This window comes from Phodopus roborovskii, unplaced genomic scaffold (assembly GCF_943737965.1).
Source record: "Phodopus roborovskii unplaced genomic scaffold, PHOROB, whole genome shotgun sequence".
Classification (NCBI taxonomy): Eukaryota; Metazoa; Chordata; class Mammalia; order Rodentia; family Cricetidae; genus Phodopus; species Phodopus roborovskii.
The window spans coordinates 14,933,057-15,037,386 of NW_026125059.1; the positions used below are offsets into that span (position 1 = coordinate 14,933,057).

The following is a 104,330-nucleotide window of genomic DNA, read 5'->3' on the forward strand; positions in this document are numbered from 1 at the left end:
ACATAGTGAAACCCTGTCTCAAAAAAAAAAAAAAAAAAAAAAAAAAAGCTACACTGGCCAACGGCCAACGTCTCACCTCGAACCCATCATTTTTGTTCTGTTATGTAGCCAAGACAGTGATCAAATTCTTGACACTCCTGCCTCACCTCCCAAGAGCCACACTGAACGGGATGTGCCACCATGGCCACTAATTCCCCTTCTCCTTTTGTGTGTCCCCTTTCTGCTTCCCCGTTTCTCTCTGTCCAGTTCTTCCCGTTGGGGTGGGCTTCACGGATGTACCCTGTACAGTCACATGGGAGCTGTGCTCAAAATGTCTCTGCACAGCTCAACACTCGTTCCAGCCTTTGAGTCTTTTTTTTTTTTTTCAGATTAAAAAATCATTACCTGTATGAATATTTTGCCCGCATGTATATCTGTGCACCACATGCATGCCTTGTGCCTGTAGAGAGCAGAAGAGGGTGTTGGACTCCCTGGAATTGGAGTCACAGACAGTTGTGAACTACCATGTGGGTGTTGAGAATTAAACTCCAATCCTCTAGAAGAGTAACCAGTGCTCTTAATCCCTGAGCCATCTCTCAGTCCTACATCCTCTATATCTGCCTTTTTTTTTTTTAAGCCTTTAAAACATTTTTTTATTTCACTGGCTACATCCTTTATGAGATCTACGAGCCCTATGCACCTGTCCCCTTATACTTTTGTTTGGGGTCTGAACAATTATGAGATACCCCTCTGTGTTCTGCTGCTGATACTTTTTTGTTTGTTTGTTTTTTCAAGAGAAGATTTCTCTGTGTAACAACTCTGGCTGTCCTGAAACTTGCTTTGTAGACCAGGCTGGCCTTGAACTCCCCACCGCCTCTGCTGACACTTTGAAAGCTCCCACACTAGCTGGAGAGAGAGGGTCACTGAAGGCTGAGTGTGAGGGCAGCAGCTTGAAGCTTCAGAGCCTGTCTTGCTCAGTGCGTTGGAAGAGCAATTCAGAGGGCATGATAAACGCAGAGCAAGAATGAGAGACAGAGCCTGGAAAATACCGGTGAATTAAGGTATGGAGCTGAATAAATGAGTGAAATTCATGAGTATGTAAAAGGGTGAATGGGTGAGTGAGTGAATGAATGAATGAGTTAAAGAGTGGGCGGTGGATGTGCTTTCACACTATATTGATGCATCCATTAGAAGCCTTCTTTCTGTACTACTTAGCTTTATTAGGCTCCCTTCCATGCTGTCCCTAGAGACAAGATGGAGGAAGAGAGTGTGGGAGGCAGTTGTGGGGGAGGGAGTGATTAGAACTGGGGCAAATGCCCTAGGTTTAGAAACTATCCCTGGCAGGCCTCAAGAAGGCTCAACAGGTAAAGCACTTGCCTTGCAAGACTGGTGGCTGCATTTGCTCCCTGGCATGCCCTATTCCTACCGTTACACCCTCACATGATTAAAAACAGAAACTATTTTTGTCACTGTTCAAATAGCTTTTTAGTTCACATCTCTTCTCTGGGGCAACTCTCCCTTTCATTACAGTGGGGGAAGATCCTAGTCTCATCCTCCACTTCTTAGTTGAAGGGAAAGGAAAGATTGGAATCTTGAGATCCCAAAAAGGTCTAACATTGACTTAAGACATTTTCAGGTCCTTTCCAGTTCCACTTGGCAACATCGCATCCTGGGAGCAGGGTTGGGCTGGGAGGAAAGGGAAGACTTGTGACAGGCCATGCTACCCCACAGCATTTAACACACCTGTTTTACTTGTGACTTGTTGCCCAGAAGAGACACAATCCCACAGTGGAATGTGATCCTTAGCAAGTCAGAATTTTATTAGCTAACAAACTAACAATGCATCTTTTTATAGATGAAAATGTAGGCAGATTCCATTAAATACAGCCTATGGTCAAGTAGGGTTGGCCAGGACACATCATGTACAGACAGAGATCTACCAAAAATGACAAGAGAGCTTGCATGAGCAGGAACACAAGCCATGGCATACATGGCGTGTTGCACATTCCACACCCATGTCCCACCCTGCCACAACTCACCCATAGTAACCTACCCACCCATCAATCATAAATTGCATAACTGTCTCATTCACAATTCCCTCCACCTTCAGCTTATTCTGGGCATACTCTCCCAGCAGCCCTCTTTCACCCAGACATGCCCCCTCTGTGATCTAACAGTCCTGGAGTTGGGACAAGCTATTTTGAATCTAGTGTCTCTGTAAAATGGGCCTAATCTGTGGGGGTTTGCTGTTGTTGTTTGGTGATGATTAAGTGAGATCATGCTGTCAGTTAGCTGTCCTTGCTCATTGTCTCTGTAGATCATGGAGGCCAGCATAGGTGGGTCAAGATTTGTCATCTCAGATTTGACTTTTGTCAGCTTTGTTTTTGGCATCAGGAAAGTGGAATGGATCCTCCCCACAGTTGGGGGGCTGTGGGAGTAAGTGACCAGGGTTGCATATTCAAAGACTGACACTTTGGATGGAAAATAGTAGGAAAAATATGTCTGAGCTAGGCATAGTAGACTTGTATGAAATCCCAGCACTTGGGAGGTAGAGGCAAAGAAGATGAGTTAAGACCAGCTTAGAATATATGAGACTTTGTCTCAACAAAAGCAACAGGACTGGAGAGGTGGCTTAGCAGGAGCTTGCCTCTCAAAACTGCTGGCCTGAGTTCAATTCCTGGAATCCACAGAAGGAGAACCAAATCCCAAAGCAAAGTGTTATGACCTCCACAAGATCATGCCCACCCCACCTCTCTATCTCTCTCTACCCACAAATATAAATACTTTTTATTTAAAAACAATAAAAGGATCCTGGAGAGATGGCTCAGCGGGTAAAGTGCTTGTTGTACAAGTGTGAGGATCTGTTCAGATCCCTGGCACCCACATGAAAAACCGGACTTGGTGTTGCACGTTTCTGATCTCAGGAATAGGAGGCAGACACAGGAGGTTCCCAAGGCTCACTGTCCAGTCAGCCTAACCAATCAGTGAGCCCCAGGCTCAACAAGAGACCTTGTCCTAAAAACCAAGCAGGCAGTGATAGAAGGAAACACCTGATGTCAGCTCCACATGCACAGACATACACATATATACATACATCCCACACATACTTGTGCACGAAGCTAAATAAACCACAAACATATGAACACATATAATACCAAAATTACTATTATCATTACTATTACTATTTCTGTTTACCTATGTCAACATGTACAAATGGGGGATATTTATTTATTCAACATGGGGTTTACTGTGTTACCCAGCCTGGCCTTGAGCTCCTGGGGGCAAGCAATTTCCATGCCTCTACCTCCTGGGAGTTGGAACACAGGCAAGCACCACATGCCTGACCATTTTTTTTTCTTGTCATTACTCCTTAACTAATTTAACCTAACAATTAAAAACTAGTTACATAGCACTCCCAAGGTGGCATACATAATCTGAAGATGACTGAAAATAACAGTGGACTGTGTATAGGTCATATGCAAATGCAGGAGGCATTGATATCGAGTGCTGAGTGCCCGTGGCTTTGGATACCTGAGGTGGGTACTGGGGCCTCCCTCATGGATGGTAGGTATATAATATACAACTGTAGTGATTGTCATCAGTGGTTGGGGACTGCTGGCCCCACTGGCCACATAATCTTTGGATCTCAGAACCCTACTCTGGGGAGCTCCTAGGTAGGACATTTTCCAGCCTGGATACCATCAAGCGTGGGACTTGTTCATCATCTCTGTCCTTGTTGAGCTGTCAGGCCTCAGCTCAAGGAGTAGCAGCCTCTGGAAGAGATGAATTTAAAGCTTGCCTGCAGGCCCAACCCCTTCACCTTGTAGACGGAGACAGGGTGTGACCAGGGAAGAGGATAGTCCAGAGAGGTGGCTGCTGTCTAAGATATGGGCTGGGAGATCACATCTCTGATGTCAGAGGTCAGGGGTCCTGCCACAATGGATCATATCCTTCTCCCTCACTTTCTTTTTGAGACAGGGTCTCAAGGGTGGCTTTAATTTTGGATCCTCCTGCTTCTGTCTTCTGGGTGCTGGGACTGCAGGTGTGCCCCCTGTGGCTGGTTCACACAGTGCTTCAGACTGACCCTGGCACTTCACTCATGCTAGCTAAGCCCTCTGACTGAGCAGCATCCTCAGCCCATAGAGCAAACTGCAATAACAGCAGATGGCCGTGCAAAGCATGTTCCTGGCCTCAAGATAAGAACCGCCAACTCTTCTCATGTTTCCTGAGGTCCAGGGTGTCTTTACGTTAGAAGACCAAATGAGATTCAATGAGGCATTTGCCCAAGGCTGACTATGGGGCTCAAGGGCCTCTCCCTCTGTGGTGCCCCACTCCCAGGCTCCCTGGAATAACTACAGTATCCTGGAAGTTGGGTCTGGCTCCAGCTGGTTTTCCTATCGCAGTACAGCATGGGGTGTTGTCCTGAACCTGAGTGGCCACAGCCCTGTCTCTGGCCACATGCAGGTCTAGAGGCATACTACAGACATGCAGCTACCTGGGGCACCTGGGGCCACCTGGGGCCACCTGGGGCTACCTGGGGTCACCTGGGGCCACCTGGCGCCTTGGCTTCTCCTCTAGGAGCTCACCTCGCCTCTATCTCCTCTCCTTCCTCCCCCACCTGCCACCCGGGGTGCAGCGCAGGGGAAACAAGCCCTTTATCAAGACAAAGAACAAAAGTCGTGGGAGCAAGAAGCCAAGAGCCATCTCTACTCTGGGGTAGGTAGGGCCTTCAGTTTCGCCCCTTTGAAATTTCAAATTCCAGTTTGTGGACAAAGTCCTAACTATCTCACAATATAGGTCCCTAACTGCTGACCAAACTCCAGTCCAGGCAGCCACCTGGCCTGAGACTGGCCTGGCTTTGCCATTTCCTTTGGCAGCTCCCAAGACCCGAGGGTAGGAGTCCTAGGCAGCTGGGACCTGCCAGGCCATCCTGAAGCCCCCAGCTCACTACCCAGGAACCCCTGCTCCTATTGAGGACTACCTCTGTCTGAAGCTGGACTCTGATGCTTGTTGGTGCCAACAACTGATACCAGGTAGGTGTCCTCTTGGGGGACCTTTCTGCTCCATTTTGAGCTCCTGGGCCCTGTCTACCATGGCTCAGTTCCATTGAGACCTCCTGGAACTTCAGACTGGAAAAGCCATCTTGAAAGCCACCCATAGGTCAGATGGATACCCTGAAACTGTCAAGTGAAAGGTACTTGCTGCAAGCTGGGAATTGGGCCAAAGACCTGGGGAGAAGGGACTTGCTTTAGGCTAATTAGTGGTGACAGGTGAATTCTGTCTTAATAAAGGGGATCCCATTGCTTCCCCATCCCACAGACTGTGGGTGACTGCATGTTACTTCTACTCAATGACTGATGACAGCTGGCTCACTCAGTGACCATAGTATCTCAGAGAGGAAGACGAGGGAGCTGGGGGCTGAAGGCCAGTGGTTTTAGAAGGAAACAACATTTGTGTGGTTAACTGATAACTGGGCCCCATCCCCGGGCCTCCAGTGGCCTCTTCCTCCCTCTCTGTCCTCAGTGTGATTAAGATGAACCTACCTGTCTGCTAATCATTGCTGAGCCTGTTGGTCTTGCTTTAAAAAATTAACTGGGCATGAGTTTGCGGTTTGCCTCATCCCTAACCCTGAAAAGGCTCCGGGGTGGGCAGGAGTCCTCCTAGGTTATGCAAGAGGCCACTGGCCTCTCCACACGCTTCCAACAGCCTCCGCTGCGCCCTCCGGAGGGGAGGTTTTGCTCAAGAGTCAACAGCCTGCATGTGCCCCTGCTCAGGGGCCTGAACATATTTACTCAGTTACCACAGGGAGATAAAGGCAGCAGGAAGCATCCCAAAGGGGGAGGTGAAGCATCAGGTTTGGGTTCTAATGTCTCGTCCAGGGAATCTTAGGGGAGATGCAAAGGGAGGCTTTCCAAGCTGGGTTCTGGGGCTCTCCAGAGCCCACAGAAGGGGCCAATGATGCCTTCTTAGATAAGATCCCCCCTCCTTTTTTTTTTTTTTTTTTTTTTTTTTTGACAGGGTTTCTCTGTGCAGCCCTGGCTGGTTGTCCTGGAGCTCACTTTGTAGACCAGGCTGGCCTTAAACCCATAGAGTTCTACCTGCCTCTGCCTCCCAAGTGCTGGGATTAAAGGCTGACCACTACCACTCGGCCTTAGATGAGATCTTAACAGTTCATTTTCAAGCCAAGAAATCACTGTCCCAGACCCAGCAGATGGGGAGATGGAGGAAAAGAGGGGGTGTATCCTTTCCAAGAACAGGTTGCTCTAGGTAGCCTGGGCCTAGGACCTGAATGACGTGTTGGAGGACATCGAGGGCAAGGGGGCTTTCCCTCTGCTGACAGGTATCTGAGAGCCACCGGAGGCTCAAGTCAGGGGATGTCATCTGTGTCCTGCAGGTCTGTGAGAAGTCCCAGCAGCAGATGGGTGAGGTAGAGGCACCTCCTAGCTTTGGCTATGTCTTGTCCCTGGAATCATCAGGCCCCCTAGAGAAAAGACACAGAACCCAGAGCCCTTCCCTGACTGTCTAGACTCTTCGGCTTCAATTTTTTTTCCCTGTGAATTGAGAAAATGCCAAGTTCCCATTTTCCCATGAGGAGGAAACAGTGTCCAGGGTCCACAGAGCCAATATGTGGACATGTGTGTCGGAGGCGGGGGTTTGTTCATGAATCCTCACCCTGCTCTTGCCGGCATGTTTTTATCAGCAGTTTGTAAGAGAGCTGGCCCAGATAAGTTGAGTCGTGTACCCATATTCACATAGCTGATAGGAAATAAGATGTAGGACTCAAATCCAAGCTGACTCCTATATTCCTAATCCTGTATTCCTAATCCCGAGATTACCCCATCCTTCTGAGACTTTCCCAGATGCAGTAAGTACTCAGGGAAGGCTGGCAGGATAAGGATGTGGAAGCAGCTTGGGCAGAAATCAGTGTAGGGTGGGAGATGCCAATGGGGAAGGTTTAGGAGGTCTGGGTACATGGTGGTTGATCTGGTCAGGAAAGAGGCCAGGATTGTGTCCCATGGGCGGTGCTTTCCGTGGGCTGTTTGCCTAATACCAGGTGGCTTATGACATCTGGGCTGAGGGTGTCACTGTCCTGTTTGTGTTCTGTGAGGTGACCTTGATCTTTGTGGAGCCTCAGGGGTGATGGGGAGCCCCTGATAGTCCAAATTTTGGTTGGGGATGAGGAATGAGTCTGTCATTCAGAAGTCACCCTTAATCACCCACCCCTGACTTCCGTTTGGAGGGGCTCAAGGGATTTGTCTGAGGTCATCAGGGTAAAGTAAGTATTTGGAAGTTCTGAGACAGGCCAGGATCACTGTGTGCTGTTGCACAGGCTGCTCGTTGCACAGAATGTTCCAGTCAAGAGGGCTGAGGTGGGGGATGGGGTAGGGAGGGTGGAAATTCAGCCTTTGTTCCAAAGGGCCTGGTCTATCAGGAGGGGATTCCATTTCTTATTTGAAGAAGGTTCCATGAAGGCCCCTGAATGCCTTGTCCTAGCTTTGTTTTTAGCCATGTGTGGTCCTGGGAAAGGTCATTTCCTTCTTCGGTCTTGCTTTCTCATTTTGGAAAACCAAGCAGAATTTCAATCTGGATAATGAAATGGAATAATCTGAGATTGTTTTGTATTTGAGACAGGGTTTGTCTGTGTAAAAGCTCTGGCTGTCCTGGAACTCGCTTTGTAGATCAGGCTGGCCTTGAACTCACAGAGATGTGCTTGCCTCTGCCTTCCAAGGACTGGTATCAAAGGTGTGAGACACCACCACTGGGCTTACCTGAGATTGTAAAAGGTTTTACAACCTGGATCTTGAAGGGCTTGTGCTCAGTGGTGGCATGCTTCTCTAGCATGTCATAGGCCTTGGGTTCCACTCCCAGCACCACACAGAGAATAAAAGATGAATGAAACAATGATTCCAAGCCTTATCATAAACCAACAGATAAATCTTGGGGTTGGACAGCCAGGCAGGCAATGTCGTAGCACACAGGTACAACCACAGCAAGAGGATCAGGAATTCCAGGCCAACCTGAGCTATAGTGTGGAGGGCTAGCCTGAGCTATGCAGTCACACTCTATCTCAAAACAAAAATCTTCGAGTCAGATGCATGGTGCTAGGTGTCAGAAATTCCCAGAGATTTCTGGTGGATGGCCATAATTCAGAACTTCTGTGGGGCCAGGGAAAGCTGGAAGAACCTTAGTGTTGGTTCAGGTTTGACAATGTATGAGTCAAACCTATGGCGAGGCTCAGTTTCCTTATCTGTTAGGTGGGCCCTAGATAACTTCCTCACCAAGTCAGAACACTGACTCATGAGTGATGTTCACACCACACCTGGTCCTGTCTCCAGTATGTAGACAGCTCCAATGGCTGTCTACAATTCCAGGTACCAATGGTTCTTGCTGTTATCATTGGCTACATTGTATCGGCTTCCAGGTCAGGGTTGAGAGGACACAGAGCTAATTCCTAGGTGGTGCATCACAATCTTGGCTGCACACTTGTCCTTATGGAGGTGCATGTAGTTACCATTATGATTTATTGTTTTACCTCGTTTGTTAAAGTTTTTAGTCTTTAACTCTTGGTACATTGCTATGGCTCAAAACCAAAATACAAAAAGGTACCTGTTGAGAAGCCTTGACTCTTTGCGCCATCCATGGCTGTTTCTTACCTTTTCTTCTCTTCCTGGAGCCTTGCACATACCCTGTGCTGTCACCCAGCCTCCTGCACTGTTCTGCCCTTTAATCTTGTCATTTCCTGTGGTGGTCAGGAGTTTACCTGACACCATTTAGGTCAAGTCTTGACCAAGGAGGAGCTCAGCCAGGAGCACTCAGTTTCCCATGGAGCTACATTTCAGATTTTTATTTTTCAACAGGGGTTCGAACAAAAAGCCTAGACTACTCAATATCTAGTGGAGAATGGCCTTGAACTTCTGATCCTCCCGCCTAGACCTCCCAATTACACGTGCACACCATCGCATGCATGTGATGCTGGTGATGAAACCCAGCACTCTGCCAACTAAGGCCCTGGGGTTTAAATTTCCTCCCTGGTTGCTGGATTCCCAGGACATCCATTGCTTTGCATCAAGCTAAAGGGTGAATAAGTCATCAAAATGGGGACCCAGAGTCGTCCCCATCCCCTGGGTGGCATAGTCAGGGCTTGGGCACAGTGGAGCCTGTCTAGGCCTCTCTGCCAGCCCTGGGGTGAGTTGGTAAATGGTCAGGGATGCCAGGAGGAGAGCTGTGAGACAGGCTGCTTCAGGCTCCTGGGGACAGAGAGGGCAATTTAACAGTGGGTTTTGTTTGGTTTTGTTTCTTTTCATCAGTGTTCTGTTTAGGCTGCCTTGAGGTCCCCCCTCTCTCTCTGCCTCATTTTCCCCAACTGCAAAATGAAGATTAAATGGCTGATCAGCCTTGGAGTACCCCCAAAGAGTCTCTTGTTGAGGGGATCTGGACCCTATTTTGATCAAATGTCCTTCACCTATCAGGGCTCTTGGCCTTCCTGGGCTGGGGCTAAAGTTTCCCACGTACTCTGAATTGTGAACTTCTTCCTGAGTTCTGCATCTCTCTCCCACCACCCTGGGCTTCCTTCTAGACAGATGTGAACTCAGGAGCATACCTGGTGGGTGCTGGGGGAAGTCCTGGCCCCCAGCCGACATCCTCCTCCTGGTCCTATGGGGTCACGGACGGTGGGCAACCTCCTCATCCTTGAACCTTCCTGCTGCCACTCTGGCACCCAAGACCCTGGGAGGGCTGCTGGCTAGTTAATCCCTTAATACTGGTCACAATGAGATTTCAGGGACGGTGGGAGGTGGTCACCATGGAGACTGAAGACCTTTCCAGGGCCCGTGGGAGTAATCAGCCACAGGCCTCAACAAGGGCCTCAAGTCCCAACCTGGATAGAAGGGAGAGGCACACACAGAGACTGCCCTTGAGGACCGGCTAAGACCTCCCACTATCTCTTCATGTTCTCCTGCTAAACTGAGGACATTTGTACAGAGTCCTGTTCTCCTCTGAGTCCCAGTTTCCTTGTCCTCCTTTTGGGGCTCTGGCCCTCAGTGCAGTAGCTTTTCTAGCAGAGTACAGGCCCCCTTCTGAGTCTTCTAGACTTGAGCTTGAAGCTCCACTTCCCCTTCCCAGTCCATCCTGGGAAGGCCAGGCACTTTGCCTCCCGGGCCTCAGTTTCCTCGTATGTAAGATGAGTACAGTAAAGCCACCCCGGCACCACTTGGGAATCCGTGGGTGAGTAGTGACACCCAGTGACTGTGGATGCCACCTGCTGAACCCAAGGCCCTGCTCTGTGACAGGGTGGGGGTCCCACCTCTCTTCACTTTTACAGTCTCCGTGTCTCATCTTGGTCATCTTTCTCCAGAAAAGTCTTGATGACCTGGGTGGGCTTGGGGACCCCTCCTCTGTCCCTTCACAGCCCCCAGAGTCTTACATTGTATTTACCATAGTCCAATCAGATGGTGATCGCCTCTGCCTTTGGACGGCCTGCTTACCATCGTTTTTCAGGGACCCAGTGGTGCTTAAAATAAATGGGTTGGCTGAATAAATGAGGGAAGATCGAAGGAATTCACCCATCCACACCAACATTCAGCTTCAGCAACACTATTATTGTGGAGGCTGAAGAGTGAGCAAGGAAGACAAGCAGGCAGGAGCCTTCCCTTACAGGAGTGCAATTAGCAATGAAAATAAAAAATATCTAGTGAAATTGTAACTTCATATAAACAACATATACTTTGTAGAATAAATATGTCTTAAACAATGAATTAGACCTGCTTATACTTAAAAAACAACAAAAAAAAAAAAAAAAAAAAAACCAAAAAAACAAAAAACCCCCAAAAACAAAGGGTAGAGCCTGTGAGATGGCTCAGCAGGTAAAGGCATGTTCTCCCAAGCCTGACTGTTAGAAGGTGAGAACCATCCCTGCTGACCTCTCCAGGAGCAGGGGCCTGGGACCATCTATCTACCCATGCTCACACACACAACAAATAAAAACAAAAAATATAATCGAAAGTTTAAGGAAGGGTGTGGGTTATCTCAAGTCCAAACAGAACTGAGAACCCTGGGCTGTGTTGGGCAACCCCATCCTCCTCCTGGCCTGCTTGCATTTTGGTGGCAAGGTAGGGTGGGAACAGGCAGTAAAGGAAGAAAATAAAAAAGGAAGTGAATGTTAAATAGTGTGCTGAGAATAAGGAAGCTCGGAGAGATGGCAGCACCTGACGGTCAGGTGACCCGGGACTCTGGATATGGGGAGCTGAGCTAGTGGCCTTCTCCTGCCTGGAGACAATCTTACACCTCAGTGAGAAGTGAGGAAAAACTTTAAAGCAGTGGTCCGGGCTGTTACTCAAGAGCAACTACTCTCAACCTTTGGTTCGAGACCCCTCTGGCCTAAGACCATGGGAAAACATATTTACAATACGATTATAACCGTAGCAAAAATTGCAGTTATGAAGTAGCATCGAAAATAATTTTATGGATGGGGGTCACCACAACACGAAGAACTGTATTGAAGGGTTGCAGCGTTAGAAAGGCTGAGAACCACTGCTCAGGAAGAACAGGCAAGGGGCTACTGGCTGCTGAGTCACTTGCCAGTCTGCAGTTTTGCACCTTGGATCTCGGCTTTCGCAATCCTCTGCAAACCCACGGTCCCACCCCCCCTGGGTCAGCCAATGTCCTTGGCGAGGCTGAGAGCCAGAGGGAAAGGGCCAAAGGAGCTGCGCAGAGAAGCGTGGCCACCTCACAGAGCTCAGCGTTCCGACACCCTCTTCTGGCCCATCCTGCCCCACGTTTGCAGCAGGGCGCCGCAGAGTCCCCTCTGCAAATCTTCCTGATTTAGTTCCGCACAGCGATTTGGCCTTCTAGAGCTCCTCCTAGTGGCCAATATGGGAACTGGCGCTCAGACTGCACCTGGGGACTTTGAGGAAGTCCCCAGGCTTTGTGCTGGCTTCAAATGGAAGCTTTCATTTGCATTCATTCTCATTTATAACGTATTCATAGCATTAAGTGCTGCTCCCCCATCATAAAAGTTAACACGGAGGCTGGAGAGATGGCTTAGTGCTTATCAATGCTGACTGTCTTTGCAGAGGACACTAGTTGGGTTCCTAGCACCCATGTGGCAGTTCACAACCTTCTATACCTCCGTTTCCATGGGATCCAATACCTTCTGGCTCCCATGGCTCCTGTGCACACATGCTACACATAAACATACATATACACTACACGTGTGCACGCTAATAATAAAATAAAAATAAATAAAAGTTAACAGGAAGATACAAGTGAAAAATCACACCTAATTGTTAGCTAGGATCATATTAAACACACTGGAAGCTTTGTGGGATGGCTTTCTCCATTGCTAGGTTCTTAACATCATCATCATCATCATCATCATCATCACAACATGCCATGCCTACCCCATCCCCACATCAGTTCCTGTCTTTGTGGCTTCCTGTCCTTCCAGAATCAAAAACAAAAACCAGTCCATATTACCTCCACAGTAGCTAGGATTTTCTTTTTCTTTCCTTTCTTTCTCTTTTTCCTCCTCCACTACAGCCAACTTTGGCACAAGCCAGCAGAAATCTCTATGCAACTCTTCCTTTCCCACTCTGGTTCCTGTGCCATTGCCTCTACACCTGAAACCTGGGGTGATCATGCACAAACACACCTTGCCTCAGATCTCTCTCCTCTTTAAACTTTTACAGTGTCCTGGGCATTTATAAAGCTCATAAAACTCCTGTCACAAGGATTTTACAACTGTGTCCCCATATCTCCAACCTCATCTCATTTCTCCATGTGTTCCATCCTGCCTCAGGGCCTTTGCACATCCTCTTTCTGTTGACTATTGTCATCCCTGGGCTCTCGTCTTCCCACAACAGTCTGAGAATCATAAGTTGGGCGTGGTGGCAAATGCTTTAAAATTCCCGCACTTGGAAATTGGGGGGTGAGGTCAAGGCAATCCTTGGCTACATAGTGAGTTTAAGGGTAGCCTTGTACTATATGAGACCATGTTTAAGAAAGAAAGAAAAAGGAGAAGGAAAGGTGTTCCTCAAAGGACCAATGAGGTGACCCAGTGAATAACATGGACTCACGTGGCAGGAAGACAGAACCAGCTCTCACTGGTTATCCTGAGCGCCACACTGCCACACTTGGCCATTTACCTACACATTCACACACAATAAATACCTGAAGTGAAAAGGAGGGACCCAACGGGTAAAGATGCCTGATGACCTCAGCTCCATCCCTGGTACCCACATGGTAGGAGAGAAACAGCCTCCTGAACTGTTCCCTGACCCCCACATACACACCGAAGCCATGCACATGCAAATACATTAATAAGTTATTTTCTTAATGTACAAATAAAAATAGTTAAACGTTTTAGAGGGGAAGAACTCTCCTCCCGCAGTCTCCTGAGGGTTGAAGCCTCGTGCTCCATGAGTCTCTCAGCTGTGGCTTTCCCCTTCCCTTCCTCTCAGTTCCAGCTACCTACTCAGCTAGCTATCTGCCTGCTCTTCTGTCCCTTCAAAACAAAACAGAGCCAACACCTTGCCCGGGCCCAACTCCCTTCAGAACCTAAAATCTGGCCAGTTATGAAGAGACGGCACCCTCACCAACAGGCGTGGAGTATCTGTTTATAGAGGGCTGCCAGGATCCCCCTCTCTGGTCCCTAGGAACAGGAGCCCTAAGGTCATGTGCAGGAAATTGGTGTGTAAGGACAGGCAAATTGAAAGGTGTTGCATTAGTCTGCTCCGAGTTTACACGTGTTGTTTACACTGGTCTACTCTTTACAGGCAGGTGGTAGCTTCATACTTCTGTTCTGTGACTGTGATACTTGTCTGGGCCAGCGAGATGTGAGGAAAACCAATCTGTGCCAGCAGCAGTCGGAAGCTTTGAGACTAGGTGCTTCTTTTTCAGAAATAAAGGTGGGTATTGCGCGCCTTGGTGAGACGCGCCCCCTGCTGATCAAGGAGGGAATGCACTGTAGGAGAGCTAGACAACAGCTAAGCGGTTCCAGGTTTGGGAGTTTTGTTACGGACTAACTAGCCATACCAAATCAGTTGGGAATAAACTTCCTAAAATCATCACACGTTTCTCCCAAGACCAGTATTGGTTCTATCATATCTGAAAACCATCTCTAATGTTACCTACATACAAATTTTCTTGCACCTACTCACTTCTTTTTACTTGATTTATTTTATAGCCTTTTTTTTTTTGTTTGTTTTTTTAACTTTTTGAGTTAGGGTATCACGTAGCCCAAGGTCATCTCAAATTTGCTATGATCGTGAACTTCCTATCATCCTGGTCCCACCTCCTTGGTGCCGGAACTACAGGAATGTGACACCGAGCCAGTTTTTATGTGGTGATAAAGATGGGCGCTTAAACATGCTAGGCAACCACCCCACTGATTGGGCTATATCTCCAGCTGCTGAATTTATCTTCAAAGGGAATGTTATTCCCATCAAGTGAAATATCATTCCCTAACTAAAAAGCAATGGAAAGTAGTCAGAACGAAATACACCATTTTGTTACATCTGACTCAAAATTATTTGCCTTTAAATGCTCTATCCTTGGTCTGTCCACTGTTTGTTAAAAAAAAAGGAGGGTTCCCTATCACCCTGCAAAAATAAAAACTCTGCAAAATAAAGTGGAGATAGTTAGAAAGTGTGGCATCAGCATTCTGAGCTTTGACTTCCTTGCCTTGAATGCATACTACACTCTACCACTGCACTGGACCTGTGTCTATTTTCTTACTTGCAAATATTGCTGGAGATGTGTAGGCTCCTGGGCTATGGTGGAGACTATTGCCTTTCATGTAGATAAAGGGCTAGAACTCTGTCTGGCACACTGCTACAACGATGTTGGCTGCAAAATAACAACAGTATAAAGATCCAAATTCTATCTGGCCACAGTAACACACACCTGTCATTCCAGCACCAATGCAGCGGAGGCAAGAGAAGCAGAAGTTCAAAGCCAGCCTGAGCTGCAGAGGGAGGCTGGCATGAGCTACCTGTTTTGTCTTAAAACAGAGAAACAAAACATAATGGTCCAAATATCTTTGAATCAGAGTGTGAAACCTATGGAGAAACAAACAGACCAAACTTCTCCCTAAGTTAAAAATAAATCACAGGGATGCTGTGGATTGGGGAGGCTCACTTAGTGGCAGGCAACGTGACAGAGCCCTTGGTTTTATTTGGAAACAGCTATTCCAACTCTAGAATGTCATGGGTCACTCACGAGAATGCAGTCTCAGGTTGGAGGAGCCAGTGGCCTCTGCACACTGTCCTGAAATGACCATGAATGGACACTGATATTGGGACTGAGTTTTCAGAGGAACACTTAGGATAAGATAGTCTGCAAAAGCTGTACCTCTTTGAAGAATGACTGAAGGGGTGGAGAGGAATGGGTCAGGCACTATGGGGCAGCAGAGAGGCAGTTCAGTTTAGGGCGGGGACTGTGGCCTTTGAACTATTACAAGCTCTTCAGGGCTCATTTGTTTCACCTACAAGATAGGACTCACCGAGAGAGCCTCTTTATAGAGGGCTTTGTGGACTGACGGTGATAAGCCTTATACACCTGGCATGCAGGTGGCCAGCATGCAGAAATGGGCAGGAGGTGGTAGGTAGGTACGACTTCCTACCCAGTATATGCAAATCCCTGAGTCTCATCCCAGCGTTGCGAAGCAAAGTATTATTTGGGAGATAAGATTTCTCTGGTTCTTACCATCCCAGAGAGTAAGCCAGAATCAATAGATGGGAGAAAAGCTTGGGCCCAGAATAAAGACTTTTCTGTGCAATGTGATTGTCCTTGCAGGGGCAATGCTTATGGATCCAGATGTTAGCTTCTTATCACTGGGTGGGTGGGGGAGTGTCTCAGATGTAAATCCAGGAACCATGATGACAGGGAAGATGGGTTGTGGATCCCAGAAACGGGACAAAGCAGTGTCTCCAGGGGCCAAATATTTCAAATGAAATACAACCAAACTCAAGCACAGTGCAGCCATGTGGGGTCCCCCACATGGGAAAGAATGAGGTAGACAAGCTGGACACGGTGGTGCCAGCACTTGGAAGGCGGAGGCAGGAAGATCAGGGGCTCAAGGTCCTTCTGGAACATAGGAAGTTCTCTAGCTGGGTTCAGAGAGCTGTGTAGGACATACGGATTCCTCATGGTTTCAGCCCATGATATACTAAAAGTGACCTGTCCCAATGAAAATTATCTCGGTCTGCACTCATTCCCACCATAAGACCCCCGAAAGACCACAGGGTGGGACGGCAGAAGGGCATTCTCGCCTCTGAGTTCTTTTCACGTTTTTAATAAACGTTCCATCTACTCTCTCCCGGTCTGCATTTCTTACTCTTCTGAGACAATGAGCCCAGAAGCCACTGGCCCAGGACAGCTTTGATGACCGAGATCATCCAGCACTCTAGGTCCCCGGGCTAAGCTTACTAAGAGCCAAGAAATTTCTGTTGCTCTCAAAGAGCCCACATCAAAAGGACACTATCAACAGAGTGGAGAGGCAGTCTACTGAGAGGGAAATCCCTGTAAATCATCTAACCTCTGGTAAGAATACAGACGCTTATCTAATGTCAGGAAACAGACATCACCTGAAACTTGAACAGACACTTCAAAGAAATGATCAAATGACCAATGCAACCATGGAAAACTAGCATCACTGGGGATTGTGGAAAAACCAAACTAAAAACCCACCAGCAGTAGGAAAGCCAGGTGTAGTGGTACATGCCTACAATCCCAGAACTCATAGGCAGAGGCAGGAGGATTTCAAGTTCAACACCAGCCTGGGCTACATAGCAATACTCTGCCCCAAGACCCAACCCAAGCAGGGCAGGAATGGTGCACACCTTTTATCCCAGCAATAAGGAGGCAGAAGCAGAGGGATCTCTGTGAGTTTGAGGCACGCCTGGTCTACATAGTGAGCTCCAGACCAGCCTGGGCTAGAGAGAGTTGGTATGGATGTAGAGACATGGAAAACCCTGTGCTCTACTGTTGAGAATATGAAATAGCATAGTCTCTGTGGAAAGCAGTATGGTGTTTCTCAAACACATACAGTTATAATTTGGTCGGGTTCATTCTTCCTCCATTGTACTTCCTGCCCCATTCCTCTCCCCACTGTTCCTTTCCCTCTTCTTAACTAGACCCCCTTCCCCTCCCCCCAGTTTCCACCTTCATACCTGTGTGTGTGTGTGTGTGTGTGTGTGTGTGTGTGCGGTGTCACCCAATGAGGTCATTAGGGCTATTTACAGAAACATGAACACCTCATTAGGGTACACCCCTGAAGAAAACGTCTCTCCATCCTCCATCGACCAATTTAACTTCAAACATGTCATTACAGAGAGGTTAAGATCTCATAGTTCCTCCTCCTGTTTGTCTTTTGAGACAGGGTCTCTCTCATGTTCTCAAGCTGGCCTCCAACACACTGTGTAGGCAAGGATAACCTCGAACTCCTCATCTTCCTGCCTCCGTCTCCCGAGTTTACAAGTGGATTATATTATTATTATTATTATTATTATTATTATTATTATTATTATTATTTTGTGTGCATTGGCATTTTGCCTACATGTATAGCTGTGTGAGGGTGTCAGGTCTTGCAGATAGTAGTTAGCTAGCTGCCATGTGGGTTCTGGGAATTGAACTTAGGTCCTCTGGAAGAGTGGTGAGTGCTCTTAACCAAAGAGCCATCTCTCTAGCCCCTGTGAGTGGATTCTTCTTATATGGTACAGAGGATCAAACCTAGGGCTTCTTGTATGCTATGCATATGTGTGTTTGTTTTGGTTTGGTTTTTTCCTAGACAGAGTTTCTCTGTGTAACAGCCCAGGCTGTCCTGGAACTCAGGAACTCACTTTGTAGACCAGGCTGGCCTCGAACTCACATCTGCCACCTGCCTTTGCCTCCTGATTGCTGGGACTAAAGCATATTCCATTGATTAATTTCTTAAATGGTCTCCTATAGCCCAGGCTGTCTTCAGACTGGCTATGTATGTAGCTGAGGATGACTTTGAACTTTGTGTGATGGTAGGTTTCAATGTCAGTTTGAGAAGGGAATCTCACTTGAGTTGTCCTGTCGCCTTAAGTGATGTAGGAAGGCCCATTCTATACACCTGTGGTACTTTCTGATAACATTCTAGATAAAAGGGTGTGGCCTCTGGGTCCCAGCCTTTAGTTCCTGCCCTGACTTCCCTCAGTGATCTGTGAATTATAAGATGAAATAAATCCTTCCCTTCCCAAGTTGCCATGATCAACAGTGTTCTATTACAGAAACAGGAGCCTAACTAAGACAGGCAGGTCTGCATATATTTGAAAATGAAAGAAATAATTATGGCATTGCAAACCAGGCAACAAGGGACGACCTGTTCTATCTAAGGTTAGACCCCTGTTCATTCACATGGCAAAGGTATAATGACATGTGCAGGAGTGTGTAAGTGTCCCCAGGTATTGGAAATCTAATCCCCAAATGCCTATGTTAATGACACTTTGGAGGAAGGGCCTCAGAGAGTTAGTTAGCATTTGATGATGTCACGACAACGAGACACCAGGAAAGCCCTCAGGAGGTGCTTATACCATACACTTCTCACTTCAGAAATGTGGCCCAAATGAGCATCAGTTCTCAACTTGGACGTGGTGGCTGGCGTCTACACCCCAGCACTTGGGAGGAGATGGGTTATCTAGGGAGACCTGTTTCACAGAAACAGACAGAACAGAACATCAATAATGACAAGGTGGCAAGATAGCCGGGGGGTGGGGGGTTGGGGGGTGGGGGGTTGGGGGTGTGGGGGTGTGGGGGGGTGGGGGTGGGGAGTGGGGGGCGGGGGTTGTGTGTGAAAGTGCTTTGTTGCCAAGCCTGATGACCTGAGTCCAATCCTCGGCATCCACATGGTGGAAGGAGAGGACCATTCCCACAAGTTGTCTTCTGGGTGTCACATGTACCTTTGCATGTATGCGCCTCCCTCACTCCAGACACACAAAATAAATAAATAAACAAACCTGCTTTATTCTAGGCTTTTAAGTTTTATTGCATGTGTGTGTTTCCTGTGCACATGTGTGTACATCTCATGTGTGACTGGTTTTCAAGGTCAGAAGAGGCCCTGAGCCCTGGTCTTCTGCAAGAGCAACAAGTGCTCTTAACTGCTGAGCCATCTCTCTAGCCCTTATAAATGTTTATTATTTCATGTGTATGAATCTTTTGCCCACATTTATGTTTATGTACCATGTGTATGTCTGATGCCCACAGAGGTCAGAATAGAGCATCAGATCCATGGGAATAGGTTATAAACAACATAAATAGACCCAGTGAGATAACCCAACAACTGAAAACAGTACACATGCCCCTAAACTGGTAACCCATCATAGAGGAAGGAGAGAATTGAAGGTTATCTTAGGACATCCACACATGTGTTGTGGTACCTGTGTGCCTACACACACACACACACACACACACACACACATACACACACACACCACTAATAATAAGTCAATAAAATAATAACACAAACATAACCAAACTCAAAGAACATATGACCACATGGTTGGATTTGCTAAGAGTGAAAGGTGAACTATTCTTGTTCACAAAACATTACCTTCTGGGCATTTCTCCATATTTGAAAGATTTTCTGCTTAAGAAAAGAGAGAGGCTTGGGGGATGCCATTATGTATATATGTTTCTCATACTGGTTAATGAATAAAGAACTGTTGGCCAATAGGAAAGGAAGATAGGAGGGACTAGGAGACAAGGAAGAAAGAGGAAGTAGTAAGGAGAGTCAAGATGGAGAATCTGGAGAGAATAGAACCGCCAGCCGCCTCTCGCTGGTAAGACCACGTGGAAATACATAGAAATGGGTTAATAATTAAGACAGAGCTAGCCGATAAGAAACTAGCACCTGGCCAATAGCATTGTATCAAATACAGAGTCTCTGTGTGTTATTTGGGGCTGGCGCGCCGGTGGGACAAGACCAGGCGGCGGGCAGAAAAAAACGTACACCTTACTCCCTACAGGGGATGACTGATCTACTGTCTTCCTGTGCATCTGCAACATATCATTCAGCAATATAATCTTCTTGTTGAAACAGGATCTCATGTAGCCCAGGCTGGCCTCAGACTCATTACATACCCAAGGATGGCCTTGAATTCTTGGTTCTCTTGTCTCGACCTCCAAACCGCTGGTGTCACAGGAGTGTGACATCATTCTTGACTTCATTCTCAGCATTACATAAACCAGGGATGGTAGAAAGGCAGGCAAGCAAAGAAAAACAGTTTGGCTTGGGCCCCCATTTGGTTCGGAGTTGTGCCTACCTCTTCTTGTAACAATACACTTGGTAGTCTAGTTCTTTGACCTGTACACATTCCCCTCTAAGTAATGCATCTAGCAACCTTGGAACATTCAGGGCCTCCCCACCGCATTGAGCTACATATACTCCTATCTCTGTATATGTGCTCCACCCCTGATAACATTCAGATTTGGTTTCTGCACAGTGTATTTCCAGCACACTTGGGTGTGAAAGATAGAAGAACCAATCTGGCCTAAAGTGGCTTTGGGTACATGACCGAAAGACAAAACACTGTCTTCTAGTAATATCCAGAGAACCCCCTACTTACCATCTCATGTCTCTGCTTAATTGGGCGAGCATATGATTAAAACAGGTGCATTATGGGAAAGGACGTGCAAAACAGAGAATGACTGAGTAGCCTAATTCATGAATCATAACAGAGAACCACCTGTTGGTAACCAGCTCTTCCTTCTCTTGATCCCCATAAAGGAAGCCTGGGACAATAATCAGGGCTCTTGAGTGTTTTCACTCATATGGTCTCCTGTCAATCATGACAGTGTCTCCCTGGGTAACCTGCACTATCTCTTTGTTTCAAATGAAGTTAAATCTTGCTGCTTCTGCACATCTGTGTGAACCTTGATTTTCAGTTCTTTGGATAAGAGGCCGAGAGCCTGAAAGACCATTGCTAACAGCATTCATCTGTATTGAGCACAGGGTGCTAGCACCTGAAGGTGGAGACAGAGGATCAGAGGTTCAAGGTCATCCTTGGCTATACAGCGAGTTCAAGGCTACCCAGAGTTACATGGGACTTCCCCCCCCCCAAAACCAGCAAAAAATATAACAAACAAGAAAACCAAAGTAAAATATCTAGAAACCTAGTTTTTAAAGCTAGGTTGTAGGTGTGTGGAGACACATCTAAGAGACAGCACTTCCAGGAAAAGCCAGGGGCAGAGAGCACTGTGCTGACTTGACAGGAGCTCCGTGGGAGGGGACAAACTCACTGGGGAGTGTACGCATCATCTGCCCAACACACGGCCCTGTGTGGAGGGCTCTGAGTTCTCTGGTCCTGAAGTCCGTGCTTCTGCAACGGGATATTTTCCACATGCCTGACAGCAGGCTCTTTCCTGTTACAGTGGCATCTCATAGTAAAGGCCAGGTGACAGGTGACCTCAAAGTCTCTTTCTGGGCCTCACCAACCACCACCATTCCATCCTGGCTTCTGGCACTAACTTGTAGCCTGGCCCAGGGCTAGCATGCCCTGACTACTGGGAATGCAATATTAGTAAGAAGGGAGGGAGAAAGGCAGGTTGGGAGAGAGGGAGGGAACACCATTAATGCTATTCTTCCCTTAGTTAACTTTAATTTTGTAATTTTTTTTAAGTGTGTGTGTGCACACATGCGTGTGTATGTGCTGGTGAAGGCCAGAGACATCAGATTTCCCTGGAATTAAAGATAATAGTGAGGCATCCAACATGGATTCTGGGAACTGAACTCAGGTCCTCTGGAAAAGCAAGAAGTGGTCTTAACCATTGAGCCATCCGTCCAGCCCAACCTTCCTCTTTCTTAAAAGAAACTGGAAGCCAGGTGTACTGGGCCACAACCTGTAATCCCAGCCCTAGGGATGTACGGCCATGGAAGTAAGAAGTACAAGGTCATTACTGTCTATGTAACATGTTCAGGGGCAGCCTGGGCTACATCAGACACTGTCTTAAATGAACACCCATATCCCAGCAGTTGGGAGGCTCAGACAGGAGGATTGCCATGAATTAGAGGCCACCCTGGACTACATACAGACTTCCAAACCAGTCTGAGCTAAGGAGTGGGACCCTGTGTCAGATAAACAAATGGAAACAGGGCCCTTCAATGTACAGCTGAGAAAATTGAACTTCAGACAAGACAGATGCCTGAGGCCCGATCCTGGGACTGTTTCCCGGTTCCTCTTGTGCCCACAGCTATGGCCTGCAGGGGTCACCAATGCCAGCTCCAGTTCCGTGGGCTCTGCCCAGGACAGGCCTCCTCTGCCTGCTCCCAGGGTCTTTCTGCCTTCCCAGCCTTTCTCAGGTCTGTTCAAAGAACTCTGAGGGGTCCTCCCAGGCCCTCCCTGAAGTGTGGCTGCCTCTGCTGCCTGTCATGGGGAATCCTGGGGCCTTGGCACTGCAGTGGCCAGCCTTGGCCAGTCCAACAACAGACACTTCAAACAGCGGCTGTCTGGGAAGAGGGAGGCATGTTTACCTAGGGCAGGGCCCAGGCAGGGGCTGTGGCTTCCTTCCCACACCATGAAGCCAGCCCGTTGCTCAGCACACCGACCTTACTGTCCCCATCTGTGTCTGCGCAGTCTGCAGATATCTATGGAGCACCTACTGTGTGCCGTCCACTGACATCTGAAAACAAAAAACCCCAGCCTAGATGGGTGGAGCACACCTGTAATTCTAGCTGAGGGCAGAGGGTCTGAATTTCAAGGCCACCCTGGGCTATACAGCAAGAGGTAAATAAGTAAAGCTAGGCTTGGTTGTACATGCCTAGAATCCCACGCTTAGAAGGAAATTGGAAGATAAGAGTTCAAAACCAGCTCTAGCCACCATAGCAAATTGAAGGCTAGCCTGGGCTCCTTGAAACCTCTTTTCTAAATAAATTAATAATAATAATAATAGTAGTAGTAGTAATAATAATAAAACAATTTTAAAGAGTTAGAGAAAAAGGCAAAAAGGATTTGGGACAGATGTCAGAAGGCCATGCGGGTAAAGGGCAGTGTCAGAGAGGTTTAGGGCATCACTGTTGCGTGCAGGCCTGCCGACTCTTCTGGGCAGTGGTCTCAGCCTTCCCAAAGCTGCAACCCTTTAATACAACAGTTCCTCATGTTGTGTTGACCCCCAACCATAAGATTATTTTTGTTTCTACTTTACAAACTGTAATTTTGATAGTGCTATGAATCTGTGTTTTTGGATAGTATAAGATGACCCCTGTGAAAGGGTCATTCAACCCCAAAGGGGATGAGACCCACAGGCGAAGAACCTCTGCTCTGGAGCTTGATGCTACGTGGATAATAAATCACAGCTCTTCGCTGTGGCCGGAAGGACTGCTCAAGGGCTAAGCTTGTCCGATGGGCGGCTTTCTTTGCCCCCAGCGCTAGCTAACCTCTGTTCAGCCACCCTGACCTTCTTATCAACACCTAGCCCTCACCCCCTACCTAATCCTCGCCGGGAGCACTCAACTCATCCCGTTCTTGGGCTCTTTGCACACTACTTCCTCTGCCGAAGGGTCCTTTCTCCAGTTCTTCCCAGGGCTGATTTCTTCTCGTAATTTGGATGGGATCGCACGTGACCTCTATTCAGAGGTCTTCCTTGACCACCCAAATCTAGGACCACCCCACATCTGTCCATCCGCATCAATGCCATTATCCCCAAGGCTGTGCTGCAAGTGCCCTCAGAGCAAGGAACTTGTACCCCTCCTTTCCTGTTGCACCCCTCGTGGTGATCTTTTATTGTTTAGGGGTTTGGTTGTCACCCAGGGTAACCACTCAGCCATGAGTTTCCTGCCTCCCCATCCCAGGAGTTAGGATTACAGATGTGAGCTACCCACATGCAGCTGCAACTTCACTGCCTTCAACCGAAGGAGCTCATTGCTGGGGCTGCTGTGATCTACAGCTGTTGTCAACTGCCGCCAAGGCCTTCTATGCATTCTCTCCATCAATGTATATAACACGGATGTTCTCCACACAGAACACTTCTGCGGTTCACAGAAGAACTCTTGAGAATCCCAGAGTTCCCTCTGTCAGCAGGGCTACCAGAATAGGGAACAGAACAGACATTGTTCACACCTTTCTCAGAACCAGGAGCCAAGCAAGGGTGATAAAGAAAATTTTACCTGTTGCAATGGGGTGTTGGGGTAAAAAACAGAGGCATCTTCCAAGAGGTAAGACGGGGGAGTCCCCTGGATAACTGTGCAAAGGAGGTGTGTTCTCTGGGCTTGTTTGTTATATCAGTTAGCTCTGCTCTCCTTTATATAAACTGGTTGGAGTTCAAGTCCCATCACTCAGAGACTGTGTGATTTGGGGTGAGTTATTTAACCTCTCTGAGCCTTGTTGTTTTGCCTGAGAAATAATTATCATTATGCACCTACCTCACTGGGCCATTAAGAGAAATGAAAGAATTGAGTTTTACGAAGTGGTTTGGCCAGTAGGGAGTCCCGTAGGAGTCATGAAGTACAGAAGCACCTAGAATTGAATGAGTAGGACCTGACACAGCCTCCTGACCCCAGATCAGCCTCCAGTGCCCAGAATCATCCTCCCCACAGCTCTTCACTCAGGGACCGATTGGCTGCTATACTTTCTTTACATGCAAACACTTACTTGCTAGTTTTCTTTCTTTGAAGGCACATATTAAGTTTTTAAAAAGAATATGAACTTTTTTGAGAGCTTTTCTATTAATGTCTTTACATGCCATTTTAAGTCTTCCTAATTCAAGGCAAAACAAATTCAGAAAGATTTAGAAGTGTTTGTCCATGTCCTGATACAATGAACCCTGTTCTCCGTGGAACACGATGAAAGCCGTGCTGCTTGGAAGTGTGGTCATGAACCTTTCAAACATTGTGGCTTTAAAACCTTTCGATCACCAGCCTCTATTGAGAGCACATTGAGCTACGTATACTGTATATACTGTGAATATTGTACATATGCACATAATGTATATATTGTATATCTATTGTATGTGCTATGTGGTATATATACTCTATATACCACTTATTCTATATATACTGTGTATATGTACATACTATATATACTATGCATATAGGATTACTATATATATGTGTATGCTGTAATACTGTATATACTGTACATACTGTATATATTGTGTATACAGTATATACTGTGCAATGTGGTATATATGTACTGTATATACTGTATATATGTGCATACAGCATATATTGTATATACAGTTTATACTATGCAATGTGGTATAGATACTATATATACTATGCACACTGTATATATGTGCATACTGCATATACTGTATGTACTGTAATATAGTATATGCTATGCATAGTAAAAGCACAGGTCCCAGCCCACCTGCCTGGGTGGCACTGTGTCACTCCTGAGTCCCTGAGTGCTTTGGTCACTTTGTCTGAGTGGCTTGATTAATCTGTGCCTCCATTTCCTCATCTGTAAAATTGACACCAACACTGTTTACTTCACCGGGTCACTTTGAGAATAAGGAATAATGCATATAAAGAGATCTTATTGGCATACTATCCAGGTTTTTGTTTTGTGTTTTTGGATAGAGTCTCAAATATTTTAGGCTGGCCTTGAATTCACCATGTCTCAGAGGCTGGCTTTGAACTCAAGCCTGATCCTCCAGAGTGTTGGGGTTACATTCATGTACTGGGATTGCATACCACTAGACCAGTACAGCATTTTCCTATGGTCACGAGTACAAGCACGCATGCCCTTCCAGACAGTTGCCTCTTGGAACCTGTTGCCTTGCCTTCCCTCATTTGTTTGCTCCATAACAGCTAAAAAGAGGCTTAGCACACAGTAGGCTCATAGTTCCTTGCACATGAAAGATGCACCCTCTATAGCTACAGGAAATAACATCCCTGGTTAAGATGCACATGGCCCTTTCCATGGAGTACACAGGTAGCCCCTTCCCAGGGACATCACAGGCTGGGGGTGTGCATAAAGTCTTCGATTTAAGCTTCAGCACCACACAATTAACTATTAATTTAAAAAATCCACTCTAGGTGAATTGTATGTCACCCTCATCATAGCCTTATGAAAGAAATGTCAGCCATGCTTCTAGGCATTAAGGGATGAACACAACACACAGAAGACTAAGGCTTGCACCCCAAGACACACAGCTAGACTTCAGTCTGAATCCAGGTAGTTTCCAGAACCAGAGCTTACAAATGCCTGTTAACTCTAGCTCCAGGGGATCTGATACACTCTTCTGGCCTCTTAGGATACCTGCACATACATGGCATATACTCACACAAACACCTACACATATACACACATACACACATACAAATGAATCCTTAAAAAACAAAAGCTGGGTTTGGTGGCACATGCCTATAGTTCCAGAGCTTGGGAGGCTGAAGGAGGAGGAGTGACAAGAGTTTGAGGTCAGGCTACAATGTGAGGTCTGTCTAAAAAACAAACGAATAAATGTCTCCCCTTGTTTTGGAGATCAGAAGAGTCAAAATGTGTTCAGCATCCTGTGTTTAACACCAAGGGGCCTCCGAGGAGAACATTTCTCTCCTGGCTAGAGGCCCATTCTCACACCAGGGTCTTGTGAATAGAAGGCTCAGCTTCTGCACTTTAGTATTGCAGACTGCTTTTAGGGACAAGATAAGCCAGCCACAGCACAGCCAGTGCAGGACCAAGACACTGTTCATAAAAGGTAGCATCGATTGCTGCCAAGAGCCAATAAAGTCAGCACAGTGTGCAGCCAGACTCTGGACTGTTCCTTGGCTGTCTGCTCAGCTGGACCCCTTTCCCCCTTTCCCCTTTCCTGAATGACTCCTGCTAAACCTCTCTGGTCCAGCTAAGGATATCAGTCAGCTCTCCCAGAGACAAGAGGTCCTCTCCTCTAAGAACCCCTTGTGTTCCCATAGTTTTCTGCCCATACCAGGCCGCTGTCCTTTGGTTCCTGTTGGCTCATCCACCATCCCAGTAAATGGAGCCAAGCTCTGAAACCACATTTGGTCTCCTCTGTGCTCCCAGTGCCTAGCAGTGTCTGGCACACCCCTGCCCCCATAGACAGTTGGTGAAGACATAATTGGACAAGAGCAAGGTGAAGTATGGTGCAGTGGGCTTCAGTTTGCATTCTGGGGAAGCAGTCCTCTCTTTGCTACATGGGAGGAAGTGAGGTAATAGCTTCCAAATCCCAGCTGACTGGGATAGCCAAAGTCACATACGGGCCTCAATAAAACTCCAGGAGACCCTCATTCTCTGGATGTAGAGTTTAAGAAGTCTACCCTGGGCTGGAGAGATGGCTCAGTGGATAAAATCCATGATGTACAGTTGTGAGGATTGGAGTTTGGATCCCCAGAACCCATGTAAGGCCATATGCAGCAGCGCGCATCTGTAATTCCAGCATGCTCACAGGGGAAATGGGAGGCAGAGACAGGAGCCTCCCTAGAGATCAGCTAGCCTGGTGTATGCAGTGATAAATCATAGAGATCCTGTATCAAACAAGGTGGAAGGAGAAGACTGACATCCAAGAGCCCTACAAATATCTGTGGTACTCTAGGACCCTCCAACACACACACAACAAGCACACGCGCGCGCGCGCGCACACACACACACACACACACACCATGTGCAGCCAGGCTTATGAACCTGAATCATAGAGGCTTCCATGTTGAGGTAGGTTAGAAAGATGTGTGGATGTGGAGGGGGTTGGGAGAGTGGTGGGAAAGACTACACTTTGTAAATGAAGGCTTAGAGCATCCGTAGATATTGAACGTGACCCCATCATTGGCTAACATCTGGGATTCTATGCAACTTTGTGTCCATCTCCCTCAAAGGAACAAAACATGCTATAGTTTGTACCTTTCCTCCTTCATTAGCTCATGGAATCCTTACAAACAACCCAAGGTTTACTTGATGGATAAAGAGAGTGAAGCTGGACATGATGGTACAGACTTACTATCTTATCTCAGGATCCAAAAGGCAGAAGGAGGAGGACGGCTGCAAGATCAAAGCGAACCTGGGCTAGAGGGTGCATTCCAGGCTAGCCCAGGCTACAAAGTAAAATCCTAAACTGAATGCACACCTTTGACCCCAGTACTCCAGAGGCAGAGGCAAGTGGATCTCTGTGAGTTGGAGACCAGCCTGGTCTACATATTGAGTCCGGGCCAAGTAGGACTGGTGAGAACCTGCCAAGATGCACCACAAGATTCCTGGAAGTGTCAGTCAGAGGGATTAAGGAAAGAGCCCACCTTTGTACAGCTTTAAGTAAGACAGCCACTTGCCCAGAGTGCCTCTGACAATGGCCTCTGACCCAAAGCTGCTGCTCTTGGTCAAAAATAGCATGAAAAATTGGGGGTTCATTTGATATTTAGAATGCAGGCCTGTTGTTAGTGGCTAAGTGACTCCTATCTCCTTAACTGTCCTGTCCTAAGCGCTTGCAGGTGTTGCTATTCTAGCCACCTCAGCCCATCCATCCATCCATCCATCCATCCATCCATCCATCCATCCATCCATTGCTTCATCCATTCACTTAGCTTCTCAGACTATGTAGACCCTTGCTCTATAGAAACCTGTTGTATACAGCATACAAATACAAGAAAAAAGAATCAGACAATTCAGACCTGGCCCTCAAAGAGGTCAGAGTAGTAATGGATCTAAGGGGACAAAGTAATAATCAAGGGAAACAAAGATAGGAAATAAACAAAGCCAGGGGTCAGATTAGCACACAATGTGCACACCATGGCCTCTTATTCTCACAGTTGCCCAGGATAGTTCCAAAGTCAGCTAGGAGCTAGATGCTGACACCTAAAGCAAACCCCAACCCTTGTTGCAGTATACCCCACTGTAGCAGACACTGTGCAGTAACTGTCTCTGATCCCATGTAATAAATGGGTGTGATGCTTGTCTTGAGGGACATGTGTTTAGAATCTAGAGGCATTTTAAGTGGCCGCAGCTGATGAGGAGAGACATTATTGGCCTCTGGTAAGTACAGAAGAGTTCAGGGATGATGCCTAGCATCCTACAACACGCAGGATGACTCTCTATGACAGTTATCCGGCCAACATGCGGGTAGTGCTGAGATCCAGTAACCAGCCATAACAGAACGACATGGAACAGTAGTGTGCTGGGCCCAAGAGAAGAGCATGGCTGAGTTAAACCAGTCTTGACATTCCCATTTCTTGATTTAGAGCTTTTCTTAATCTACAAAAGTCTGCTGAGAGATTTATGGGGAAACTTGATTTTTTTTTTAATTGAAAACATTAGTGGAAAAAAAAAGCAGCAAAGGGGGTACCTCAAGTGTTCTGAGGGAAACTCTTCTAGCCTCCTTCAGTCTCAGACATACACAGGTCAGCATGATGCCTGATGCGGGGAGAGCACACAAGGTAGAAAAGCCAACACAGTGAGGGTGACAGAAAGGGCGAGAAGTGCCCAGAGATGGCTGGCTGACACTGAGGGTCACTGTTGTGGAGCTGTTTGCTAAAACCTTCCTGATGGATTCATCAAAAAAAAAAAAAAAAAAAGCTTCTGTGTCTCAGTCATCATGTAAGACTTTACGAGCCAAAACCAAACAACGATGTCCCCGGCCTCATCAAGTTTATAGTCTAGTCGGGGACAGATGTCCCAATTCACATCAACAATCTGATCAAAGAGAGACAGTCTCTAGAGTGAGGTAAAAGCAAACGTGCTGTGGGTGGACCGGACATTTAGATGTCCAAATCCATCTGCTGTCACCCCGCAAAGAGGCTGTCCTACTACAGCTCTGAACCAGGGAACAACAATGTCGTATTGGGGGTTTCCCTGCGTCTTAGCACTCATGTGCTCCTTCGCTGGTCTGCTGTTCCCAGCCTTCACCCAACAACCAGCCACTGCTGGCTAAGCTCAAGAACAGCCACTGTTGTCCCCAGGAGATGGTTTTGTTCTTCTTTTTTCTTTTATCAGAATGCGAACCCTTCCAAGTTCAAGAAAGCTAACCATACAGCATGAAGAAAGAACTTGGATGCTAACCCGGACTTATTTTATGAGAAAATGGAAAATGGGGGTTTAAATTCCACCCCCAACTACTACAAATGGTTCACTATCCTGGGACAATGCTGGATTTTTATTGTTTGTTTTATAGTTATGGGAGATAAATTCTGTGACTCTGGCCATTGGAGCTTCCCCTTCTCCTGACCAGTCACATCTGTGGTGTGGCCAAGAGGATTGGCAACAGCTGATTGTATCATATCTCAAGTCAGGTATGTTTTAAAATCCTGAACCCTAGTTTTTTGTTCTTTTTCCTCAGAGATAACAATATTGTTTATTCCACATAACTGTTGTGACCACTAAATGGTACAGTAGGTACAGAATATCCACCCATACATATATACACACATAATACACTCATTTAACTATCCATTTACCCATACATAAATATGTACATCCAATCATCCATATATCCAACCATCCATTCATCCATACATCCATAAATTTAACTGTCTATAAACATACATCCACATATCTGTCCATACAGTCATTCAACCACCTTCATCCAGACATTAAACCATTCATTCAGCCATTCAACCATCCATCCATCTTCCATTCATCCAACCATCTGTCCATCAATCATTCATTTTTTCATGCACCCATTTATTTAATTACCTAACCGCTGAGCTGTTCATATAGCCATTTACCCAACATTGAATCTATCCAACTATCCATCAACTATCCAACCATCCATCCATTTATTCATCCATCAATCCAACCATCCATCCGATTGTCCATATAGCCATTCATTCAGCCACCCATTCGCCTAGCCATTCAACCACCATTCAACCATCTACACATCCATTCAACCACCCATCAATTAAGCATCCATTTATCCATATATCCATTTATTTATCTAACCATCTACATATAGCCATTCACTCCATCCATCTATCCACTTAACCATTCATCCATCCATCATTCCTTTAACCATCATTTTCCATCCATTCTTCCATTCATCCATACATTTAGTTATCCATTCATCCAAACATCCATTTATACATACACTCATTCATTAATCACCCATCCATCCAACCACCCATCTATGTCAGCAACTCTATGTTGGATAGCAGCACTTGGTAAGCACTGAAAAGAATATGAAAAGAAAGGACATATGAACATCTGAAGTATAGACCTAGGAGACATAGAGATGCTGCTGAGTGGCGTTCTTACTACATTACCCTTTAGGAGGACTCTGTGGGGCCTCTTCTTCACCTTTAGCCTGTGCTAATGGAAAGGTTATAGTTTGTAAAGCCTAGTGTTGCCCCTTTCCAGAGAAGATTCCTCTGGCCATGGGTTCAACTAAGTCCTACCCTACAACTATGAATTAAAGCATATCTAGCTCTTTAACTATGTTCCTGTAACCTCCAACCCAGTGAAATTAGCTCCATTTACAAAAGAGGAAGTAGGTTCCAAGAGGGAAGTGACTCTTCCAAGGTCATACTGATTGTGGGATGGGTCCCAGGCCAATTTATTCTTAAGCTTCTGCTGTTTCCACAGTGTCACATTCTCCTGCTCAGTAGTAAGTTAAAGTAGAGAACCCCCAGACAAGTCAGAAGTGACAGTCCCTGACAAGTCACTAAGAATTATATCAAGAGCCTGATGACACAGGTCAGTGGGTAAAGTACTTGCTGATAAGGCTGATGACCTGAGTTTGATCCCTGGGGCTCACATGATGGAAGAAGAGGACCAACTCCTGTGCTGCTCTCCATTATGATGCAAGCATGCACTCACACAAATTACAAACACATGTATATTTAGAAAAGAAGGATGTTAAGTAATATTTACTGAGTCCTCCCAGTCCGTGTGATGTCATGAGCTTTGCGTCCTGCCTCTGTGTGACCCTATGGATCTATGGCTCCAACTTTATCTCCATGTCAAAGGAAACAACGGAGGCACAGAAACATTAAGTGACTCAGATGGTTGTCCCACAGAGTCAGAGCCAAGATGCACAGCATCCCAGAGGCCAAGTCCTGCATATGTTTAGCTCCATAAATACACTGTTGTTATTACTTTTTAAATCTAGAATGTTCCTCAAGAGGAAAACATTCTCTTAGATCTCTCTCCTCAGAAACAAAACTGTCACCAGTCTCTTTGTGTCTTCCCGTGGAATTTTCTATGCAAATATGAACCCATGTGTACATATATAGGACTATATCCGTTTTGTTATCTGAAATATCCACAGGTTTTGCTGCAACAGAGACTTTCTGCCTGCACACACATCTGCATTTTTCTTCAATAATGGGACAACATTCCATTATAGATTCATACGTTCCCCATATGCTGGTCACCCAAAGCCCTTGCAGTCAGTGAGTAGCGCATTTCCCTGGCTTCACAGACCCAATGCAAGATCACACTCAATTTTCTTGGCCTCTGCAGTGTTATTATTTCAAATTTATCCCCCAGGAGGATGGAGAAACCAGAAGATTATCTATCCCTTGAGGTTCATCCCCTGAAGGTCCCACCCCAACTGGCCACATGGCCAGGCTCAGCACCACTTTCAGGGGATTTCATACACCACCAAAGTATAAGTCTGGGGACCCCTGCTTTCTAGAGAATTATGGAAAGTTTCCCTGGGTGTTGACTCTCAGAAAAGCCTTCTTCAAAAAGAACCAAGCCCTGGCCGCAGGCTCCTGCGGCTCCTCCTTGCATTTCCCACACAGCCATGCCCTTGTCCCGGACCTTAGTGAGGAAGGTCCTGTGTCTCCTGAGATCCCAGTTATTCTAAAAGAACGCTTGGAGGGTCTTAGAACCCATCAGAAACAGGGTTGTCCTGTAGCCTCCATAGCCTGACCATGGTCCTACTCTGTCCATCCATCCCCCAGGCCCAGATGTTGGCCTTACTTACCATAGGGACTCGCCACTGGAGCCCCGAGGGGCGCGTTGACACTGACCATGACCGAGTGTACCCAGCTGGACACTGGGGGGCATGGAGGAGCTGGGGCCCACACACAGCGGCAAAGGAGCCACCCGGAGCCGGTCCACCAGGAAGGCAGTGAGCACAGCCAGCTGCCACCGCCCGGTTATCTTATTGATTCTTCTAATCACCCAAGGTGGGTGGATATGTTAAAGAGTAACCAGTCACTTAGGGAACCTGTGGCTGCGGATTGTCGCTTTTGTCATGGCAACGGCAACCTGGCTAGACCTGAGGTCCACTCAGGCCCCAGTCCTGGACTCTGGGGTTAGGAGAATCTGAAGCCAGATGTTGGAAACATCAGCCCTATAACTTGGGAGAAGGGGCTGAGCAGGGCCAGGGGAGTTGAGAGTCCGTGGTGGGTGGAGTTTTATGGCTCCGAACTATGGGTGCGGTGAGTGCATGAAAAGTGGGGAAGTTGAGGGAGGGGTAGAGGAGGGAAGGAGGGTGGAGAATTAAGTTTATTGCATATCAGACTGGATATGCAATATCCAGTTGGGAGCTGAACATAGGCATGGCTAGGATTAATTAAACCTTGAGATAAAGGAGTTTGAGGGGGCTGGAGAGATAACTCAGTGGTTCAGGTCACTCTTCCTGAGGACCTTGGGTTTGATTCCCAGCACTCACATGGCTGCTCACAGCCATCTATAACTCCATTTCCAGAAGCCCAATGTCATCTTCTGGCCTCTACAGGTACCGGCACGTATATGGTATACAGACGTACATGCAGGCAAAACACGCAAACACATAAACTAAATCTAAAAGCAAATAAATAAAGGACCGTGAGGCATGGGGAGAAGTTGCTTCCCTAGCGTCTCGCCCTGGGTGTAGAGAAGATCTGGGGTCACAGTCCTGGTCCACCACTCATCTCACAGGTCAGCTGAGTACCTACTATGTACAGTGTTCCATGTTAAACTCCAGTGACTAGAAATGAGCCAAGCACATGTCACCCTCTCTTCATGGAACTGGAGTAATGGAGGGGATGAATCTTGACCACATCATAGTCAAAAGTGGCTACTCTTTGGGATGGACCAGCTGGTGGTACAGCCCTCTGCCGGCCTCTCTCTCCATGCCACAGGCAACCTGCTGTCTGGTCTGAGACTTTCTCTCCAACAATGACAACCTACTATCTGGTTCTTCATTTTGTTTTTGTTATTATTATTGTTATTGCTATTATTATTTGCGACACCCCATTTGCTTTGGCCCAGTGTTGGAGCTCCCAGCCTGTCTGGGGATTCTCTGCTCTAGATTATTAAAACATTGTTCAAATGACAAATTTGAAACTCAGGGGAATGAGCGACCCCAGCTCTGCCATTTTCTTGGTGATTCTTTTGCTGAACTCTTCTGTCTCCTTACAGTAATTTCTCCGTAGCGGTTTACCCTACCCCCCAAAACAGCTAGCTGGTAAACTCTTTCTCAACTTCCCCTTCCAGGACACTTTTCCAGCCACTTTCCAGGAGACACTGTTGTTAGTGATGGGCACTGGCTGTTTCTGGTTCCCAGCCCCTGGAGTTTCCCCCCTGTACAGGCACCTTCCTGCCTTCATTTTACTTTGTATCCAGGTTAAATCTCCAAGACTGTCACCTTAGGCTCTCTGTTTCTCTCCCAGCCCCTTCCCTGGGGAAACTCGAAGCCAGGAAGGACTTGAGTGTTTTGCTTACTCCCTGTCTATGCCCAGCCACTCATTCATGCTGGAACAAAACAAAAGCCCCTGAGAAGGTCAGATAGGACCACGGCAGCCGCCAACTTCAGTGCACCCCTTTGCTCTGTCCCAAATCCTCCCCTGGGTCTCCCTTCTCTCTTATTCGCTGCTTTTGCTTTTCTTTCCACACTTTCCTTGAACTTTTCCCACTCTCTTCATCAACAGCACGAGCGAGGCTGGGCCTTCCTCAGGGAGCCAGGGTTGGCCCTTCAGAACCCCATTAGAAAAGCCGGCACCTGACTTCTCATTGCCTTCCATCGTGGGCACCTGTGTCCAAAGCCCTTCGATCCCTCGGAAGCGCACTCGCTTTCCTTTCCAGTGCCAGCATCTGCCTTCAAATCATCCTAATCTTTTATCTCCATACCGAAACAGCCGTTTGCTCTTTCCAGCATTTACTGTGGCCCTGAACAAATCAGGTCTTCATCAGTGTGGCTCCAGACAGGGTCTCCCAATAGAGTCTTGGCAGGCCTGGGATTTGCTATGTAGCCTAGAATAGCTTTGAACTTGCAGAGATTTGCCTGCTCCTGTCTCCCTGGATGCTGAGATTAAAGAAAAGCATGTGCCACCACATGTCCCCAGGGATGGGATCTTAACCTGCCTTTTCACTCTCTGATGGAGCCCGAAAACTGCTTTTCATGTTTGTCTCCTGCCTACTTCCCTAACATGGGTCATCATACACACACACACACACACACACACACACACACACACACACACACACAGTGTTTTTTCAAGCCAGGCACTTGTTGCTTTTGTAGCAGAGGATCTGGGTTTGGTTCCAAGGGACCTGACATTCTCTTTTGATCTCTGTGGATGCCAGGCTCACAAGTTATGCACATATCTATGTACATGTGCACAGTCAAAACACATATATAAAATAAATTAATTTAACTCCCGTTGACATGGGTAATGGGGGCATGCTTCCACATGTGTGAATGGGATACATAGGAAACCTTCAAACTTCTCTTCAGCCAAGGGTAGCCCTGAACTTGTTCGCCCACGTACATCTCCTGAGTGCTAGGATTACAGGTATGGAGTTACATCTGATACTAGGGGACGGACCCTTAGGGTTCCTGCATTCTAAGCAAGCACTCTCCTCGCTGACCTACATCTCCAGACTAAGGAAAGGCATTTTAATACAGCCATCCCTAATTAGGGAGGCTTTTATCTGGAAAACTAAACTTGCAGTCGTCTCCTTGCCCTTCTTTCGCTCGCCTCCATGTTTAGAAGTACACTCTGCTCCGCAGAGTGATAATACACGTGCCTGTGCTGCTGCAGTGTGTGCATGTCCTCCCTGCTTCCAGCAGAGCCCACCACCCTCAACCATTTCTCACTCCCTGGGAGGTAAAGGGGATCCAGTAAGAGCCCCAGCCCGAGATCAAAGGACTGTATTGGTAGTGGGAAGGGAGAGGAGTGACATACACCAGTCAAGGCCTGGGTGGAAATGGTCAGACAGAAGAAGACTCAGCTGTTCCAGGATCCCACAGAGGCTCTGGGTGAGGGGGGTGGGGTTTCTGTCTAGTCAGAGCTCTGTCTTTGAATGGAGCCTTCTCTAGACCACAGGGAGTGGGCCCCAGCGTGAGGGCAAGGTCTGAAGGAGGAAATTTTACTATCTCTAGAGACAAAAGGACTTTTGTGTTTTATGATCTATGGGTGAGATTGGGTGGGGAGAGGGGAAATGGTTTATTGGAACGAAAATGGCATTGGGAGGGAGAAAAAGGGGGGACCAGTCTGTAGAGCCTTAGATGGGGAATACTCTGTGCAGTGATGAGCAGAGGGGAGAGCAGGGCAGGTGGACTGCTGCAGGGGAAAATGTCAGAGGCAGAAAGAGCTCCTTGGCCAACTTGGAGTTGTCACTGAGAGATTCCAGGAAGACCAAAGAAGTATGAATTCAAGCCTCAGGGCCTCATCTGAGACATGGCTGGACCCTGTGGCTGTTGTAGAAAATGTACCAAGGATGAGGATACAATATGCACAAACAAACAAAAATTGTTTGGACCTGACATTTGCCCAACCTTGGAGGATCACCAGTTCTGGAAGGTTGGCCAGGAAGGCTGGAATTAGATGGCTAGAGGCAAGACTTAGGTTAAAGCTGTTTTGTTGCTGTTGTCATTGTTGATTTGTTACCCTCCAACTTGCTGTGTAGCTGAGGATGGCCTTCAGCTTCTAAACCTTTTGACTGAGTTCCTGAACACCGGGATCATAGGTGTTGTGTAGTGCTGGGACAAACACTTTTTTTTAACATGAGCTACAGCCCCAGGTTGAGACTGTTTGACAAATGCCTTTCACTAGGTGGAGAGACTTGGGTTAGAAGCCTCAGAGTCACAAACAACGCTGCTTCCTGTTCTGTTTCCAGCAGCCCTCGCTCCAGAGAATCAGGCAAATGAAAACTGCAGGTCTTGCTGGATAAAGTGGTGCCCCAAGTCAAATCCCAGCAGCTGGGAGGCAGAGGCAGGCAGATCTCTGAGTTTAAGGCCAGCCTGGCCTAGAGAGTGAGTTTCAGAACAGCCAGAATGACACAGACATGGAGAAACCCTGCCTTGAAAAACAAAACCAACAAGTAAAAAAAAAAAAAAAAGAAAAGAAAAAGAAAAAGGCATGTCTCCCCAGATACAGAGAAGAAAGATGTTACTAGGGAAGGGAGGGGAGGCACCTTTGACATGTACTGGGCATTTCAGAAAAGGAATTTATAAAGAACTATCGGGTTGCCCAACAGTAAGGTCTCCCTCAAAACTTTGGGGAAGAATCTTTCTAGGGTCAGACCTAGCCAGGGGCACCAAAACATTGGGCTAGTTCAGATCCATGGGAGCCTGTTGGATTTGAGCCCAGAAAAGCACATGTTGCTGTTGCAGTTGCCTTGGTAACTGGGGGGACAAGCAGAACACGGCTTCCCAGTCTTGTAGGGCGCCTCCCCGATCCAGTTGCCCCTACGAGAGAACAGGCCCAGAGGAAGCAGGGTTAGGGAACAGGAGAGTTTAGGTGAAGCAGCCTTCACAGATTTACATGTTTCAGCCCTGGGGTCCATTTCCTATGTGACCTTGAGCATAGCTCCTCTATAAACCCAGCAGATCTGTCTTCCACAAGGATGCAGAGAACAGCAAAAATGCAGCCTGTGCATATGTGCACAGCATCACTGTGCTTGGAAAATAGTGACATCCTTTAAAGTTTGGTTTTCTCTCCTTCCCCCCAGCCTCCCCGGAGGGGCAGAATTGGGTTCTGGTCCTGAGTTCTCATCCTAGTGACAGACCAAGCCACTTCATTTCTTTATCCTCTGAATAAAATAGATGAAACAGTGTCCATGAAAATTATGTGAAATTACCTAGGAGGGGAACCCCTTGTGATTGATATATATATATATGTTGTATAAATGAGAGCTTGAGTAATTAGCTGATGAGGATAACCAGGCATGAGTGTCCCACTCCTAGAGTCTTATTATGGCCACTACCCTCCATGTCTTCAAGGCTTCACCATTAATCTAGGTGCCCTGCTATAGAATTATCTTCTCAAAAGACCACCACTGTTTATGGAAGGGAATAGGGAGTAATTGCCTAATGGTTATAGAGATTTCTCTGGACTGATGAAAAAGGGAAAAATCTAGGAGGGATGGGTGAATGGCTCAGTTGGTAGAGAGCTTGCCTAGCATGAACAAATAGTTGGATTCAATTCCCAGTACCACATACAACAGGTGTGGAGATGCACATTTGTAATTCCAGCACTTGGAGATAGGGGCAAAAGGATTAGTTCAAGATCAACATTAGCATTAGCTAATTAAAGAGTTAAAAGCCAGCCTGGACTACATGAGACTTAGTCTCAAAAGAAAAACAGAGCCAGCAAGATGGCTCAGCAAGTCAAGGCACTTGCTGCCAAGCCAGGTGACCCGAGTTCAATCCCCAGGAACCACATGGTAGAAGGAGAGAATCAACTCCAAGAAGTTTTCCTCTGACTTCTACATGTGCACGGTGGTGTGTGGACCCAGTCCCCATAAACAAGTAAATGACTGTAATATAAATAAATGAAATGCCAATGGTTGCACAATGTTATGATAATAATTATCACTGAATTCTTCACTTAAAAGAAGATTCAATGGTATCTTTTATGTTATATTTTACTAAAATTTTAAGTATGTATTATTTATTGTGTCTCTGAGACATGAAAGCAGCTGTAGAGAAGAGATAAAAGAATTGTTGCCCTGTGTTTCAATCAAACTTTATTTTAAAAGGGCCACAAGCCAGGTTTGGCCATGGGCCCTCTGAGTCCTGTCTTACAGACTCCCATCACCTGCTGTGGTCTTCATTCCAGAGTGCCCTAGCTAGGAGACAGGTGGTACTTGTCTGTAATCCTATTACTTGGGAGGCTGAGGCTGGGAATTTAGGAGCTCCAGGCCAGCTTGGGCTATGTGGTAAGTTCCAAGACAGCCCTGTCCACTTAAAGAGACCCTGTCTTAAAAACACAAGACAACAGAAATGAAACAAAACAACATTTAAAAACTCCAGAGTACCATAGTGGTGAGTTAATCCACATCTCACTTTCCCCTCATCTGGCTGTGCCACTCAACTTGCTTTCTCTGAAAACCTCATCTCCTGGAGCCTCATGCTCCAGGGTATCCCAGCATCTTCTCTTTCTCCTGCCTGTCAGTTATCTACAACTCTTAACATTTATCTTTTACATTCTAAGTAAGTGAATACTCTTTATAGCTAGACATGGAATCCCCCCCCCCCCCCGTAAAAAAGTAATTGGGTTGGTTTTATGTGTTGCTTGTTTTGTTTCTGAAACCAGGCGTTGTGTAGCTCAGGCTGGACCTCACTATGTAGCCTAGGTGACCATTACCTGCTGACTCTCCCGTGGGTCACTTAGCTGTGTTGAGATTACATGGTACACCACCAGGCCTCGAACATGCTCAGGAATGCATGCACTTCTGATTTCACAACAACTTTCATTAATTTATTCATTCATCCATTGAGCTCTTTAGAATGTCCATGGACACCAGGGTTAGTGCCAGATACTATAAATTGTACTTTTTAAAGGTTCTTTTGGGAGCCAGCCATAGGGGAATCCCAATGATCAATTCTGGTCAAAACAAGGGGTCCAGAATTAAGTCATCTTCATTGAGATTTTGAGGCCAGCCTGGCCTGTAAGACAGCCTATCTTTATAAAAGCAAAGCAAAGCAAAGCAAAACAAAAAGACACTCCAGGAGGAGGAGGGTTGGGGTGGACAGGTCTGGATGATAAAAATAAAAAAAAAAATTGTTTTTGTTTGTTTAACCACTTGACATTAAGTTCTGCTTAAAAAAAGAAAAGAAAAAAGATAATGACTAAACTGGGTTGCTATGTCCTAATCCCAGCTCTGCAGAAACTGAGGCAGAGTCTAATCCCTGCAGGTTTGAGGCCACTCTTAACTGCTTGAGTTCTAGGTCAGTCAAGGTTACAGAGTGAGACCTGTCTCAAAACAGAAAACTTTTCCCCCCTCATTTTGAGCTGCAAATCTGTGATGTTCATAAGTCTACATACTGATATTGGATGTTATTGCCATTTCCCTGTGTTTCCAAGAGATCTGAGTAAAGATGGCTCCTGGTCTCCTGCCTACAGAGGTGAGTTTGAGAGAAAGAGCCAAGCATGCTCCTCTTTACTCTTCCATGCAATGCGCCACACACACACACACACACACACACACACACACACACACACGGGGCAGGTGATCTTAGCAGTCTGCTTCTTAGGGGGAACTCAGAGGGTACCACTGCACCCACGTGCTCAGCGATGCCTGGCATTGGCGTGAAAGCCTAGCCTCATGGTGAAATATTAGTACAGCCCCTCGGTGGGCAGATGAGCCAAATCAGGCCGCAGAGCCCCCACCCTCCCACTCCCTTCCTCTCCTCTCTCTACCCCCTTGGGTACAGAAGAAGAATTATTGGCTGACGCTAGAGTTGTGGCTAAATGGTAGAATACTTGTTTAGCTTGTGCAAGACCCAGTCTCGGTGCCACAAAACTAACAAACAAAGGGCTTGTCAATTGACTCTCTTAAATTGGCAAATCCAGTATAGCGCGGAGTAGTAGGAAGCCTGGTATGGTACTTACTTGATGGCATAGTTGCAGACCAGGTACACAGCCTGCTGCCAGGTGCTGCCCCACACATTGATGCTGCTACAGGTGTGCAGAGCGCAGCCCAGCCGACTGGAGGAAGCCCACACCATCTGTGGAAGTACAGAGAGGTAGGCTGAGGCTTGGAGGAGCCCAACAGCCCTGAGCAGCATGGTTACTGGGCCCCATTCCAGTTGAGTACAATGTGAAGTCTTTGGGCCCAGGGGCTGGAGGATGGGAGGGCAGGCCATGTCCGCCTATCCTAAGGGGTTGGGGAATGGCTTGGGACATTCATTCTGTAATAGAAACGTTCTTAAAAATGACATTTTACTGAGACCATCAGTAAGGAGTGTGCTTCATATTGTTCTGTAGACCAGGGGGGCCTCGGCGTCTGGAGAGCTGGGATTAAAGGTGTTCTCCATCACCACCTGACTTGTGTTTGATATTGTTACATAATGAAATAGTAGCACAAAAGTATGATAAAAGAAGCAGGGTGTAGCTCCATAGTAGACCGTATGGCTAGTGGGCCTACGGCCCTGGGTGCAACACCCAGCATGCCAAAGAACATTACATATTTATCCGTATCATGTGTGATATGTTCTTTCTAAGATTTTCCTCTTGGTGACAACTTTGAAAGTCGTTGTGGTGTTGGAGGTTAAGCACAAACTTGAATCACACTTGGGTCAGCCTCTCAACAGCACCTGCTGTGAGATTTTGACCGGGTCTCTAATCCTCTCTGTACCTTTGCTTCATGAGGAAGATGGAGGTAATAATGTCCTATAATTTTGTTGGTTTTTGACTTTTGTTTTTTGTTTTTTTATAGAGCCTTACTATATATCCCTGGGTATATGTAGATATGTAGACCAGACTGACCTCCAACTCACAGAGATTTACCTGCCTCTGCCTCCCAAGTGCTGAGCCTAAAAGTGTGGGCCACCACATCTGGCTATTTTTATTTTACTTTTTAAGATAGTTGGAATGAGTTGGGGTGTAGCTCCGTGGTAGAATAAAACAGATAGTAGGAATTTTGGGAAACAGAAAATATCCAAAATAGTCAAAGCAAAACAATGGTAGAGTATGATGGCTGTGATCTCAGAAGGTGAGGCAGGAGGATTTTTCTGAGTTTCAGGCCATATAATTCATCTCAATTCATTATCTGCACAACTTTTGAGGAATGTTGTACACCTTCCAAAAAGGAAAGCCCACCCTGGGAATGGTGGGCATGCTTGTAGTCCCAGTACTCAGAAGGCTGAGAAAGGAGGATGGAGAGTGGGAGACCAGCCTGGGCTAGACAATGACCCCATCTACAAAAGGAGAGACAAAAAGAAGCCCACGGGGCTTGGCTGACAGAGGGTTACCTGGGTATAGTGGGAGCACACAGGACCGCTGCAGAGCCAGGGGCAGTGTGGGGCACAATCCTTTGGAGTTGGGAACGAGTAATAACGTTTTTCCTCAGACCAAGACTTCACGAGATCTACCACTGAACGGTACCTGGGGAGGCCAAGCACATGGAAGGCGGTGAAGGGAGAGCGGCAGAGTCACTGTCACCAACTTTTTGTGAGCCACTTCATTCTCCCTCACATTCCCCATCTGTAAAACGACAGAATGTAGACAGGTCATACTTCCCTCACAGGTTACGGTCTGACGAGCAGTTGGGGTAAGCTACGGATCACATAGTCAGTGCTCAATAAAGCTGTGTGGAGAGTCGGGTTGTGGTGGCATTTCGGGCACAGTTTGCATTTTTAGGGAAAGAGAGATGTGCTGGGCCATCGGGCCACCCCAGGTAGTTCTCAGCAGACTGAAGAACCTGGTGGGGTCTGAGGACTTTCTCCATCAGATACATCTGCCAGTGTCCACAGGCTGAGGACACCAGGCCACCTCCCAAGCAGCTCTCTCTGGGAAAGAGTCTGGCAGCGGTCTTGTACTGGAACTTGAGGCTGTGCTCAACTAAATCACGTGATGTGAAACTTCCCTCCAGTCCCCTCAAGTCTACAAATGTCTGATGTGCTTTTTGTTCTTGGAATTGCTCTGGGGTTTTTCTCGCATGACTTCTCTGGAGACTCGTGGCTTCCCTTCACCATCCCTCTCATGGAGGCTCCCTCTCTTGAGGCAGTGTCTGACGAGGTAGCTCTGGCTGGCCTTGAACTCACAGAGATCCACCTGCCTCCAGAGTGCTGGGATTAAAGGCGCTGCCACTCCAGCTGGCTCTCCCTATCTCTCCCTCTCTCTCTTAGTTTTAACTGAAAAGATGAAATGTTGGAGCTGGAGAGGTGGCTCAGAGGAGAAGAGTATAAGTACTTGCTGCTCTTCCAGGGGTTACAAGTTCAGGCCATCAGAACACAGGTGGTATACAGATATATACATAAATATAAAATTTTTTGGATTTTATTTTTATTTTAAATTATGTCCGTATGTGAACATGTATGTGTGTGTGTGTGTATGTGTGTGGTATGTGCATGTGTGCATGCATGCATATATATGTGTGTGTATGTGTGTATATGTGGTATGTGCGTGTGTGTGTGTGTGTGTATGTGTGTGTATGTTTGCATGCACATGAGTGCAGTGGCCAAGCATGTCATAAGAGAGTGTTGGATCTCTTTCATCTCGAGGCTTAAGGCCCTTTTTCTAAATAAGCTGAAATTTTTCTTTTTTAAATAATTTATGTACGTTTATTTTTTTTTTTTTATGTGTGTTGGTGCTTGAATCCTCTGGAACTGGGGTTCCAGACCATTGTGAGCTGCCATTCAGGTGCTAGGAATTGAACCTGGGTCCCCTGGCAGAACAGCCAGTACACTTAACCATTGAGCCATCTCCCCAGGCCCCTAGCTGCATTTTCCTCTAGGGAATTATCTGTCAGCTTTCCTTTCCCGACTGTCCATTGGCGTTGTGTCTTACTCTTCATTGTTATATCTAACTGCCAGGCATAAAGTCAGAAGAGCAGTAAGGGGGTGGCTTGGGAGTACTCACACTGGCAACACGCAACGGTGCCTCCGTTCTTCAACACCCTTCCCTGTGAGCTTCGGAAGCTTCCCTGTGAGCTTCATCAGGCAATGGAGAGTGAGGCAGGAAGAATTTCATGGTAGGAGAGAGGGTGTGTGAGCCTGGGGAAGGACCTGGTCTACAAGATCAGCTCTGCAGGGCTCAGAGAGACCATTCATAATTCCAAAGGCTTGGCACTGGCTCCAACCAGTTGGTGACATGCCAAGGTGCAGAGGGCACAATGGTCCCAGGAACTCAGTTGTTAGGACTTAACCTTGATCCCTGCTGAGCTCATGGCAAACTGGTAGAATGGGGATGGTCATGTTTTCCTAATGTCCTGAATTGGTTGAATAATGCTGTGACATATGACAATCTCTTAAATGTTTCTATGTGTGTCTGTGTGCACACGTGCATGCACACGTGTTCATGTGCCACATGTGTATTCATATGGAGGCCAGAAGTCAACCCCAGGTATCATTTCTTAGATGCTATCTACCTTGTTTTTTGAGACAGGGTTTCTCACTGGCCTAAAATTCAGAGATTAGGCTCATCTCATGCTGGTGATTCCCAGGGGCCCTCCTGCCTCCATTTCCCCAGTGCTGGGGTTATAGGGGTTATAGGCATGCTCCCTGGTGCTCATTTTTTTTTTAAATGTGGGCTCTAGGGATTGAACATAGGTCTTTGTGCTTGCCAGACAAATACTTTACCAATGTAGCATCTCCTCAGCCCTTATAACTGGCTAATGAAACCCACAAGTCCAGAGCTAGTTAATCTAGGTCAATAGGGACCCCAAGTTTTGGAATATAGGCAAAACATCCTCAGGTTGCACATATCAGAACTCAGGCACCCACATTCTGACTCAGAAGCTGGAATGGTGACAAAAGCCAGGCTGGCAATTCAGTGTCATTGTCATTCCTGGGCCCAGTGCACTCACCTCCTACCCTCTGTCCTATTTGCCACTCCCCACAGCTCTCATCGTCTTCCTATGTGGTGAGTCTTCAAACCCATCCCCGCTCTCTGCAGTAGCATGAACTCTAATTTGTCTAACCCATATTGCCTGCGTCTCCTAAACAGAATGAATTTCTGTATGTGCAGAGCTTATCTGCCTGGCTCGTCACGGTAACCACCGCTGCGCATACGCCTGGGCCAGAGTGAAGGGCTCGGTGTGTGTTTGTTGAATGACTGGATGAAGAAAGGGCAGAGATTCACTCACCGGCCAGAATGGATAGACAGGTTCTGGCCCACGTACTTCATCAGCTGTGAGGGTCCATGGGCCCAGATGCACTGGGTGGCCCAGGCTTCAGCAGACCTGGCCAGCTGTTCATCCCAAACCTGACGAAAGAAAGAGCATGAGCTTGCCCAGGGTAAATAACCACCATGACCATCGTGGGGTGCAGATATGCCCATTTACCTGACATCGTGCTTTCTCAGTCTGCTGAGGTCAACACACCCACATAGAGAGGAGAGAACAGAGGCGCAAAGGCTTTGACCCAAGGTCAAGCACGAGCACAGTGAGCCAGGGTCTATGTTCAGGTCTCTGGCTCTGCATCCTGTGTTCTTCCTCACTCGACCTCAAACTCAAAGCCCCCGGCTCTGTTGGGAATCCCAGGGCATTTGAAGTAGTTATGAGCAGTTCCTCCCTGTGACTGAGCCCAGAGTATGGAACAATCACCGGTTTTACGTTCACAGTGTTTTCATTTAAAAACTGAATTCAAGACCTCTTTAAAGGTATGAGAACAAACTGAGTAGGTGGTGGTGCATGCCTTTAGTTCCAGCACTCGGGAGGCTGAGTTCGAGGCCAGCCTGGTCTACAGAGCAAGTTCCAGGACAGACTCCAAAGCTACACAGAGAAACCCTGTCTCAAAAAACAAAAACAAAAGCAAACAAACAAACAGTGTGAAAACACACACAAAATTTAGGTTAAAAAAAAAAAAAAAACGATAAAAGCAGGACATGGAAGTGCACAACTTTAATCCTGGCATTCAGCCGGTTTGGTCTACATAGCAAATACCAGGCCAGCCAAGGCTACACAGCAGATAACTGTTAGGAAAAAAAGATACAAAAAAGGGCAAAGTGGAATATTTTACATCTCTCATCACTCCTAGATCGCCCTTTAAGCCACCCTGTACCCTTTTCCAGCCTCCAACCAGAAATACTCCCCAATTATGTGTATCAATTATGTAGACACATAAATGGCTATGTACACTCTGTTCTGTAGCCAATTCTTCATTTGACAAGACAGGTGACCTTAGTGATTATTCTACAACAGTGCCCATTAAACCCCTTCCTTATCCTTCTTCGTGGTTATATAAGTTTCCAGTGTAGAAATTCTTCACAGTATATAGCCGGGATGTGGGGTCAGCATTATCTCTTCCCAGGGGTGGAGAGATGACTCAGAAAGCAAGAGCACTTCCTGCTTACAAGGGGCCTGGGTTTGGTTCCCAGCACCCACTTGGCAGTGCACAGATGCCTATAATCCCAGTTCTAGAGAATCTGATACCCTCTTCTGTTTAAGAGAAACCTGAGCAACATGAGGCTGAAGCAGGATTGCAAGACAGAGACAGTTAAGGGGACATGGGAAGAGAGAAGAGCCCCTCACCCTGGAGCCTGGATAAAGCCAGCTGTGAGACTCCAACACAGCTAATAACATTTTCCACTGGACCCAGGTTCAGTTCCCAACAACCACACAACCACATGGAGGTTCAGAACCATCTGTAACTTCAGTTCCAGGGGATCCAATGCCCCCTTCTGGCCTCCCTGGGCACCAGGTGCACACATGGTACTCTGGCATACATGCAAGCCAAGCATTCCTACACATAAAAATAAATACATAAAATTGTAACAGACAAAACCCCCAAACGCAGTTTCCTTCCAACTCTGACTCCCTGGAATTCTTTGTGTTAGTATTTGTTCACTCAGCAAATATTGAATAATATTCCTTGGCACCAAGGACTCAGTCTAGCAAGGAAATGAGCTGTCAAGCAAGCATGACTCACAACAACCCCGGGGCATGTGGGAATGTGGGGAGTGACCCAGACCCTCTCTGGGTTCAATGAAGGTTGTTTAGACTCACCTTGTTCTGGGGACACAAAGCCACCAAGAGAACAAGAAATAGAGATGCTAAGAAGTCCTGCCTCCTGGTCCCCCCTCCCCCCTCTGCTTTCTGCACCTCCCCCAGCATTGTAGCTTCCTGTTTTTTTAGGGAAAGCAGAGCAAAGGGAAAAGGGAGAGAAGGAACCAAGTAAAAGCAGGGTGACCCTCCCCAGCATCCCTGGAGAGAGTACCGGGCTTGCTTCCTGTGTTCTAGGTCCTGTGCAGTAAGTAAACACCTGTTGGGGTTAGTGCCACCCATACCGCTGGTGCCCAATTAATGTGTCATTTGTTTGGAAACTAGAGCCTTCTGTGTGGCAGTTTCAGTGTTAATAAATGAGCAAATGAGTCAGCAAACAAATAAATGACAGCCCACCCCACCCCCCACCCAACCCCCAGCTGCTTGCCACCCAGCTCTTGTTCTGGCCCCTTCACCATTGCCTCCTGAGGTGTGATACTGTGCTCTGTATCTTGTCGGTGGCCTTCAAGTCCCCTTGTTCCCCCACCCTCCACACACACACACACACACACACACACACACACACACACACACACACACACACACACACACACACAAAAGTAGGCTCTTGAGGGAGTAAGCCTGGTCTTCCGTAGTACACAGAAAAGGCTTAGCGCTGCGTCTGGCTCCAAGCAGGAGACAGAGCAGAGAGCTCTGAGAGAAGCCACATTTCCACGTGTCAGACAGGAGGAGGTCTGCCAGCTATCTCTTCCTAAAGATGCCTCTGTGGGCTGGCAGCCTATCTCTGTGGGCTTTGGGGACAATGGTCCCGGGGAGGAGCTGTGATAGGAGGGTGTTTCGTCCTGGCTTCTGGGACACTGAGCTGAGAGACACTAGCACTGACTCTGAAGAAGACCTGCACTGAGATTCAACTCCTGGCATTCCTCAGCCCAAGATACCCTGGTGCCTGCCTGTCCTCCACTGGGGCTGGGGATGAATGGTCTGGGTGTGTCAGGGAAGCTCACAGACAACAGCCTGGAAAGCTTGGTCTCCCACCCCCTACAGGTCCCCAGTACTGAGGCAAAATTCTTGGTCAGCTGGCTGGCTGCATAGATTGCTGGTGAAAACTCCCGATTTTTTAGCAGCAGGCAGAGCAGGCTTGTAATCTGGGCTAGGGGGCCTCAGGCGAAACTGTCCTCTAATTCTTAATTCCTTCACTTGGAAAACAGATAAAATATTGTCTTGAAGGAAGAGGGCCGTGTGAAGGCCCTGTCAGGATGCAATGGTGTTCTATAGATAGAATTCTTCTCTCCCCACACCACCCACCCCCATTCACTGAGGATATATGCCATGACCTTACTTTCTGCATCCGTAAAATGAATTACTCATTTTTACCGTTTGCTTGGGCTAGGTGCGCAGATGGTTCAGCTCTTCAAAGCCAGCCAAACCACTCGAAGCCACAGCGAGCAATTTGGTGTTGGTTGGAAGATGCACCAGGAAGGCTTGGGACTCACCATATACTCCATGTTGGCAGCAGGTGGGTGTACGCTGGCCCGGATGTGGTTGTGATAATCCAGCAAGGCACTCATGTCCCGGGCAGAGATATGGCGTTTCCGGCGGTACCGGGGCACCCCCAAGCCAGACAGGGGCCACACAGCTATGTTCTTGGGTCGGCCCAGGACCAGTGTGGTGTTGGGCATCCTAAAGGCCCCCACTGTGTGGCCTGTCCAGAAGAGAAGGCCTGCCAGGCCCACGATGCTGGCCAGAAGAGGCATAGCTGTCCCAGATCCTGTACCTGTCTGGTGCAGAGTAGAGCTGCTGCCTAGAAGAGGTGGGTGTGAGAATACCAAACCCTGAGAGCTCTCCTCCGGCGCTGCCAATCCAGAGAATATTCCCTGGGAACTTGGCAGAGATTCTCTGACCCAGCTCTGGTCCAGATGCTCAATACTTCCTCCTTCCTCCCCAATGGACTCAGTTGGTTAGGTGATGGGAAGAAATGCCCAGACAGTGGCTAATCCAGACTGGGCTCTGGAGTGGGAAGGTGCTACCACTTCAAAGCCAGGGCTCTGTCACATTTGCCCAGGAGACAGACGGCCACCTCCTCTGGCCAAACACCATCTTTACCAATCCCCAATGTTGGACTCAGCTGATGCCCACAGAAGCAGAACAGGTCCCCTTTTCAGTGCAGCAGCCTCAGGATGGAGGGGGGAGGGGGACATGGGAAGGACAGACGGCAGAGGATGGCAGGGGCAGAAGGGACATTGGTGGTCAGAGAAAAAGACGAGACCAGAGAAAGGAGACCGAGAAAGGAAATGGGGGGAGGCTAGAATGATGGAATGAAAGAAAGAATGAGGGAGCAATAGAGGCAAAGGAAAATAGAATAGGAAAGAAAAGAGAAGACAAGAGAGGGCAGGAAGGGAGAGGAGAAGGGAGGCCAGGAGAGGGCAGTGGAGACCAGGCATCAAGTCACTGGGGGCACGTACCCAGAGCAGGTAGCCCCAGGAGGCGGCAGGGGGTGGCTGAGAAGGCAGGGACCTCTGCAGAAATCCTGGAAGTGCAGCGATTTTAACAGTCCCCAGGGAACGGGGAGCGATAATGGCATCTGACATCCCAGCCAGCAGCCCCCTCCTTGCCTAGCCAGCACATCAGATAGCGAGGCCCCGCCTGCCTCCTCTGCGGGCTTTTTCTCTCCAGTCCTCCCCTCCTGGTCCCTTTGCCATCTGGAGTGCTCAGGGGCTGTGGCTAAGTTGCCAGCTGAGTGGAGGTATAGCAAGGAGTAGGGGTCCTGGGAGGACACGTCCCTGCACCAGGGAGACCCCAGACCCAGTGGAGGCCTCTACCTGCCAGACCCCTGTAGAATAAGGCAGCAGGAGAGAGTTCTCCCTCAGAAGCCTTCCAGCCTCAGAGTGGGCAGATATGATGGTGATCCAGGTATGAGCATCTATTGTGCGCCACACCCTAGGATGAGCACTTTATACACACAAGCACAGCCAACCTTCAGAGGCAGGAGCTGAGGCCCCTCCCTGTCCCACACTGTAGAGGAAGGCTCTGGGCCCTACAGAGGCGAAGGAAGAAAGCCACAGTCAACACAGCCTGGGTTCAAATCCAAGTCTGCTTGCTCTCCGGGGCCCTGGTAGTAAGAGCAACTAATGTTCTGCTCTGTAGCCAAACAAAATACATATGCATGGGGTGAACCCTGGAGAAGGCTTGTGCCGCTCAGACAGCGTGGTGCATGTGTTCAGCAAGGGGCTTCAAGCCCTTTATTCCAGCCACTGCGAAGCCTCTGTGAGCAATTGATTGGCGAACTGCTTTATCCTTACAGGTACACCCGCCTCATCTCCTGTGAGAGCAAATGAGTCAATGTTTGTGAAATTACAACAGCAGCTGCCACATGGCATGTTTTCTGCAGGTGTGTGCATTTATGTTCATGCACACCCATGTGCTCTTATTTGACTGTTTACACTTGGGTGTTATGTGTGTGCCAGTCCAGTTTACATGCACATAGGCATGCGGGCTTCTGTGTTATATCGTGTACATCCAGGTGCATTCATGAGCACACATGTGTCTATATAGACATGCACGGGTGTGATTAGATTCCAACTGATCTCTGAGTTGCTGGAACTGTGGGTTTGGTATTCATTTTTCTCCTCTTTGGTTGCTTGTGCTCTGCACAAATAACAAACATTCTTTTAATACTAGGAGAGTCACACTTACAGGAAATACGTAAAAGAAACAAGGATGAAAACCCCCAGGCTGGGACTGGAGAGTTGGCTCAGTGATTAAGAGCACTTGTTATTGCAAAGGACTTAGGTTTGATTCCCAGCACCCACATGGAGGCTTGCCACATCCTAAGGTGCCAGGCATCCATGTGGTGCAGAGACATAAATGCAGGTAAAACATACATACACATAAAAGAATAAAAATAAATCTAAAAAAAAAATAAGGTTTTTGTTTTTTTAAAGAAAACCCCAGGCTGAAGCAAGTCTGGAAGTGGCAAGGCTTAGTCCATGCTCAGCTAGAGGTCCAGAGCTGAAGATGGGCTGGGCCACTCAAGCCAGGCCTTCCTGCAGGCACTTGAAACCCTAGATCCAGGCTGCCACCCAGACTGCTCCTCCACAGCCCAGACAACACGGCCGCCAAAGCACACTCCTGCTGCAGCAATGTTCCTGGCCACAGCATCCCTAGTGTGGCCAAATGACCACTGGAAACTAAAGGAGGCTGTGGGAGGCTGAGGTCCTTGACCTCAGCAGGGCCTTCCCACCATAGGGTAAGAAAAACAGGCACAAACAGCACTAGCTCTTGGGGACTGAGGACTGTCCAGTCCAAACTCCTCTGGCTGCCTGACCTGAACCCCTCCCATGTGACGTGCCCAAGCCTTACTTCAGAGCTGAGCAGCAACTGTCCCAGTTCACGGGGGCATGTTTGAGGCAGACAGAGATGCATCTATTGTACAGATGGAAATGCTCTCTGCTCCCCTGTGGCCCTGGCAGCCCCTTTCCATGAGGCAGGGTTTTCAGCAGATAAAATAGCCAGGGTGAGACAGGTAACAATTAAGGGTAGCCCATATTAGGAGCTCTTGGCTAATGTCTCTCAATGGCTTCTACTCCTGCTGGGTTCAGCTACTGCCTGCTTCTTGCCGTCTCACAAAGGCAAAGAAGGGACGTTTCTCCCAGAGAGTGGTATTGAGGCTGTATAGACTGGTGGGTCACAGGCCAGGCTGAAGCCAGACAGTCTGGGTTGCTGGGCCAGCCCCAAGGATCATTGGCTAAGTGGCCACCAGCAAGCTACTCAATCATTATGCACCTTGGTTTCTTCATCTGTAAAGTGGAACCACAGGGCTGGAGAGAGGGCTCATGGTTAAGGGTGTGCTCTGCTCTTTCAGAGGACCTGAGTTTGGTTCTCAGCACGTATGTTGAGCAGCTCGAAACTCTGCTGGCCTCTGCAGGCGCACACACACACACACACACACACACACACACACACACACACACACAGAGAGAGAGAGAGAGAGAGAGAGAGAGCGAGAGAGAGCGCAATGTGGCACATGCCTTTAATTCCAACAGCCAGGAATGAGAAGAAGGCTGTGAATTTGAGAGCCTGTGAATTTCAGGCCAGCTAGGACTACATAGTGACATACTGTCGAAAACAAAACTCTCATTTATCACAGCACACCTGTGATGGTCAGAGGACAATCTGTAGCAGTCAGCTCTCTCTCTCTTTCTACCATGTAGGTTGCAGAGATCAAACTCAAGTTGTCAGACTTGGCCACAAGTACCTTTACCCACTGAGCCATCTTGCTGGCCCCTGTTCGGGTCCCTAAAGACACTCAACAAAATGGTTGTCATAGCACAAACTGCCCATTCCTGTGACAACAGCTAATAATACCGTCAGGCAACATTTGTGGAGCACACGGACGATGACAGGTTCTAAGCGCTTCATACATGCGTCTCCTTAAGCTCCATCCCACCTTCATGATGTCAGAACCCGTTCTCCGGTGGACACTGCGGAAGTGGAGAGAGGCTAAGCAGTTTGCCCAAGTTCCCACAGTCAGTCCCAGGGGAAACAGGATTCTAGTGCCCACTCCTGCGCACAAAGTCATAGCTGAACCAAGATCGTGGACCAGGAGACTGCTGCTGGACTGAGGAGACGGGGAAGCGGGCAGGCCCTTAGAGAGCATTTGAACCACTTGTCAGTTGAGAGAAGTTCAGAGGTTAAGCAGCTTGTCCAAGGACAATACCCAGCAGCTGGCAGGCTCGGGACTGTAGCCCAGATCTGTCACTCCAAATCCAAGCCGTAGGAGAGCAGCCAGTAGGAACAGAAAACTCTATGATTTATTTTGGTTTTTTGAGACAGATTGTCCTGGAACTAGCTCTGTAGACGGGCTGGCCTTGAACTCACAGAGATCTGCCTGCCTCTGCCTCCAGAGTGCTGGGATTAAAGGTGTGCGCCACCAACGCCTGGCTTCTTGTTTTGATTTTAATTTGTTTTGAAGCAGGGTTTTGCTACCTAGCTCAGACTGGCCTTGAAGTTGTAGCGATCCTCCTGTTTCATCCCCCCGTAGTTTTCTTTTCTTTCTTTCTTTTTTTTTTTTTCAATTTTTTTGTCTTTTTTATTATCATTTTTTATTTTCACAAACTTAAAAATGTTTATGTGTATGAGTAGTTTGCCTGCATGTATGCAAGTATACCATGTGTGTGCCTGGTGCCTTCAGAGGTCAAAGAAGGGAGCAGGATCACTGGGAACTAGGGTTCAGATGGTTGTGAGTCTCCATGTGGGAGCTGGGTCTTTCTGTTTTCTTTTCTAAATTTATTTAACTTTATTTCATGTGTATTGGTGCGAAGGTGTCAGACCCCTGAAACTGGAGTTACAGACAGTTGTTAGCTGTCATGTGGGTGCTGGGAATTGAACCCAGGGCATCTGAAAGAACAGCCAGTGCTCTTGACCACTGAGCCATCTCCCCAGCCCCTGGATCTTTTTTCCAGAACAGCAAATGCTCTTAACTGCTGGACCATCTCCCTAGCCCCATAGCTTTATTTTTTATTTATTTTTTGACAACTTCATCACATTACACATTCTGGTCATTTCACTCCCATTGCCCTCTCTCATCCCCACCCATGCCCACTGAACCCTTCTCTCAACAAGTTTCCCTCCTATTCTTGTGTAATTATTTCCTTACTTGCTTATTTATTTATTTTATGTGTATGGGTGATTTTGTCTTTGTGTATGTGTGTTCCATGTGGACCAGAAGGGGGTGTGGGAAATTGCCTGGGATTGGAGGTATAGATGGTTGTGGGTCACTGTGTGGGTATAGAGAATTAATCCCAGTTACTCTTGTGTGCTGGTTAGTTTTGTGTCAACTAGACACAAGCTAGAATCTGCAGAGAGGAGAGAACTTCAGTTAGGTAAACGTTTCCATAAGGTTGACTGTAGGAAAGGCTATAGGGCACTTTCTTAATTAATGATTGGTGTGGGAGGGTCCAGCCTACGGTGGGTGGTGCCATCCCTGGGTTATGTAAGTAAGCAGGCTGAGCAAGCCATGAGGAGCAAGCCAGTAGGCAGCACCCTCCATGGCCTCTGCATCAGCTCCTGCCTCCAGGTTCCTTCCCTGTTTGAGTTCCTATCCTGACTTCCTTCAATGATGAACAGTGTTATAGAAGAGTACAACAAATAAATCTTTTCCTTCCCAAGTTGCTTTTGGGCATGGTGTTCCATCATAGCAATAGTAACCCTGACTGAGATCCCTTGGAAGAACAGACATCACTGAGCCCATCTCTCCAGCCCTTCCCTGCCACTTTTATGTGCTTTGGTTTTGGTGTTTTGTTTTGTAACTCACTGAGTTTAATTAGGGTCATAATGCTATACGGTTTTTACATGGATGATACACTACATTCCAGGCATGTGCACACCTGTAATCTCGGTATTCTGGAGGTAGAGGCAGAGAATTCAAGGCCAGCATCAATTACATAGTAAACTCTGAGGCTAGCCTGGGCTTAGTGAGACTCTGTTTTAAGAAACAACAACAACAAAAAAACATACTACTGACTAGGAATATGCCCCAAAGTAATAAAATTATAAAGAAAAACACACCAAATAATAATGTCAACACTAGAAAATAGTTTGAAAGTACTAGGGTGGGACACTGAAGGGGCTGCTAGAGCTTGACTGGATTCATGGTTACAAAGTGGCTCACCCTGCACTATGCCTTAGGCTACATGCTTCACAACTGGCTTAAATATATATTTAATTAAATATATATATATATATGTCAAACTCAGGTTATCAGGGGTAATGGCATGTGCTTGGTACACAGGAACATCATGCTAGTCCCACAGTTGGCTTCTATGTTTTTGATGAGATGGTCTCAAGTAGCTTAGGCTGCCCATGAACTCAAGGATGATTGTGAACGTGTTTTTAAAATGTGCATTAGTGTTTTGCATGCATGTATGTCTGTGAGGGTGTCAGAAGCCTTGGAACTTGAGTTACAGACAGGTGTGAGCTGCTGTGTGGGCATTACGAATTGACCCCGGGTCCGTTGGAAGAGCAGGCAGTGCTCTTAACCACTGAGCCATCTGTCCATCCCTGACCTTGAGCTTCTTCTGATCCTTCTGCTTCTAGTCATGGGCCACCACTCCCTGCGTGTGCTGAGGGTGGGACCCAGGGATTTGTGCACGCTATACAAACACTCTGCCAATAGCCAATGAGCTGCATGGCCAGCCCATATTTCACTTTTTTGTGTTTGTGTTATTTTATAATTTAGAAAGCTGAACAATAACAATGACAGTAGTTTCCCAACCACATTTCCCACCTGTCACTGCCTTAGCTATGTACAGGAATTTTAATCTGCTTTTAACAGTTGAGAACATAGCTTCAAAGAGGAAGGCAACTGCCTGAAGCACATAGCAAGTACATCTGGACACGAAGATTTGACCTGTAGCCAGGCCTGTGTCCCCAGAATAGCAGAATGGAGAGGCTGCTGGTGCCCGTCCCTGGCCTAGGGAGGGGGCTGGAGAGGCTCACAACAGTTCCGAGTATCTGGTGGCTTTGCAAATAACTATACATGAAATACCTCTGGGCCCCAAGCCCTGTTGCGTACTCTCTCTGCCCCCGACGCAGCACTGGCTCTCCCATGGGTCAGGGAAGCAGAATGGTGTAGTGGGTGAGGCCCAGCATTTCAGAGTCTAGAGATCTATAGGACCCACACCAAGTCCTGGGCCCTCGCTGGAACTCTTTTCATCTGTACAATGGGAGCAAGAAATAGGTGCTTCCTAGCAGGGCCTGATGGTGAAGGTCTTGTAACCCTAGCTACTCTGGAGAGCAAGGGTGGAAGATGGTATATTCAAAGTTAGCCTTGAACTTAGTGAGAGCCTATCTCAGAAAAGTGAAAAGAGGGGTCTGTAAGATGGCTAAGTGGGTAAAGCTGCTTCCCACCAAGCCTAATAAGCTGAGTTTGACCCCCATGGGATCAACATGATAGAAGGAGAAACCCAAGTTGTCTTTTGACCTACTTTTTCCAATGCACACACACACTATATATATATCTATCTATATATCTATCTATATATATATATATATGTCTAGCATATGGGAGGCCCTAGGTTCAGTACTGGGAAAAGAAAAAAGTGCTTTTTGTTTGTTTGTTTGTTGTTGCTTTCTCTGTATAGCTTTGGAGCATGTCCTGTCCTGGAACTCACAAAGATCCACCTGCCTCTGTCTCCCAAGTGCTGGGCTTAAAGGCGTGTGCCACCACTGCCCGGCTAAAAGAGGTGCTTTTTTATACGATGTAGAAATCCAGTGAGAATGAGACCAGTTAGCAGTGTAGGCAGGGTCTGTCCAGTATTAGCCACAGACGGAAAGTTTCAAACAAGCCCCAGTGGTTCCTGGACTACCTTCAGGATGGCACAGCTGACTGATGGTGACAGAGATGAGGGGTTTGGAGTGCTGGTGCATGTATGTGTGACGTGATCATTTATTATGAAAAATAATGATGATTTGATAGAAGTATATAACATACAGTGACCAAACCAGGGTAATTAGCAGCTCCATATCCTTGATTATTAATTCTTTGTCTTGAGAGCTGTCCTCGTGTGTGTGTGTGTGTGTGTGTGTGTGTGTGTGTGTGTGTAGGTACAAGTGTATGTGTGGAGGGCAGAAGTTGACAATGGGTTTCTTTACTGATTACTCTCTATCCTTTTTGTTTGTTTGTTTTTGAGGCTGGGTCTCTCTGTGTAGCTCTGTTTGGCCTGAAACTCACCATGTAGACTAGGCTGGCCTCAAACTCACAGAGATAACCTGCCTCTGTTTCCCCAGTGCTGAGGTTAAAGACCTAAGCTACCCTGGCTTCACCTTTTCTTTTGAGATGATGTCTCTCACTGGACCTGGAGTTCATCATTCAGCTAGACTGTCTGCTTCCCCAGGGATAGGACTATAGGCAATCATAGCCATGGCCAGCTTTCTCCATGGGTGTTTGGAGTCCTATCTCAGGTCCTCATGCTTGAGGGGCAGGCAGACATTTACTGATTGTGCCATCACCTACCCCCAATTCCTGTCTTGTAGCTTTTTGTTTGTTTCTTTGTTTGTATTGCTGGATACTGGACCCAGAGCTTCGTGCATGCTAGGCAAATGCTCTATCTACGAGCTCTTTGGAGAAGTGAGGGGAGATGTCCCTATCAAGGGCAGCTCTGCTGAGAGGCAGACAGACAGTGGCCATCAGCCTGGTGTTTACCAACCCAAAGACTTGCTCGCCCTCTTGGGGTGGCAGAGAGCTGGTGTGCTCAAGCTGCTTGCCATAGGTGCCTGAGATTAACTAATGTTGTCGCATAGGGCAAGGTGGCCATCAGCCCTATGCTCCGTGGTCCCGCTGCTGCGCTAAGGTCCTGTAGTCCCGGATCAAGGCCATGCCCTCGGGGGCTGGCGGCTGCAGGACTAGGGAATCCTTGTCCTGGTCCCGGGCAGCTGCACCCGCCAGGTGTGGCCGCGGAATTTGCTGTGTCGCCTGCCCGCGTAGCTGGAGCGGAAAAGCCCAAGCGTCAGCGCCCCCTGTCTGAGCACCCAGCCGCGCATTCCTGCAAGGCCCACAGCCACCGCCCAGCTGGACCCTAAGAATTCGACCGGGAGGGGTGGAAAGGGACCGTGGGACCCTCTGGGCACAGCTGAGTCACTATCCATTTGTTAAATGGCGGCGGTTACACAGCCTTCTCAGCCTCACCAGTGTCCCAAAGACCATCTTTATTTATTTCAGAGGGGTGACCGTTTATTGTACCCCTAACTACATGCTTGACTCCTAACAAATTAAGATTTCACATACTTAAGCAGGCAACGCAGTAGACAAGATATGATTCTGGCTTTTCAGCAAGGAAATAGATGAGCGTAGCGACTTGTTAGAGGCAGGACAGGTAATGAACAGACAACTAGACTTTAATTCACATCTGTGTTTTTAACCAACGCAACACATGATGTTCATCCACTGTTAGCTGTCACTTGGTAAACTTTGCATCGTGCAGTGGGTGTGAGATTATCCCAAAGCAGGCTGTGTTAGAGCCACCCTGAAGACCCCGGAGGCAAGGAAGCAGGAGGAATTAAGTATGTTGTCCCCTGGGGCACTCAGATCTTACTTTGAATCCCAGATCTGCTAGCTGTGTGACTTTAACTATGTGTCTTAGCCAGTCTGTGCCTTGGTGCTTTCTTTTGTAGAGAGGAACATTGCAACAGTCCCTGCCTGGGGGAGAGGCATCCCTGTGGGAACAAGAACAATCTACAACACTTTAATACGAAACCTAGTGCCTAGCATATTCCTAGAACCCAGGCATTTTATTTTACCTGGTGTTTCTTATTTTGTTATGGTTGTTATTGATTGCTTGTGTGTTTGTTTTAATGGAGATTTGTGAAATTTATGAAGCATATGAATTCATAATGAGTCAGTGTAAAGCTTAAAAGTATTTTTTTTCAAACCCAGGTGAAGAAATAGAGAAAGTCTGACTGTTCAGCCCAGTTCCAACCCCAATGCCCGCCCCCTTCTACTCTACAGACAACCATCATCCTGGCATGAAGCTGACCTTGCCTCTCTGTCTGGTTTTACCAGCCTCTTCCAGGTAATAACAGCTACCTCTTCCTAGGCATGGACGTCTGCTGCCTGAGATATGATGGTCTGAGGTCTGTAGGAGGCATGCCCATAGGAAGAAGCTGGGAGTTGGGAAGGAGTTCGTTCACAAAGCTGCTTGGGGCACTGGGGGTCCCAGGCAAGACCCCTGCCCTTCTCTCTGCAGCTGCTGATGAGCAAAGACGGGTCCTATGCATAGCACCAGACCTGCTGTCCCCTTGCCTAAGTTTGCTTGTGTTGGAGGCACAGACAGCGCGTGCAATCCTTTGCTGCTAGGAAGGCAGGAGATTCAGCCTCTGCAGACACCAGCTTTACTCAGCTGCTCCTGGAGTGGCTGGTTATTCCCTAGGATCAGATCCAGCACAGCCAGAGGTGACTAAGGAGAGAGATTTTGCATAAAGAGTTAAGAAGGAAAGGATTAGTGCTAGGGGTGAGTGTTCATCTTGCTGATCAGGAGCTGAAGATGGAGAGAATCTTCTACTGGGAGAGTCTCCCAACCTGAGTGAATTATTTCCTAGGAAGCAACCAACAAAAGGGCAAGGCTGGTCACTCTTCTGGGAATGACTGCCTCCCACCCATTCCTCTGGCCAAGCCATCAGACCTCAGTGTGAGGGAGAATTCAGCTCTCCCAAGAGTCCTCCCTGACTCTTTCCTCCAGGGTCTAAAATGACAAACCCATCATTTCATTGCAGCATCTTCCAGACTCTAGAGACCACAAAGCAAGCTTTCACAGCCATTCATAGTGGTGGGAACTCCTCAAGATGAAAATTGTAATCATTTCATAGCTGTTATTTGGGGTTATTTATTTTTTATTCATAAAGAATCTATTTAAGGAATGTAAGTAATTTCCTTTTGCTCACTGTGTTAGTAATGCTTCCTTAAGAAAATTTCAGGGTGGTTAGCTGAGATGATCCAGCCCTACAGACCACTGTAGCCAGGACTAGCCCTGCACTTACCCATTATGCAGAGACTGGACAACAAATGATACAGGTAGCTCTCCCAGGACTTGACAGTTATCCCAATATTTTAGGCTCCTCTAAATATGCTGTTGCCCCCCAGACAAGAGAAAGTAATTTTAAGAACATGATGCCCATATTCCCAAGAGATGGGTTGGGTGATTTTGGTCATTCAATGGGTTATAGATGTTTGTCATCATGTAGTGGGGTTGGTTAAATGTTGTTATTGGTAATGGTCAGCAAAAAAGATGAACAAATGAGATGAGATTCAGAGATATTGTTCTGAAAAGAAAAAAGGGGGGTATAGAAATGATAGAATAAATGGGCACACTATTGAGTCTACTTTTAAACCAAAAAATCAATTACTAGTTTTAAATATTTTATAATGGTATGGATTTTTATATATTGGCACACATTTGAGGTTATTTTTGTTACACTGGATATGTGTTTCTACTCTTGTTTAAGATATTTTTATATTTTGATACAAATTTGAGGTTATGTTTGTTAGAACATACCATACATACATTCCTACTCTTATTAAAGGTATTGTACCTATGCAATTCATTTAACAATGTAATGTAAACTTTTAGTCCTTGAAAGTTATTATTACAAGCTATTTAGGATAATAAGGAAATGCAGGTTAGTAGTTAGTCACTACTACAATCAAACTTGTTGTCATGTTGGGTATTTTTTCAAGGCCAAACGGATATATTTTCCAGATGGTCTTCAAACACCAGAAATCTACAGAATATAGATTTTAAGATGTTTTAATGACATAAGGGGTTTTTTTGTTTTGTTTTGTTTTTTTATGACAAAGAGACATATCTGTTCCTGGCAGCACCAATTTCCTTCGGAGAAGATGATGGGCACTGAAGAAACTCCATATGAACTTTACATTCCTTGTGACAAAAGTTAGTCACTTGGCAAGAAACTGCCCTTGCCTCAACTGCTGACAGTGTGCTGTCCAAACTGGACAAGCAGGACACAAAAGAAAGTGACTGCTGAACTTTGCCAAGACAAGTCGAGACAGTCCTTCAAAATTTCTGCATCATAGAAAAATCTGTCAGATATTCTAGGCCTGTAAGCCAATTATGGATGCCCCAACATTGCAGAGGAACCTTGGGTGACTGTTGTAGCATGAATTCTATTTGTTCTTAATAATAAAAGCTTGGTGCCAACTATCGGGGTGTGGAAACTTTAGAATCAGAGAAACAGAGTGGCCAGCCTTTAGAATTCTTACCTCTACCAATGCTCAGACCAAAGGGGTGATCCTGTCCTCAGACTGCTCCCTCAGACTGCCTGCCTCAGACTATTGCCACAGACTGCCTAGACTACCGTGAACTCCTGTCTCCTCTCACGTATATTCCTCTCTCTGCCCAGCCATATCCTCCTGTCTCTACTTTCCCAGTGCTAGGATTAAAGGCGTGTGATCCTAAGTAGTGGGATCTCCTTTGTGTGAGCTCTGTTTCTCTTTTAGACAGATTCAGTCTTGTGTAGTCCAGGGTAGCCTTGAGTTCTGCCTCTGTCTCCTGAGTGCTGGAATTAAAGGTGTGTGCCTGGCCTCTGTGGCTAACTAGGGGCTTAGTTCTACACTCTGATCTTTAGGTAAGCTTTATTTGTTAGATTACAAACAAAATATCACTAAGGACTGTCCAGGCAGCCAGCTGTTTCTGTCATTTCTTAATTTTGGAAGTTTTTTGCTCTGCACTTCCTATTACTCAGTAATGTTATATCCTTCTTAGGTCTCTGATGGAGTTGAATACTAAATAGTTACAGTTTTCCTTATTAGCAAATTCAGAAAACAAACTCACAAAAAGGTGTAAAGTGTATAAGATTGAGGGACATAAAAATAGTTTGGGGTTGGTAATATAAGTTAGGATAGAAAGTGAATTAGGCACAACACTTTGAACTCACCAAGATAGGGTAGGGTATATAATGGAGTATTTTTTTCTGAATGTGTCAAATGCTAATGGGCTAGACATTGTTAATGTAATTATTGCCTGTATATAATTATTGCCCTATATATTGTATTTATAGCATATAGTCTTTTTATTTTAATTAAAGCCTTCGCTTTTTTATTTAAACAAAAAAGAGGGGAATGTGTGATATTTTGTTTGTGTTCTGATAAATAAAGCTTGCATGGAGTCAGAGGGCAGAGCCAGCCACTACTTAACCATAGAGGTTTAGAGGACTGTAGAGAGAGGACAGCAGTGGTAAGTCAGGGCCGAGACAGGATTTTGGCCCTTTTGGATGGAGGAGCAAGATGCCGGCTATTCCTCCGCTTCTCTGACCCTTCAGGTTTGTTTGTTTGGTTGGTTTTTGGTTTTTCAAGACAGGATTTCTCTGTAGCTTTGGAGCCTGTCTTGGAACTCACTCTATAGACCAGGCTGGCTTTGAACTCACAGAGATCCGCCTGCCTCTGCCTCCCCTCCCCTTGAGTGCTGGGACTAAAGGCGAGCGTCACCAACTCCCGGCTGACCCTTCAGGTTTTTAACCCCAATATCTGACTCCTGGTTTTTATTGTTAAGACTAATTATAACAACACTGATCTTTCTGCTGTCCACCTCCCACGCACCAGGACTGCAGGTGTATGTTACTACACTTAGGTCATACGGTGCTGGAGACAGAACTCAGGGCTTCATGTGTGCTAGGCAAGCACCCTGACAACTAAGGTCTATTCCAGTCTTCATTTCTAGACTGTCTATTATGTTATGGAAGTCAATATGCATATTTTTATGGAGTACCATGTAATTTTAATTACTATTGGCTTTGCATTATAGTTCGAAATCAGGTGGCATAATCAGCTTTTTTGTTTTGACTCTTGGGTGCCTTGGGTATTTTTGTTGTTGTTATTATTCCATATTTACAGTTAAGAGGCTAGAGTAATGTCTCAGTGGTTAAGAGTTGTTATTGTTCTCCCAGAGGAAATAGGTTCGATCCCTAGTACCCAAATGGCGGCTTACAATTACCAGTAACTCCAGTTTCAGGGGATATGATGACATTTTCTTGCCACTGGGGGTACCAGACATGCATGTGACAGTTACACAGATGTACACATATATACACACATATACAAATATAACACATACATAAGAAATTTTAGGATTATGTTTTCTACTTCTATATAATATGACTTTGAAGTTTTAATAGAGATGACACACACCTTTAAAAACCAGAGATAGAGACAGGCAGATCTTTGTGAGTTTGAGGTCAGCCTGGTCTATGGAGTGAGTTCCAGGACAGGCTCCAAAGCTACAGAGAAACTCTGTTTCAAAACAAACAACAACAGAGATTGCTTTGCATCTGTAGCTGCTTTAAATCGTGTGCACATTTCAATTCAACAACATTTATTCTTCCAGGATGTGAAGATGGGGCATCCTTCCATTTCTTTGTACAGAGACAATGCTTCCAACAGATATTTATATAAAGACAGAGGATGAAAACCAAGGGTAGGGTGTGTGATGTATGTGTACATGTATGTCCATATGGAGGCCAGAAATTACTGGGTTAATTGTGCTCTGCACTTTATCTTTTGAGGCAGGGCCTCTCACTGATCCTGGAGTCCACTGACTCTGGTCCATTGGCTGCCAGCGAAGCCCAGGGATCCTCCCATCTCTGCATCCTAGAGCTGGAATTACAAAGGCACACCTCTGGCTGTGTATGTGGTGCTGGTGGTCCAAACACAAGTAGGCCTTCTTCCCACTGCCTGCTTATTGTCTTCTGTCCCCCTCAGCTGGGAAAGACAAGGGCATTGCTCTTCCATGTCTGAAATTGTAAAATTCAATGTTTTCATATATTATAAAGTAAACAATGGATCAAGCACGACCAGCATTTTTTAAAACTAGTGATTAAACATAGATAGGCCCAGGATTCTTCATCTAGACCACGCTGCCCTTAAACTTGCAAGGTTCCCCCTGCCTTCTTCCACGTACTGAGATTATAGGTAAGGCACACCAGTATGTTTTAACAATTGAATTGAGTGAAAAAAAATCACAGTGCCTCACATGTAGCAGAAGCATGTTCTGTCATGAAGCTATATCTAAAATCATACATCTATTAACATATTTAATCACCTTTATGCGGCATGTGTTTCTTATGTGTATATTGTATCATAAACAGTGGTTTGCTGATACACGTTTACTATAATGAGCTCTACACGTGTATACATGCATAGATTTTTTTATAAACTTTCTAAAAAATAAAAATCTCTCAATACAAAGACTGGCGCGCGTGACTTCCAAACAGTGAAATATACAATCCTCTTTTTGCTTGTTGTTAGAGAAGGGTAGTCTCATGTATCTCAGGCTTGCCTTGAACTCACTATGTGGCTGAACCTCTACTTTTTAGTATTCTGGGATTACAGGCCTGCACTACCACACACAGTTTATGCAGTGCTAGGCCTTGAACCCAGGACTTCATGCATGCTAGTTAAGCATTCTACCAATTGAGTTACAGCCCCAACTCCCACTGTATTCTTTTTTTGTCAATATAGCTCACTGATGATTGCAATTTTATTGATTTTGGCTGAACATTTGTTTCCATCACCCACCTATGATTTCATTTCAACTACACATTGACAAACGGAGTCATGTCCCAATGAAAATAGTCGATGACAAAATAAAGCCCTGCTTTGTGGCGCTTGCCGATTTCCTTCGTGTAAATACTCCATTGTGGCTGATTCGGGCTTCTTGTGTGACATCTCAGAGGTGGGGAGAGAGCACAGAGGCGTAGCAGGCAGGCATAACAGACGCGAGCGGGCTCACGAACACAGATAAGCGGGGTGTGATGGCACAGGCCTGTAATCCCAGCACACAAGAAGGAGGCAGAGACAGGAAGATGGCCACAAATTTGAAACCAGCTTTCTCTCCATAGTGCGTTCCAGGCCATCCAGGGCCACATAATGAGATCCTGTCCCCAAATAGACAAGCAAGAACATAAATAATAATAAAGTGTAGTAAAATAATTAGAAAGTGACGGGCTTGAGCTTTTATCTTGATTTTAAGTGTTAGTTTATATGATACAATGGCTAAGGAAGGACTTAAGGTTGGGAATCGCTGATGTGGACACCCAGCTCCGCAGGCTAGGAGCTTCGCCATGGGACAAAACTGAGAGATCGCATCACTACTACCTCATGAGAACTCCACCAAGCCTCAGCCCCTAGGACTTTCAGTCAACAGCAGTTGTTTTATTGTTACATTTATTTGTTTATTTGTGTGTTTGTGTGAGTGTGCAAGTATGTGAACAACTTGTGGGAGTTGGTTCCTGCATTCCATAATGGGGGTCCTAAGCATTGAACCCAGCTTATTGGGCTTGGGAATAAGTGTCATTATATGCTGTCTTAGTTAGGGTTTCTGTTGCTGTGAAGACACACCATGACCACAGCAACTCTTACAAAGGAAAACAGTTCATTGGGGTGGCTTGCACTTCAGAGGTTCAGTCTGTTTTTATCATGGTCTGACATGGCAGTGTGCAGGCACTGGAGTGGTAGCTCAGAGTTCTACATCTTACCCAGGCAACAGGAAGTGGTCTGAGACACTGGGCATGGCTTGAGCATATATGAGACCTCAAAAAACCACCCCCACAGTGTCACATTTCCTCTGACAAAGCCATGCCTATTCCAACAAAGCCACACCTCCTCATAGTGCCATTCTCTTTGAGCTTATAGGGGCTAATTACATTGACACCATCACACATGCTTGAGCCATCTCCCCAGGATCACTGTGGTGGTTTGAGTGAAAATGGCCCCGTAGACACACATATTTATAGGCTTGGAAAGATTAGAAAGTGTGGCCTTGGTGGAGGAGGTGTGATGTTTCAAAAGCCCACCCATCCCCAGTCAGCTCTCTCTTGCTAGCTCTCTCTCTCTCTCTCTTTTCTCTTCTCCCTGCCCCTTGCCTGGAAGTTGTGTCTCAAGATGTAAGCTGTGGGATACTATGGCACTACCATGCCTATCTGCCTGCTGGTGGTCATGGACTCACCCATGGAAACTGTGAGCCCCTGTGGTAGTTTGGATAAGGATTTGCCCCTACAGGCTCATACATTTGAATGCTCAGCCACAAGGGAATGAAACTCTTTGATACAAGGATTGGGAGGTGTGGCCTTGTTAGAGGAAGTATGTCACCAAGAGTAGGCTTTGAGGTTTCAAAAGCCCTGGCCAAGCTCAGTGACCCTCTCTCTTTGCCTGTGGGTCAGGGTGTAGTCTCAACTACTTCTCCAGCACGGTGCCTACCATGCCTACCATGTCTGCTGCCACGCAGCCCACATCATGATAACAGACTTAACCTCTGAATCTGAAAGCAAGCCCCCATTAAATGCTTTCTTTTATGAGTTGCTTCCATCATGGTGTCTCTTCACAGCAATAGAAAAATAATTAAGTCATCCACATTTTAAATACAAATACACATATTAATTTAAAATTTAAGTTTAGTTCATTTGAGAGGCCGAGGCAAGAAGATTTCAGGAACTACAAAGTAAAACCCTATCTCAAAAAAACAAAAACAAACAAACAAAAACAAAAAACGAAGTGCTGGCAGGCATGGCGCCATGTACCTTTAATCCCAGCATTCAGGAGGCAGAGGCAGGTGGATCTCTTGAGTTTAAGGCCATCCTGGTCTACAGAGCATGCTCTAGGACAGCCAGGACTACACAAAGAAACACTGATTCTACAAAACAAAACAAAAGTTAATTAGATTTAAAGTTAGTAATTGCTTTGTGGGATTACTTTCCTATAAAATTTATAAAAAATAAGATCTCAAAACCCTATATCCGAACCACGGTAAGGAAGTCCCGAGTCCACAAACTAGCTCTTAAGAAAGATGGAATCCTTGTTTGTATTTTGCAGATAAGATAAGCAAGAATCCCATGGAGGTAGCTATGAGAAACCAAATGATGCTCTGACCGCTGATCTAATCCTGCTAAACTACATTTTCCCCCAACCTCTAGCAAAAACTCCCACAAGCAGGTTGCCCCAACTAAGCGCAACCTACAGTACTCACAGCATGTCGCTTGGGGGCGCTCAGGTTGGAGAGGGAAGAGCGGCGCAGGTAGTTACAGGCCTGCACTCTGCAGACGCCATTCATGGCCACTAGAGGGAGCACGCTCTACCCTCAGAGGGGCGGAGCTTGCGGGAAGCACGCATGCGCCCGGAGGCAAGCGGTGGCACCAGCCTGGGCGAAGGGCAAGACGGTGGCCGAGAGGGTTCCGGGAGACGGACGGTGGCCGAGAAGGTCCGGCATGGAGCACCTGGAGCGCTGCGCGTGGTTTCTCCGAGGGATGCTGGTGAGGGCGGCGGTGCGGCGCTACCTGCCCTGGGCGCTGGTGGCCGCCATGCTGGCGGGCTCGGTCCTCAAGGAGCTGTCACCGCTGCCCGAGTGCTACCTCAGCAACAAGCGCAACGTCCTCAACGTGTGAGTCCTCCAGACTCCGGGTCCCCGCGCCCCAAGAAGGGTTCGCTGCCTGGGTGGGCGAGTCATCGGGAGGGGTCCCTGTCTTGACAGTCGCGTCCGCGCGCGTGTCGCGATGCGGGGACCCTGGGAAAGCGAGTGACACTCGCGCTTTACGTTTGAGGATTCCGATAGGAGGGCCGAGGTGGCGGGCTGGTGGGTGGCGGGCTGGTGGGTGGCGGGCTGGTGGGTGGCGGGCTGGTGGGTGGCGGGGTGGGTTGTAAGTGGCAGTGTGTATGAGGTGCTGGAGCTGCTATCCCCCACCCCACTTCCCACCCCCGCGCCGCCCCAGTCCTGTTTGGGGAGATGTCACCTCCCTTCTGCGGGCTTGTCAGGCACCCTTCTCCTAACCCCTGGGACGGAAATCCCACTGTTGTCTTAAAGCCCACCCCTAGACCCACCCACCCCCCTGAGAGCTTTCCCTCCCGGCTGTACATTAGTAGTGGAGTGAAGCCTTTCGTGCCGGTGACCTTTCTCCTGGATCTCCTTGGACTTTCTCAGTTATCTTAAGTGCTTGGCAGTTGCCCAGGAAAGCAACCCCAGCGGACCTCTATGGGACATCTGTCCAACTCCGCCCACTTCTTTCCCAGTCTTTTAAAATTCTTATATCGAAAGTTTATTGCACAAAACACCATTGCAGCAATACTGGGAGCTTGGAAGCCAAAAATGCTCCTTCCAGTGACCCTAAGACTAGAGTTCCCAGCATGCCGAGAGTCTGCCTAACTCTTGTTACATACCTAAAACCCTGGTTTCCTTTTTGGCAACTGGGTCAGGTTTCTGGCAGAACTTAGCTTTGGCAAGGTTCTCGTTATCAATGCCAGTGAAGGCTTTCATGACAGGCTCTTTGGTGGTGTCTGAGTAACTATTGGAACCTAGCAGAGAGGCTTCTGTCCTTGGCCCACCTTCATCCTTACCCACTTGGTGGCTGGACTAAGAATAGAATATGAGGGTGATAGTTGCCTCGGAGCTCTTTGTGTGTTTTCTGCAGCTCACCCCCCCCTCCCCCAGGCCGGCCACCTTTCTGAGCACAGGGCAGGCAGACATGGCTACTGTTGTTTTATCTGGCCCAATGAACCAGGAGCCCAGCATGCTGACACACTAGTCTGTTGTTTAGGGGTAGCCATGGATTCTAATTTTTGTTTCAAGACATGGTGATAATTAATGGGAGGGGACTGGTGGTGACTCATTGAATCTGGGAGAGATTTGGAGAGCTGCTTGGGTGCTCTCTGCTAGACAGCTAAGGGAACTGAGGCCTGAAGACACAGTAACAAAGAGACTCAGAGTCAGGGCTGGAACCCTGGTTCTGCGGCTTGAAGTAACGCTCTTTCTTATAAGACTTAGACGCCTTGTAGGGAAGAATACTGGTATGGTAGAGAAGGGCTTTGAGGCTAGGCAAAGTGTGGCTCACTCTGCGTTCGCTGTTATGTGTGTGGCCCTGGCAAAGTATCCAGCTTTCTGAGCCCCAAAAATAAGGGACAAATGAGGGTGGGGTTACAACTCAACTGACAGAGTGCTTTCCCAGCATGCACCCCAGGTTTGATCTCCAACACCACATAAAGCCACGTGTGGTGACACAACTGTAATGACTCTGGTGGGGGGGGGACAGAATGATCATTAGGTCAGAACCACCCTCAGCTACACAGGCAGGGTGACCCCCTCCTCAGCCTATTGTGAATATTCTGTGGAAATGTGTGTGAACACATCTGACATTTGATAGATGCTCAGTTATTGCTTTTCCTGAGCAAATAGCACAACTAGGAAATCGCAGGCCCTGGATTTGGACCCCGGTCCACCACTTATCATCTCCACTTTGGCATGACGCATCCATATAGCTCTATGTTGCCTTACAGAGTTACAGATGAACTAAAGCACATGTAATCGTTTTTTAAGGATTTATATACGGTAGCTGTCTGGGTGGACAGCTCTGATCCATTACATTTAACTTCCTTTGGGACCTTACATACCCGAAGCATGGTGACACTATTTCCTGTCTTCACCTACACTTTCTTCCTCTATCAGGTACTTTGTTAAAGTGGCCTGGGCCTGGACAGTCTGTCTCCTTCTGCCTTTCATTGCCCTCACCAACTACCACCTGACGGGCAAGGCCGGCCTGGTCGTGCGGCGGCTGAGCACCCTGCTGGTGGGCACAGCCATCTGGTATGTCTGCACGGCGCTCTTCTCCAACATCGAGCACTACACAGGCAGCTGCTACCAGTCCCCAGCCCTGGAGGGCGTCAGACAGGAGCATCAGAGCAAGCAGCAGTGCCACTTGGAAGGGGGCTTCTGGCACGGCTTTGACATCTCAGGCCACTCCTTCCTGCTGACTTTCTGTGCCCTCATGATTGTGGAGGAGATGGCCGTGCTGGATGAGGTGAAGACAGATCGCGGCCACTACCTCCACACTGCCATCACCACTCTGGTTGTCGCCCTGGGCTTTCTGACCTTCATCTGGGTCTGGATGTTTTTGTGCACAGCCGTTTATTTCCACAACTTGACCCAGAAGGTGTTCGGCACCTTTTTTGGTTTGCTGGGCTGGTATGGGACATATGGGTACTGGTACCTGAAGTCCTTCTCCCCAGGCCTTCCTCCCCAGAGCTCTGGTTTGACTCTGAAACAAGATACATACAAGAAATAAAAGAGAAACAAGTGGGGACAGGGGGACAGCGGCTGGTAGATCCTCCATCTGCTCTGTCCAGTGACTGGCTGGGTCCCACTTGGGAGAGGATGCTCGCCAGGCACTTTTGTGGTGGGTGGAGTCTGGGGACCACGCTCAGTCCTCAGACTCTGCTGGTGATGCCACCCGTGTAGCCAGCACCACTACTCCTGTCAGACACTTCTCATCTCTGGCAAGATGTGACTTTAATCTGTTCCCAGAGGGAGAGCCAAGGCTCGGCAGAGGGACAATAGACAGCCTCAAGGTATGGGGCAAGGGGAAACCAGAGCAACAGGACTCACTCTGCTGTGATCTCCCTGGCTCTGGTTCTCTTGAGTTTAGTGAGTACATTAATGCTGTCCTTTTAACAGTGTTTCCCCGCGGCCGATCCTAAGATGAGCATTTGTCTCTGGCAGGTTCTTTATTAAACACCCCGATGCCTAAAACACACTCTCTGGCTGTAGCATCCACCTCCTCTTTGGAACATTGACAGTTGTACCTGGCTATGACCAGTTCCCAACAGGGGGCCACAACCCTGCAGTGCCTGGATGATTTATATGTAGTGAACAATGGTAAGAGTTTTCTGTCTGCACTGTCTATTGTTACGTGTTGGTTTTTGGAGCAGTAACAGAGAACCCTATTTCCCCCTCTTCTCCCCTGAGTGTGTGCTGTGTGGTTTGTAATTGTCACTGTGACATTTGTGCTTTGTTGACAAAGCCCCAGTACCGCACTTTGGCGTGCAAAAATTGTTTTGAGGGTTTTGTTTTTGTTTTTTAGAACACTAACTTTTTATAAGCTAAACTCCTGACTTATTGCATTAAATTCCACCTCATAGTATTGTTCCCTCTGTTAAGAATAAAACTGGAGCCAGGGAGCATGGTGCTGCACGCCTTTAACCCCAGCACTGAGAAGACAGAGGCAGGCAGAGCTCTGTGAGTGTTAGGCCAGCCTGCTCTATATATCGAGCTCCAGACCAGCCAGGGCTGCAGAGTGAGATCCTGTCTCAAAGAAACAAAACAAAACAAAACAAAACAAAGACAAGAATAAAACTGGAAAGCAGGCATTTCATTATTTAATAAATTTTGAGCCGACAAAATAATTCTGTAAAGTGCTTGTTGGTACTGAGGCTGTTCTGCCCCTCTGTTGGCCCGGTGGTAGACACAGAGTAGGATTCAGGGTCATAGGATCATAGCACAAATACCACAGACAAGGAACTTTTACCTTTGGAGAAGGTTATGATAATTCAGAAGCAAAATGAATGTCTCCCAGCCATATTATACCGCCGCCATGCAAACTTGTCCGTATTACATAGTGGCATGACTTTGACCCTGCCTCCTTTTCCTCGTCCCAGCAACAGAACAAGCTCTGGCATTCTCTGTGCCGCACTTCCCAGCTCCCAGCCATGTCTTTATGTGGCCTTCACTGAGACTGGCTAGGGTTAGAAGTCTTGTCACCCATGTCCCACATGGAAGCTTCCAGTCAGTGAGGGCCTCCCTCTCCTCTCCCAGGCGAGCTCTTAAGCCTGTCACACTGAGTCCCCCGCCCCATCTTTTGGATGCTCACCCTTGTCGATGCTTTGACACCACTTCCCCAGCAGAGCTGGGTAATGGTAAGCTTTGGCCTGCCTGTCCTGACTCCAGCTCAGGTTGTTAGGTGCTTAGTAAGTTAAGAGTAATTCCTTTCTTTCTTTTAATTAATTTATTTTTTTATTTAATTAAAAAACTTAATTTTTGAGTCAGGGTCTCAGTTTCCAGCCCTGGCTGTCCTGGAGCTTACTGTGTGGATCAGGCCGTTCCCAGACTCACAGAGATCTGCCTGCCTCTGTCTCCTTAGTGCTGAGGTCAAAGATGTGCTAATATTAAAGCCACCACATCTGGCTATGAAATAATTTTTGTAATATAAGAACATATTTAAAAATGCGTATCTGATAACCTGTTGAGCTACAGGTCAACTTGGCCAGAGACAGTGTTAGATGTGAGAGGTAAGGCACGCAGTGAGGGGTCACTGCGGGGGCGGTGATGAGTTGCCAGTGAACTAAAAGCCGTTTCACCTTCTGGGGGTTTCCACCCATCTCCCCAGGATAGGAGTGGGCCTGGGGGAGATGGCAGAGCTGGCCACCAGATAGTCTGTCAGGCTTCATGTCACGACAGAGGGGAGCAGCCATGGGGTGCACCCAGAAGTCCATTGTCACATTAAGGCCCCAGGCACCCAGAAGTTCATTTTCCCAGACATTTCCCACCCCCCCCCCCCACATACACACAGGGTCTGACCAGGTTTAACTTTAAACTGACTCCATGTGGGAACTCCAAGTTGCTCAGTGTTCTCTACAAATTAGATGGATAAGCTTACATGTGCTTTTTTCTTGGTACTCCCTGACTTTCTTCTCTCAGTCCCAGGGATGGGAGCCCAGGGTTCTGTGCATACTGGGCAAGCCACCTATGCCCGAGCTACACCCTGAGTTCTTCAGAACCCTTGCCTTCTCAGGAGCATGCCTTCCCTCCTGTGCGAGGAAGCTTGGCATGGGTGAGTGTTTGGGCTTGCGCAACCATGAGGTGTAGGTTTGAATGTTGGCACCACTCTCAACCTACCTGACCGGTGTGCAAGCCTTGCTGACCTGTCTGTAAAGCGGAGACAGTTCTTTTAACACTATGGGAGGTAGCATGTAAGGTGCTGAGCATGTGTGCTAATCAGCTGTCATCTTCAAGTCTTTCTCTTGACAGCATTTAGAATGGTCCAGCTCTTCTAGAGAGAGCAGAGAAAGTAACATCTCTTGGGGAACACTCAGAGCTCGAGTCTCACATTGAAATAGTCTCATGTCATCTTTTACACTGTCTGTTACCCCTAGGTGTTAAACATGAGGCGTTGGGGCTATCTGACCAGAGTCGTGCCATGCTGTCTTGCTTCCATGTGTGGTTTGCTCGCTCACTTCCATGTGCATCTGTCATTGTCTGGGTACCAGATTGTATTTAGAGAATGGCTCATGCCATTGTTATATACACACAGAGCCCATGTGTAAACAAGCAAAATAAAGTACACTGGAGATGATGGAATCTCACATAATGGAGTTTGGTGTATTCCTTTCTGTATTTGTTTTTAATTTAATTTATTTTTTTACTTTAACTGTGGAAGGAGTGGGTTTCAAGTCATCTCTGGCTGTCCTGGAACTGGATCTGTAGACCAGGCTAGCCCCAAACTCTCAGAGATCTACTTCCCTCTGCCTCCCAAGTGCTGGGATTAAAGCCACCACCACCTGGCTTAACTTTAACTTTTAAATTAAATCTCTCTCTCTCTCTCTCTCTCTCTCTCTCTCTCTCTCTCCCTCTCCCTCTCTCCTCCGTGTGTGTGTGTGTGTGTGTGTGTGTGTGTGTGTGTGTGTGTGTGTGTAGGTGTGTGTGCACTAGAATGCACTATGGCACACGTGAAGATAGAGGGAAACTTGCATGAGCTAATTTTCTCCTACCATGCAGGACTTTCAGCTCAAACTCAAACTCAGGCATGGCAGGAAGTGCCTTTCCCCAGGAATCATCCTACTGACCTTGTTTTTAAAACTTTATTATTATTGTGTGTGTGTGATGCGTTTGTGCACATGATCCATAATCTGCATGTGGAGGTTAGAGGACAACTTTGTGGACTTGATTCTCTCCTACCACGTGAGCCCTTGGGATCAATTCTAATCCTTTAGATGTGGCTGCCGGTGCTTCTACCCATGAGCCAAGTCGCTGGCCCAGACTCAGGCCACTTTCTGCCCTTCCTTGAATTATGTTCACAGGAGGCATTTCGTAACTAGTGTCTCTGGCTATTTCACCCAAGTCCTTTGTCCTAAGTACAAATAGCTATCATCCTGCCATACCCTTTTCTCTGTCATTAGATCCAGAGGTCTGGGTCAGCCAGGCCTGAGAGTTGTCCTCTTGGCAGGAGAGAGGTAGGGCTCACAGTCAGAATGCTGAAGAGCAGTGATAGTATACAGGGTAAGGTCACTTTGAAGCCCTGGGACCCTCCACATGCAAAATAGCATGTTGTGCCTTTCCACCCATTTGCTGGCAGCCTGGCCTACTTGGCACCTCTATGCAGTGTGTGTTGAAAGCCCTTCAGATCTGAGATTAGAATCTTCTCACGCTGCTTGGTCCTACAGCAGCAACCAACTCCAAGTTCTGCTGCAAGCTAGGTGCAGACTAGTCTTCACCTCAGGAGGTTTGACTCAGAGCCATCCCCTTCCTAGCTAAAATGGTGTGCTGGGATTATAAAGATGACCATGGCACAGGTCTGCATTTCAGGAAAGAGAGCCCCTGTCACCATCCTGAATGGTGGCTCAAGGTCAGGACCTGGGACCGTGGAACAGAGAACCTGATGCCCTGGGGATCCAAAAACACATTCATAGAAGGTAACATTCCTTTTTGTCTGAAAGAATGGAGAAGAATCCAAACACTCCCACAGGAAAGGGAAGCCAAGGCAAGGATGCCACCTGCAGTCATGTAGATAGTTCCATGACTTCTGTCCAGAGGGGGAGCCTAACTTTCCTCATCTTCAAAAGCCCTGGGAGACTGAAGAAAGACTTAGGCAGTTGGTGGAACCTGCTTTGATCCAAATGGCTCTGGGCTCTGTTAGAATGCCTGGCTCGGGCAGGTTCCACCAATGCGTTTACTGCTGTTCTGTGATCTTGAACTAGTAACAGCATCTCTGGGCCTCGGTTTCCTCATCTGAAAAGCGATGGGTAGACTGGACAACCTTGGTAACCCTGGAATCCACTCTATTCTCAGTTTCTCTGTTTTGCTTGGTGAAAAGTCCCTCCTGAGTTCATCAGGACTTACCTTAGGAAACTCCCACATGGTTTGAGTGGCAGCTGGCTTCCCAGTGAGTGACAGAAGCAAACTCTGGGCTGAAGCTGCTCACCACCCACCTCCTATTTCTCCGCATGAACATCTGGCTGAGTTCTGACATGAACACCTAGGGCCAGATGGGCTTTCTCAGCACAGGGAAGCAAACCTAATTCCCAGCTTAGGCACCACTGGGAACTGTTCTAGTCACCTCTGGGGAATGGCTGGGGAGTTTTACTGTTGAACATATAGGGCGGAGCACAGACACTCTCCTGCCTTAGAACGGGTGGCAGATTGGCAGCTCCTATACAAAAACAATGGCCAGGCAGTATTCACACTTTATGCATGCAGATCTAACCATCTTGAGGTAAGGGATGTGCTATGAAACACCGGAAGGCTTCATGACAACTGCCTGCAAAAATGTCAAGAACCCAGATGCTAATTAGTCACACAATGATTGTAGTTCTTTACTAATAATTGAGCACAGCCACTATGAAGAATGATGTAGGTAGTGTCAACTGTGAAGGTAGGAGATCCGGGCTGTGTCTTCTTGTTCAGGTCAACCTCTAAGCCTGTTTCTGGAGTTAACAGTACCTGGTTTCACTCAACAGACACAGGCTGGAAGGAGAGGAGCCCTGGTGTACTGAGATCTGCCAAGCACGGGGGACACGGCATTAAGGCAGAGACATGGACTTGCCTTGTGGGAGTACTTCTGACTGCATAGGCAATGGAATGAGCGACCCCCAACAGTGCATGGACCATCATGAGCAGAGTGTGCCTCCTCCTGGGACAAATAACCAAGAAGAACTATGTATGGGGGGGGAGGATGTTTTTGTTTTTCGAGACAGGCTCTCATCTCATTTTGTATTTATGGTTGCCAGAACTCATGGAGATCCTCCTGCCTCTGCCTCCCAAGTGCCAGGTTTAAAGATATGTGCCACCAGACCTGATTCATCTTGGCTCCAGGTTTGAGAGGTTTCAGCTCTTGCTGGGGCTGGCTCTATTACTTTGGGCTAGTGGTGAGATGGAACATTGCAGGCAAAATCATTGAAGAGAAGACAGCTTACCCCTGGGAGCCATGAAGAGTAACCCGATGGGCCCAGCCCGTCCACAGTTGGGTGTGCTTGGACACATGTTTGTAAACCTAGCTCTTGGTAAGTGAAATCAGAAAGGGGAGTTCAAGGTTGTCCTTAGGTACATGGCAAGTTTGAGGCCAGCCTGAGCTACATGAAACCCTGTAGTGAGATATCCACCCCGCCTGCACCTGTTGCGCTAACCGCACCCAATGGGGCATGGGGACAGGTGCGGGTGACAGTAGTGTCTAGTTCTGGGGTCCCAGACCCCAGCTCACTCTCTTACTTCCTGGTCGGAGATAGAGAGCATCTGGGGGCATCCTTGAAGCGGGAACCCACGGCAGTCATCTGTTTCTCGTGTAAGTGATTTCTACCTGAATAAACATCAATCAGCCTATATTGTGTTCCAGAAAACAAAACATAAACAAAGGCACACCCTCTGGGATCCGATTGGAGGGTCCTCTAGGCCCCACCTTCCACAGTCCCTCCACCTCCAGGTGATTCGTTTAGATTTGGAGCCCATCAATGGATTGAACCCCTGACAGGTCAAAGTGCACACGGTCTGCTTGTCTTGGTGCTGTCCCGACCTCATAGGCATCTCCTGATCGCTCAGGTTGACAGTCACTGGTTGACCATCATACTGCCATGATGTCACCACTTAGTCAGATACACCCTGCCTAGCGCCATTTACATTTAAAGGAGTGAGGAATTTGGCCCAGAGCACCTGAGTTCATATCCTAACTCTACCCTGAATGCTGGCTGTGTGATGGTGGACTGGTTCCTCGACCTCTCTGTGCCCTGATTTTCATAGGGCTATGGGGATGAATTAACACTGGAGAAGTCACGGCACTTGGGGGCCACTGGATGAGTGGCTCTGGATGCATGTGGAGCCCTAAGCTGTGCCATTGCTGCCACTTCTACATGGGGATGATTTCAATTCTGATGGGCTTCCAGGTAGGTTAGCTGTGCAGTTTAGATGTGGAGAGCCATGTCCCCAGGGTCTAGCTCTAGTCTGATGTCTGGACTAACTACGGGTAGCAGAAAGCAGGGGAGCTGATTTCTGGGACAGCTAACAGAAAGGGACATTGGATCTACGGTGTCCATGTAGCCAGGGTGAAGTAGGGCCATGTTGTCGAAGGTGCTGACAGCTACATGGAGCCGTAGCTGATGCTAGCTCCAGCAGCTTGTTTGGGACTCTGGGTCCGGGAACCTCCTCTCCAAATGCTGCCCCTTGCTGCCTTCTGTCAGGTGTGGCTACCCAGTGTACATACTCGTGAGTGTCTGAGTGCCCAGGAGGTAAGACGGTGAGGCACCAGGGAACTGCCTGGATTAGACCTTCATGTCCAGGAGCAAAGCTATTCAGGCCCTGCCCTAACAGGTTGCAGTAACTCATATCTCCCTTCATGTCTTTTGTTTTCCCTGACTTTTACCTGAACTCTCAGGGCATACCTCAACTGCTGGATGCCCCGCGCCCCCTCAGGTGCCCCGCGCCCCCTCAGATGCCCCCGCGCCCCCTCAGATGCCCCCGAGCCCCCTCAGATGCCCCCTCGCCCCCTCAGATGCCCCCGCGCCCCCTCAGGTGCCCCCGCACCCCCTCAGGTGCCCCCGCGCCCCCTCAGATGCCCCCGCGCCCCCTCAGGTGCCCCTTGCCTCCTGGGGTTCCCCTGTGTACTCATTAGGTTTCCCTATGTATCCATCAGGTGCCCCTGTACACTCATCGGTAACCCTGTGCGCCCCTCAAGCCCCTGTGCACCTCTCAGGGTCCCCTGTGCTGTAGGAGCAAGGAGAGGAAGCAGGTGGGTCAGGCACTGATTTCCAGCTGGTGTGGTTAAAAGCCCTGGGACCCGAGGGCAAGCAGGCAGCATTCAGATGCTATGAGCTTCTCAGCTGTGTGACCCTCTGCAGAACCTTCAACCTCTCTGAGCCACTGTGGGATGACTGTGACACTTTCTGCTGCTGCAGCCTTTGCTTGGCTTGGTACAATCATAGGTGGGTAAACATAAGCTTTACAATGTTGGATACCTATGAGAACCACTTTTTATTGCCTAGTGAATATCTGTCTTGGAAGCCCAGGGACCATAATGCCCAAATGTCCCCCAATAACCCTGAGATGATTTGGTGTCATCCGTATAATAAACCATGCAACATTGAGTAAGGTAAGCGACTGGCATTTTCCATTTTTACAGAGGGAACAGAGTCCCTGCTATGTAGCTCTGGGTGGCCTGGATTCTTTGTAGACCAGGCTGGCCTCAAACTCACAGACATCCACTTACCTCTGCCTACAGAGTGCTGGGCTTAAAGGCTTGTATCCCAGCATCTAGCTGTTCTTGACTTTTTAGTCCAGTACCCAACAGTTCTTTTTCTTCTTTACATGAAGAAAGAAAATTTAAAACATTTTATTTTTATATTTAATTATGTGGATAGGTATGTGGATATGCATATGGGTGCAGTACCTGCAGAGACCAGAACAGAGTGTTGGGAACCCTGGAGCTGGAGTTACCTAGGTACTGGGCACTGAACTTGGGTCCTCTGTGGGAGCGGTGTGTTCTCTTAACCACCGAGCCATCTCCAGCCCCAGTTCCTGACATTTGATTGTATCATTTCACATCTGGCTCCTTGACACCTGGACCAAGAGCAAGGGCTTTAGTTCCTAACACATGTGGCTTCATAGCTCAGCACTGCCACTGTATAAATCAGTTATTGCTGTACTGATGCTTCATAACAACTGTCCCCAACCCCAGCAAACTCATTGGCTGACATCGAATTTGGCCAGTGAGTATCTATCTGCTGGTTGGCTGTCTTCGGCAGCTCAGTCCTACTTCAGCTGGTCTGTTGTGCTTATCTGTAGGACACACAATAGGCTCAGCTCTGTCCCACTTGTTTTGTTCTGGCTCCAGGCTGAAGGGACAGCAACTGCCTGGGGCATGCTCATTTCAAAATGGTCACTGGGGCACCCACACCTGGGCCAACCACATAGCACATGCGAAGACCCTGCTCATGCCACACCCTTCTACCAACAGGCCTGTCATCTGCGAGGCTAGGGTAAAGCCCCACCTCCTGTGGGAGGAGCTGCAGTTTTGTAGCAAAGGCTGCTCATGCGATTCAGTTCCAATCTATGGCTTGCAGTGTGGGTATGTATGCCCTGGACCTCAGTTTCATCGATGAAACAAGATCATATGATTTTGTATAAAAGCATTTGTGTAAAATTCCTAATGTGCAGATAAATTCTCAGTGAATAGAGTTCTCACCAAAGCTCTGCCTGTCAGCACCCTGGGCTTTCTTCATAATATTCCCAAAGACAGAATGACATAAGAGAATGGGTTCTTGGTCCTAGCTCTCTCACAGTAGGATCATGATCCAATGAAACACTAACACCCTTTCCCCCTACACACACACACCACACACACACACTCACACACCACACACACTCACACATACACACACTCACACACATACACACACACCACACACACACACTCACAGACACATACACACACACCACACATACACACACTCACACATACACACACTCACACATACACACACATACACACACTCACACATACATACACACACTCACACACACATACACACACTCACACATACACACACTCACACACATACACACACTCACACATACACACACACTCACACACACACACACTCACACATACACACACACTCACAACACATACACACACTCACACACATACACACACTCACACACATACACACACTCACACACACATACACACACTCACACATACACACACACACACACACCACACACACTCACTCACACACACACACAGGCCTTGCCCCCCCTCTTCCTCTCTTTAGGCCAGAGTCAAAGCCTTCCCATTCTCCTCCGCAGTTCTTCCCATTCCTGTGGGTTGTGACCCCTTTGGGGTCAAATGACCTTCTCACAGGAGTCACCTAAGACCATTTGAAAACACATACTTACATTACAGTTCATAACAGTAGCAAAATTACAGTTATGAGGTAGTAACAAAAACAATATTATGGCTGGGGGGGGGGTGTCAGCACCGCATGAGGAACTGTATGAAAGGTCACGGCATCAGGAAGGTTGAGAACCACTGCTCTAGGGGATCTTGATCAGGTTTGTCTTCTCTGCCAGTTAAAGGGTTAAAAGGGCGTGGGGTAGTAGTGAAGAAATCTTGAACACAACAAACAGAACCAGCAGCTGAAGGAAGGTGATTATTGTGTGTGTGTGTGTGGTGTGTGTGTGTGGTATGTGTATGGTGTGTGTGTGGTGTGGTGTGTGGTATGTGTGGTGTGTTGTATGGTGTATGTGTATGTGTGGTGTGTGTGAGTGGTGTGTGTGGTGTGTGTGTATGTGTGTGGTGTGTGTGTGGTATGTGTGGTGTGTATGTGTGTGGTGTGTGTGTGGTATGTGTGGTGTGTGTGTGTGTGAGTGGTGTGTGTGTGAGTGGTGTGTGTGTGGTGTGTGTGTGGTGTGTGTATGTGTGGTGTGTGTGGTGTGTGTGTGTGGTGTGTGTGTATGTGTGTGGTGTGTGTGTGGTATGTGTGGTGTGTGTGTGTGAGTGGTGTGTGTGTTAGTGGTGTGTGTGTGGTGTGTGTGTGTGGTGTGTGTGTGTGGTGTGTATGGTATGTGTGGTGTGTGTGTGGTATGTGTGTGGTGTGTGTGTGGTGTGTGTATGGTGTGGTGTGTGTGTATGGTGTATGTGTGTGTGGTGTGTGTGAGTGGTGTGTGTGTGGTGTGTGTGATGTTGTGTGGTATGTGTGGTGTGTGTGTGTGGTGTGTATGGTATGTGTGGTGTGTGTGTGTGGTGTGTGTGAGTGGTGTGTGTATGGTGTGTGTGAGTGGTGTGTGTGGTGTGTGTGTGGTGTGTGTTGTGATGTTGTGTGGTATGTGTGTGTGTGTGGTGTGTGTGTGTGATGTTGTGTGGTATGTGTGTGTGTAGTGTGTGTGTGTGTGGTGTGGTGTGTGTGTGTGTGTGGTGTGTGTGTGGTGTGTGTGTGTGGTGTGTGTGTGGTGTGTGTGTGTGTGTGTGTGTGTGTGTGTGTGTGTGTGTGTGTGTGTGTGTGTGTGTGTGTAGAAACTCTCATGGCCCCAACACACAGAGAAAAAGACTTTAAACCAGAGCGGGGAATTGGGAAGCCAAATATCCAGTCTCTTCTTCAGGGCTGGAGCTTTTTGTTTTGTTTTGTTTTGTTTTGTTTTGTTTTTAATTCTCTGAGACTTCTTTAAGGCTTGTCATCACCTAATTTGGGGTAAAGACAGGTTGGTTGATTGGCCCACAACCATTGTGAAACATGCTCTGATCTGGCCTTGAACCTGCTGAGCCAGTCCACCAGCAGGGGCCTACTGGCAGAGAAAAGGTCTACGAAGCTGCCAGGAGAGGAGGGGGAGGAAGAAGCTGCCATCTTGGAAGTTTGCCATCCTTTTCACCTAGTCATGGGCCTCCGGCTCTCCAGTTGACTGACTTTTGGGGGTTTGCGGGGTGGAACTCGGTGCCCTGCTGACCTGGGCCTCCGGCACCTGCAGTTGAGTTTTGACCATACAGATAAAGGCGGTGCAGTGGAAGCCAGGGCAACAGCATGGACAGGATGGGGGCGAGGTGGGGTGGGGATTAACCTCACAGCAGTCTCCACTCATCTTGCTAGTGCTGGTCTTCTTCTCGCCTGAGTCCCTGGGGTTGTGTCCTTTCTGTTAAAACATGTGAGAATTCACCCTCACAAGTCAATATTCTCCACTTCCTTCACCCATTCCTCCCAGCACCCACACGGTGGCTTAGGGCACTCTATGATCCCAATTCCAAAGGATGTGATGCCCTCTTGTGGCCTCTACAGACACCAGGCGTGTGTGTGGTGCACAGACATACAAGCCTGCAAAACACCCATACACATGAGAAAAAAAAAAAAAAGACAGTTCCCCACAGTGGCACAGCCTGCCACTCCTTCATTGAGACTCCGCCCCTATGATTCTAGGTTGTGCTAAGTTGATAATTAAAACTAACACCTACTCCTCCTACTCCTCCCAGTGACTCAGCACCTCTCCTATCCCAACAAGGAAGGCAAAGCCTTCCCCTACTGCCGGAGTCCTGTGTGTTGTATTCTTCCCCTGGGCTGAGGACTAGGTCTCTTATTTCTAGAGCATGGCCTAGAGTGTGCTCTGGGCATGTTTGTAGTGATTCTCCTAATCCTCCTGCCAGAGATCCTAAGCCCACAGCCACACTGTTCCTGCCCTGCTTGTCTCCCAGCAGATAGGGGACGCTTACACACACAGAATCCTTCCCAGTTCGAATCCTTCTCTCTGAAAGTGAAATGGTTAGAATATTCTTCCCAGAGCCCCTCCCAAGTGAAAAGCCAGTTCCCGCTCCTACTGCGGAGAACAAGGAAGAGTTGTGCCTGCTTTCAGAGCGGGAAGGCAGCATGCACTCACTGGTGGGCACCTGCCAGTGCTTACTGAGCAGCTAGAGCACACTGCCACTTTGGAATGGGTCCCAGAGCAGATTCAGGTTGCAGTTTAGGATGCTCTGCCAGTAGAGCTTCACCTCGTGACCCCACAGAGCCAATGGTGTTTTGAGTTGTCTCAGAGGTAAGCATGCACTGTGAAGATCCCAGAAGACCTGAATAGGAAAATGCCCATGTCCCACCATCCTTTTGGCGCAAGGTCACGACTTTCTCTGCAGGTAAGAATATCTTTTTGAGAAGTAGCTTCTGGCAGGCCACTGGGCCCTGGAAGGGACTGCACACCTGTCCATGAGGTGACGAGTAACTGCAACCCAAGCTGGTGGTCAGCTGTTCTCAATCTAGGCCCCCTCACAGGCAACGCTGCACCGGCAAGAGAAAGTGAGATGACATCAAAAGCGACATCTGTTTTACAGCGTGGCTGCCTCTGCTTCGTCCTGAGTTCTCATGGTGGAGTCATTCCTTGTGGCCAGCTGATGGAGGAAGAAGGACTCTGGCCTGACACCAAGTGGAAGTAGGTGGTTACAGCTCCAAAGATATCCGTGGCAGGCTTTGTAGGGAGCAGATGCTTCTAGAAGGGGGAATTCTAAGTACTACTCAGAAGGTGGTCCATTTTACCAAGATGGAGACAGAGGTCCGGAAATGTGGCCCCATACCTATGCATGGAATTGGTGGTTTGCCTGGATGGATGCTCAGGAAAATGTAAGAGGAAGACTGGAAGGCTGGAAACAAGTGTACTTGTGGGAGGGAACATGTGGATGGCCTTTTAACAATAAACACAGGGTGGGAAGATGACCTGGTCCAGCAGAGGAGACCACTGTCTGTGACTATTGGACATAATGCTCTGTTTTGGAGATGTGAGGCATTCCCCTCACACTTCCCCTAGCCACTCTTGTGCTCAGTCAATTGCTCAGCCACAGCCCCTCCATGGCTCTGAGCTACAGGCTGTACATAGACATTGCATGGCCTTCCTCTCATAAAAACTGACTTAAAGTTCCCGATGTGGCCTCATTCACCACAGAAACCTGCCATCCAGATGGCAGACGGGCTAAGTTGCGTGTCTCTGTTATGGAGGGGACAGTGCTTTTAGGTGCTTACTCTCCAGGTGGGTCTGCCTTCCCTGACCATTGCAGCATGGACTCGTGAGTGCTCTGTTTCCATCATTAAAGATTTGATGATATAGCAAAAGAAATGTGACTGTAGTTAGACCCACACGGTGTGCTGCTATGCCATGTGTTTGTTCTCTTAGCCAGAAGCTGGAGTTACAGGATACGGAAGTGGACTGCTGAAACCTGTGTTTCAGGGTATCTGGGGGACACCAGACATCCTGAGATACAGGATGCGGCCAATCCTGTGTGTGTGTGCCCCTGCAGCGGGACAGTGGGAAACCCTGAGTGCCAGGGGGGAAGTGAGTCTGTACCCAAATCACAAAACTGTTGCTTCCTGTGATGGTTCCTCTTCATTGTCTATTTGACTGGATTTAGAATCACCTAGGAGACACACCTCTGGGCCTGTCTGTGGTTTGTGGTTGTGTTTTCAAAATGTGAAACTAAGAAGACTCGCCCTGAGTGTGTGTGTGCATGTGTGTGTGAGAGAGAGAGAGACAGAGAGAGAGAGAGACAGAGAGAGAGTCTGTGTATGTGTGTTACAATTTGCAGACGGAATAGGAGGAAGCTGGCAATAGTTACACTTTCATCTAACTTATACACTGCAGTACATGAAGGAGGACTGAGCGCTGGAACTAAAGGAGGTGTGAGTAGAATCCAGCCTCCCGCCTCCCCCAGAAACAAGACTGCTGAAGGGCACTGAGAGTCTCATTTTGGAGAAAAGAGCAGCATGTCCTCGTTGATCATGTGTGTAGCCCACTGGGATCCATGTGTTACTGTTCACAAGTAGAACTTTCATTAGTACTGAGAAGGGTCTCCAAGGGTGTCTAGACAGACCAGTAGAGTAGAAAATGCCCGGTAGTTTCTGTGCCTACAGATTCCACCCTTGCCCTGTCTTGGCCATGGCTATTTTTATGTGTATGAATGTTTTGCATACCTAGTGCTGCGGATGTCAGAAGACGGTGTCCAATCCCTGCAGGAGGAGTCACCATGTGGTGCTGGGAATTGAACGTGGGTCCTCTGTAAGAAGGACAAGTACTCTAAACTTCAAGCTGTCTCTCCAGATTTTTGAGACAAGGTCTCAGGAAGCCCAGGCTGGCCTCAGACTCATTACCTAAGTGAAGGTGACCTTGAACTTGATCCTCCTGTCTCTACATCCCAAGTGCTAGATGATAAGTGTACACCACCAGGCCCAGTTCATGCAGTACTGGGGAATCAAACCCAGGGCAGCTTTATATGTACCAGGTAAGCGGACCGCCACATCTCCAGCCCTATTTGTTTTTCTTGTAACCTTTCTGAAAACATTTTAATTCTTATACTTTAATTTTTGCAAAATAAACAAAACTATGTTCTCTCTAGAACAAATTATACTCTCAGTCTGAGCGTTCTAATGTGTTTCTCCCACTTAGAAGTTAGTGTGGCAACATGTGCCCTGGTCACCCCTTAAGAGGACTGTAAACCAATGATGCAGACATACTCTATAAACTGTGAAGTCTGTGCCCGAATGAAGTGGACGTGAGACAACATCAGCAGCTTTTGACTGCATGTGAGACTATACTCTGTCCTTCCTCGGGGTCACAAGTGCTGGGACAACAGACAATTCCCACCTTGCTCTCCCGAAGAACTGGATCCAAAAATCTCAAACCTCCCCCGGGAACTCCCCCACTCCAATGAGAGCTGGGCAGACCACACGGTTTACAAATGAAAAGCAATTGCTCCTCCTGGATGCTTTATTAGGGGGCTCTAAGCATGAGTGGCAGTGACACCCAGACCCTTTCCCAACATGCAAAAGGCACAGGAAAGTGAGCGCGGATGGAGCGGCAGTGTGGAGGAAGACCCCCACTGCATGCAGTATGGAGAGTCTCTGGGGAAAGAATGGAAAGGTGAGGTGTTGAGGGATGCACCCCTGCTCTTGAGCAGAGACTGACCTCCCCGAGGGAAGGCCAACATGGCTTTGGCTGAAAAGTCCCACCTTGAAGGGTGGGAACTCCATTCAAGGTAGGAGTGGCTGATGGCTGCCGCCGCACCAGCTGGCCAATGAGGAAGGGGGTGAAGGGTGTGCCCATGGAGTTAGTTGGTCCCAGCCATGGATGGGTTTGGGGATGCCACTGCTTGGCTTGAGCCAGTGCTGTTGCACTCAGTCCTTGTCCAGGAGGAGAATGAGACCCCTTTGATCTTCAGAGGCCTCCCACAGGGACTCTGGCTCTCCAGTCCCAGACAGAGGTACTGGTTAGATGAGTTGAGTCTCTGTTGGCTTTGTCCTATAGAAGAGTCCCCTGCCAAGAGGGAAGGGGAGGCTGGGCTCAGGCTCTCTGAGTCCCCAGCACCTCCCAGAACTTGGGCCCTGCTGGGCAGAATGTCCTGGGACTCACCTCAGATCCTAACCAGTCCCACAGTAACGTCTTGAGACCTTGAATCAGAAGCAAAGGCATTCAGGTTTCTTTTCTCTTGCTTGCTCTCTCCTCTGGTAGAGCCGTGGCCTCGAATCACGGCGTTGGCAATGTCTACTTCTAAACTATGAAATGTTGTCACATTGACAATAGAATTACTAGGGAGAAGGGGCAGGAAGTTCTGTCCAGTGCTCATGGGACAGTGAGTTACGGAGAGGGAGTTGGGAAGCACACAGCACAGAGACACCACCAGTCACACACCAGGCCCCAGCCAAGCTCTAGATGTATTTTTTCTTGAGGTACCAGTAGGCAAAGTAGCCCATCCCACCCAAGGAGCCCATGAGGAAGGATGCCCCAAAGAATGAGGGCGGCTTCCGCTTGACTAGTCGGAATGCATTGGGGATGACAGCTGACAGCAGTGTGGTGTGGATGTCGCCCAGGACTTTCCGGAAGGCAAAGCGTTTCTGGACCCTCTCAAAGAAGGACTGCAGGTTGGGGCGGCTGCCATCCTCCCAGTATTTCTTGGACAGTCCCAGGAACTTGAGGCGGTGCAGGGTGGCTCCCAGGAGGACGTCCGCCAGGGTGAAGGCACAACCACAGAGCCACAGCTCACATTTCTGCCCTAGAGAGGGAGAAGACACCTGGCACTCAAGCCCTGGCTGTGATCTGCTTGCCGGTGTCTCCTGAGGCCGTTCCCTCCAGAACCTCTTTAGCAGCTGCGGCCACATCCTTACCTATGCTACCTTCACTCTCCCTTTAAGTTAACTGACTTGTAAATCGCAAGATCTACCTTATTTTCCTTTCTTCTTCCTCCTCTTTTTTTTTTTTTTTTTTTTTTTTTTTTTTTGAGACAAGGTTTTATGTAGCCCAGGCTGGCCTCTAATTTACTATGTAGTGAAGATAACCTTAAACTCCTCATCCTCCTATGCTGTGATGTAGTTTGTGTTAGGATTGCAGGCTTATAATACTACTATTCCAAATTTGTGCAGTGCTGGGTCGGGGGGTGTCAAACCTCGAACTTCATGCAAGCCAGACAAGCAGGCTACCAGCTGAATCACATTCCCTAGCCCCTTCTCTTTCTTTTCCTCTTCCTTTTTCTCTTCTTTTTAATTTTGGAAACAAGACCTATAGCCAAAACTCATCTTTAGCTTGTGATCCCCTGCTGAAACTTGCAGAGTGCTGGGATTACAGGCTGCATCACCCTGGCCCACCCGGACCTGTAGATTTACATACCAGCTGCTGGTTGATTGCGCCACCTAGTGGCACTCCACATTCCAACTTAAACATGTCCAACAGGGAATTGGGGATTGTTGCTCCCAAGTCCACCACCGGTGCCCCATTGCCACAGTGTCTCTCTATCCTTCTATTCAGTGCCAGGGCCTCGGCGCCACCACAAACTCTTCCATCGCCCCCGTATTTGGTGTGCCATGGCATCTTATTAGCTTTGTCTTCAGAATACATCCAGACTCTAGTGTCTGTTTTCCACCATCCCAGCCGGAACAACCACTCTCTCCTACCCACACGATCACGGCAGTTTTTAATTTGTTCCCCTCACCTCAGCTTCTGCCCCCTAAAGTCTACCTTTAGCACAGAGCCAGAGGGATGCTGTTAAGATCTAGGTGGGAACCTGTCAAAACTGATGCCTCATGGTCCTACCTGTGTAGCCTGCCCAGCCCTTCCTTCCTTTCAGGCCTCAGATTCTGCTTCCCGCCTTGACTCGTTTACCCACCACACCAGTCTTGCAGATCCTCATGCCAAGCCCGTTCTTACCTCAGGGCCTATGCCTCAGCTGTCTCCTCTGCCTACAGTAGTGTTCTTCTATAGAAGTGATGGCTCAATTTATCTCCTCCATAGGCCTTGGCTGTCTTTTCAGGGGGCTTCATAGACTATCAATTTAAAACTGAAGGGCTGAGGGCATAGTTCAGTTAGAAGCATGCACTTGCTCCTAGGTTTGAGCCCCTGCACTGAATAAACTGGACACGGTAGAACGCACTGCAATCCCAGCCTTGGAGAGATGGGAGCAGGAACATCAGAAGTTTGAGGTCATTCTTTGCTGCCAAGTGAGTTCAGAATGAACTCGGGCTACTGGCTAATGGAGCAGAGTGGTGAGGAGGGGACACCAGGCGAGGGTTGCTGCAAAGGTGTGGGTTAGGAGTAAAGTGTCAGAGACCTCCTATGCAGCTGGAGGCACCCTAAGACATCCCCTCGCAGGGCCAGGTGAGCCCGTGGGTGCTGATAGCCACCACACCATTCTTTCATGCTAGGGAATAACACATGCCAGGTGCTGCCCACCCTAAGTACTCGGAATGACTCTCACCTCACAGTGTCCCAGCGATTCTGTCATTCTCCCACTTTGTGTATGGGGAATTGAGGCCCCGATACAGGGAGAGACGTGTCAAGGTCGCTGCTCCAGCCCTAGAACCTTGGTCTGTCTGACCCTGATCCTAACTGACTGGAAGGGCTCTGGAATCTTTGGGAGAAAGAGGCTGGGGCTTGTCAGAGTGGGGGAGAGATGCAGGTGGGCGAACTTTTTACCACGGGTATGCCACCCACCCTCATTCTCGAGTTTCCTCTTCTCCAGCTCTGCCTCAATCTGGTCCAGCACCATAGCCAGCTCCCCAAGGATCTTCTTCAGGTAGCTCACATCATCGTGCTCCAGGATCTTGGCCTACAGGCAGGACAGGCAGCTGCTCAAGCATGAGCTGGTCTCACGGGAGCCATGATATCCAGAGATGGGTGGAGTACTGCCTACTGCCGCCTGCGCAAGCCTGACTTCAAATGCCCACTGTTACAGTGCACCCTCCCCCAGGACTGACACCAGCCCAGTCACCTTGGCCATCTTGCCCACATTCCCTGGCACAAGGCTGAAGCAATGCTGTGTGCTAGGCGTACAGACATTCTTTCCCCAGAGAATGGCTCTCTGTCATTAGAAGCACATAGAAGATGATTTTCCAGGCTGTCTGTAGTCAATGGCTACTGATATGGGGCATTAAAGCATGGCCAGCTCTAGGGTGCCTTTTACATTCTAGAGCTTTCTGTGAGGTCAGATGGAGCTCAGCCACATCCTCTTCCCTCCCATATTCCTGGAGCACTCTATCCATACTGTCTGGTGCAAGAACCTGTGTTCAGGTCTCTGCTTGCAGAGACAACATAAACCAGAGGCTGGGGGCGGGGCTGCAGGGGGAGCAGTGGCTTTCCATGGCCAAACAGCCATGGTATGGTAGAGGACACATGACTGCAGGATCAAACCACTGCATTTTCCAGGTCAAAGCAGCTGCCGATCCTCCATTTAGAGCTTTCTTCTAGTAGGAGGGAGGGGGCACAGGTAGAATGCTCACCATAGCTGTCCCTGTCTGTGGGAGGAGGGGATATAGGTAGGCACTCACCATAAGTTTCTTCTGTTTGGAAAGGTAGGGCTCAGAGAGCTGTGGTTCCTCCTCGTGGTCCAGTTTCATGAGGTCTGTGGTGGCATTGGCCAAATGTCCTGGAACAGAACAGGAAAGGTCCTGTCTCCTTGCTCCCCTACATGACCAGGAGAGGCCACCTACCTGGGGCACAAGGGATCAGTAAACCTTGCTAAAGAGGACACTGTAGCCTTGAGGAGGAGGAGGAGCTGATGCTGGAAATGTGTAGACTCTGAATCCCAGATCTGTTCACCTCTCCAATATCCCTTCCCCCGAATGAAGCAGCCCAGCCTGGGCGTGTCCTCGGAGCCCCTCACCCCCAATCAGGCCCTGTGGGCTCTTCCCCCAGCACTGCCACATTTACACGGCTCCTCCAGACCTGCTCTGCTCAGCACACACCTGTAGTCTCTTGCTTGGGTGAGTTAAACAGGGTTTCCTATGTATCCCTAGCTGGCCCAGAACTTGTTGTATAGGCCAGGCCGGCCTCAAACTTGTGGTCCTCCTGCCTCTGCCTCCTAAGTGTTGGCCTAGAGGTTTGCACCACCCCACCTTCTCACTCTCACGCCACCTCTTCCAAAGGCCTCTGTGCCAGCCCACGTCCCAGCCCTCAGCTCGCCTTCAGGAACCATGGGATCCACCTCTCTCAGCTGCCCTATCTCTTGCTGAGTGGCCCCCATAACCCTGTATCCTCAGGGTACATTTCAGACACTCAAATGATTTCCCAGGTATCAAACCACTTCAAGCCTTCTGGCCCTCATTCTCATTCCCTGGAATAGCCATGTCGTCTATTATTATTTTTTTTTAAGATTTATTTATTTTTATATGTATGAGTGTTTTGCCTGAATGTATGTATGTCTGTGTATGTATGTCCTGGAGAGGGCATTAGAGCCCCTGGAACTGGAGTTACAGTTTTAGCTGCCCTGTGGTTCTCAGAACAGAACCTGGGTCCTTTGCAAAAGCAGCGCGTTCTGTTCCTCCCCCCCGCCGAGCCATCTCTGCAGCCCCCATACCCTCTACTCTTGAAAGCCTCTTTCCCGGTCTAGCTGAATGTCCCTCTGTGAAGTGCCCCCTTATCTTCCAGGTCTGACCTCAGGGCTTTTGTTCCAGAGTGTTCTGCAGAACTCTGCCAGGAGGTGCAAGCCTACCAGTCACCAACTGGGGCTGCCACAGGACAACACCACTCCTGTGGCCTCCATGAAAAGCAGCCCTTGCACAGCCTGCGTTGTTTGCCAGATGTGGTAGTTTGATGTTGGTGTGCTCATCTGTCTCATTGCCTCTGAGCTCATGCTCATCTGTAGCCCGATGAGAACCATCTCTGGTCCCGGAAAGCCCAGCACAGGCCTGGCCCAGAGCAGGACTCAGTGAGTGCTGAAGAAGGGAAGGGATGGGCAAGAGTGTGAGAAAGCTACAGCCACCAGGTATCTGTCCTCTGAGGCCATCTACCTCCCACCATGGCCTGACACAGTTCCGTGAGCACTGCGAGCTCTTCCAGCCCTAGGCTATATTAACTCTCACTGATGTTTTCCGAATGTGCAGGTCAAGTCAGTCTCTCTCCAGGGCTGCCCTTGTACCTGTCTTTAGACTACGGGGAAGACCTCGGGACACTGTCTTAGTCACGGCAGGCTGACTTTGCTCCTCAGCACCTTGTGAGGTTTGCCTTTCCCCCTTCCCTGTGGAGTCCTAAAATTATCTCTGCTTCCTCAAAGGGGTGAAAAGTGGGTCCCCTCTGGATCCCACTGCCTTCCAGGTCCCATGAGATGGCTCAGGACAAGATGAGGGCAGTGCCCACAGGTCACCAGGCCACGTTGCCACTCACTTAAAGATAGCCAGGGCCTCACGCTTCCTCTCTCAGGGACTCTGTCTCTGGGAAATAGAGTTGCTCATATCAAGGCCCATAGCAGGTTCTCCATAAAGTGCCCCCTCCCCCAAGCCTGCTCCTCGGAGTCACTGGCGATCCTGCCGCTGGCCCACGCTCCGCTCTGCCCTACCGTACTTCCCTTTGGCTTTCCACATGCTGCACCTGTCCTACCCCACAACCTGACATCTTCCTCCTCCTTTTACAAATGTTACTACTTGCCACAATTCCAGGATGTAGAACCAACATCTTCTGTGTCCCTGGAACCTCTGTGTTGTCCTGATCTTGATGTTGGACTATATTTAAAAACTTTCTAACTAGTTGATTTGGCACAGGCTATACATACAGATTAAAAACTCAGGCAAAGGTAAAAGATGTGCAGTAAAAATAAGTCTCTCTAATCAGCTGTGGTGATGAACACCTCTGTAAACCCGGCACTAGGTGGTAGGAGGATCAGAAGTTCAAGGACTTCCTCAGCTACGTAAGTTCGAGACCAGATTGGGCTACATGAAACTGTCTCAAAAACTCCCAAACAAAAACCAAACCATAATTACCTCTCTATCTCCAGACTCTCAGCTCTGCTCCCTGGAGACTAGCACTACTGCAGTTTCTTGTACACTTTCCAGAAATATCCCCTGCCCCAAGAGCCCAGGGGCATTAGTACTTGCTAGAGCAGATGGCACGCTACCACTTAGCCCTCCCCACTTTGCCACTCTTTAGCATATCTCTGAGAACATCCCATGTGCCGACTATTTTTCAGTATAACAGCACCATAATGAATTTACTCCATCTCCAACTTGCAGACACCAGGGTTGCTTCCAGTGATGCCTCTCTCTATGCTGTGGTGAGAAATTTGTATACACTTCTTGGTGCACGAGTTCAAGTGTTACCTTGGGATAATCTTCTAGGCATGAGCCTTTTTGGCATTTGGTACAGAGTGCCCACCCCGCCACACTCCAACCCTGACTGTCCAAGTCTCCTTAGCTTGCACTGTCATTACCTGAGCTTGCACTGTCATTACCTGACCTTGTCTGTGCTTCCAGAACAGTGACCCTGTGGTGGCAGAAGCTGTGTTCATCTTCGTCTATTGGCAGCCTCACCCGGGTCCCCACTGACATTGATGAATGAATGGGAGCAACCAACTGTATAGAGAAAGCTCCTGAGTCTTCCCCCAAGGAATTCTACCAGTTAGGGCTGAGTTCCACAGACTGGTCCTTCCCCACCTTTGCACAACAGCAGGACAGAGGAGGATGGGAAGGGAAAGGAGGTGACCACTTTACTGAGTATCTAGGATCTATTAGACATGGTCTTGGCTCTTCAGCCTACAGGGCCACCAAATGCTATAACAGAATCTATATGCAAATCCCCATGAATAAAGGATTGATGGGTCAGCTGACTGGATCTGATTTTCATCGATTGATTATGGGTAGGCTGGTAGTTAGGAGAGTACACGCGTGACCTTGGATCAGAAAACAGATCTACTGGGTGGCAGCCTTTTGTAGAAACCTTAACCCTGATGTCACTCAGAGTTCTTGGCTACCAATGCAGGGTCCTTCCCGGTGACCCCAGGTGCTGCAGGAGGTCTCACAGACCTGAGAAAGGAGCCACAGGTGGGCCCGCTGTGCAGTTGTCTGAACGGGGTGGCAGGAGGTCAGTGTGCAGGGGTAGGAAAGACAAATGGGAGAGAGGGAGGAAGGGGGAGGATGAAGAGCGAGACCCAGGGGTGGAAGCATGAGGCGAGAAGGGGGAGCTTTCCACAAGGAAAGAAGTAAGGAAAGGCAAATGGAGGGCTCTGCGGGGCAGCACTCACTGCGGATCTCGGCCGTGGCGTACTTGGGGATCATGGAATCCGTGGTGAGCTCTGGGTGCAGGATGCAGCCGTGTGTGTAGGCGTCCATGGGCAGTGCATCCAGCAGCTCCCGGTACTGCAGCACTCGGGCGTGTTGTGGGCTGCCTGCCTCAGGCATCAAGGCCACCACATGCTCTGTGGATACCAGCAAGGACTAGAGCAGGGTCCATGCCCTACCCGTAGGAACCCAGAGCCCCAAATGCCATGCCCAGAAATCCCAGACCTATCCCCTCTGGGACTCAGCTACTGGTGATTAGGATTCCTGTTGACCCAGTAGCATCTCTGGGTTTCACTAAGCTCAGGGCCCCACCTCTCAGTGCCAAACAGTGGCCAGGTGGGGCTAAGTGCCCAGTGCTGTCTGTTCTATGGGCTGAAAAGCTCCATACTTAGAACTTAAGCCTCCTTGACTTGGAAAATAATTATTCATATCCAGGCTTCTTTTTTGAGATGGAATCTCAATCAGTATGCATCCCAGTCAATTCTCAAACTGGAGATTCTCCTGTCTCAGCCTCCCAAGTACTGGGAGTACTGGGCATAAACATGTATCACCATGCTCAGAAAATTTATATTCTTTGAAAGAAAGAAAAAAAAGTTGTTTTGAAGTAGGTGTCATGGCACATACCTTTAATCCCAGCACCTGGGAGGCAGAGTCAGGGGATTTCTGTCAGTCCTAGGCCAGCCTGGTCTGCATAGTGAGTTCTAGACCAGATAGAGCCTAGAGTTCTAGGCCAGATATAGTGAGACCCTATCTCAAAGAAAAAACGTTGTTTTGAGTTGAGATAGATCTCATGTAGTCCAGCGTGGCCTCAAACTGGGCTATGTAACTGAGCCTGGCCTTGAACTCCGGATCCTACAGCTTTTACCTTCACCTCCTAAGTGCTGAAATTACAGACATGTGCTACCATGTTGTAATTGCACATTTTTGTTCTTAAAATTAGTACAAGCTCAGGCTCTGGGTCCATTGTCCCAGCTGACTGAACCTCTGCCACAGGCAGCAAGCACCTGAGCCTTAGAGGCCAAAGGGAGGGAGGACAGAAGTTCTGGGGTGTCTTGTGTGTATCTTAGGGTTCCAAGTTGCCTGATAGCATGCCAGTGGGGTTCCTGGGAGTCTGGGCCTGACTTTGCTTAGAAGGTTGTAGGGTACTGGGCCCTGGGAAATTTGATCCTGTCTATGGGAGCCTGAGGAAATCCAGAGGGCCAGGGCTGAACCTGAATCTGCAAGAGATCCCCGGGGAAAGAAGGGGGCTGAACCTCAACTGACCTGGGTTATTTAGGCCGTGCCCTTCCCTGGTTCTGAGGGATGTAAACCCTGACTGTTGCCTGTGACTTACTTTTTTAGGAGAACACCGAGTCCTGCCCATGACTCAGTGGCTTGCTTAGGTTCAAAGGTGATGTCTGAACCTGTGGGACCCCTGCTGCACACCCTGTCCACACATATGGGGCGTAGCATACCTCCAGTGAAGGTGCGCTCCACGTAGTCGATGATCTGGTCGTAGTCGCTGATAATGTTGTCTCGGTGGACAATGACGGGCACCTCTTCACCCAGGTTGAGCCGCATGAACCAGGGCTCCTTGTGCTCGCTCTGTGGCAGGCTCACATCCCTCTCCTCGCAGACCAGGCCCTTCTCTGCGATCACCAGCCGCACCTGCAGGCGCCAGGGTCAGAGCGGGGGGAAGGCGGGTGGACACAGGGGACACTCTGCCCGGGTGGGGGAGGCGTGCAGGAAAGGAGGTCAGAGGTCACACACAAGAGGGGACACTTGCTTGCAGCCCATTCTTGGGCACTTGGGTAGGGGGCTATGGTTCAGGGTCACATGCTTGGGGTGTGGAGAGCAATGCAGCCCTAGGCTGAGACACAGGGCAGTGCTGCCTGGTGGCCATGGGGCTAACGTTCCAGCTGTGCAGATGCAGGCAAATTGCCTCAACCCTCAGGGCCAAATGAAAGTATTAATAGTTTCAAGTGTGTGTCTAGCACACAGATGGCGCTCAGTTCATGTTTATTGTTACCATCACACAGACGTTCAGGGGTAGATCTGGCCAGGAAATTTACAGAAACCCCAAGTGTCATTATAACCAAGAGCTAAATGTCTCCGATGACTTGGGGAACAAAGTGAGGTAGAAGGTAGTGTGCCCGCATCTACACAGCCCTGCATCGCTCCAAACACTGCCCCATCTCGATCGCCTGGTTGGATGCTGGCAACAGCAACCAGAGGACAGCAGAGCAGGGGGCAGCTAAAGTCAAGAATGGGTGGGTGTCGTGCCCCATGTCACATACCGCTTAGCAGCCAGCTTAGAACTGGAAGCAATGGCTCTAGACCAGGGCCCTCTTCCTTGGGGGTTTCCTCTAGGGGCTTGCTGGGACTAGCCTCTCCTGAATCTTCCCTTATGTCTCTAGGAAGCCTATGTGGCTGGGCACACCCCTGACCCAGGCTGTGTCTGGGAATTGGAAGATGCCTAAAGCTCTTGTATCCCAGCTGCCCTCACATGTGGGTGAGACTCAGGAAGGAGATGGTCTTGTCCTAGATCACTGGGAAGGGAAAAGTGGCAACCCACTCCTACACTGCCCTCCCATCTTTTGGCTCAAGTCCAGGGCCAGGAGGCTACCACTGAAAGAGGCAGAGGTCATTCTTGAGCATTCATGTCCACCCACACCGGAGATGACAAGTCCTGGGCTGAGCACCCTCAACCCTCTGAGATACCAGGTATCATAAGAAGGGCCTAGGGTCAGAATCACAGGCTCGCTGTGTCAGTTCCAACCCAGGTGGCTTTAAAAGTCCCCTTGCTTCTGGGAGCCTCCTGCTGTAGGGAGTCCTCCTGTGTTCCCTCAGAGGACTGTGGGAGGAGTAAAAATCTCCATCCCTGTATGTTGTTCTAGTACACTGTAGGGGTAACGTGTCTTAGCTGCTTGGATTAGACCAGATATTCTGGTTAGTGTTTGTCAACTTGACACAAATTGGAGTCATTTGGGAAGAGAGAGACGCTCAATGGAGAACACAAGACCATGCTTCTGTAAGACCCAGCTGTAGGCAAGTCCGTAGTGTATTTTCTTGGTTAATGACTCATGTGGGAGGGCCCAGATCACCAGGGGCAGTCATATCCCTGGGCAGGTGGACCTGGATAGTATAAGAAAGCAGGCTGAGGAAGCTGGAGGGGGGGCAAGCCAGGAAGCAGCGCTCCTCCATGGCCTCTTTTTCAGTCCATGCCTCCATCCAGGTCCCTGCCTTGCATTCATGCCCTGGCTCCCTCCAGTGATGGACTTTTTGTTACCTGAGAGCTGTAAGCTGAAATAAACCCTTTCCTCCTAGAGTTGCTTTTGGTCAGTTTTGTTTTTATTATAGCAATAGAAAACTAAGGCACCAGGTTTGGGAGACAGAGAGACTTGGAATTGAAGCCCCGCCTGACTAGATGTTTGCTGTGTGATCTGATAAGTCACTTAACCACTATGATCTCTGTGTATCTGTGGCTGTCCTGGAACTTGTTTATAGACAAGGCTGGCCTTGAACTCATGGAGATCTGAATGCCTTTGCCTCCTTAGTGCTAGGATTAAAGGCATATGCCACCACCACCCAGCTGAACACTCTGATCTCTGATAAGGTACAGCTTATTTCTGTAAGGTGTGGTCAGACTCCCAGCACAGTCAATCCATGGTCCTAACAAGAACACACACACACACACACACACACACACACACACACACACACCACTGCACTTCCACTTGGTGTCCTGGGGCCCTTTATGGCACACACTCACAGCTAAAGTGGACATCCTTCCTTCTCTGTGGTGGCTGTGCAGAGAGAGGTAATTCACCCTTGACTTCCAACACTCACAGCCTCATTTGCTTTGTTGGCTCAAAGCTAGTTCTATAAGGGGTGGCCACCATATAGAACTGGGCTAGACACAGGGACCCAGTTCATACTCCTGGTTCTGCTGTGTGGCCTCAGCTGTCACTGACCCCTTGTAGTCCCCCTTTCTCCCCTTCTTTCCCTCCCTCCACCACCTCCCTCTGGGGTAGTGGGAGGGCTCTGCCAGGCTCTGCCACCAGGAACCGGTGCAGATGGAACAGCTTGGGGCAGCATCTGTTTGCTCTGGGTATGTGAGTGGGCAACTGTGTGTGTATGTGTACAGTGTGCTTGTGTGAGTGTAAAGGCAGTGCGTGTACTCAGCCTGGTAGAGTGTGTGGAAAGACCAGACAGGCCTTTGCCCTTGCCCTTGCCCTTCTATCCTGTCAGGGCGCCTTTCCTAAGAAGCTACACCCTGGGCTGTGCCCTGAGGCTCCCTTGAGGGAATCAGGTATGGGCTTTTGCCTCAGGAAGGACTATCTTTAGAGACACAGCAGCCCTGCCTGGAGCTGCCTCAGGTCACCCTGGCAGATAGCCGAGGAGACTTTCACCTTTAGTGGAGCTGAAGGCCAGAGCCGTGTGCCATCCTGCAGGGGAGGGAACCCAGGCTCAAGGGAAGGGCACACGGCCACCACAGCCATCTGCCACTCAGTCTCCTGGAGACTTGGCTAGTCCCAGGGGGTCACCACTCTGTGTGACCATCTCTGGGGAATCTATCTCCTTTGTGGGTACCTGGAAAGTGTTTCTGGGTGCTTCATTGGGGGTGGTTCACAGAGGGGTGGACATGATGATTTGGGTTGGCTTTTCTACCCAGTAATATAGTTGCTGTGTGACTTTGTAAAAGGCACTCAGAGTCTCTGAGCCTTATTTATTCTCCCCCCTCTCTTTAATACTATGTGTAAACAGTTGCTGGTTTAAAGAAGCAAATACTTATTTTGAGACTAGGTCTCTAGCCCAGGCTGACCTCTACCTCCCTAGATAGCCAAGAATGACCTTGAACTTCCACCCTCAGGCCTTTGTCTCTCCAGTACTTGGGTTACCGGTGTGCCCATAGCTTATAAATGCATCATTTTCCAGTACTGTTCATCGAGCACCTACAGGCACAGTGCTGGAGGCCCTGCAGTGAACATAACCTGCAGGACAGGTGAAGGGAAGATGTTAGGCAACAGCTTCAGAGAGGGTGGTGTGTCAGGCAGGCCTGTGAGCATCCTACAGGGTAATGGAGGGATCCACGTGAGGGCCCCTGGGCAAGGGAGCTCCAGAGGGAGAAGAAGAGTACCCATTGCAGAGGACTAAGAAGGACCACAGGGACAGTCTGAAGCAACAGGATAGGTGGGTGAGGACCAGGAATGGAGTACAGGTGGGATTCTGTACTGGAGGTTCAAGAGGACTCCCAGACTCAAGCAGGGGGACATGTGCGAATAAATACATGGAGTCCTTGAGAGAGGACAGGAATGACGTTCGCTTTTCAGTGACAGAAACTACCTAGCTGCTAGCCTCTCTTCAAGGATGTAGGCAATAAAGTCTGGTGTGGGCATGGCTTCACAGTTGTAGTTACTCAAAATGTGTATATACTCAGTGGGACTTGAACACGACCTGCCGCCCAATCATGTTAGATGGTGGGCTAGTGCAGAAAGACAAGTCATTACATAAAAGAGTGGTATTAAAAGTATTTCCACAGCTGACTTTGAAAATGACTGGCCCCCTTTCTGCTCTAATAACCCTATTGTGGCACATTATTTAACTGAATGCAATATGCTGAGAAACATCCGTAGGCTTTCTGTAACTTTATCCTGACTCCCAACCAGGTTAGGACGCGGGGTCATTGTGAGGACTCTGGGTCTCAGTTGGAGGGAGTAGGGAGCTACTGTGGGTACCTGAGCAGGAGTGTGCTGAACTTGCAGCAGGCGGGTTGGTAGGAAACGCCCAGGAGTTTGGAAGGCAAAGTAGTTAATTGCTGTTCCAGTTCCTGCATGGTGTCAGGACTGGCCCCCGGCAGGACCCAGACCTAAGACTTTTAACCCTGGGAACTGAAGGCCATGATACGGGCTTCTTATATGTGCAGCCAGGACAATGGCAGGGTCCATGAGGATGGGGCGGAGGAGAATTAAATCAGATATGTTGGGGGAGGGAGCAGGATGGCCTGAGAGTCACTCTCATAGAAATAGGAAAATCGTCACCGGGTCACAGCTCTCTTATATCCTTCTGCTGTGCCAGGTGCTGTACTAACAGCCTTATGTTAACTGAACGACATGCTCTCCGCAGGTACTCAGGGATGTGGCACCAGTTAGTACCCATGAGATGACTTACCCCAGCACTGTCAATACCCAAACTTTATAAGAGGAAACAAACCCAGAGACTGTGAGTGACCTGGCAAAGCTACTCAGTAGCAAGAACCTTAGTTTAAAAAAAAAAAGGGGGGGGCAGGTATAAGGAGTGTGTGTGTGTGTGTGTGTGTGTGTGTGTGTGTGTGTGTGTGTGGAAAGCAGACGCCACTGCGAAGGGAAATTGAGGCGGGAAATGCTATTCTTTCTGAATGGGGAAGGAGGGATCCTGGCAGGTTGTAGCTTATGTTTTTCCCATTGAGGAAATTGAGGACCAGAAAGGAGCAAGGACATTTCCAGTTTGTGGAATTGTGGTCCTCCAGATTTTTGCCCCTCTCAGCCCTGCTCCTGTCCTGAGAGGCAGAGGAAGCTGGAGAAGGAACATCCCGAGGAGCCCTGCTCACATTCTCTGTCTGCAGTCACAGCCTCTCCCGAACCCCATGGCCTCCAACTGTCATTCATGACAGTGCCTGAACATTTCCTGCCGGTGTGCAGCTGTGTGTGTGATCATGCATAACATCTTTCAGTCCTCACACTCTCAAACGGAGGTGCTATTGTTGCCCATAAAAGACCAAACATAGTGAGACCTAGAGAGGTTATGATACCCACAGGGCCATGTGGCTGCGAGGGACAATGACCTCAAATCTGGCTCATGACACAACTGGTGTCTTCATGGCTGTCAAGGATGACAGAATCCTTGTCACATGGTTTCTGGGTGGTTTCCAGTAGTCCATGCACTGCCTCCTTTCAATGACCTTTACCCCCAGTTTATCAGATGCATAACTAAGAAATTAGAGTCCAAGTAATGTATACACATTATCCTGTTGGTCAGGGGCAGCCCGGCTGTCTGGGCCCAGTCTATGCTTTGGGCTCCTGCATGGTCTTGCTGCCCTTGGGATCTGCTGAAGTCCCTAGTGCTCCCAGGGGTTGCCACCATTCTCTGAAGTAGGCCATTTCTGCCAGCATCGGCTCAGTACCACCAAGAATGGGTTTCCCAGAGGCACTTGTGGGAAGAGTCTGCTGCAAGTATGGCCTCAGGGCCAAAGGGATGATGGAGTGCACCTGCTGAGTTCCTACTGCATGCCAGGCTTTCAGTGTATGCCTGTGTTCTGGAAATCCCCCAGGCAATCTCCAGGGGCTAGAGAGAAGGTCCTATTTTCAGGCAACAACATTGCATCACAGCCAGGTGAAATGACTTGCCCAGAGTCACTCAGTGGTAAGCGGCCAAGAGATGAGCCAGCCATATGATTGCCAAGCCCATCCTCTTCCTGTGTGCCCTGGTGGGGGAAGCAGGAGAATATGCCTGCACTAGCTTGAAAGACACATAGCCTAAAGGAATGCGCAGTCCCTTCCCCAACTCCAACCACCTATGCCCTGTGCTTAGGCCGAATAGGAGTCTTCCCTGACAGAAGAGCAGGAGATCCTCTCAAGGGACAGAAGAGGGATGTCTCTTTCTGCCCCACATTGTGTCCCAGTCACTGAGGCCTGCTTCCTGAGGGTCTAGCTTGGGGAGGTTCTGAGATCTGGAGGTCAGTCTGACCCATCTTCAAATCTCTAGTGCCCACTATAACCCAGGACACACTCAGCAAGAAAGTAGGTGCTTGGTAAGCATATGTGAAATGCATGGACAGGTCTCAGATTGACCTTGGCTACCTTCGACTTCTCATTATCTAGCAATTTTTTTTTTCCCCTTGATGCTGAGACCTGAGCCTGGAGCCTCATGCCTGCTAAGCACAAGCTCTGCCACTGAGCTGGTCCCCATCTCAATTCCTAACACTTTAACAAATCCTCACAGCCTTATCAGCAGATCCTCCATCCTTCCCCAGACACCAACATCAACACTTTGTGGCAAGCTCATTTCGTCTTCACAGTAGCCCTTTGCAGAAGCGACAGATCAGTTTGGAGAGGCAAATGGGCATCCAAAGCTCCATGGTGGATCAGAGAAAAAGATGACTCTCTCACTGGGCTCTACCTGGCCTCAGACTCAAGGACTCTAAACTGGATGGCCAAACAGTAGTCTTCTCAGCATCACCTATGTGGGCCTGCCTCTGGACTACCCGAGCCATCTGGGGCAGAATCCAGCATGCTGTGTCTTAGCCAGGATCATGAAGTGATTTCTAGGCTCAGTGGGGTGTGAGTAGAGCCAGCCTGTACACTGTTGTGTCACCCCTTAAACAGCCCTTCCAGCAACTCAACTGGGGGGATTGAAGTTCCTGGTGGCTATTGTTACCACTATCACTATTCCATTTTCCAGGTTATAAAACTGAGTCCGGGCCGAAACACAAATCCAAGTCCGGTTTCTAAAGCACTTATCTTCAGCAACCCCCAACCCCAGGTGTAAAATAAATGTGTGGAATGAGGGGAGGAGGAGCTGAGTAGTCAGGGTACAGCTCTGCTTTGGCCCTAGCTGGACCCAGCTCTGGGCTCTGGCCATGGTGCTGAACCCACAACACTGCTACCCAGGATGAGAGACTGAGAGTCCCTTAGTGCAGGGTATTGGGGAGCAGTATCTGGTCTCACTCCCACAAAGCGGGAAACCCAGTGATAGCACTAGGGTGTACTTTCAGCTGTTCCCACCCCAGAAAGTCGGGAAAAGGTCTAAGAGGACAGAACCAGTCTGTGCCTTTAAGAGCAAAACACTGATCTGATGGGCAAGCCCGCTGCTCTGAGGGGATAGATTAACTCCTTCCTTCTCAGCTCAAGAGAAAAGGGTGACAGCTGGGGACAGACTTTCCAAGCCCCAGACTGAAGAAGACCCTCGCCAGAACCGAGGGCCTGGGAGCTCACGGCGTTTGGGACAGCGGGTGGGAGGGAAGGCTGGCCCAAAGTGGGGCTTCCTCTGTTCAGCCCCATCAGGCCGCTAGCCGGCAGGGCCGGTCTGTCCCCGGCCTTTGTCTCTGCTCAGGTGTCCCCGAGAGGGAACGAGGCCTAAGGAAATGCTCCTGGAATCGGGGTGGGGATCTGCGGTGCCACCTGCCCATCGCGACGGTCCCCTCCTAGCCTCCTGTCCGCACCCTGCGCCCCCTCTACCTTCTGCGAACTGAAGGACTGGGTCCAGTGGTATAGAACCAGGCTCTCCTTGGGCCAATGGGCGGGGCTGGCTGCCTCGGGCGCGTCGGGGGTCTCCACCGGCTTGGCTGCATCGCTTTCCAGCGCCGAGATGGGCCACCAGCTGCAGTTGGTGGGGGTCAGGTTGTTGGGGGTCGCCATGACAGCCCGCGATCGGAGGAGGAAGGAGGCGGCTCGGCGGCGGCGGCTCGCTGGCGCCCAGCATCACATGGCCTCTTCGAGCCTGCCCCTCTCCCTCCTCCCCCTCCCCGCGATGTCATTACTCACTGGGCGCAGGGGGAGGGGCAAGGGGATCCCGGGGCTCGTTCCTCCACCTCCCAGCTGTGGGTCCTCCCTGAGGGCCCCAGGGAGGGAAGGTTGCGGGAAACCTGAGCAAGAGGGCCGCGCCTCCCCAGAGCACTCACAGCGGGCCAGTCAACTGCCAGAGACTCCACCATCATAACGCATTTGTGTCTCTCAATCTTGCGAAAGCACCTCTTAGTTTAGATAAATTGCAGTATAGCGGTCTATTTAACCCTTTTCACGAGTAATGTCTGGAGATAGCTCTATTTGAACCAGCCATTCCCTGACTTTCCACCTCCTAAAGGGCTTCCAACAACAAAAGGGAATGAACTACGATTTATCAACCACATGGGCGCGTACTCTCTACCCAGGCACCACACTAAGGGTTTTACGGCTGTCTACCCCTTTGGCCTGTTTTACTGAGGAAGACAGGAAGGCTCTGAGAAGTGACCTTGCTCAAGGTGACTGAGCTGCTAACTGGTGGACCTGAGATTCAAACTGAAGGCTGGCTGTATGCAGGACAGGACCAGCTGGTGAGTTAGTGACGCTGCAAGCAGCAACACAAGCTGGTTAAAAGAATCATGTCTCATCTATGTGGACATGACTTTCCCAGATGAGAAGGAAGAGCTGCCATTAATGAAATCATGGGTCATACCTTTACCCCAGGAGATGCAGCTAGGGAAGAGTCTGAAGACTGCCCCTATACCTCTTCTGTAGGTACCTTGAATGTTCTTTGGAACTTTGTGTAAAGTTCCTTAGCGCACCATGAATTTTATCTTTTTTCTTTCTTTTTTAGATTCATTTATTTTTATGCGTATGGGTATTTTTTGGTCTGTATGTGTATGTCTGTGTGTGTATGCATGCCCGATACCCTTAGATGCCAGAAGAGGGTGTCAGATCCCCCTGGAACTGGAGTTACAGATAGTTATGAGCCACCACATGGATTTGAACACCAGTCCTCTGGAAGAACAGCCAGTGCTCTTAACTGCTGAGCTAATCATTTCTTCAGTCCCAGAAGGATATGTCTTAATGTCTTAATTTGCCTTTGAGAAATGGACCCTAAGACAGTCGATGATAATTCAGTTGCTGGCCCCTTAGGGAGGGGGAGAAATTTTGAGGAATATATCCTTAGCAATGCCTGCAAATGCTGGTCACAGAGTGAACTTATGTAAACCAGTTTTACTGAGAACCACTGTCCCTTGTGAGTTGATGTAACTGGGCAGTAGGCCTCTCAGTTTGCTACTTGGGACTTCTGGGTACATCACCTCACAGACTATAAGTGGGATTCTTCCTTCTACTAGGCAAGCAAACTTCTGCAGCTTCCTTCTCTTTATGCCATGGTTGCCAGGAAGCTTGGCGCTGCATTTACTAAGTCTTGTTACATTAGCCTCCCTGTCCAGGAAATTCTTTGCCATGTTCTATGATTTTCCCCCACCTTTCTCTTTGGAGTGTCTTGTTTTCAGTTTGATTTTGCAAAGGCAAATGTAGTAGTCAGAGTTCTCATGAGGGACAGAAGTGACAGAATGAGTGTATATCTCAAAGGAGGTTTCCTGAGATTGCTTTACATAGTCAGGCTGAGTAGTCTAGTATTCTGTGCATGCTGGAAAGCCTGGGAATCCAGACACTGCTTAGTAGGTAAGGTTGTGTATTTTGGCAGCTCTGACTTGGTGCTGAAGGCCTGAAGGGCTCCTGGAGAGCCATTGGTCTTTGTGTTAGAAGGCCAAAGAAGCTGAATTCTAACACCAGTGAAGGGTGTCAGTGGTGGCAGCAGCAGCAGCAGAGTAGATGCACTCTCCAGTAGGGCTCAAAGGCAGGCAGGCAGGCAAAAAGAAGCACTTTGTTTCATTTATATATCTTTATACTGGGCCACCAACAGAATGGTCCATGGTAGGGGAGGGGGCAGTCTCTCTCCTTCAGTTATTCCTTCAAGGAAATATCCTCAGTACTAGTCAAGATTACTGTTGCTATGATGAAACACCATGACTAAAAGTAACTTGGGGAAGAAAAGGTTTATTTAGAGTACATATCCTGATGTACAGTCCACCAAGGGAGGCCAAGACAGGAATTCAAACCAGGTAGGAGCTAATGCAGAGACTATAGAGGAGGGCTGCTTAATGGTTTTCACCCCATAAATTGCTCAGTTTGCTTTCCTATAAAACCCACAATAGGCTGGATCTTCCCATTAATTAAGAAAATTCCCTACAGCCCTATCTTATCAAAGTGTTTTCTCAGTTGAAGTTTCCCTTCCTCTGAGATGACTATAGTTGTGTCAACTTGACATAAAGCTAGCCACGTCCTTCTTAGTTGATCCCAGACTCAATCAAACTGACAATCAAAATTGGTCAAAAATTTTGTGATTTTAAGGAAATATAATCCTAGCTTTTGGAAAAGGTGGAACATCTGCCTCCACATAATGAATCTACTGTATCCAGAGAACCTGAAGCACAGCAATCATGTTCAAATGTGTCCAGACCCTCAGCTAATGAGTGGTCCGTGTGTATCTGGAGCCTCATTAGGCCCCAGAGACTCAGTGGCAGCAGATCCTGGCTTGCC

At 48.2% G+C, this 104,330-nt stretch overlaps 3 protein-coding genes across 3 annotated transcripts; 1 reads left to right on the forward strand and 2 right to left on the reverse strand.

Moving 5' to 3' along the window:
* Positions 1-37,328: 37,328 nt before the first annotated feature.
* On the reverse strand, positions 37,329-48,445 carry R3hdml (R3H domain containing like). Its single transcript, XM_051186845.1, has 5 exons — positions 48,185-48,445; positions 44,835-44,953; positions 42,001-42,133; positions 40,640-40,755; positions 37,329-37,491 (listed from the first exon to the last, which is right to left on the reverse strand). Exons 1-5 carry the CDS (start codon positions 48,443-48,445, stop codon positions 37,359-37,361), a joined length of 762 nt encoding a protein of 253 aa, XP_051042802.1. The 3' UTR covers positions 37,329-37,358.
* A 17,865-nt stretch (positions 48,446-66,310) lies between these two features.
* Positions 66,311-72,381, forward strand: Fitm2 (fat storage inducing transmembrane protein 2). Its single transcript, XM_051186857.1, has 2 exons — positions 66,311-66,628; positions 68,684-72,381. The coding sequence occupies exons 1-2, from the start codon at positions 66,456-66,458 to the stop codon at positions 69,297-69,299; spliced, it is 789 nt and encodes a 262-aa protein (XP_051042814.1). The 5' UTR covers positions 66,311-66,455; the 3' UTR covers positions 69,300-72,381.
* A 13,028-nt stretch (positions 72,382-85,409) lies between these two features.
* On the reverse strand, positions 85,410-101,816 carry Gdap1l1 (ganglioside induced differentiation associated protein 1 like 1). The gene is made up of 6 exons (XM_051186872.1): positions 101,457-101,816; positions 93,717-93,909; positions 92,226-92,399; positions 88,543-88,640; positions 87,710-87,824; positions 85,410-85,778 (listed from the first exon to the last, which is right to left on the reverse strand). The coding sequence occupies exons 1-6, from the start codon at positions 101,634-101,636 to the stop codon at positions 85,435-85,437; spliced, it is 1,104 nt and encodes a 367-aa protein (XP_051042829.1). The 5' UTR covers positions 101,637-101,816; the 3' UTR covers positions 85,410-85,434.
* Positions 101,817-104,330: the final 2,514 nt, after the last annotated feature.

Bases quoted from the DNA above. Each gene is read 5' to 3' on its own strand.
- R3hdml (XM_051186845.1), bottom strand. From the start codon at position 48,445: ATGCCTCTTCTGGCCAGCATCGTGGGCCTGGCAGGCCTTCTCTTCTGG. The intron at 44,954-48,184 runs GTGAGTCCCAAG...TTCTTTCGTCAG, and splicing joins CTGCCAACATGGAGTATATG to GTTTGGGATGAACAGCTGGC. The intron at 40,756-42,000 runs GTAACCCTCTGT...GTACTTCCACAG, and splicing joins TGTGCTCCCACTATACCCAG to ATGGTGTGGGCTTCCTCCAG.
- Fitm2 (XM_051186857.1), top strand. From the start codon at position 66,456: ATGGAGCACCTGGAGCGCTGCGCGTGGTTTCTCCGAGGGATGCTGGTG. The intron at 66,629-68,683 runs GTGAGTCCTCCA...TTCCTCTATCAG, and splicing joins AAGCGCAACGTCCTCAACGT to GTACTTTGTTAAAGTGGCCT.
- Gdap1l1 (XM_051186872.1), bottom strand. From the start codon at position 101,636: ATGGCGACCCCCAACAACCTGACCCCCACCAACTGCAGCTGGTGGCCC. The intron at 93,910-101,456 runs GTAGAGGGGGCG...TGGCGCCTGCAG, and splicing joins AGTCCTTCAGTTCGCAGAAG to GTGCGGCTGGTGATCGCAGA. The intron at 87,825-88,542 runs GTGAGTGCCTAC...TCCTGCCTGTAG, and splicing joins CCAAACAGAAGAAACTTATG to GCCAAGATCCTGGAGCACGA.